Source organism: Homalodisca vitripennis, chromosome 5, assembly GCF_021130785.1.
Source record: "Homalodisca vitripennis isolate AUS2020 chromosome 5, UT_GWSS_2.1, whole genome shotgun sequence".
NCBI classification, from domain to species: Eukaryota; Metazoa; Arthropoda; class Insecta; order Hemiptera; family Cicadellidae; genus Homalodisca; species Homalodisca vitripennis.
In genome coordinates, this window is record NC_060211.1 from 10,360,159 (window position 1) to 10,504,337 (window position 144,179).

At 33.2% G+C, this 144,179-nt stretch overlaps 2 protein-coding genes across 3 annotated transcripts; one reads left to right on the forward strand and one right to left on the reverse strand.

Moving 5' to 3' along the window:
* Window positions 1–503: 503 nt before the first annotated feature.
* On the reverse strand, window positions 504–40,592 carry LOC124361795. 2 transcript variants are annotated; one of them, XM_046815771.1, is made up of 15 exons: window positions 39,927–40,592; window positions 38,508–38,645; window positions 35,400–35,518; window positions 33,640–33,784; window positions 33,036–33,165; window positions 32,084–32,249; window positions 31,505–31,685; window positions 31,012–31,129; window positions 30,255–30,495; window positions 29,851–30,007; window positions 29,241–29,372; window positions 28,435–28,552; window positions 27,554–27,708; window positions 4,126–4,225; window positions 504–3,957 (listed from the first exon to the last, which is right to left on the reverse strand). In XM_046815771.1, exons 1-14 carry the CDS (start codon window positions 40,412–40,414, stop codon window positions 4,126–4,128), a joined length of 2,388 nt encoding a protein of 795 aa, XP_046671727.1. In that variant the 5' UTR covers window positions 40,415–40,592; the 3' UTR covers window positions 504–3,957. The 2 variants fall into 2 exon arrangements, with proteins under 2 accessions (XP_046671727.1, XP_046671728.1); XM_046815772.1 differs by lacking the exon at window positions 4,126–4,225 and having other exon boundaries at window positions 504–4,057.
* Window positions 40,593–44,428: 3,836 nt separating this feature from the next.
* Window positions 44,429–81,493, forward strand: LOC124361796 (heterogeneous nuclear ribonucleoprotein Q). The gene is given in 14 exon segments (XM_046815774.1): window positions 44,429–44,576; window positions 50,770–50,922; window positions 52,226–52,482; window positions 52,864–52,971; window positions 53,978–54,154; window positions 59,990–60,125; window positions 64,087–64,292; window positions 65,071–65,220; window positions 65,747–65,895; window positions 66,084–66,193; window positions 72,496–72,644; window positions 75,125–75,166; window positions 75,168–75,291; window positions 79,975–81,493. Coding segments are annotated over 13 exon segments (1,941 nt in total). The 5' UTR covers window positions 44,429–44,576; window positions 50,770–50,771; the 3' UTR covers window positions 80,157–81,493.
* Window positions 81,494–144,179: the final 62,686 nt, after the last annotated feature.

Here is a 144,179-nt window from a genome sequence, read left to right on the forward strand (position 1 = left end):
TATTTATGCAATTTACAATTATGTTGAACACTTACGTTTTCTAATAAATTTGAATATGACCAACTTTCTCTTATTTAAGCAGATAAATCTCGTAAGTGAAAAATGCCGTTGAAGGTTACATAAAAGGATTCAGGATTTTCTAAAAGACATTCTGGCAAGATCTGGCATAGCCAAATTTCCTATAGTAATGTTTTGCTTTAATGTACATAAAAGCAAAAATTAACCATAGAACATTTCTTGAAAAAATAAAAAAGTGCTGATTTCGATTCAAAGCTCCCCAATACATATTTAGGAAAATTCTGATGTAGACATATTTTTAGAACACTGAATGGTAAGCAAATTTTAATATGAAACAAAAAAATTTGGGATTATAAAAAATTCTGTACTCCTTACTTTTTGCGCACAAAACATTCATCGGTTTCAGGATAATTCTACAATTTTGTTTCTGGACATGTTCTATAATAAAAAGATGAAATGGTAAATAAAAATTAAAACACATTCACTAAAAGTATAAAACTTTATTTGTGCCACAATTATATTCTTACGCTATAACAATAATGTAAACTAGTACAAATACAAATTCATGTACAAAACAGATAAACATTTCTTAAAATAATAAAACTTTTTATAACTAAAACTTGAAACCTAATATTCAGTTACGTATTAATACACATTCACAGTTACTGCAAAAATTCATACCTAGTTCATGCAACTAGTTCTTTTTTAATATTATATACAAAACACTTACAAAGTACATGAAAGGTCAAATATAATAATAAAATTGCACAAGTCATATATTAAGAAATTTTAGGCAAAGTTACGATTTTGTTCATTGCAAATGTTTAATCTAGAAAAATAATTTAATTCTATAAAATATTTGTCTATTTAAACTTGCTTTTATGCTCAACCTGGCAATACCTCTCTCCTAGCTGACCTTATCTTTATTCAAAAGTAAGTTAACCAACAGCAATATTAACCTTTTGAACTTCATTTAATGTTATCACAGCATGACTGTCAGATCAATTTAATACCTACACCTTTTTGCTAACACGTTGTATTTAAGGTAGTATAATATGTTAGAAGATTGTAAGTGTTATAAACTAAAATATCCAGAATAATATAGTGACAAGTTACGATGAAATTAATTTAATGTTTATGTTCGTTTACTGTCCAAAAATACAAAAACAACTATTTTGAAACTATTTTTTACAATTAAAACATTTGTTGTAAACAGTTTTGTTAAATTATGGATATACATAATCAAATAAGCAATTAATTGTTAAAAAAGATTTGTATTTAGTTTTCTGAACATGTTGAATTTTTTATATAATATTTTACAAATTATTTTGTACTCACTGAATTAGTAAATGCCATGTTGTCAAGGTTACATGATATATTTATTAAAAATGTTTACTATATCAAAGCAACAATGATATTACAATCTTAAATGAAAACAAAAATAAATATGAAACATGTTAACACCACGACTCAAGGACATCAGCTGATTTACACTCAAGGACATCAGCTGATTTACACTCGATCAGTCACAAGAATTATCCTTATTTAACTTTTAACGCGACTATTTTTGTTCAAATTAAAAAGAATGAGCTCCTGTTTATGTAACTTTACAATAATTTTTCACCAGAATGTGCGTTTTTTACAATTAAGTAGTTAGTAAGTTTTTAAATTAGTCCTACAAATTAACTTACTAAAATGGAAGCACTATCAAAAATATGTTTTACAAGTGCAAAAAAAAAAAAAAAAAAAATTCCTAATAAAATCACATTGGATGTAATTTTAAATAATATTTATCAAATGGAATCATATAAACAACAACAGCACAATTTAAAATCAATCTTTACCAAAACTTAACTTTATCTGGAAAGCTCTAACACTACAATAAAAGTACAAACAATAAAAACAAATCAAAATGGACGGAATAAAATCAATGACATTATTGCTAATGGCTGCCCAATGTCAATCAATTAATTACATAAAAGACTTGAATAAATATACAAATAACAGGTAATAAAAATATTAGTGCAATAGATTAAGTAACTTAAATAAGAGAAATAATAAAATCACTACTAAGTGTATAAAAAAGCACGTAAATACAATAAAAGTACAATTATTTGATATGTTACTTACTTAATTTGTGTGAAATGTCAAATAAGTCAGTGTATTGAGAGTTTAATTTAATAAAACTCAACAATATTAAGCTTTATTATTTAACACATGTGAGTACAAAGTCAGGTATTTATATTTGATCAATTTATGGAAGATATAATACTTAAAACTGCATGAGTATTAAAACCATGTACTCATTTTGTACATACACATTTATAATGTATTGAAAAAATTGTAAATATTCTTTAATTGAATGCAGATTCTTGGAGCAATTGGTAAGAGATTTTAATTTGATACCATCAGTAAAACTAATATTGGAACATGTATAATCATATTCTAGCGGTATCAAATTCTTTATGTGTTAACATTCAACCCTTATATTTATTATCTTCAAATAAATAGGGCTCTAATTTTAATAAATGTACTGTATTACACATCTGTAATACAAAATCAGAAAATGTATTCCTGAGTTCACCTTAACATTGTAACTGGGTTCGTATTATAATATGGTCTTGTTGCATTTATTTTACACATTAATAATACATGTTTACTACAACCTACAACGTGACAATTTAACAAGCCGCTATTATTAATAATAAGACTACTTGGTTTTACAGGTTATTCTGTCTTGTGAAGGAATGAATTATTATATTACCTATCCACCAGGTAATTTATAAAAACAAATTAATATTTAAATAATACAATTATAACCACAAAGGAGTGTTCAGAGCAAAATAGTTACAAAAAAAACTAAGTAGTTATAAAAATATTAAAATTGGAATTTTAAAATATACGATTATTTAACACTTTTATTAAAAACAGCAGATCCTTTAATTTTATTTATTAATCAATATGTAAGTTTTGGCAGTGTTATTAAAATCTGTAATCGACTGTTAATTACTTAATAACTAAACACATAATTTTTTATTTCTTACTTTCAGTATATATAAAACACAGAAAATATCAAATATACAGAGATTCTAGTGAGATACGGTTAGTCACTAAATAATATCCTACTTGATGTATATTACAGTGATACTAGTGAGTGAGTAAACTGTAACTGTAGTACAGTATTATTGCAGACAGGTAAGGGATGTACTGACAGGAATGTAAGGCACTATCAGTCAAGTGGGTCCCCAATCTCTTTTGACCCTATCATTCACATTTTAAATCCGCAATAATGAAAGAGTGACCCAGCCAGATGAGATTATGAAGTATGAATTAGAAGTATGGAAAGACGAACAAAGATATGGAGGTTTGGGAAAGCAAAAATGTTGTCAAACAGGTAAAACTACCCAGAGACCCTGAATCTATCCTTGAAGTGATAATCGTTTCTGTAGTGGATATCCAAATTATTGGCTCCCAATAAAATTTTTTTGAACTAATTACATTTTGGAAATGTTAATACATATAAAAACTTATATTTACCCTAACAAACACCTAGTTTCGTAGAAAAAGACAAAAACTAGTTATTGTGGAATGTATGTTTTCATTCTTCTAAAATTAGTGAAAAATTATTATTGTATTATTTTTTTGTAAAGAGAGAAAATACATAAAATTTTTTAAGTAATAACTATGTACCATTGTAAGGTAACACACTTCTCTGAAGTTAAAATAATCTTAAAAGTATAAATTTTATTTTTTCATGTTTCAAAGATGGTTTTGGGAATATTTCTTTCTGGAGTAATACCATTTTTAGGACGTTTATCGTTAAAAATTCACTTCTAAGTTTAAAACATTTCCACTTCAAAGCTATACAGCAAATACATTTGTTAGAATATGGCGGATTCGGAGCAATCTCGGATTCTAGAGGCTCGGAGCTGAGCGTAACTAGCGGTGGAGCAGCCAGACGAGCAGGGCGGCTGTCACCAGACCCAAGCTGGAGCTGAGACTAGCGGCGCCGGCCAGACGACACTTGAACATGTCATACCTAAAACAGAGATATTACACGTGATGTTGATTATTGTGACTATTAATGAATGAAGGATAGAGTGTAAACTAGCGGTGAAGCAGCCAGACGAGCAGGGCGGCTGTCACCAGGCCCAAGCTGGAGCTGAGACTAGCGGCGCCGGCCAGACGACACTTGAACATGTCATACCTAAAACAGAGATATTACACGTGATGTTGATTATTGTGACTATTGTAAAATATTTGGTGGAGACTTCCGCTGCGTCCACAAACTAAGAAAATATCACAAATACTTTGTCACGAACACAAAGAGATAATATAAGAAAGGTGCACACTTAATTTGCACTGTATTATCAGGAGTTGGTATTACTGCCGCCACATTTGTTTAGGTACAATGCCCAAGTTACGCTCTAAAACTTAAGTTTTTAATATACTTGAAATTATGACAATAAAAGTTAGTCGGCTGCGAAAATACCCCCTCCCCCCAACCGTATTAAACATATTTATGCTTTGCTGTATTAAACAATTATAGATACAAAAATAAAAACCAAATTGCTTTAGACAGGTTTCATAAAAACTATACAATCTTTATTGCAATAAACGTTGTTTATTGGAGATGAGTGTCCAAGTCGTTCACCACTAGGGCATTCATTTACGTTGGTCGTCGTATTTGTTTAGGCCGCTCTCGACTAGGGCAATCCATTCACACTGGTAGCCATAATTAGGGCAAATCATTTAAGCTGGTCGTCATATTTGTTTAGGTCGCACTTGACTAGGGCAATCCATTCACACTGGTAGCCATAATTAGGACAATACATTTACGCTGGTCGTCATATTTGTTTAGGTCGCACTCGACTAGGGCAATCCATTCACACTGGTAGCCATAATTAGGGCAAATCATTTACGCTGGTCGACATATTTGTTTAGGTCGCTCTCGACTAGGGCAATCCATTCACACTGGTAGCCATAATTAGGGCAAATCATTTACGCTGGTCGACATATTTGTTTAGGTCGCACTCGACTAGGGCAATCCATTCACACTGGTAACCATAATTAGGGCAAATCATTTAAGCTGGTCGTCATATTTGTTTAGGTCGCACTCGACTAGGGCAATCCATTCATACTGGTAACCATAATTAGGGCAAATCATTTACGCTGGTCGTCATATTTGTTTAGGTCGCACTCGACTAGGGACAATCCATTCACACTGGTAACCATAATTAGGGCAAATCATTTACGCTGGTCGTTATATTTGTTTAGGTAGCACTCGACTAGGGCAATCCATTCACACTGGTAACCATAATTAGGGCAAATCATTTACACTGGTCGTCATATTTGTTTAGGCCGCACTCGACTAGGGCAATCCATTCATACTGATAACCATAATTAGGGCAAACCATTTACGCTGGTCGACATATTTGTTTAGGTCGCTCTCGACTAGGGCAATCCACTCACACTGGTAGCCATAATTAGGGCAAACCATTTACGCTGGTCGACATATTTGTTTAGGTCACTCTCGACTAGGGCAATCCATTGATACTGGTAACCATAATTAGGGCAAACCATTTACGCTGGTCGTCATATTTGTTTAGGTCGCACTCGACTAGGGCAATCCACTCACACTGGTAGCCATAATTAGGGCAAACCATTTACGCTGGTCGACATATTTGTTTAGGTCGCTCTCGACTAGGGCAATCCATTCACACTGGTAGCCATAATTAGGGCAAATCATGTACGCTAGTCTACATGTTTGTTTAGGTCGCACTCGACTAGGGCAATCCACTCACACTGGTAGCCATAATTAGGGCAAACCATTTACGCTGGTCGTCATATTTGTTTAGGTCGCACTCGCACTCGACTAGGGCAATCCACTCACACTGGTAACCATAATTAGGGCAAACCATTTACGCTGGTCGTCATATTTGTTTAGGTCACTCTCGACTAGGGCAATCCATTGATACTGGTAACCATAATTAGGGCAAACCATTTACGCTGGTCGTCATATTTGTTTAGGTCGCACTCGACTAGGGCAATCCACTCACACTGGTAGCCATAATTAGGGCAAACCATTTACGCTGGTCGACATATTTGTTTAGGTCGCTCTCGACTAGGGCAATCCATTCACACTGGTAGCCATAATTAGGGCAAATCATGTACGCTAGTCTACATGTTTGTTTAGGTCGCACTCGACTAGGGCAATCCATTCACACTGGTAACCATAATTAGGGCAAATCATTTACGCTGGTCGTTATATTTGTTTAGGTAGCACTCGACTAGGGCAATCCATTCACACTGGTAACCATAATTAGGGCAAATCATTTACACTGGTCGTCATATTTGTTTAGGCCGCACTCGACTAGGGCAATCCATTCATACTGATAACCGTAATTAGGGCAAACCATTTACGCTGGTCGACATATTTGTTTAGGTCGCTCTCGACTAGGGAAATCCACTCACACTGGTAGCCATAATTAGGGCAAACCATTTACGCTGGTCGACATATTTGTTTAGGTCGCACTCGACTAGGGCAATCCACTCACACTGGTAGCCATAATTAGGGCAAATCATTTAAGCTGGTCGTCATATTTGTTTAGGTCGCACTTGACTAGGGCAATCCATTCATACTGGTAACCATAATTAGGGCAAATCATTTACGCTGGTCGTCATATTTGTTTAGGTCGCACTCGACTAGGACAATCCATTCACACTGGTAACCATAATTAGGGCAAATCATTTACGCTGGTCGTTATATTTGTTTAGGTAGCACTCGACTAGGGCAATCCATTCACACTGGTAACCATAATTAGGGCAAATCATTTACACTGGTCGTCATATTTGTTTAGGCCGCACTCGACTAGGGCAATCCATTCATACTGATAACCATAATTAGGGCAAACCATTTACGCTGGTCGACATATTTGTTTAGGTCGCTCTCGACTAGGGAAATCCACTCACACTGGTAGCCATAATTAGGGCAAACCATTTACGCTGGTCGACATATTTGTTTAGGTCACTCTTGACTAGGGCAATCCATTGATACTGGTAACCATAATTAGGGCAAACCATTTACGCTGGTCGTCATATTTGTTTAGGTCGCACTCGACTAGGGCAATCCACTCACACTGGTAGCCATAATTAGGGCAAACCATTTACGCTGGTCGACATATTTGTTTAGGTCGCTCTCGACTAGGGCAATCCATTCACACTGGTAGCCATAATTAGGGCAAATCATGTACGCTAGTCTACATGTTTGTTTAGGTCGCACTCGACTAGGGCAATCCACCCACACTGGTAGCCATAATTAGGGCAAACCATTTACGCTGGTCGTCATATTTGTTTAGGTCGCACTCGACTAGGGCAATCCACTCACACTGGTAACCATAATTAGGGCAAACCATTTACGCTGGTCGTCATATTTGTTTAGGTCGCACTCGACTAGGGCAATCCACTCACACTGGTAGCCATAATTAGGGCAAACCATTTACGCTGGTCGTCATATTTGTTTAGGTCGCACTCGACTAGGGCAATCCATTCACACTGGTAGCCATAATTAGGGCAAATCATGTACACTGGTCGACATATTTGTTTAGGCCGCACTCGACTAGGGCAATCCATTCACACTGGTAGCCATAATTAGGGCAAATCATGTACGCTAGTCTACATGTTTGTGTACGCCGCGCAACAGAACTCGATTCATATGCCCGTTTTATTAGTTTACTATATAGTTTACGTTCGATGGTCGGGTGGCTTTCTCAACCTTGGCATCGTAAAAAGTAAAAAGGGACAGCTACATACATTATTCGCGAACTCCATAGCTATTGAAGCAAAACACGTAACGACATGTTATTAAACCTGTCAACCGCTACCTGACGTGTGACATGTTCCTCCTATGTATTTTCATCCTTTTGGTCATGATATAAAAACGCGAAAGGTGTTTCCATTAACGAATGTTTTAATTTAACTAATTCAACAGAATGGGTTAGTAAAAGTTGAGTGCAGTTCCTTTCCACCTTTCGCTTAGTGCTAAGACTAAAATCCGACAGTTACAGACTTGACTCCTAAAATCTGAAATCTGCGTCCGTCTTTGCAAAGTTTCGACATCAGAGACGCCTAGACCACAAACTCAGGTGTAATCTAGAGGAACAGGTGTTCTCATTGTCTCATCAGGTGCACAATTGCGAGCGGAAGGGGAAAAGGAACTAACTCAACATGCGCATCGAGCCAACCCTTCCCACCATAACTACCAAGTATACTTTGCTAAACCAAGTTATTTTTTACGCACAATAGAAACTAAAATAGTTAAAAGCGGCCAAAGGATCTGAATTTGTACAATGGCAGTGCACGTTATATCTATAATTTTTCTCCGAACTAATTTTTGACGTGACAACGTCTTAAATTAGGTTGCGGCTCGGAGTCACTCATGAAAAAGTGTAACGCCCGGTAACGTTACGATGCCCGTCCAGTGGGTCCGCCGCACGGGATCCGCACGGGATAAAGCAGATAACTGTGGGTCCGCCGCACGGGATAAAGCAGATAACTATGTTTATTCGTGAAAATGTGGAGTGCTTAGATTCGTCATTTACAACAACTACAACAATAAAGGTAAATAATTGTACACTGATATTTCATTATCGTAAACTATGATTGATTGATTAATTGTTAGATTGACACAAAAGTTGAGAAACTGAGTTTATAGGTTATGTCATACTATTGACAAATGTTGATAGTGTTAAGTAAATTATTAGTTTAAATCACTCTGCAATCAATCGTAATTCAGTCGATTGAGAAGAAACAGCGCGTATTGCTAGTCAAACATTTAAAATAACAAATTATAACCTCTAACCTGTCATAACAGTGCGACCAAACAAACGAACTAAACCGACCAATCACCACGCGCGAAATTAGAATTTAACTGTGTTTAGCAAGAATTTCAAATTCCAATTTTAGTAAATGTTTTATTCAACTTTACCATTTACAATAACAAATTTTAATTAATTTCAAATTATGTACAATGTTTTAGTAAACAAAATATATTTCTATAGTTAAAATTTGTGCTATTCTTATTTTCATTCAATTCCTTGTTCCTATTGTGCAATTTAATAATATTCATATCAATTCTACCGAGAAAAAGACGTTGTCACGTAAAATCTTCGCCCGTAAAACCGACTTTACAGGCAACCATAATTTTTTTAGTTCAAATGAATGCCTAGATGCTTTTTATGGCTCATAATTTTTTTAAATCTCCCTGCAGGAGCATCTCGGACGTGTAATATTTCCCACTAATCGACTAATCGATCCTCGCTAGGTTATCCAAAATCGGTCGATTACACATTTTCTATTCCATTAGTTGGAACTATTGTATAATTTAAATTTAAAACAAAACATTTAGCAATCTTATTTTTGTGTGAAGAATATTACATAATGCTCTAAAGGTGCTAAGAAGTCAATTTATGACATTTTGAAATTGCTCTTCAACAATTTTTGTATTTTCGTCAGACAAGTTTGGACAAGTCAGGTAGGTTCGGATCGTACCACAGAGCAAACTCCTATGTTCCACAAAAAGTGGAACTGATTCATATAAGAAAATACAGAGTGTAATAGGAATAAAATTCTTTAACTTTCGTCAAAAATGCGAAAAATAATTTAAGACACTCTACACTCAGAAACCACACTTTATGAGTGATTTGATACGGTTTCTTTCTGCCTTTTCACCGTATTACATCACAAGTGATAATGATTTTAGAAAGGAATGAAATTTTCCTTGAGAATGGTCAGATGGGGATACCTACGTTAGACGGTTTAAGCATTAAAATATTAATTAGGCTATTAAATCTTTTATATTACGTTTCTTAAGATGATTGATTCGATTTGGGTGTTTATCTAGATCTAGGAATATTTAAAATTGTGTACTATGTGAGCAGACACAATATCATAGTGAAGCCACCACACACTCACACCCTTGGTTAAGACGAGACCCTTATTCAAGCGTCACAACACTACTTTTTTAAAGGAACACTTTCCAAAAACTTAAGTGTGAATAATTTTACACTTTATGTTTACGAAATTTCAATATCTGTGACTCCTTCTTTGCCCAGAAATAAACATAATTATGGAAAGGGTCGTCTTATCGAGGTCGTCTGAAATCGTTTTTTGAGTATAACAATTTGAGTATAAATTAAATTCTAACAGTTGAATTTTAAAACGTCAACGTAGTATTTTAAAGAAGACAAATCCGAAATATTTTATTTTTAAAAGCCATTTCTGGTGGTGTATAACTGTACAGTTTTCTAACACTCGTTATATACAATCCGACACCAGAGAGGCCGGGAGGGGGGGGGTGGCGGCATGTCATAAAATGTTGAAACGTGGTTTCTGCAGCGCCCCCTCCCCCTCACCGTAATTGACAGTTGGGTGGGAACATGACGAGCTGGTGACCGGTGGCCAGGTGCATAGCGCGGAGAGATGGCACCCCATCAATCCTCACCCCTTCACTCGCTCGCCCCACGGACACGGCCGATTATTAATGTCAGAATATATTACGACGGGCCGCGGTCCGGCGTGTCACAACTACAACGCCGCAGCGCTGCTCTAGCGCCGCCCGACCGTTACATACCACCCCCACCGCTCCCTTGCGTGCACTATACCGGCTTGTCACAACTACAACGCCGCAGCGATGATCTAGCGTCGCCGGAACGTTACATCCCACCCCCCACCGCTCCACCGCGTGCACTATACTGGCGTGTCACAACTACAACGCCGCAGCGATGATCTAGCGTCGCCCGAACGTTACATCCCACCCCCACCGCGTGCACTATACCGGCGTGTCACAACTACAACGCCGCAGCGATGATCTAGCGTCGCCCGAACGTTATATCCCACCCAACGCGTGCGTGCTCTATACCGGCGTGTCACAACTACAACGCCGCAGCGATGATCTAGCGTCGCCCGAACGTTACATCCCACCCCCACCGCGTGCACTATACCGGCGTGTCACAACTACAACGCCGCAGCGATGATCTAGCGTCGCCCGAACGTTATATCCCACACCCACCGCGTGCACTATACCGGCGTGTCACAACTACAACGCCGCAGCGATGATCTAGCGTCGCCCGAACGTTACATCCCACCCACCGCGTGCTCTATACCGGCGTGTCACAACTACAACGCCGCAGCGATGATCTAGCGTCGCCCGAACGTTACATCCCACCCACCGCGTGCTCTATACCGGCGTGTCACAACTACAACGCCGCAGCGATGATCTAGCGTAGCCCGAACGTTACATCCCACCCCCCACCGCTCCACCGCGTGCACTATACTATACCGGCGTGTCACAACTACAACGCCGCAGCGATGATCTAGCATAGCCCGAACGTTACATCCCACCCCCACCGCTCCACCGCGTGCACTATACCGGCGTGTCACAACTACAACGCCTCAGCGATGATCTAGCACCGCCCGAACGTTACATTTCACCTCCATCTGCACTCTACCGGCGTCTTTGGACAGACGATCTACACCAGGGATTCTCAACCTACGACCCCCTTTTTGTGTCTGAAATTTTGACAATCCCCGACCGAAACTTCAATCGGTGGGGTGACAGGCTAGGCGTTCAACGCCACTAAATACATAGGGTTCGTGTCCTGTAAAATGCTGTGAGTTTATTTCATCGTATCCCATCATTGAATATTTCACTAAAACTAAATTAATTCTTCCCTTAATAAAAGTATGGCAGTAAAGCCGATAGTAAGTATCGTGAAAACGAAATCAAAATATAATATTTTTCATCGCGTTATATGTTATAAAGCCTGTAAGATGAGCACGATCTACGATGAATTGGGTTTACCCGATATAACACGTTTTAAGGTGTTTCTTACTCTTTAGGCTCTGTTTTTTTGCTGTTTTTAGTTAGTTCGACGTTGAAATGGATAACTTTTTGAGAAGTATTTCCGTAAGCAACGAGTCAGATGAAACAAAACTGGAAAGGCAGAACAAACAAAAATGCAAAGAAAGCAAGGAAATACAACGAGTCTTATTTGAAGTTTGGTTTCACGTTCCTTGGAAATAAGCCACAGTGTACCGTGTACAGTAAAGTTCCTGTCCGTTGAGCAATGACACCATCGAAAATGTTACGTTATTTAGAAACCAAATATCATGAACCAAAGGATAAAAATTTTGAACAAAAACGTGCTCGTTTTTCTTCCGCGACCCCCCACGTCGCCTTTTGCGACCTCCCTGGGAGACGTCCGCTGAGTGGTCCCGGATCTCTACATCACAAGAATTTGGAACAATGGTTATCGATCGCCAATAAGCCTATAGAAGCGACATAACCGTAGAGTAACTGTTAGGGAGGGATGCTTATATAAAATCCTTTAAATTAAACGAGAGTAAAGGTAACATGGCGGTGCAAATTTAAATAATATGAAAACCATACACAGCACATGGGCTCTTTTATTAAATTATATTATTTTCAGAAGTAAATTCAAATTGAAATTTAAAAATATGTGGTAGATAAGAACTGAGATTTTCACTCCACGCCATTTTCAGAAATGCCAGATTGAAATACAGATACCTGTATTTAATAGAAGCATTACAGTTTAATTATGGAGAAATCGCGATAGTAAGTTGTTTAAGTAGAGTATTGCAGCGAAAAAGCCCATGCTCTCTAAACAATCATGTATTACTCTCTATTTGGAGTTTAATTAGTGTGCCAGTTTGGAACTTCGTTGTACTGATTAGTTCCATAAAAAAAACCGTGTTATATATTAAACACAATATTATATATTAACTATTCATTTTTATATATCAAACATTAAAATTGTTTTTTTTATTTGAAAAAAAAAAAAACATATAATTTTCGTACAATTTTATTTAATTGAAATGTTGTTATCCCTGTAGACGTAATTCATGTACATACAGAAAACAATTCGCAAATTATCTTTAGTCATTTTCCTTGCGCCTGGTTTTTTTAAATTTTAAATGCGTGCAGTGTCGTGGAGTGAATTTTTCTGCCTTCTGGAACACTATTTTATGAGATTACCTTGCTCGTATATAATTAAGTTGTTCTCATAAACCTTAGGACACTGCACGCATTGTAAACAGTCTAGATTTTTCGATCTTTTTAATTACACGCAATCGTAAGGAACCCCCACTGCGGCAGGTCCGAGCCGGATGGCAAAAAAGACCGGCCCAGTCCACTTGGTTACCGCAGTCGCCCCGAGAACCGAACTGGGTCGGGGCAGGCCGGGCGGTCAGTCTGCTCAGGTGTATAACATTGCGTGCTAGCCCGAAGACGACCAGTCTGCTCAGGTGTATAACATTGCGTGCTAGCCGAAGAACGGTCAGTCTGCGCAGGTGTATAACATTGCGTGCAAACCGAAGAACGGTCAGTCTGCGCAGGTGTATAACACTGCGTGCAAGCCGAAGACGGTCAGTCTGCGCAGGTGTATAACATTGCGTGCAAACCGAAGAACGGTCAGTCTCGCGCAAGTGTATAACATTGCGTGCAAGCCGAAGACGGTCAGTCTGCTCAGGTGTATAACATTGCGTGCTAGCCGAAGACGGTCAGTCTGCGCAGGTGTATAACACTGCGTGCAAACCGAAAACTGTCAGTCTGCTCAGGTGTATAACATTGCGTGCAAGCCGAAGACGGTCAGTCTGCGCAGGTGTATAACATTGCGTGCAAGCCGAAGACGGTCAGTCAGTCTGCGCAGGTGTATAACATTGCGTGCAAGCCGAAGACGGTCAGTCTGCGCAGGTGTATAACATTGCGTGCAAGCCGAAGACGGTCAGTCTGCGCAGGTGTATAACATTGCGTGCAAGCCGAAGACGGTCAGTCTGCGCAGGTGTATAACACTGCGTGCAAGCCGAAGACGGTCAGTCTGCGCAGGTGTATAACAATGCGTGCAAACCGAAGACGGTCAGTCTGCGCAGGTGTATAACACTGCGTGCAAGCCGAAGACGGTCAGTCTGCGCAGGTGTATAACATTGCGTGCAAGCCGAAGACGGTCAGTCTGCGCAGGTGTATAACATTGCGTGCAAGCCGAAGACGGTCAGTCTGCGCAGGTGTATAACATTGCGTGCAAGCCGAAGACGGTCAGTCTGCGCAGGTGTATAACACTGCGTGCAAGCCGAAGACGGTTAGTCTGCTCAAGTGTATAACATTGCGTGCAAGCCGAAGACGGTCAGTCTGCGCAGGTGTATAACATTGCGTGCAAGCCGAAGACGGTCAGTCTGCGCAGGTGTATAACATTGCGTGCAAGCCGAAGATGGTCAGTCTGCGCAGGTGTATAACATTGCGTGCAAGCCGAAGACGGTCAGTCTGCGCAGGTGTATAACATTGCGTGCAAGCCGAAGACGGTCAGTCTGCGCAGGTGTATAACACTGCGTGCAAGCCGAAGACGGTTAGTCTGCTCAAGTGTATAACATTGCGTGCAAGCCGAAGACGGTCAGTCTGCGCAGGTGTATAACATTGCGTGCAAGCCGAAGACGGTCAGTCTGCGCAGGTGTATAACACTGCGTGCAAGCCGAAGACGGTCAGTCTGCGCAGGTGTATAACATTGCGTGCAAGCCGAAGACGGTCAGTCTGCGCAGGTGTATAACATTGCGTGCAAGCCGAAGACGGTCAGTCTGCGCAGGTGTATAACATTGCGTGCAAGCCGAAGACGGTCAGTCTGCGCAGGTGTATAACATTGCGTGCAAGCCGAAGACGGTCAGTCTGCGCAGGTGTATAACATTGCGTGCAAGCCGAAGACGGTCAGTCTGCGCAGGTGTATAACATTGCGTGCAAACCGAAGACGGTCAGTCTGCGCAAGTGTATAACATTGCGTGCAAGCCGAAGACGGTCAGTCTGCGCAGGTGTATAACATTGCGTGCAAGCCGAAGACGGTCAGTCTGCGCAGGTGTATAACATTGCGTGCAAACCGAAAACGGTCAGTCTGCGCAAGTGTATAACATTGCGTGCAAGCCGAAGACGGTCAGTCTGCGCAGGTGTATAACATTGCGTGCAAGCCGAAGACGGTCAGTCTGCGCAGGTGTATAACATTGCGTGCAAGCCGAAGACGGTCAGTCTGCGCAGGTGTATAACATTGCGTGCAAGCCGAAAGACGGTCAGTCTGCGCAAGTGTATAACATTGCGTGCAAGCCGAAGACGGTCAGTCTGCGCAGGTGTATAACACTGCGTGCAAGCCGAAGACGGTCAGTCTGCGCAGGTGTATAACACTGCGTGCAAGCCGAAGACGGTCAGTCTGCGCAGGTGTATAACACTGCGTGCAAGCCCGAAAACGGTCAGTCTCCTCAAGTGTATAACATTGCGTATGCGCAGGTGTATAACATTGCGTGCAAGCCGAAGACGGTCAGTCTGCGCAGGTGTATAACATTGCGTGCAAGCCGAAGACGGTCAGTCTGCGCAGGTGTATAACATTGCGTGCAAGCCGAAGACGGTCAGTCTGCGCAGGTGTATAACATTGCGTGCAAGCCGAAGACGGTCAGTCTGCGCAGGTGTATAACACTGCGTGCAAGCCGAAGACGGTTAGTCTGCGCAGGTGTATAACATTGCGTGCAAGCCGAAGACGGTCAGTCTGCGCAGGTGTATAACATTGCGTGCAAGCCGAAGACGGTCAGTCTGCGCAGGTGTATAACATTGCGTGCAAGCCGAAGACGGTCAGTCTGCGCAGGTGTATAACATTGCGTGCAAGCCGAAGACGGGTCAGTCTGCGCAGGTGTATAACATTGCGTGCAAAGCCGAAGACGGTCAGTCTGCGCAGGTGTATAACACTGCGTGCAAGCCGAAGACGGTTAGTCTGTCTGCGCAGGTGTATAACATTGCGTGCAAGCCGAAGACGGTCAGTCTGCGCAGGTGTATAACATTGCGTGCAAGCCGAAGACGGTCAGTCTGCGCAGGTGTATAACATTGCGTGCAAGCCGAAGACGGTCAGTCTGCGCAGGTGTATAACATTGCGTGCAAGCCGAACGGTCAGTCTGCGCAGGTGTATAACACTGCGTGCAAGCCGAAGACGGTCAGTCTGCGCAGGTGTATAACATTGCGTGCAAGCCGAAGACGGTCAGTCTGCGCAGGTGTGTAACATTGCGTGCATGCCGAACACGGTCAGTCTGCGCAGGTTATACACCTCCAGAGGAAATTTCTTATTTGTTTTATCTGAAGCTCTTTTAAGCGAAAAATGCATAGAAATAAACATAGATTCGTTATTTTTGGCGATTTTATAATTGACGTCTGTAACTGCTCAGATCACAAGACGCGAGGTTTTGGTGACATTGGATTTCTCTTCTACAGCGGTCAGTAAATTCACCCACTCCAATGCAATGAATTATCGACTGAAATGGATTGCACGAGAATATTAAACGCGCATTTATTCCGTTATTTATCATCCGTTTATACGGTATCAAAAATTTGTTCTTTTTAAAAGCTATATTTTATGTGTCTTGACATTTTTTTCTCTTCTCGCATTTTTCATAAAATTTTGCTTTACAAGTTGTCCTGAAATCATTCATATCCTTATCTTTAATCTGGTTTCAGTGAGGTAATAACTTATGGACTTATCAAAATATCTTTCCTGTTTTAAGGATAACTATAGTGTATGAAGTAATTGTAAAATATTTAAAATATCAACAATATCCATCCGTTATTGTTGTACCACCTAGACAGTGGGCCTACGTTAAATTGTGAATTATAATTGGCAGTTTTTGTTGGAACCAATTGTTGCAAAAACACACAAAAACACGAATTCTGGTTTAAAACCCCCGTCAAATTCTGCGCACCAAAGCAAAAAAAATCACTGTTGTGATTCTCATATATTTTGAAAAAGAAGCCTAAGAAACATTAACGTATATTTTTTAAGAACGTGATGCAGAGCGCAGCGCTGCATGGCTTTTGAGCTTAGTTGAGTGTGCGGTATCAATGCAGAAATTATATAATAAAACTATTGAAAACCAATAATACTTGAAAGTGATTAGGATGTAGAAATAACATCCGTGAAAAACACATTGCCTTGGCGACAAGGAAAAGCTGACACTTAGTCAGTCATTCATGCACTTCCGTAAGAGCTGTTCGACGAGGAAACTGCCAGTAACGATATAAATAGCAACAACCTAGGTGCTATCATCTGTCACCACAATGAATTACTAACCATGGTATAAGACACGTCAGACAACTTTGCATAACTCTTCAATTGAAGTAATTAAATACTAAATTGTATGTGGAAATCCTCCACCACTCTTGCAATAGATGACGTATCCTGAGGGACCATTATTGGCCCAGAAGTAAGAAAGGATAGTGGATGGACGGATAGAAACGTACGAGTATTTCTGCCTACATATGAACGATTGATCATATGCCATACAATCTCGTAACAGGTGGACTAATGTTGCACACTTCGTATTTTACTTCCTCGTGAAGTCGGCTTTTAAATCATGTCCTTCCTCCCATTCGACAACTATAAATTTTCCTGAATAGCTCGAGACGGAATTGTATGTATGATTTCATACATAAACCGCTAACCCCGACTGACGTCATTAGTTGGGGGAGGGGGTTCAAGATTATACGTGGCTACTACAACCTCCACTAGTACGGTTAGTGTAAACTTCGATGGTAAGAGAATTCTAAATTATGGAATGTCAAGAACCTGGACAGAACATGTAGAGATCTGATCGACAAGAACTACAAAAACTGTACTGTACTTTAAAAAGAGTACTGGTAATAATACACATGGCAATTCGATAAGATGATTTAGATGATTATGCATTTTTGCGATAAAAGAGCAACTCCTCACCAGTCACGGAATATTTAACTGTAACCTACTTGACCGTTTACATAACTATTTATGTAACCACTATGATGGCTGCAAAAAGAACTCAAAAGGTTTTTATACGGGAAATGTTGTTATGATTATCTTTTAAAAACGCTACAACACAGATAACAATAATAATAGTGTGTAAAATTATGGGATAGTATCTTTCTTGGACCGTTTCAAGTCCCAAGGATCTGTCTATGAAGATATATCGCACAGGGGAAGAGCTAATTATAGTTAACCTTTTACCCCAAAACCAACAGTGTTCCTCTTTGGACCATGACGAACTTATATTACATGTTTCAGGTCTCCATGACCTATTAAGTGTTATCGAGCTGACTGATAAAGACAGTTTCCTATAAGATCCTCAATAACACTTACAAACTGCCGTAATTAGAATCGTTGAAACTGTTTTACTAAAAAAAGTAGACATCGAAATAAGAAAGAAAAATATTATTCTTATGCAATATAAAATTTGTATTTTATAATAATTTTATTATAAAATACTTTAATTACTTTACTAATTACTTTAATAATAATTTTACTTTTTTTTAATAATTACTTTATTATTATTAATGATAACTGTCATAATACACTAACTAACATAATAACTATCAAAACGCTGTGCACAGCATCTAGTGACAGACTCGTCACCACGCACAAGCCTCTGTGGCCCACGTGGAACTAATTTCATTCGTATTACGTGTACCATGCTTGTTTGTAAAAATTTTGAAATAAAATTTGATTTTTGAAATTTGATTTACTACACTCTTCTGGACCTGACCTGGAAGCAAAAAGCGAGTCTGTTAATTATAACCGGTCTGTGTGCGTTCTCAGGCCCAGTCGTCTTCTGAGATCGAACAAAACGTATTTGGATTCATCCATGAGATAAAAGCCCAACAATATAGTAACATTTTATTTTACAAAATAAATATACAAAAAAGAACGATTTACACCAAAGTTTACAAAAAAAACTCTGTAACGGACCAGATTAGAATATGAAGCGATTAGGTCGATATTAAACATACTGTATTTTTCGCCAAGATATAACTCAACTCCGTTTTTATAATAAAGAACATTCATTAATTACATACAATTTTTTTATATTCTTAGTAAATATTTAGTTTTTTTAACGACCGTTCGATAACTAAATCCGTACAAAAAAGTTGTGAACAACAAACTCGGGATTCTGACCCGAGAAGGGTCCCCCATTATCTAATTATTAAGACCAACATCTGCTCCCCACATCACAATACGTCCTCCCACCCACCCCAGTAGCTCTTTATGAATGCAGATGAAAGGCTCCATTCATCGCGTCTTTGTTCTTGTTCCGTATCATTTTATTGCGGCGACAGAACGACAAAAATAAACCGTTTGAAAGAACAATTGTAAATTTGTTCAACTATTCAACAGCAATTACTACTGGAAATATTGAGCATTTATATCTGAAATGTGGAAAAATATTGAGGTTATGTCAACTACACGATTGGATGTTATCACAGACCAACCAAATCTAATCTTTGTGTTTTTAAAAAAGTACAGGTAATTCGTCAATTTTAGTTCATATTTAAATTTATCGTATCCTAACTGAAAACCAGTAATTAATAGTTTATGTCTATATTTACAGTCATACGTTTACTAATTATACAATAAAAAATTTAAACTACACTAAGAGAAACATTTTAGAGAATCAAAGTTTATTATTGACGATGGATTTATATGTTACAAAATGTAACACTATCTTTAGAGAACTGGAATCTATGTGCTCTTTTTGAGACAAGGTTAAGCGTACACAATATATAAATACTAATCAATGTTTGTAACATTTTTCTAGAGGCTGTGGCGCTGGCAACTGCACTTGTTCTGAATCAAGTAGTCATGTCCAACATAACCTCAAATTATTAAATTCACAGAGCACAACTCGGCAATTGGCCGATACTAACCAGTACTAAAAACTCGCTCGATATACTCTACATGTATATAACAAAATTATACCTATTAAATAACGTTTGCTTCCTTTAGTATAGTTATGGCTGGTTGTGTCTGCCTTAGTGAGCTGTGACATGTGGCCGTATCCTTTGCTTCTTAATAACCTTCAGATCACTAATTCGACATTGAATCAACATTGACACACGGTTTTTTCAAAGAGGAAAGAACACAATGCTTGAAAAGAAAAAGAAACAGTTCAACAACACTTTGGGCACACAAACCAAAGCTCCTCCCTATCATAATCTGTGGAATGAAATTATTTTTATTTACTTACAATGGTGAAGTTTAAGAATCTTTGCTTTACTGTCATAATCTCCAATTTTATCAACTTTAATTAGAACAAAAGAACCCATGGTTGAGCGGTCTAGCGACTTTCAGATAGAATAGAAATAGATAACCCAGGTTCTAATCCTGTCTGTGACCTTGCATTTTTTATGAGTACCATCCACCTTGTACTATTTGACTCTCCTATTTATTATGCTTGATAGCACAGGCCAGTGGGCCATGAAGATGAACAAAGACTTTCTTTTGTAATTCATTACTCCTATGGTACTATTTTTATGGTTCGTTACAGGACAATTGAAGGCAATTTGAAGTTTTCTTTAAAATTACTTTGAAAAATCTTCACATTAAAACATCTATTTTTTAAACTCTGTTAGCATAAAATTTTATGGCTTTGGTTATCCTGAATTGCTTTTTTATGGATACACTCACTCGGGCATCCTTTCTAGGAAATATAAGTGAACTTTTTAGTCACTGTTACGACTTTGCCCATTTCCCCAAAATGGGATTTTGGGGGGTGGCTTTTTAAATGAAAAGACCCATAAGGTTGTTAAAAGAAGAACAGTGGAAACTAGAGCTTTATATCTCAACCCAGAAAAAAATGGTAGCTCATTTAAATTATTTTAAAACTAATGGAAGCAAAACATGAACATCCACATTCAGAAGGTAAATAACTTCAATAGAAAACCACTTTCCTTACAAACTCAAACCTGATTTACAGTTATTACCTGCTGCAGACAGGCCTGCCAACCTTATCTTATCAGTTTTTAGGGAATTTAGTATCATGTTCATTTTCTGGATGGAGTTAACAAAGTTAAGACATGTGATACTTTACATTGAAATGGAGTGTTTAAGTGAAAAAGAGCTTATTATGATCCCAATGATAAGAGGCTCATTTTCCATCTGTCTGCTTTACCTCAAAAAAATATATGTTTTGTGCTTCAAAAATTCATAACTCACATATGTATTTAATTATAGCATTTAATATTTTTATAGTATCCTGTCTTAGACCTAAATTAGATATAAAAATGAAGGAAAAAGGTAACATACAGCAGACTATATTTTGTGAAATATTTTAACCCAAAGTGCCTAGAAGACAAATTAAAATAGGTTGAAACTAACTACTAAGAGAATTCAATGTCACTGATCTAGTGTTTTTTCACATGTAAGTACATTTTTTCATAGGAGGATAAAACAATATATATTAATTTTCCTAATTCAGTTAAATTGGTACCTGATTCATAAAGAGCCCATGAGGTTACAAACTTTGAGGTATCGTGGAGAAGGAGAGGTGTATAAATTTAGAGCTAAACATTTTGTTTGAAAACAACTTAATAATTATTTTACAACTGCATGAAAATCTGTTTGCATTTATGAGTAAATTTACTATTTAGTTTTTATGATATTGCTTAAATTGCAATGAGAATATTAATGTTTAATAAATTGTTTAATATAAACTCAATACGCCTAACCTACTGTGAAAACATGATCTGTGAAATTATATTCTCTCAGTTACCTTATACTTAAGTTACCAAGCTTCTTGTCCTTTTAGTTAATTTTTATAAATATTATAAGTCTTTATGTAATCTTTCGGTTTTCTTTAAATTTCAAGTTATTTAACCATCCACCATTTTGAAGCAGGCAAACAATGCTATAACTTAAGATTTATGAGTTTTGAATATTTAAGTAATAAAACAGATGGAAATGGAAAATTAAGTGAGATAACATCCGTGTTAACAGAACTATTTTCATACAATGTTTCAGGAATCACCTCCTGAAATTCTTTGTCAGGGTAAATATCCATTTTATACCTATAAAGTAATGTGTTTGTCATCAGTGTCCATGTATAGAATAAATGTGTATAGTTAGGATAAACTTACTTATTAATAAACACCCATGGAAAATTAGCCTTTATTCTTAATCAATCATCTAATTATGCAAATACTTGTATACAATTTAAAAATAAAACTGCTACCTTGTTTAGTTTTTGTTTTTATACCAGTGTAATTTTAATGGGGAGGTCCACATGATCAATAATATTTTATAATAAAAGGTATTACATATTGTCATTGTTACTGGTGAGAAAGCTAATTTTCACTACAATTAACTGTTTACTTTAGGATCCTGAAAAAAGAAATTCACTTATCCCATATCAGTATCAAAAATTGCATTTTAATCTTAAAAAAGAACAAGCTACTTTTAGAAGTTACTTGTTTAGTTAAAATTTGCTTTGCTACATCTTGAATCACAATCAGCTGGTTTTATTCACACGACAATTAAACCAGACAATTAGATAGTTTTAAATTAGTGTCATCTCTAGAATGGTTTTTGAAGTGGTTTCATCCTGAATATCCAATAACATAAAACTTAGTCACTAATTTTTTCGTAAATTCCAAACTTTATGGATAGTATGTTTGATTTAAACAGGAAAAGTTTTTGGTTGTATATTAGCAGGAATCACTGTTTGAATCTAGTAAATTCAAGAGGGTCACTATTATTAGGAAATACCTTCCTTCTCTTCCTACATTTTCCTCTTTCTGTTTCTTTCAAAGATATTTTTTAAATGCAGCTTTATTGATTTGTAGAAAATTAATACAAAATTATGAGTGCATGAATCAAAACTGTTTAAACGAGCTGACAATATCATACTTCTCTAGCCAGTATCTATTTAACCAATATCTATTAGAAACCAGTGTCTATTTAAATCTCTCATTCCCTTTGTAGATTGATTAGTTATTGCTTGAGATATGGATTCTTGGATAGGTATAAATAGTTAGAATATGGATGAAGATCTGAATTGTTTATTTGCAAATAACTCGGATATGACTAGGTCCGAGTCTTAGACCCTTGAGTTTTCATCTGTTTTATGATTCTGGAAGAAAAGAGCAAATGATACCCAGGACTCATTTGCTTTCGTGTTTTGTTTATATTCGAACAATAAGGAATTATCCCAGCCATTACAGAATTTTGATGATAGAAACAGTATATCGCATAAAATTATTTATTCTTAAGTTCTTGGGTTTGAATAAAACTTTTGCCACCTTATTTTGTTTTGTAACTTAATTTAAGAAGCACATTTAGTAATATCAGTTTTTTTCTGTATAAATAATTAAATTGTATTATCTTTTTGATCAAGATTCATAAAATGTCAGATATATCTGGTTAATAAGTTGATTTTACTTTATTATTAGTTTTATTTAATACTTATTTACAAATTGGATAATATTAAGATAAAATTTACAGTACACAACTGGAACTAATTAGATAAAGGAATTTTTAATGAAATTGAAACGGAAATAATTAGAATATACAGATTTTATTTCCTATGAATGAGAGACAATGTGAAATTTATATAAGTACCAGTTCCAGTATGTGTTTTTAAATCTATGCGAACACTGATATTCAATAAATATTGGCCTTAAAGAAATTTTACTCTGCAAAGGAGTAACAAATAGTAAGGAGATAAGGGAAGTGGGTCACCCATTCAGGGCAAAATATAGGGTATGTAAATCAGAAAGGGTGTGGACTGGGGTGATCAGGTTCATTAGCATTCAACCACAGGGTTAGTTGTTTTTTCTGACCCCGTTTTATTGCCTGACCTTGAATAAAAACTTGTCTATCATTATTGATTGCTTTTAGAATATTAAGTGTATATCAATAATTCCATAGCAGCAATTTAAATTTTGTTCTTGTTATCAGCAGGTTTTTGTTATAAATGTTTGTCACTCACATTTTAATATTGGTTTTTTTCCTCGAGTAAATGGATTATTGTTTTATGATCATGGCAAGTGGAAGATAAAATCTCCAATTGGAAGATGAGATGTGCAGAAATCCAATGAAGGTAAAAATGAAAATTAATCAAAACTACTGCAGTGGAGGTTCATTCACCCAAATGGAATTGGCTTAATTGTAAATATAAAAAAAATCACCAGGATTTAACCAGCGAGTTTTTATAGGATAGGAAGATCAGGAATACCTTTACCAAATTGGAAGATTGTTCTTTCTATTCTTAACACTAAATGTTGAACCCTCAATGTCACTTGGTATTACACATAATGTTCCTGTGTCCAGTAGAGAATGAACCTTCCAATTTGGTAAAGATAATGTACTCTGTACCCTATCAAAACTATCCTACCAAAACTAATTTAATTAAATTGTGTTCTGTACAATATATTAAAATCATTATTGTTTAAACTTTCACACAATTGCAGGATTCGTATAAGAGTGACAAAAATATATATTGTAATAAGCATTATCTTTGTCAAAAATTATAGCAATCTATCCAACAAATGTTTCAACTTATAATCATATCTACTCATTCATATTTTTCAAACAGAAGGGGAAAGTTCTAAGCAAGACGGATGGAATAGTTAAATTTAATGATAATTCAAGAATACTGAAAAGAGTTATCTGTTAAATTTAGTGACACTGTTTTAAGATCAAAGCAAAACCTGAGAATGGTCTTAAACTTAGGTGGAATGATAAAAGTTGAGAAAGTCTAAAAAGGAGAAACTAAGAAAAGAAGAGGATGTCAAAATTTACTATTGCAGTGGTAAGGTTTGTATTTCTCCTAACTTTCTGGTACATGCTTGATGTTTGGACACACTGCTTGTTCTGTTGTCAATTTTGACCTTAGCATGTTCATCACGATGCATTGGTTTGTTCATAGTTTTTGTGCATGCCTAACCTTATGCTTTGAGTTTTATTGTCATCTGAAGAAGAGATTAGATTTCAGTCTTCGACTGAGTACAGGAAATCCTGGATATGGATTTTCTCCCCAGTCTCTTACCCTCTCTGGTGCATACAACATGTGTTGTGTAGTTCTCTCGAACTAATAATTTTCTTCTCGTATCAAGCACTAGATACAAAGTCTAAGAATAATTTCTGACCACAGATTGGATAGTGAGCCTGGATCACATATTTGCTCCGGAGATGAATCACCACTAAGATTTTCCACAGTAATAACACACAAGTGATAATCAAGAACTGAATAGACTTCACTGATGTTTGTGATTGTTTTGTACACTAACCCTCTCAAAATATTTATAAAAATTGTTACCACACAATGATATGAAAGTTTTGGTGAAAAGGGCGGAGGTTTACCATATGGGGCATTATGAGTACTGGTAAATTTAAATATTTATTTTTATAACATGTTGAAAAATAGCTTTCATTACCAGTTCTAAGATTGAAAAGAAGAAGATATTAATACTTAAGGTGCTGAATTTTCAACAGTGTTGTTATAGACTACTGCCAGGTTTTTTTTGCTGCATACAGAGTTTCTTCATGTCAGTTCAAATGTAGCCTTTTTTCTGCCCACCATGATCAACTTTAGTGATAACTCATCACATCATGTCATGGTTGATAAATTCAGTACGGATTCTGATCGTCATCGTTCTCAGAAAAGTTACATTACTGAATGCCTAACTCGCAACAAAGCATCGGACAAATTTAAATTGATAAAGTCTTATTACAACTAATGCCTGCCATTCCAACTGAACTACAATCAAAACAAAACAAACATGCAGTAGCAACTTCAAAAATGAAATTGAAAAAAATATGTTTTGTTTGTAATATCCAGGTAAAACTTCATCATGTGTTTTTTTTTAAATAATTCCTTAGTTGAGTGTAGCAGCAATTAAACAACACTACTGATAAAATGTAGACTCAAATAAACACTAATAGAGGCCAATGTGTATCACCTTACAGATGTCAGGCATCATGTACCAAAGCAGCTGTTTGGAACATGATAACATGGATGTGGCAGTTGAGCGCCAAATTTAAAACCTAGTGGTAATCATGCAAAAAACATAACATGAAATAAAAATTGTCTTTATTAAAAATTAATACATTCCTGGTGAGTATTTTGTTTATTGTAGCCCATTACAGAATTAAATCATATAGTTTTAAAATGTTGAGCTTAGTAATTTTCAAAATTTTTTTATTTATTTGTAATAAACAAAAAAATGACTTTAAACAATCTAAAAGCTACCTACAGTGATCATTATTAAAGAAAACATTATCTGAAAAATTGAAACTAAACTGAAACTCTTATCCAGCAGGTTTTCTTCTTTATTTCTATAGATATAGTATGAAGAAACTTAAAATTTGTTCAGTGAATTTTGGTACATTTCAGGCAGAAATTTTATAGAATAATGTCACACTTTAATGTTGAGAGCCTCTAACAAGATTCTTAATTTTTTTTATATAATAAGTGAGCTTTTCAACACTCTAAGCATTCACAGTTATTAGATTTTTAAAAATTCTAAAACCCCTCTGAAAATCATTTTAACATAATTCAGAAAGGTGAGAATATAATTTTATATTTATTTATATTTATTATAAATAATTTCGCCCTTGTGAAAACCGTAATTAGTTCCATTAATAACATCCTACTACCTTACCACAGGCCACTCATTATGACTCCTGTAGATATCTTTCAAAGAGTTAAAAATTGTACTTTATTCAATACCATTTAGAAACATTTTATTTCGTATAAACACACATATACCTTATAACACATTATATATTTTCCTACAAAAAATTATAGCATGAATCTTTGTTTATTGTGATAGTCTTACACTTCCAGATGAATTAAAAATCATCGTAGTAGGTTAATAAAAAAATTAAATTACTTTACACGATTTTTGTAACACATAGTTTCAGGAATTCAGTCAATATTAAAATGGAATATCATAAAATTTCTTAATTGATTACAAAACATTGTGCAATTTATTTATGTCCAGTTGAATTTGGCACTTTTAAAACAATTAAACTAGCACCTAAAAATCAAACAAATAATACTTTAATGCACTTAATATTCATTTAAAACCATCTAAAGTTATTTAATAAAAGCTGTATTAATAAAAAAAAGAACCTGGTTATTGTATTGTATTAGTGCCGACACTTAGAAACAAAAATGTAAAAGCTAGTATAAAAATTAATTGCTTAGCAAAATTAATGTACTAAAATTTAATGGACGTTTGGTGTTCAAATAAATTTGAACAATTTTTCTTAGCCACTAAGTATTCTCAAAGGTTTATTATTTGTAAAATTTTAATAAGTGTCAATAGTAACACAAATTTGTGGCTCTTGTGTATATATTTTTGTGTGATGCTGTTCTTTAATTAATTGATATATGTATATTCCAAAAATAATGTTGGTGATTCTAATACGATTGTTTCATTTTCCATAAGTAGATAAACAAAAAAAACTCTTTTTCTTGTTTTACATGTACTTTTACAGTAGACACAGACATGTAAATAGATATCGCTATGTACACAGCAGCATCGGAACCTGTTGGTAAAAAGTAAGAGTAATTAATCAAAGGATGTCAGAATGGGTGGTGTTCCCATGGAAGGAAGGGGTTGGAACCGGTCCCAGGGATAGGGGTAGGAGGGTTGGAGGGGTGGTGGGGAGACAGCACCCTGTACCTCTCCACTCACCTGGTCTCTCTGTCTTGCACAACATTAGTGAACTCAGCCTCGACCAACTGACCATCATAGTAAGTGATCAGATCCTCAAACGGATACTCATAGCCTTGCAGACATTCGCACTTGTAACCTCCCGTCTCGAAGCCCCTTCCCAGGATTGGGACACACTGCAACACACCAACATTTTATTGGATTACACTTTTTACAGGTAAACTTACTGAACATTTATACTGAATTTTCCTAAAGTAGAAATTTATCAGAATATAATTCTAACTACTGTAAATTATCTTATAAAATTACCGAGTGTCAGAACTTACGTCTTGTAACGAATAGCAGCTCTAAACATATGTTCTATTTTCAAATTTAATTTTTGTAAAGTGTTGAAGTTTTACCGGATGTGAAATATTCCTACATTGTCATCTCTAGTGACTGTGCAGTGGTTTATTGAGTGATACGAGTGACACTGAGTGAAAATAAGGTACAGACAAATTAAACAGTGACTGAGTGAACTAAGTAATAACTGGACTTGGGATAGACAGGTGAATTACAACATTTTAATATAGAACATCTTCATCCCGTGATTTTTCGTATATAGATGTATCCGTATAATATAAAACTGTGTAAACTAAAAGTATAGTGGTTATTGTAATCTTATATTAAAATTTGCAAATTTTTATTTAAGTCTGTAAAAATATTGATAAAAATACTTAACACTACACTTCACACAAAAACTATAATTTCTTTCCTTTATTTTAAATATTTCAAAGAGTGCATTTCAATTTATTGAGTTCTTATCATGTACCAAAATACTTGCACAGCCTCTAACTAACAAATACTATCGACTGATCTTTTCTAACTGCTAATCTTCTAAATAGAATATTCCGTCAACTCACGTAAGATGATTTCTTGTCACATTTGTGCGTGTCTTTGAACGCGTTCGGAACGTAATATTTATCAGAACACTGATTTATGTCAAGTTGAGTGAGATCCATCTTCACAGCCACGACTCCTCTGAAACAAATAAACTCACACACATATAACAACAATTTAGGGTAACGTTTTCTTAACTATCACAAAGTTAAAACTTATAAAACCCCAATAATACTGACACAAATGACAAGAACTATATCATAAGTGAGAAAACACATTACCGATTTGCAAATCAACTTGAAATAAAATTTAAAAACGGGATTTATAATAATACAAATATCTTTATTTTATATCTGAACTTAAGCTACATATTCTCTCCATCATGTATTCACTAACAAAACAAATTAAGTCAATATTACGCAGAAAAATTTGCTTTACATTTAATGAATCCGTATTGAAATAAGGTGTGCTTGGCTAACAGAAATGGGTAAAATTGGAAAAAAAAAAAAACGTTTTTTAATGAGCTTTTAATTGTAATACTAAAGCGGACTTAACAAAAATCTTAATAACTTTTTTAAACAAATTTAAAAAACATTTCAGTTACAAAGTATCAGTTTTTAAATTGCAAACTTTATAATTTGGAAAATTAATAAAAAATTATTTGTAGTGATTTAAATTCTAAATTTAAGAACCAATTCAATTCAAACTAATTTCTAAAAATTGCTACTTGAAATATCCAGCTTATGATTGAGTGATAACATCTAAACAACCCATTTATTTAAATATTTAAAGTCATTACCTACTCTTGTATTTGTAATGCAACACTTACTTGAATTCCAGTTTAACTTTCAAACTGTCCCATCCAAAAAACGGTGCAGCGTAGGTGATAAACCACTTGGGCACTCTCCCGTAGCAGTCAAAGTAGGGGGTCGTCCAGTAGCCGTGATCTAGATTGGCGGCTCTGAAATTTACATTACAAACTCAAATTTTGCAAGTAGTTATTATTATTTTGGCACTGGAAATGGCGAAATATTAAAATTATCCCTTGCTAATTTAAATTCAAGATTGTAGATGTTTTGCTAGTGACCTTAGAAAGGTGTAGGGAAAAAACAATTTTCTGTTATTGTGAAACAGTTATGAAAAGATCTTACTGTAATACGAGAGTAGAACAAAATTATAAAATAAGTCAAATGTTACATTGCACGAGATAATTGTTCACAGGTCTGAAATATAAAAATTATTCTAGAATACTAATTTATAAACATCTGTGTACACCAATGACTAAATGTTGGATTAAAAAAAAAAAGATTTCATTAAAATTTTTATATCTTAACCACTACAATAATTTACAATTTATTGAAATAACTGGTCAAATTGGCATTAGTATTAAAACTAGATATAATATATAAGAAACATTTCTGAAGCGTAAAACGATTTACCTGTAAAAGTTTGGATAGTGCTCGTATTTTTTTAGATACTCCCCAGTTTCGTTGAATCTAATTTTTATCTTCATATAGAACTTCTCCAGTGAATCAAAATTAGTTGACCACCTTTGCTTCAAAAATTGAAACCACTGTTCTGTTGTGTAAACTTCGTCTAAAAAATTAAGTAAAACAAATAAACTCACAGACTAGATCAGAGATATAGGTGAAAACAACACATATTTAATAAATTAAGAAGACAATTTTACATTCTTAATTAATGAAAGGACAAATGCATAAATAAAAATAACACGTACTGCAAGTGTAATAATTTGGCAGATAAAAAGTGTATGGAAATCACTTGAAATAGATTAAAATTATATTTAAAGAATACAAACGTTATTTTACAAAATATACTTTACCAGATTTATTCAGCCTTGCCAAATCTTCCATTTTGAATTTTCTCGTGTTGAGCTCAGTTTTGTAGGCATAAGGAGCAAAGAATGTCCTGTTTGTGAACTTGTTCCTCTCCCAGTACGTTCCAGCAGCCCAGATTTTACTGTCGCCCATCACCATTGCTAGGGTCTCGCCCATCATTTGATCCTCAGACAAAGGCTTATCGGCTAAACGCTTTCCTGAATACACTTCTTTAGGGTCAGATATCTGTAACAAAATATATGTTGTTGGTCGCCAAAGTACGTTGCTGGACTAGAACTTTTCACATCAAGATAAAAATTGTGTGACTAGTTTTCAGCTAATACATATTTAGTTTGTCATTTTTTACAGTACTCAAAAGTCAATTCAAGCCATTCATGTATAACAGAAACGTGTAATTTGAGTTTGTTTCATTAATTTAAAGAAGGTTTTGGAAAAAGAACATTTAAAGCATTCAAAAAATTATACAACGCAATGCAACTGCTAGTAGCTAGGATAAGTTTGTTACAATAGTGTAGTGTGTTTCTATTTTAATAAATCATTAATGACAATACATTTCTAAAACAATGCTGTAACCAAATTCAAGTCCTCCACTGCTAAAATTCGACTTTAAGCAAAGAACAAGACAGCAGATGTATTTTTCACGAATAAACTTGTCATATGATTTCACTTCCTCAGTGATTTATTATACGTGTATAACTTTTAATCTAAATTTCTATTCTTAATCAAGATAAACAATCTTACTTGTAAAAATGCACTGATAAAGTTTGCCAATCTCAATGCCATTTTGGCTTCATTGGCGAAGAACTCTTCAGCTCCGAAACTAACATCACCATGAAGATTTAAATCTTCCTTCCTGTAACTACAAAAATATTTATTTTAGATAAAAAAAATTTTGTATATAGTTAAATACATGATTGTTCAAGTTTTTATACAGATGCGATTTTTAAAAACTAAATCTTTCAGTATTAAAGTAGATTAAACTATTTAAACATCGAAACGAAATCAGAAAATAAATAAAATCAATGTTATACAAATACACTTTTTGACAATCATCAAGGTTTTCCAGTTCAAACTGTCAGCAGTTCAAATTTTACCGCAATATTAATCAAAATTGAACTGTGATAAAAATTTTTCAAAGCGGTTTAAGGTTTAAATCCTTGATTATCTTAATAACACTGACTGCACTAACCTAAGAAATAAAATTATTGTTTTTATATTATAATCACAAACTTACTTCTTGCACGTTCTCTTATTGACACCTAAAATAAATTTGAGAGCCTGGTCAACATTCATCTTGGTAGTGTGTAGAGACTCTGGGCCTGTAGATGCGTTCCGGTACTCATAAAACATGTCCATGTACTTTTCCCTTATGTAAGTAGGTGCCTTGTTCCACTGAATCGGCATTTTGTGTCTCCCTGCAAAGATCACAAATTTGTGACTAATATTGTAGAATTACTTGTGTTACTAATCCCTTTCATAGAAAAACAGGTAAACATCATAATAAACTAGAGTGTACTTTGGTAATAAATTGATACTTTAAAAATAACAGTCAAAATATCCAAAAGATGGAATCCTTAAAGCAGATTTTATGAAGCAACTGGATCCTAAAATTAGCACATGTTAATAATGTCAATAGAAGCCAATGTTTGCTTAATATATAAATTAGTTTTTTCAATTGGAATAATACAGAAATAAAATTGTTATGTTACAATTTATAAAATTGTATTTACATTATAAGATTTTTCAGATCAACAACAACGGTAAATTTGCCCTTGATTGTAACATAAAACGTGTGCGATTAAAAGATACTTACACCCGATGCTTTGACAGTCAAACCCGTTGTAGTACTGCTCCGCTGTAGCCCTCTCCACGATCTCCCCCAAGAACGGGCGCCTGACAACAGTAGGCAACCTAAACCCAGGGCGACACCTGCACTGATATCCCCCGCGCCGGAAACCCCATCCGTGAATGGGTTCACACTGGAAAAACATTTACAATCGTACGATTACAGAAAAAAAAACCATTATTTTCATATCAAGAAATCCTCGAATAATAAATATCTGAAACGATTTTGTTCTTAATTTTAAGTAATTAGGCAATAGTTTCGCAAAATATATTTAAATATTAAACACTCGATCTGTACAATGTAATAACGTTAATGTAATATAAATGGCATAATTTATAATTTTGCATACAAATTCAAGGGTATAATTTTTTTATTTTATGAGAAATAAAAAGATATTAGTTTATGTAAATGTGAACCGCATTTACTTTGTAAATATTTGTCACAGACACTTTGCAAAACATATAATACGTGACAGGCTATAATAGAAATTATCCTTATGAGTCAAGAGATATGTCATAATTACTACTCGTATAATACAAGACATTTATGACAATTTACTTTGTTCTTTGTTATAAACTAGGTATACCTTTTACATAACGTCATGAAAAAGAATTACATTTCTTACATGTCATGCCTGCCATGGGCAGATTTATATACTGTGTAATTGTATTTTTTCTTAAAATGTGTATTCTTAAGTACAGTGATTTAAATTAATTAAGTTATTCACCAAAACCCATGTTTCAGGTATTAAAAATAGACATTCAAGTGTGTTTTCTGTACTGAATACAAAAGACCATTTAAGAACATATAATTTTTATGTCAGTCACTTAGTTGAATAAACACTCTTTGTAAAACACACTGACATTTGATTAAACATCACTGAAACAAGACGTGTTTTATACACCAAACTTGATCTTACCTCGGTAGTCTCTTTCTTGCATCGAGCCGTGTCTGCAAAATGATTAGGTCCGCTATTTCCTTGCCCTTTAGGGCACTGATTGATATCTATTCGGTCAAAGTCCATTTCCAGTACAGAAACTGCAGTGTATCTAAACAAAAAAAATTAAAAACTTACATCGTACACTTGAAGAATCCAATAAACTATGTATTTCTCTTACAATTAATTATGTTTTATTTAGAAACACTACTGTCTGTCTTTCATTTTTTTTTATTGTTTCTAAAAATAATTAGGCCTGCTGGCTTGTATAGTCCTATCTTATGTACAATGACATAAATTAATGTATAATAGGCTTAATTTCCCAAATAAAGTCTACATGTTCTTGATGTGGGACTGAGCTACAACAGGATTTCAAATATTTGTCACCATTTGTTGCATATTTTAGAACAAAGCTGTAAAAATAAGACACCATCTATTGGTTTAACTATTCAAAAAATAATTTAATTCATCACAATACAAATTAAACAACACACTCCTCTTTCTTCTACGAGCATCCTGAAATTCAAACTATAGTTAGGTGAAACTTTGTAGGGTTTGAGTTATACCAATAACAACTAATACTCACGTAGGGTATTCAATGTGCCTGAAGCTGGTGTGTCTAGGGTAAATGTCAGCTATGGGCACCACAGCGGCTACCATCCACTTGTTGGCTCTCCCACAGTCAAAGTAGGGTCGGGTCCACTTGACAGGCCCTGGCACCTCATCAGCCCCTGGCCACAAATATTATAATTAGTAAAATTTATCTGCTGAATTTACTCACTTAAAACAATTTTTAAATGTACTACTTTACGACATAGTTCAATTCCAAATTAACCCTTCGCACATCACTAATGAATCCATTAACTTTCCTGTAACATCAAGACAAGTAAATGTTTTTCATTAAATTCAAAGCTAACTTTTATTATAGCTAAATTTTAAAAATAAAAGCAAAAAAGTATAAAACAAGGCATTTTACTTAAAATTAGCGTATTTATTGAAAAAATAAAGAACTAGTTACAAAACTGTTTATTTCTAATAAATTTAAATTAAATTAAATACACCTCATCGCACTATAAAACAAGATAAATATTTCAAACTAATCAAAACACTACCACATGATGAAGAATAATAACGAGATACGTAGTAGACGTGCACTTGCGACAACTGAGAAAGCAGTAATACATGCCACGGATATGTTTGGTTATGGCTCTGTAGGAGACGCAGAACTGCCGAGCAGGTGGTCGGAGTTAGACAAAGGTCGTTCCCCTCCCCTGCCGCTGAGTGAAGGTCATTTATAAATACCTTTGTAATCGTATTAGTAATCGTGATAATCACTGAGCGTGCACTGGGAATTTCGAAGGCCTTTTGTGAACTAAAAAACACTCCAAGAGACATAATATATAATACTGGATATAACTGTATTTGGCCTTTTGGTCAAAGTCTACAATTCTAATATATCCGTCTATGGCGTGCGAAGGGTTAAGAATATCATCTATTTACTGTCTTTCACTCCTGATCACTTTTATTTTCATTTTACATCCATAGAAACTGGATAAATTTCATCAATAGTATTTCTACAATGTGAATCTCTATTTTGCAGATAACTTGAAGAACTAGGGGTCTGTCTTGGTGATGGGTTCAAAGCTATGGAAATGCGCACATTAGGAGTTGCCGTACGAAGCAATGTAAGTAGACACAAATAGCCTACACTAGATGTGAAGTAATTGAGTACCTTGTACTCTATATCCCTGTGCTAATCTGATGCACAAAATGAACACTGTATTTTGCGGTGTCAAAGAGGACGGTTAAAATCTTAATTTGACACTTTTTTGTAAAAATACTAATTTTCAATATTGTTTCCATCAATGATATTACTAAACTAAAGTCATAATTTAACATGATTTTATTTATTAAATAAAAAAGTAGGAAATAAAAAAATGGAGTGCTTAGTTAAAAATTAAATCAAGTAACTAATTGGTATGGTACACTTTTTTTGCATAGAATTACTTTGTGTTCAAAAGAAATTCCTACAATTGTTGATATACGTCTCCAGTTTTACTCAATTTATGTAAAATAAGATATAAGTTTACAAACTTTTTGAGCAAAATATATACAGCTTAACAACATTTAAAATCTGTTTTTCTAAAATGGCCAGTAAAGTATAAATTATTTTTTTTAAATAAACTAGTTCTGACAGTAAAAAACGTAAAAGCGTATGTACGCAGTTGAATGTAGCTGTAACAGAACCAATGTGCAGTAATGTGGCAACAGAATGTTTGAACTAAACCTGAAGGTAGCCAACACTATGTTACAGCTCAACTATAGCAGGCCCAGGTGGAAGCTCACCTGGGGGTCCGTGGAATGTGAACGTTTCATTTGTGTTGTTTGCATACCGAATCTCCACTTGGTAAGTAGTTTTGGTGTCATGTCGACGTTCCACCTTGTCAGGTAACCAAGATTTATACCTGCAACACCACTTCAGCTTTAATTACAAATAGCTTTACAACCCTTTGGTGACAATTTCAATTTTGACTCTTTCGGAATTTTTGGTTTATATATGAGTGACAGTGTATAAGTATAAGTTAGATTTTCAAATTTTTATATAAAAAAAAACAATTTTGCTTACAAGAGGTTATAAAGGGCTGAAAATTGTATGAAATAGCATGTGAGAGAACACATAAATTAAACAGTTATAATATGTTACCTTGAAGGTGCATAACAACCAAATCTTTACACAGTGGTAACTTGTAAAATCGTTTGCATTTAAAAGTGATAAATTGAATATATATGATGTTCTTGTATTTTCTACTGACAAGTTACTTTAAAGAGGAGTGTTTTAACCCTCTTTTCCTTTTTATAAGCTGAGAGTTGATAGCACTTGCGGTTATAGAGGGTTTTAAGCGGGTTTTCTATAAGAACTAAAATTAAAAACAACTCTACGTGTTACTGATGGTAATGAGGAAAGGTATAGTAATTAGTTCATGGAGGCTGTTTTACAAAAACTAAACATTGTGGAGTATAAAATACTACACAGACTTAAAACATTTCAAAATTATAAAATACGCATTGTTACAATTATTTTTCATTTTTAACTATTTTAGTGCAATATCTTACATAATTTTTTATGCAATTTTGTAAGATCTACAAAATTTTCTACCACATTATTTTTAACCATTTTGTAGCAGTAAATGTAAATGCTTCACTGAAAATTAAACTAATATATAATATTGTATAATATCATCTGCTTAAACTTTCAAGGAACATAATTGTAACTTTTTAAAATTTTTTATAAGGTTTTTTTTTAAGATTTACTACCTTAAAGCTATTTGGTTTGAAAAATTCATATAAATTCCTAGAAATAAACCGGTTTTGAATCAACTGTACTATGATCAAAACCACAACAGCAGACGTAAATGATGTGACGATAAGTCCAGTTAACTGGTAAAGATGTTTACAAAAATTCCGTCATAACCGTGCAAATAAACAAAAATTAAAGAGTCATATAAAAAACAAATCCAATCATTATTGATGTATCTGCTTCACTGGAATGTTGCTCATCCAGCTTGAAATCTAAGCATCTGAAGTACACAAACAATGTCTTCTGATTCACACTGGATATATGGTGTGGACGTACAGTATCGCTCTTGCCGCCTCGTATGGTAAACACCACATACATGCTAATTAGAGGGTTAAGCAACAAAGCATGTGTGATAGATATTAGTAGTAGTTGGTAGTTTTTTCTCCTGTGACATTTTTCTGTACCATTGTGTCTTTGTGATTAAACATATTTAATCTATTAGTACATGATTTTATTATATTGTTATTCTAATATGTTTCACTTTTTAAATGGTATTAAATGGTTTTAAGAGTTACAGTTTCTTTACTATACATATAAAGTTGTTTTATAGTGTTTAATAGTGAATTTCTCTTGACTGATGTATTGCTGAATTGTTTAGTACATATATATTTATCCGCACTCAAACTTACATCCTATAAGCATTTACTTGTTATTTTAAATTGAATGTGTATATATTTTAACAAACTATTTGAGATCACAATTTATAGTATTTTTTTTTTCTCAACTTTAATCTGAGCCATTTCAAGTATATTGTACTTGATGGGTTTCTGACCTTCACTCGACATTGGGAGCTGTCAAAATGCCTGTTATCAGAAAAAATCATATATATATATATATATATATGTGTGTGTGTGTGTGTGTGTGTGTCCTAAACTTATCTTTGGAATATATTAGGATGTGAATGATTGAAAGAATAAATCCTTGAAAAATGAACAGATACAGCACTGACATTAACATGAAATAATTCAGTACATGTTAAGCAGTTTAATAAATTCAATACTGTTAAAATACTATCTAATATAGGCCCTACTATATTGGATACCTCTCAAAGATTTTCGCAGTCATGACGTCTTTATTCATGATGAATATAAAACGCAAATTACTGCAAATATATGTTCTGTATGTTTTTAACCCTACAAACCTGGCATACGGGTATGCTGATTTGTCTTATTTTTGTTTATTGTGTACATTACAAGTATTTGAAAGTGCTGCGAATGTTGGAATGTGTAAATGTGTCGGAAAGCACACTGGAATGCAAACCACACCAAAAAAAATCAATGACCAGTGCCATTCTTTTACTGTCATTTCATCTGACGGGTGTGGCACGCCATACGGATATAGTGTGCCTATGTGTTAAACATAGATACCAGCACTGGTAAAGCATTTTGGTATTTATTTACAATACCGTGACCATGAAAAATGGACTATAGCCAAGTATTATTATCACAGGTGCATATAAACTGGGGGGAAAGTATATTATTGTATTATATTGATGCCTTTCGGGCATTATTGCGTTAAGGATGGAAAATAACCGACAAAATTTTGTCGAACAACACTTGGAGGGTTAAGGATCAGGGGCATCACGTGATCTGGGATTCGACTTTTGCAAGCTCGAGTTAATTTTTTTTCTAAAAGAGCAAGCAGTGCGCAGCAGCAGGCAGGCATTGTTGAAAGGATTAACGTACTAGATTTCAGTAAAATTGCCAGATGTACTGTCAAAAACAGAGTTTTCAGAGGATTTCAAAAAAATCGTAACTCCTTTGATTTTCGTTGCCGACAAATTTTTTCTTCACTATTGTTTTCAGGAAAAATTGTAGTTTTCAGGAAAAAAAAAAATGAACATACCTTTCCATGGTCACGTTATTGTAAATTGATACCAGCATTTTTAATCATATATCCTCTCCCAAGAAACAGAAAATAAATTTAAATTAGGTAATTTTTTTTATTTCTAAATCTATACTAATTGTATCCGGGTCACATTTCTTCAGCACTTTAAGGGTTAAAATCCTAATACTGTAATATCACTTACATAGCATCTTAAATACAGATATACAGTATTAAGTACATATAGATAAAAGTATTGATTGTAAATTTACCAGTCATTTATCCTGTAGTAGTCTGACGTATAGTCCTCGCTAAGGCTGTTATTTGGTATTCCTCCCAAGTCCTTCACAATGAATGTGTTAAGAGTAGAAATACGTTCTAGATGTATGGGATCGTTAAAATCATCAGCACTGCAAACAAACAGAATACATGTCTTGTAGCAATTTCATATTGAACAATAAACGAACAGAATAGATAGGTCATAATGAACTTGGCTTTAAATAAAATTTCACTAAAAAAATATTTAAAATTCTGATACCATTAGCCTAAGCAATTTAGCTTAATCATGCTAAAAAAAAAACTAGGAACCTTATATATAGGATAGGATATGGAAACATATATTGTGAAATGGATCTAGTAACATTTTCGCTACCCTGACCTTTAACAAAAACAATCCCATGTGCTCGCCAACATTATAAGCTAGGCTATAGCTTATCCCCAAAATTTCAAATTTGTTTTCCAACAAATATTAAACAAATTTCTATCTAGACGCTTATTTAAGGTAGAGTACGATAAGCGGACCCGGTTTTCTATATCGAAATTATCAAATATTTAATTATTATAGCCATCGATATAATCAACCGATAGTAAATCATTTTAAAAATAACTAAATCATCTGTACACACATTTTCATTTTATAAACGCAATTTGTTCTAGAAGTAGGATAACTTCTTTCAAATAAAAAAAATATTTAACTTTAGAAAACAGTACAAAATAACACTAAAAGATGATTTATACTAGCCTACTGTGTCTTCCTCAGTTTCACGATGTTTGTTTTGTTTTTACATTTCTTCATTATTTAAATGTCATTCTTTCTACCACCCATCTTAATTTTATCGTTTGATTATTGGTTATGGTTCTTTTATTATTAATGACATTACGCGGTTGTTTACGCTATTTCTATTAATTTGAAACATGTGACTTTAATTTAGAATTTTAGATACATTGTTATCGATTGATAGTTCTGTTATTCAATGTATAAAGTATCGATGATTGTAATAAGCGATATCAAAACCAGGTCCGCTTATCGTACTGTGCCACTTATTTATTGTTTATGTTATAACAAAATAAATATTAGTATTGGCACACATCCGGCAATATTTTATTGGATATTATTTCTTTTCTACCAGAAATTTGCCATTTCTTCAAAAGTTGCGTTTATTTAGATAGCCTACGCTGTTTAAACAAACGCTAACTTATCATTAAGCATTTACTAGGTTAGGCCTACTACAAGTATTGTATATATATATATTCTAAGTTATTACGATTATTATTAGTTAAACTGTTAAAGCTAATGCCCATGGGAGATAATGAGTTATCGGTTATCGTTACTCTTTGTGTAGAATTGTTGTGTAGGCTATCAATAATTTTATAAAAGTTTGTGCTAATTTTTACTTAACTCATATGCTTACCGGAAGGTCCTTGGTGCAAATTTTGGCATTGTTTTGTTAAAGAACCCTCTGTATGATGGTGAATAAGCCGCATTTGGAGAAAAATATATAGCACTTGCATTTATGTAAGGATTTGCAGAGACATCTGCTACTGTTGAGAGAAAATAATACATCATTCCTGGGTCGTATGTATCGTTAATAGCAGGTCTTATGAATCTGGCTTGAAGAATGTAGCTGAAGAAAAATGATCTAGTAAGAGCCAAATTGTGCAAGTGCAAGAGGGCAGTTCGGTTAGGAAAAACAGGGTTTACATTCACTTCTTTTATATCTGGTTTATGAGATAACGCATCCTCTGGCAAATGTAAATCACCCATGTGTTGAATCGGACAATTATCTGCTGTTACTTTATCCATTCTTAGTCTAATTTCGTCGAATGGATCCCTGGCTTGCCATTCATATTGACAGTACACGCCCACAATAACGAAAAACAAAGTTATAACTGCATACATTTTAAAAGAATAATGTTTAGAGTAAGGCGATTGCTAGATAATAAATTGAAATAGTCCGTGAAACATATTACACACACTTTTAAGAAATATATCCGTAATTACGTACAATATATACTTTATTTTGAAAACTACGATTCACAAAAACATTACTCAGCCTACTAAACCAAACACAACACAGCGATAGTAGTGATGGGAGAATCGAATACAGAATCGAATAGTATTCGAATACAACCAGAGTATTCACATATTCGAATACATCAAAATGAATTCGAATACTTTGGAAATGAATACAATTTCTCTGGAAGAATTGAATTCAAACCTGGAGTATTCGTTTATTCTGACGAATAGTATTCAAATAAAATATCCAAGAGCTGTATTCGTATTCATATGAGGTTTAAAATGAATACATATATGGAGACTTTGAAAAGAATAATTTAGGGGAGATTCATAATTTGAAAAAATAATTACAAATTTTAACACTTGAAAAAATGTATAATTATTAAATTTTAAAATACATATTATTTAAGAGTTACAGTTCTAAGCAATAAAGACAAATATGAATATTTATTTTATATTGTTGTGTAAAAACAAAATATTATTGTATTAAAAAAATATTGTATAAAATATAATATAATATAAAATATTTATAAATATAAATAATATAATATAAAATATAATTATATAAAATATTATTGGCTTCAGTCCATTTATACGGTAATTAGTGACAAGACCTGCTGTGGAAAATAGTCTTTCAGACGGAACTGAAGTACCAGGTAAACAAAAATATTTCTTCTGAAGTTCGTATATCATGGGTATGACTTGTTTATACGAGGCACCAAAAGCCAAAGTATTCGAATACAGTGGTGAATTCGTGACAAACAAGTGAAATAACCCAGGAACAATAGATTGCGGGAAAGAAGTAAGACAGGTCTAGAGACCTGTCTGTTAGAAACGCTCAGCTGAGCAAAAGTATTCGAATACAAGTATTCGAATTCATATTCGAATACAGGGGTGAATTCGAATTCACTGTATTCGATTCTTTAAAGTATTCGATTCTCCCATCACTAAGCGATAGACGGCCAATGAGCAATAGTCTAATCTTTTTTCTGTCCAGTCGACAGACAAGGTTGGGTCGTTCAGGATGGCCACTAACAAATTTGGTCGTTCTCTTAAATGACTCACACACAACAGCCAAAATCCCTACTTATATGCTCAGGCCTATTACAAATTATATTTCTTCTGGCGGCACGAACAGATGAAATTTACACTTCATTTGTATTTATAATCTAGAATTTATTCATTTATTCTCCCAACGGTTTCACCAATTTTACATAGAGCCGAGTAAAAAAAAGGTTTATTGATTATTACTTACTATTTTGTGCAATACAGATGGTACAGCGTCTCTTATATTAATCGTATAGTAATACAGATTACTCGAAATATGTTGAGGATGGAGCTTGTATTGGCTATTCTTAATTTATTCGCTGCATAGTAAATATCTTTGTGTTTACTTTTGTGATGTGTCTGATGAAAATAATCTTGCTATAGATAGGCCTCACAACAATAAAAGTTATTAGTATTGCGTCCTCAATGCAGTAAATAAAAAAAAATACTTGTAATATTTTAGGAAATTTTCAAACTCTATCTTCTTGAAACCTTATATCATCAATCATCTTGATATAAATTTATAAACTTTTAATAATAAAGTTTCGTAAAACGTGTACTTACTACGACTTCAGAACTTGTTTTATTCATGGAGTCTACATATACTTTTGAGAGACGATTATATAGTTTTAAGATTTCTCATGGTACACCTATTATGATAAATTATACAAGAGAAAACGATCATCATAATATCAAAGCAATGATTAAACAATTCTCCTCGTGGACAACAATTTAAATTAAATGTTCATCTTAAACTATTCGTTAAATCTATTGAAAAAGACATGTTAAACTTTATATACTTGCCATATTACCGTGCAGTTTTAAACGTTCAATAAAAGCCACATTTCAGTTCAAGAAAAGTCATCTCAGGATTTCTTCAGACTGTGTAATTCATGTGCAAATTATATAGATCGAAACGTTCATTAAGGCTCTACAGTGGATGCTTTAAAAACTAAGTATTCAAGAATCAATACCTTCTTCTTAAGGTTAAGTATAGGTAGGCTTCTAACACTGAGTGGTAGACAGTTATACCTCTTTATACTTTAAAAGGGTAGTAGCTCAGTGAATAACTTAATCTAAGCCTGGATAGAACCAAGTTCTTACTACTTCTTGTATTCTGATCGTGAACATCGGCATTTGTCACAAATGATTTTCCAGATTCCTTAACACGTTCGCTGTGGGCTACTGTCCGGGCAGTTGCGTTACCAAAGCTACAGAGCTCTGTTATTTCACGTGTAATGTGCTGCAGCCTTGACACTGATATCTGAATCTTGTTCTATAAGAAGTATACTTGCCTTCTGTTATCTCAGTTCAACCTGCTAATGCGGGACTACTATCCGGATAATGTCTGTGAAACACATACATAGACGGTCCTTCGTACACGAATGTGTGTTATTTCTGATATTTCAATTGGTCAAACAATATATTTGTGTCTGCTTTTTTATTTTGAAGAAACCACGCAACAGTGCTGTGCTGTGCAGAGCCACGCTGTTTTACGCTAATTATGGACATTCCAGGGACTTGCGTTGCTTATGGACAGAACCGTGTGAAAATAAACTTATCTGGAGTATTTCTAGTCCTTCTGGATACAATACATCACGATTAGTAAGCTGTTATGATTTTGTATCTACTTAAAAGTGGCTTTGCCAAAACTGCAGGCAGTGTCGTCAATTACTTACAAATATGAACGTAATATCATCTAATAATATGAATTTTATAGCACAATGAAAATATTACCAGTGTTCTCCGAGACTTGAACAACCTGTTCCGTGTATTCCATCTGGGAGTATCCGTAAGGAGTTAAAAATTATATCTTATTCAACGCAAGTCCGTGACGCATGGCATGATAAGAACATACTATATTATGGAAAACGAACAAGTTACCGGTTTGGTATTCTACTATAATTGAACCTGGAATAAAATGACTATTAAATTGTTAATTTCAAACCTAAAAATGCTAAAGTTAAATGTAAAAATCGAAAATTGATGTGCCTTATCATATATTTCGATTATAAGTGTAAAGTCTGGTGAACCATAGATTGCTCTCAGCAAATAAATTTTAAATCTGTTTCATTTATTTATTTTTGACATGCTTCTATATAACTACTTCTTCTTACAGTTGGCCATGTTTATATTTTAAGTATTAAAACAATCTAGTACTATTCACTGATGCAAAAATAAGATTAAATACATTTTCTTTGAAAAAGAGCACTCATTACATACAAAAAGTTAATACATCTCCATCTGTTTTTAAACAACAATAAACAGTGACAAATTGTGTTTTAATTTTTGTGGTATTATGGCTTACACTCCTTTAAATAAGTTATATCACTTGTAGCCTTTTCCCGTTAAGGAAGTACTACAATAAAAACAGTTAATATATTTTTACATCTTCCAAAGACGGGATGATTGAGTGTGTTTTTTATATTTTTGGTTCCAGGGGTTGTAAGAATAAAATTATTTCGGTAATATTATGTTTTGGAGTACTTATTTTTGTCGGGATAGGTGAGTATCATACTACTTTTTGATCATTCAAAAATAATAAAGTATTAATTCTTACTATAAGTATTAGGCTTACTACAGTAAATAGTAGTAATTCAATTTTGTTAATTATGGCATATTTATAATTAATTCGCGTTCAGAATCTACAGAACGTATATTTTATCAATTATGATTTTTTGTACTGGTTAATCATTAATTCATTTAAATTGTCAAGTGCCTGTTACTACACACACGTATATACACATGTACTTCCACGTAAATATCGTGTATTGGCTAAACAGGTTTGTAAACTCACTTCCGCTTAACTTTCCCCTTCCGCCATTCAGTAGCCGGCAACAAAGCAGGAAGGAGGGCTTCCCTTTCAACCAGCTACGGGGTCTTTGGGTTGGAGGCTGCCCTTGCGCGTCCTCTTGTGAGCCCCTTCTTAAATGTGATCACGTTGACGTTGTCTGCCGCCATTTTCCTTTTGGAGGACTCATTCTAACCGAAAATTAAGGTAAAAATATTAATGGATTCTGGAGTAATTCTTAGCTGTTCGTTGTTTTTCTAGTCCGAATTTTGTGTAGAATAGTGCATAGCTTGTATTGTGTTCTTCAGTTTTGTTAGCTAGGTTCGTATTATGTATTAATGTTATAAGCAAAATTTCTTTTCTGTCTCAAAATGCCGGCCGGTTATGGCTTGGACTACTCCTCGTTACATATTATATTATTTCTTTCCAAAATGTAACGACGAAACTTTTTAGATGATTGGTCTTATCTCCTTGATATTCATATTATCGTAATTATTATTATTTCTTTATGGAGAATTGAAGTTTATCTTATGTTAGATGATTTTACGGAAGATGTGAAATAAGGGTGTAACCCTACGTATAAAGTTTTATATTGATTACGGAAATTTTAATTTATGCCTTATCCCGTATAAAGAAATAAGAAATCTTCGTTGTGAAAATATGTCAGTAAACTTACCTAGAATTAGGCTATTAAAGGGTTAACTCTGAATCTGAATGAAGGATTTGTTTCTTAGAGAAAATCTCAATGGTTTATACAGGCTTGGTGTATAAAAAGTGATTCACTTGCCATATAAGCTTTTTCAGATGTTAAATAATTAATGTAAATTTATGATGGTAGTAAAAGGGAAACCAGATCTCTGATGTAGTGTATGAAGTGACCAGGTGGGAGGGGCTGGATAGGTGTCATGAGGGGTGATTCTCCCCTAAAGGACTTTCATTTATTTTGACTCTTGGACCACAATTATTTTAATTTATTCCTTACTGTAAGAGGATCTTCTTATTCATAGTGAGTTTATTGACCTTTTCTTCATTGAGAGCATTTTTCTTCTAAATAAACATACATTGATTTACCTTATTAAGTAGCTTAGGCTATATGCTTTATGAAAACTATTTTATTTTATCATAATTAAAACTCTTACAGACGAACAGACTTTATACAAACTTTAAGACTAGTTTATTTGTAATTTGGTTTACCAGACTATATCATCTTAAACGCTAACCATAATAGGATTCTACAAAGCCGCCATTTAATTTAAGTCAGTTATTTTTGGTTAAATTTTACACCCAAATTGATGTAGGTTAGAATTTAACGTGTTCCCCCTCATTGTGGTTATGATTTGAGCTAGGTCTGCTGTAAGCGAGATGTATAAATGCTATTATTAGTGTAATTTCTGAAATTTATTAATCCTATATTGTGTGATTTAGTCCAGTGTTAGTCATTTAGTTAAATGCCAGCTATTTTATGTGTGCTCGTAAGAAGTGCTAAAAAGTTTTTGATTTCTTTTTTTGACAAATTTAATTACCTGAAGTCGTGTCGTTGTTTTAGATGTAAACTACTTTTAAAACTTCAGTTTAACATTTAAAGTTCTATTGAAATTGCGTTTCGTTATATTTTTAACTTATATAAGTAGGCCTAAGTTTAATTAATTGTAAGTTATCGATTGGCTCAGAGATACTAATTAACAAATAACCTATTGTGTGGTAATATTAATATGAGAAAATAAAATAAAATACTGAGAAAAATATTGTTTTGTTTTAATTATAATTAATAACAGATGTAACAGGGTTATCAACAAGGTTGGAGTACGATAACAGACACGGTTTTTTTAGCTTATTGGATAGGCTAGTATAATCAAGGATACTTCATACATCGAATAATAGAAAATACCCTGAACCTGCAGTATAAGTGACCACCACGACAATTGAATCAGCTATTGATTATAAAAATCTGAACTATCAAATATATAAAAACATTTGACCTATAGATATTCATAGTTAGGAATTTCTAACTATGTTTATTTGTACAAAAACTTATTGAATACAATCTTCATAGGCTATAACGTAATTCAGTTCGACATTATTGTTTCAAATTAATTAAAAAACTAAGTCAAATAATGGTTGGCGGCCACAAGTACTATACTCATGTACATGTGTTACTTGTGTCACAAGGTGTCAGATATAAAAGACAGCCGAATATGTCTGTAATTTGTAATACCTATAACATAGTTTGATTTCAGTAGTTATATCGATGATTCGATTATTATGCTGGGTTGCAGCACAATAAGCGGCCCCCACGAAAATTGAATCATCACTTTTCATGGTTACCGAATCAATGATATTCTTGACGAATGAATTCTCTATGTAACTGATGAAATGAAACTACGTTATAAGTATTTAAATTACAGTAAAGTTCGGTAGTTTGATATAATACAAGAAATATTTAACAATGAACAAAGAATTATCTAGGCTATGTATATTTATAAAATCTGAAGCAAAACTGTGAAACAAACATTTAGACACTTCTACTATTGTGAAGGATAAACGTGTCTGACAAAAAAATTAACACATGTACTTGTGGCCAGCCATTACTTAAATACCTTACGCATGATTTTACTTGGTTTGAATTAATTTGGACCAATAATGTAGAAAGTTATCATGTAATAAGCTTTAAGGTTGCATTAAACAATTTAATTATTTTGTGTAATAAAAACTGCTGGAAACGATTAATTATTAATATCTATAGGTCGAATGTTTATATATTCAGTAGTTTCGATATTTCTAATACATAGATGATTTGATTGTCATGGTTTCTACTTATTATACCGCAGATGGTACCTCAACAAACTGTCAAGTAGGAGAGACTTATACTTAGGCTAAATCTCATTTAGGCTTGAATAGTGAAGAAAACAATACCATCAAAACTAACATTTTGAGAACTAAGAAAAACATAGTTCCCATCTTAAGTTTTTATTGTTAACTATCATGTAGGCCTATATGTTAATGATGTCAAAACAAAATAAGTAAGCTTATGTTTACAGTCTGAAAATGTGTTTATAGTTAGTAGGCCTATAGATGTAATATAAATACACAAATCTGGGTCTGCATATTGTACTCTACCCATCATTTGAATTGAATAAAAAATTAAGCTATGCGACAAAGAGGGAGTTTGAGAGAATGGGTCTACTAAGTGCGTTTAAGATTTTTCCAGATTGGTTGGATTAGATTGCGTAGCATAGTTCTTTTAAAGAAATAGACGTCTTTTTGTTTTGTTGTGCTCGTGAGTTATGGTTTCTACATATTCATTGTAAAAGCAATTTATACTAGTAAAAGAACATAACAGTACGTAAATAAATATGTTGCACTATAACACACTTAACTTGGAATTTATTGAGTAACCATCAAGTAAATGTTTGTTACTATAGGTCTACTTTTTCTATATATATTCAAGTTTATAAATATTACACGAAATATATAGCCTAGCAATAGATTGTTCAAAAATAGAAAATGATTAATTTTAATCTTTATAAATTGAAAATATTAATAATTCATGTAGACTAGTGTGTGAAATATAGGCCATCAACAAATATTAATTTGATAGAAATCTCGAGTTTTAAACTATTTGTAACTGATCGTAACCTTTCGTTTTGTTAAAAAACACTGACTACTTTTTAGCAAATTTTTGTTATAATGTGATTAAAATTGAATATTAATTTTCACGGTTGTAAGTGCGCTTAGGTCTTGTGTACTGAAGTGTTTTAAAAGAAAGTTTTGAACTAGAACTGTTGCAACTAATATATTAGTGGAATTTTGTTGGGTAATAAATGTGTTTGTTGTCGTCAAGATGTTTTTAACACTACTATTCCAGTATAAGTAGGCCTACATCTATGGCATTTACTATACTATGGCATAACTATCACTGCATACTTTGTTGTTGTATGAAAAGGGTTAATTATTTATTAGTCTTTTAATAAGACAGTTACTTATATGAATAACATAATACATTCAAGCATTTAGAAAATTAAGGTACAAATAAAAAATTCAAACCTATTTCTCATAAGATAAGTAGAAAAGTTAACATATTGGGGCTTAAAAATGTTACCACAAATTGATCATCGGAAGTTTAATATACCAGAATTGCTGTACTTCATAGAATATATATATATATATATATATATATATATATATATATATATATATATCCTTCAATGTGTCTTTTGAAATATTTTTTTTATTCAAATAAATGGTTTGTCAGAACACTTGTTTGTGACCAAAATGTTTTCTGAAAATGATGCTATACACAGCTGATTCCAGTAAACTTATTTTCAACACTATAACCACAAAAATGAAATATCCTGTCACCTAACGTTTTAAGGTCTGAAGGTTTATGAAGATACAAAATTTCCTGAACTTACCTTTCAAATGAGAGCATATCTAATTCAGTTTTAGAGAAGCGTCAATGAACATAATTATACAATGAGTTTTTTTTTTAGTATCTGCAACGACTGAACTATCATTTGAAGAGGTTGAAATTTTATAGGATTAGAAATTTTATAAAGATCAAAATTGTGTGTTAATTTTTTGGACACATGTTGTGCTTTAATTGAGCTTTTTTGCTTGTGCATGATTGTTTCATTTGTTTGCAAGTTAAATTATTTATTACTTTATTTTTTCACTTTAATAAAAAAAAATTGAAATTTAAGAAGCTTCAATGTTATTTCTCTAGGGTAGTATTGGAAAACATATGTCAGTTAACCCAGTTAATGTAAATAAAATCTTTATTGAGGCTATGTCAGATAATTGTTTTGGCTAACACAAACAGTCAGTTTTTCAGTAAAGAATGTGCCCTTTGCATTGCTAACAATATTATGATGCATACATTTTTAATATTCATAAGGGAAATGTAAAAACTAACGTGCAGACTTAAATTCCATGTTCGCCTTTACAGTCTGTTTACACTATAGTTAATAACTCGTACAGTATTATATATTAAAGGCGTGGAACTAAAGCAGAGATAGTAATTTTTCAGAGACATTTCTGTTCTTCGATGAAAATATTGAAGATAGTACATTTTGTATTAAAATAAAAGAAATCTTCATTCATTTGTATTTTTGTTTACATTTTGTATTAAAATAAAAGAAATCTTCATTCATTTGTATTTTTGTTCTATACTTGTTACTTGAGGAAATTTGATACTATTTGAAACTTTCCTTAGATAAAAATGACATTAGAAATTGCTGACCACATATTTCAATGTATGTAAATAAAGTTAAAAAGTATCTTCTTAAATAATTAAAGAAATATCTGCAATTGTTATTTTTTATATTAGCATTAGCACACAAAAGATGTTGGTAAAAATAGGTTAAAAAGAAAATATTTTTATAGATGTAAAGATTTACTTAAAGAACTATTTATAGATATAAAGAACTCATCTGAAGGAAGCAAATAATTAAATAAGAACTAAAGTTAAATTATGACAGAGAGCAGTTGTGATTAATGTTAACTACTTAAATTATTTAATTGTTCTTAGTTTTACTTCAGATATAATTTTTAGAACATAACGGAGCTTTCTGCAGATTGTAGGAAAAGTCTTTGTTGATGATTTCGTTCCATTTAAATAAGTTAAATCTGCTTTTAACTTATTATAACTGCAATATAATACATATCTTGTATTAGAAATTTAATGATTAAAATGTATCTGCTTGCCAGTTTGGTATGTCTTCTTACGTCATGAATAAACTATCCTGTTATTAATTCCAGTCCCTTTAGTCTTGAATTTTAGGGTTTTTAAACTTACTCAAACTATGTAATGAATAACAACTTATATTAAAATGCATGGCTATTAATTATTTTACGTAATAAAGACGGATTGCTCAGAGTTTTAATTTCAAATTAATATTTTTTAATTTCCATTAACGTTAAAATTCATTTTAGCTGATAGAGGGAAAAAATTCAAATGGCAATTTGCAGGTAATTACTTGTATTTCATATATGTGTGTGAGTGTATGTGGTTTCATTTGTCTTTTTTATTACGTTGTGTGCATTATTTTTGTTAATTTTAGGAAGTTTTTTCATCTATATTTATACATTTATCTACACAAGACACGCAAGGTATATAAATGTTATTTAAAGACAAGTAAAATGCTTTGGGGATGTAAGTTGAAAGTGGCGGATTTGAGCAATAAAGAGAAAGGTCTTTACCTTCTGAAATTAAGTGCTGTAAAGAATGTCAGTTTCTAAAGACAGAAAATGACAAAATCGTGTTGCTAAGCAAAATTTATCATATTACGAAAATAATGTCAACGTGATAAAAAAAAGAGGCTGAAATAGCTTCAACAATTTTTAGCGGTAAATATTTTAGGCCTATTAACATTGTTAACAACGATGTTTGAACTTCTTACAGCAATGGCAGAAGGTAACGGGGAAGTGTCAATTGAGAAAGACACCAAACACGAACAAGATTCTAATGTTGAAAGGACAGAGGATTATCCTAAACTAATTGATTATGGACTAGACAAGACAGTAGCTGGAAAATTAGACGAAATCTACAAAACAGGTGAGATTTCATTAAAAGTGTGCATCACACTCACATTTCATCCCGTCAAGTCACTTAAGTACGCTGTTACCAACTTCATTAAAGGGGAGCGTAAATAAATGTATAAATATGGAAAACTTCCTTTCATTCTGTATGCAAATTTCAGGTGGATATATGTACATTGCATGTTATATGATTAGGATATTATTATATTTTGTTATTTTAATTCCATACACATCAAACAGTTCATTCAGACGTAACAGGTAATATACTTTTTATATTTTACTTAAATTACTATATTTGTTGTAGATGTTAACTGTTTAAATAAAACAATATGTATGTATATATTTTAAATGTAGGATAATTAAATCAATTTTATATCCAGTACAAAACTCTGAGAACTTGTTCAAATGTTTTTAATAAAAATATAGTGTCAGCTTAATTTCAAAGATTCAGCAATAATTATACTGTATAAATATGTCTTAACTTGTTAATAATTGGGCTTTTGATTTTTAATTTAAGTATCACGAGTTCATATTTTTCAACTGTGGTGAATTCAATTTTGGAAGTATTAAAGCTTTTAAAGGGCTTATTAAGATTTATGTATAACATTTTGATTTAGGCAAAAATACAGTTTTAATAGAAATGTTATGGTAGGGGTCCACATTGATTGAATTTTACTAAGTAAGCCTAATTTCTATTTGGGTGATTAATATGTCCATATTAGAAGAGATCAAATAAAAACTACGCTAAGTATGTATACATGATTTAGTTTGACATCTTCCTTTACGCTTTTGTGGAGAAGAATTAACCATACAGTTAGACTCAAACTTTATATCAACCTGTGAATTAATTATCCATACTCACTTTTATTGTATTTTATTTTGTTATATTTCAAAACTAGTGAACTTTATAATAATATAACATATACAAAAAATATGCTTACTTGTCTCTATAATATTTCGTGTTTGTCTATTTTTTCAGTAACTTCTAATTTTATCCTGATTTCAACTTATTTCTGTTAAAAAAAAACAATTTTGTCATTAGTGTATAAAGTATGTTTTGACTGTATGATAAAATAATATTATTCATATATCCCATTTGAAGCCACTATGTTAAAAACTCAAATTTATTTACTAATTATGCTTGATTTTTAACATTTCATTTTTTTATATGGAATTTAGGTATTGACAATTTGATGGCATTCAAATAATATAATTTTATAGAAATTTATACTTAGTTTTAAATTGAATAATCTATTATTATACTTACAAAATATAAGTAACCACTGTTTTACTTATTAATTTTGATGTTTATGTTTCAGGTAAATTAGCACATAAAGATTTAGATGAGCGTGCCCTCGACGCTCTCAGAGACTTCCCTGTTGAAGGTGCATTAAGTGTTCTTACACAATTTTTGGAATCAAATCTAGAACACGTATCAAATAAATCTGCTTTTCTTTGTGGGGTAATGAAAACGTACAGGCAAAAAAGTAGAGGTGGCACCTCTTCTGGTATTGGTGGCCCCGCTCCGCTGGCAGGAGGAAACGTGGCCAAGGGCCCTGATGAAGAAAAAATAAAGGTGGGTTTCAATACTTGTGTGATGGTAGAATAATGACTAAAACTTAATTTTAGTCTTAGGTAAATGTTAAGATTCTTCTTGGAACAGAATTGTAGAAACTTTTAAGGGAGAAAATATAGTGCTTCAACTTAGAATAATAACTAACCAACAAATTGAATAAAATACACTGTATGTAATGTTCATTAATTTTAACACTCAATTGGAAAAATAACAGGTTTTGTTTGGTTAAAATGTTAATAAAAGGTTTTGAGAAAATCTATAATATTTCATTAATGAGATTCATTAAGAATTAAATTATTGTTAAAAAAAACATTCTTGCTATCCACGTTATAGATTCATTGATTCTACACAGTAAATTTCAATTGGCAATTTTTGTTACAGTCTATCCTTGAAAGAACGGGATATTCTCTTGATGTAACTACAGGTCAACGAAAGTATGGAGGCCCACCTCCTGGATGGGAAGGTCCTCCGCCAGGCAATGGATGTGAGGTACGTAGTTTTTATTGAAGTAAAGTTATGTAGTATATGTTACATTATTTGCTGAAATTAAAATTATTTTAAAGTAAAACGGTTAAGTAGTAAGGAGAGTTAGATTCCTTTTAGTAACTTTTTTTACTGTTTCCTTGTATCTCAATTAATACATACATATATATATATATATATATATATATATATATATATATATATTTACTATGCTTATAATATAAAAAAATCACAACTGCAAAAGAAACTGCATGTAGTTTGTTACTCAGCATACCATTGATTTTATTGTAATGCTTAACCCTTTGCGATCGGCAGACCACTAATGTGGCTTAACCGTATCTCTCACCACGGATGGAGTTTCAGTCTCGGGTGATTGTCGGACCACACACGGTGGTCGGCTGGATTCTGCGTTGCCGCTCTGTGCTTTTGCGACTGTGTAAGTCACTGGCTCAGATTTAAATGGCTGAACTTGGCCTTTAGCTCTTTAAATGTCTCGTCCCGTACATTGTAAAATAATTATCACTTTTATTAAGTGAGAAATTAAAAGTTGTACATAAACCGGGCAGGAGTAATGGCTTCAGAAAATTTCTAAAGAAATTTGGGAGGCATTACATTAAAGAACTGGAAGAAAAATAGAACATAGTTTGAATGAAAGTTTACTAAACATTGTTGAACTCAAATGCTAATGTGTAGGGATTTTTATTTTGTTATTGTATATAACACTGCAGGCTCTGAAATATTCAAACTACTAAAGTTTAAAACTTTCAAAGCCTACATTAATTTAGTATTGAAACTTTATTTTATAAAAATTAAGATAACCCAACATTTTGAATATTCTGTTCATGCCTTCAACAGTCCTGTGGGTGATGAATTAACAGAGTTTTACTGCATTGGAAAATGTATTCTTTTCTTCAATGAATGGTTTTTAAATTGATATTAGTACCTAAAAAAAGCCATTAATTTAAGAAGTTATGTTATCTGAGTTGTATTAATTGTAATGAAATAATTTCAGGTGTTTTGTGGAAAAATCCCAAAAGATATGTTTGAAGATGAACTTATTTTGCTCTTTGAAAAGAGTGGGAAAATATGGGACTTGAGATTGATGATGGACCCAATGACAGGAACAAATCGTGGTTATGCATTTATAACTTATACTACAAAGGAGGAAGCTAATCAAGCTACGAAAGATGTAAGTGTTTCATGGTTAAGATCTACAATAAATAAGCCAAAAATTCAAATATGAAATAATTTGGAAGATGGTCAATCAATATTTTATTATCATGCTATAATGGTCCCTATTAAAAATAAAGCAGTTAATTGTGAAGTTGTGTTTTAGCCAACAAAAGTTTTTCTTTTATGATTTTTTTGAATATCATCAGGATATCGTCTGTTTCTGAATATATATTTTGAATATCGTCAGAAAAATTGTACTATAAAGAAAGTTTCAGATTTTATTTTAACTTGGTTCAGTAAATATAATTCATTTTGCTTTTGTGTTTTGTGGTCTTTGCTCTCAATGTATAAGGAATCACTAGTACTTTCAGTTCCACAAACAATTAAATTAAATCAAAATTGTAAAGTAAAATTTTATTAGCAGCATTTATAACTATTGTTTTAAAATTAATCTAATAATAATGTAATAACCATTAAGTTGGTTAGACACATTTCTTCATACCTTTTTAAACTGAATTTTCACTATAGAAAATGATGTAATTAAAGTCTTCCTGATTACCCTCATACATGTTACAGTTGTGAACTTTTCACGTCTGTATAATTAAATTTAAGGAGTATATAGCCATAAACTTGACTTAAAAACTCATCAATATTTGTTAAACATTGGTTAAAAAACTAATAGTTCTTTTATTAAGAATGAATATGATTTAAATGTTTTGACTACTTTGAAGCATCTTGCAAACTTGTACTTTTACCTATACTCATTACATTATATTTTTCATATTGAGCTTGAAAAAGTGTATAATCTTGTAAAATATTGTCTCAGTGTGCTTCAATTATACAATAAAAAATCTAAAAAGTATATATCCTATAATTTATAAAGCTATACCATATATGTTGGTATTATTGCGTTCTTTAATTAATTAAATTTTGCCAAAATTAAAGAATAATTGCCTTTGATTTATTTGAACTGAAAACCTTGGAAAGAGATTTTCACATACTACAGTTGAAGTAGTTCTTAAAATAATTTTAATCTATTGAATGTAGGTTAATTTTGTAGTGGTAAGATACACATTTTAATTTTAAATATATTTTAAATACACAACGGTTAAATAACTAGTTTCAAACGGCTTGGCCAGAAATTACGTGTGATTTCGTAAACAGGTGTTTTATCAAAAAGAAAATATTTATGCCTAGTAATTGTCCATCTTAATTCTCCATTTTATGTATTATTTTTTCATGCTCTAATTAAATAATGCTGCATTAATTTGATTTATCATAAGTACTCTTAAAAACATTTCTATTTAAGTAGGTTAATGTCCATAATTGTGATTTAAGGAAATTATCTTTTCATTCTTATAAATTTATACAAATTGTACATATTAACTGGTATAACAATAATAATGAGTATGTATTGAAATCTGAATCAATATGGGTATGTAAACAGTTTTCGACTATTAATAAAACTTTAAAGTAAATAGATTTCTCCACCCGCATCTCTGATCTGAATTAAGTCTGCCACTGTCATGTTTAGTTTCGTTGTGATCAAGCTACATCTTTTGGATAAATAATCAGCTAAAGAGAAAAAAATTAACAATTGCCATTGTGGTATATAAACACACAAGTTTTAACCGTTGGCATTTTATGACTGTTGGCCTTACCGGAGTTAAATAAATTTCATTTAGCCACATTAAAATACTAACTTAGTTCTTGAATATGGTTTTACTAAATAAAATTATGTAATTGAATTGTAAATAATCATTTAAGTCAGTGGTAGTAGGCTTTTGAAAATTTAATTTTGCGATTGTGCTCTTAATATTATTAATATATAGTTTATTGCTAGGGTGGACTTATCAATTTCATAAATTATAATAGTAAATAACACAATAATCTAAGAGCCTAACAGTTTTGGCTTAATCCTTTACAGTTAAAGTCAAGCATTAATTCAGAATTTATCCCTAATTAGCATACATGTTACTAACAATAATTTTAGCAATTATTTATTAACAAAGTAAAAATCAACTCTGTAGATTAGTGTGTTCAAGATCAGAAGTCTAGCTAATCAAGCCATAAATATATTGTCCCATTTAGACATATTTTAGATCCCGGACAAGACTTGTTTAACTTAACCAGATCTAAAAATGTTTGAGCCTCCTCTTTACATGGTTACATAAATTAGACAAAGAAATGTGTTAGATTTGTGTGAAGATTTATATGACTGCTTGCCATAAGTTATTAGAAAGAAAAAATTAATGGACTTGAGTTTATAAATTTTATGGAACAAAGTTTATAAATTTTATTGAAAAAAGTAAAAAAAGGGTGTTACTTTATCAATCAGGGCTACGTTTTTCAACTAAGCTCTTGGTTGCCGAATTAAATAATTTTTATTACCATAGACCGGCTCTGGTTTGTAAAAAAACCTGCATGATAAGAATCGTCATATTAACAATGTACTCCTGTAACTCTGAGAGTGGATAATTTTATAGCAAACTAAAAATTAGTTAATTTTCTCGTTCTTCTTTTGGCGGTTAATCAAGTGAACTATAAAAAGTGCTAAAATAAAGTGAATTAAATTCAGCTTTAAACTTAAGAGTTAATAATTATTTCTTCATGTGTTAGATGTAAGAGGAGGTTTAAAACATACCGTATAATTTACTTACTGGTATCATTTCGTAAATTTATATTAGGCTACTAATAAAAATTAAATGAGGACTATAAACTAAACAGAATTTTTGTTTACTAAAATTTGTCTATTTTGTTTGTGTATTTCGGGGACTAATTTAAATTCCTTTGCATGTTTAATTTAATTTTGCCATTAGAATACGTTTACTTAACACGCTTGTAAAATAGACCAGGCTTCTCCTTAATACGATGAGTTGGTATTACTTATTTGTAGCATTAATACTAAAAACTTAGATAATCTTTTAGATTGCTACTGCTTGTACAATATCATTTGTTATTCCGCTTCATAATCTAAAAAAATGCCACCTTATTAAGTTTGCTATATATTTTCTAATGTTTATAACCAGATGTTTAAACCTTGTGAGTTTCATGGTGTTGGAACAATTATACTTCTATGTTACATCCTGCTGTGCTTTGTTTGAAGGCCATATTTGCTTTTTAAAAGCCAACTTAAGTGAAATGATCCCATAAGAACTGTGTTAAATGTCGCACCTTTACATCCTTACTAGTGGACATGTGGGGGTTGTCTCATTTTAAAGATACAACTAATTTGCATCCTAACACGTTTCAGTTTTTCTTGTAAAGTGTATACTTTTCAGTATTAATTGAGAGAGTACAAAAAGTTTGAAAATTTATTTTCATAATAACCAATAAAATATCCCCAAACTAAACAAGTGTTTGGTTATTAATCATATCTTGAATGAGACATCTCCGTGTGACCTTAACTCTCTCTGAGTGCTTTTATAAAGCTAAACATGATGGAAGGAGCAGATGCTATAGTAAATGCTGTATGTCAGAATACTCAAAATATCTCAGCACAGAGCTGCAGTCAAGGGGTTAAACACGTGTTGTAGCTAAACAGTAGTTAACTCGTTACCTGTGTGTGCTGTGTAGTGAAGGTACTGAAGATCATTTGGGATAGAGCTGCAGTTAAAGCGTCAACTACATAATTAGGCTTTGGCCGTAAAATGAAAACAGCATTTTGAAAAGACGCGAGGCAGTTAGGTTGCTTAGTCTTAAAATGTACAACGTTCACCCTATAAACAGAGTTCGGATTGATCAATATCGTCATCTGTTTGCTGCTTGAGAAGTTATGTAACCTGGGTTTTTGGGTACACCAGAATGTCAGTTGGAATTTTTACCAGACTTAGACATGTTTGTGAGAAGAAAATAGTGAGTTTGCTGCGGGTAATAAAGCAGAAAAGGGCTAGGTGGGTGTTTTGGGTCCGACATGATTTATAATTCTGACCTCATTATTATTCTTTACTGGAAAACTAAAAATATTTTGTTTTGTTTGCAAATTATTAAAATTAAAAAAGATAAATGGCTTTAATTCTATAATCATAACAAGGTGATGGCAGGTGGCAATCTTCTCTCGATTCCATGCAGAACATTTCTCTAAATATAATACATTAACAAGTGTAACAATAATACAGTCTAGAAAGTTTTCGTTCTTTTAATTCTTCTGTACTTATTTAACCCTTTAGTAACTGGCATGTTCTGTTCTGTTTTTTTTTATTTTTAGTGTTGTTAATTACACTAAAATAATAAAAACTGCTGCAAAAATGCAGTAAAATTAAAACTTGTTTAAGTAATTTTATATAAACATTTAATACAAATTTACTCACAAGAAAGAATACAACTTCTAAGGTGGTTAATAAACAAATGGGGAATTATTGTGGTGGTTTATAAATGATGAGATACTATTGTGCTAATAGGAACTAAACGACTTGAACTTTTTCTGGTTTTTGGGCAATTAAAAAAATAGGGTTACTAATGGAATTTGAAAATACAACTGAATTTAATTGAACTACATTGTGATTGGATATGCTATATACAATACAAATACTAGATTCAATAATAAGTTGCGGGTGGTATTATGTTATTTTATATTGAATTTTTCAAGATTCGCATTTGGATAAGCAGTCTCAAATAACAAATAAATATGTAAAGACCTTATATTTTTATAAAGAAAAAACAAAGATAATTTCAATTGAGATTAAGTAGTATTTATTATATGAGTTAGAATATTTTGTGGGCCGTTGTAAAACACTGTACTCGTACTTGGTCTATTGTTAGCTAGATTTTATAGATTATTTTAGACCCAATTGTAATATTTTACTAAATTGCTAGATCTTTCCTTAAAACTTTAAATTTCTCTGAACATGTACAATACAAAAACCAAAAGATGTTGAAACATGGTGATATTAAGATGGACAAAAGCTAAGTTTCAAATGTTATGTATCCCATCCAATTCCTTACATGGCATCTCTTCGTTAATTTTGGCAAATGCTTCTAGTGAATTAGTGCATGCCTTCAAAAATGCGCTACGTGAAGGAAAAATTCTTCTGCTTATGAATTTTCCACATGGCTTTTTTCTTCTTTCACTGCACATAGCCTAATAATAAATTTAAAAAGTACTGTCTTGAAAGTTAACAAACAATGACAGTTTTCAAGAAGAAATTTCGTACATTCATTCAGTATTGGTTAATTACTTTCTTCAACATAAAACAGTATTAATTTCTCCATATATTAGTATAAATTTTAAATAAATAGAAAAATGCTCTTTTGTATTAATTAGCTGGCCTTGCTATTTTTGTAAAATGTTAATAATGTTTTTCTTCTCTAAATTTTAGTGTGTAACAGGAATTTAGTATAGACAAATATAAGTTAGTGTATAACTTTTCATAATAAATATTAAGAACAGTTTTGTATTATTTTGTAGGTTACATGAGTAGTGGACTTAGTGAATTTGTAGTGGCAAATTTTTTCTAGGTCTCCTCTTTGCTCATAAAGAGCAAATTTGGAAATGCATATTGGTGATGGTGGCTTGTTTGAAATGATTTTCTAAATTTCGAACCCTTGGATCTATCAGCAGTGTTCAATTTTTATCTGCCATTGATCTTTGCTTTAAAATGTAAGGCGCAAGACAGTTTTGCTGTAGTTTCGTTTTGAATTCATTGTTTGTTCTTACAGCTTCTGTAATTTATGCTTTATTCTGAATTAGTAGGTATGTTTCAGGAAAACTGCAAATTTAAAGCAAGTAAATTGAGCATGCCCATTTGGCAAAGTAGTTTGTGGTCAAAATTTTTGTCTTCGTTGTTCTTCAATACAAAATTTTTATTTATTCTTGAAATCTTTGGCATGTTTGTTTTTTCTAACTCCACAGCTCGATAATCACGAAATCAAACCGGGGAAGAATCTGAAAGTTAACATTAGCGTACCAAATCTACGACTTTTTGTGGGCAACATTCCAAAGTCTAAAGGCAAAGAGGAGATTCTGGACGAGTTTGGTAAATTAACAGGTAAAGTGTAAGCTAAAAATAAATAAATTTGATATTAAATTCAGTGGAGGGGGTTGGATAGAATTTTCAAGGATGCTTTTTCAACTTTAAAGGAATGGGAGAAATTAACATAATTTGAAAAGAAAATAATTGAGACTATGATTGATACCCAACCCCCTTCACGTGATAATTACTAACAGGGCATGAGGCATTTACCACCCCCAGGCCCGCTTTAATTGGCAATTTTCCATTCACATTGTTCTTGCAGCTCAATGATTACGAAATTCGAAAAGGAAAAAAGATTGGCGTAACTGTATCTTATAACAATCACCGCATATTTGTGGGAAATATACCAAAGAACCGTGACAGGAATGAGCTTTTTGAGGAATTTAAATCACATGCACGTAAGTTCAAAATATTTTCCCACTCATAAATTTTGTAGACTACTCATCTATTTGTATTTGTAATTTTAAGATGTACTAAATTTAAAATTGTGGCTGGTTTTGTTATTATTGTTGTTATTGTATTTTATTTTTTTTTTACATTGAAGTTTCAAAAAGTGAGCATGTGGGGTGGAATTTGTTAGCGATAGGTGAACAAGCTCTACAGATATATATTATTCATATTTCTTTTTAATTTTTATACTAAATAAAATTAATCCTTGCATAGTTGCACTTAATATTGTAAGATTCTTTTTATTAAACCAGTAAAGGGAGGTAAGTTAAAAATAAATCATCTTAAAAACAGTATCATGAAATCGCTCACAAGGTTTAAAAGAAAGTTTATAATTTTGTGAGGTTTTAAACAAACTGCTTCTTTCCTCTTTGGCTTTTTTAGCATATTAGAAGCACAACAAAGCAAGGTTATTAAGGTATTTCAAATCTTGTTAGAGGTAGAAAATTTAGTCTGTGCTAAAACTTGTACTGCTGAAAACCTGCTTTTTGTTTTTTATGGGGAAGTTGAGCATGAGATTTTGTTTTATATTTTGTTTTACATGCTTCTTTACAAGTGAAAATTCACTTTTGCTGTGCTATTGCTTTTTTTGAGTGAACTAAATTTAAGCCTCCTTTTACAAATTTTCCCAACAAAGAAGTACAATCTCAGTTATACGACTCTTACTGGTATTAATTAAAATATAAGGAAGTAAAATATACCTATTTTTTATCTACATTTTTTTATTTTGTTTTTTTGGTCATAATTTTGACAAACAAATTAAAGTATTTTAAATTGTTCAAACTAATTAAAATTTTGGTTAGTTTATTTAATTTTAATTGAAAACAATTTGTTTCATATACAGTATGATATATATCTTGTTTGATTGAACTCAAAATATGAATGCAAGTCAAAGTAGGACATGTAATATATGCTTTACTATATAGCAAAATTTTGTTTGTACTATTCTGTGCCACTTGGTTTTGATAATAAATAAGAAAATATAGAGATTCTGTTTCTCTTGCATTAAATTTTAAGGTGGAAACTTCAGTTAAACTGTGTAAAAGTTGTTGTCAGGACAGTGTCTGTTTTACCAACACTTAATTGTGCACGTAGAAACTTTACCGAATTTAGTTCCTTTAATTTTACTTATTGTGCTACTGCTATATTTTTGTTTTGAAAAATATTTGTTGTGTTGTACAGTTGATGGAATAAGAATGCAGCCGAAACAAGGATATTTTGCTTAATTTAATTGGCTTCAAACTATAATTTTCTTGTTTTTGTTTGATGTTATTGATGCAAAATGAATTCAGTGTTTCATTCTTAAATAGGGGTTTGTAAATTGTATATATTATAATATCAGCCTTGCAAAATATACTAATATATGTAAAAAATAAAAAATATATCCAAATCATTCTGTAAGTAGCCTCTTAAATATATTATAAGTTCTTATAAATATTTAAAAAGATACATTTTTAAAGTATTTAAAAACCATGATTTGATTAATCTAGAACATGCAAATTGTGTAGTTATGGCACCAATAATATTTTTTAAACATAAACACAATGCATGATGTGAAATTATATACTGTGTTTATTCTATGTGTGTGTTTATTCTCCATTTTACTGACAACTCAAATCATGGATTTCGTTGTAATTTGTGTTGTAGCTGATGAATTCACAAAATATATATTTTTAATTCTGTTTCGTTTAGAACAATTTAATGATTACAAATAGTTCAGGAAGAATGGATTAGTGATGTAAGCGACAATAGTTCAAGATCGATTTTTTAGAGACTTTAATAAAAATAAGAGTCTGAAATATAAATTAATTTTACTGTAATACTTATCTTACACAACTTGGGTTTTCTTGAAATAGATAGAGGAATTTGTTCAAAGAAAGAAATTGGGTTTAGACACGTTAGTTTTGTTTGGTAGACATCAATATGGTGTTGGAAGGATTAAAAATATGAAACAGTAACATTTTATCTGATTGTATTTTCCCACCTTGATACACTTGAAATCAATTGTCAGACATATAAATATTAATTACATTAGACAAAGAGACCGAAAGTGGACACTTAAGAGTTTGTATATGGTTGGCTGACGCTGAATTAACATTCATTTACATGTTTGACGGTTGGTTTTAATTGTGTCAAGCTAAGAAAATAAGATCTGAGAAAAAGTTACGATGTTATGTATAAACCCTTTTAATACCCTTCATTTTGACCTCAAACATAACTGGTGTAGCTTACTACCGACTTCCTGTTTATCGAAAATTTCTCTATTGATTTAAAGAAAAAACAGATGGTTCGTTATTGCAGTTTGGCTCTCTGCTTGTATAAGACCATTAGGTAGACAAAATAAGGAATTTGAAACTGCTGTAATCAAAGTTCACGTTAAATTCAAATTAGTTAGCCTGATTATCCAAGGACATATTACATCAAACATATCGCCATCTTCCTAATAAAAGTTTGCATATTAGACATAACCATAAATGTTGTCTGTATATAATCCTAAAAAAAAAAAATAGTTTTTGTGAATTTCCAAATTAGAAATTTAGGCTTAAGTAAAGAAATAAAACACTGTGTAAATATAAATAATTTACAACGGGTCTCAAAAAGGAGTAAATTTGTTTCCTAGCAAAAATTGAGCTTGAATTTTATTTAAATGTTGGGTACACTATTTTATTAACATTATAAATAGTTTTTTGTTTTGTATTATACAGGTTTGGCAAAGAAAAATAGAACTTTCTTAAAGCTGAAGTGTTAAATACATATTAGTTATCACCTGCTAAATGATTTTGTTTATTATAACTATTCAGTATTTTAAGCTTAATAAATGGGTAATTTGGAGGAGTGAAGTGTAATTCAATAGCTTTCATAATTTTTAAAATGGAATTCTTGCACCATCAAAATTGGTGTGTTTTTTTCTTTTTACTTTTGTGATAAAGGAACACATAAATTTGTTTTTATAAATTTAGTTACAGTTTAACATTAAGCTCAACATGGAGTAGATAGAATTATGATTCTGTAGTTAGTTCATTCTTATTTTAATGAAAATTTGTGCACTTGATGAAATTGTAGAGAATTTATATTTATTTACAGAAGTGTTGATGTATACCTTGTATCAAATGGCACTGAGGTTCTGTATTACATATTCCAATCCTAATTAGCTTTGCTGAAAGAAATGCTTATCGTTATTGAGAAAAGGGTAGAAGGTTCTGTGGTCGAAGAGAATAGATTAAAAGTAAAGTTTAAGTATTATAAATAACAATTCAAATTATAAAATGTTAAGTACTATTTACTCACAGTATTTGTTTTAAAATAGTTTAAACCTGAGATTGTACTTTAACAGAAATTGAAAATTTTCTTCTGCTTGACTTCCTCTGAAATGTTCCAAGAAAGAAAGAAAATATATAAAGGGTAAAAAATGCTCATTTGGGTAGATGATTCCATGATATATTTAAGTAAAGAATGAATTTATTTCTGTTATAGTTTTAGATCAATGTTAATCCTTTCAGTGAATTTCTTATTGTACTTTTTTCTGTAGCTGGGCTCACAGAAGTCATCATATACAGTTCCCCCGATGACAAAAAGAAAAATCGAGGTTTTTGTTTCCTTGAGTACGAATCTCACAAAGCTGCTTCATTAGCAAAACGCAGACTAGGAACTGGCCGAATTAAAGTGTGGGGATGTGACATCATCGTGGACTGGGCAGACCCCCAAGAGGAGCCAGATTCTGAAACCATGTCCAAGGTAGGAGGTGAAGCTCACATTAGAAGAAATCTTCAATCAATTCCCTTAATGTAATCTGGGATTAACCTGGAGTACATTTTTTATGACATCAATTACGTAATCATTTTACATAGTGAAAGACCTAATTGTGATTAGTACATGTCTAACTCGAGTACTTCTCTCATATGAATGTTATGAAGCAATTAGTTAGTAGTGGTAGAAAACAGTGTTGTTATTTTTCATTTTTGTCTTCCAGGTGTCTTAATAAAATAAAAAAACACTCAAGATATCTTAATTGTTATAATATTACTATAAATCTTATGTAGTTTTCAACAAAAGATGTGTTTATCTGGCTTATAGGTCTAATGAGTAGTAATCTCACAAAAATCATAAAAAAAAGAAAATAGACATAAAATACTAAACATTTTGTATTTTACTTGTGTTTTTGTATCAAAATTACATAAACAGTCAAGAATGAAATCTAAAATATAAGTTTAATCAAGAAGTTAAAACAAGTAGAGCAGACATATGTTTAGGATAATTGCGCAATAGTTACGCATACAATTTTTTGTGATAGACTTCATCTTGATTGGGCTGTTACGCTTTTACTTGTCACAATTTAAATTCTTGAACAGTTTTTGTTTGGGCTTTAGATGAATTTTCATCTGAGAGCGTGAGTCTTCGTTATTAAACAGAGACTATTGCATGGAGCATTTTAGTATATTTTGATGTTATTGTTTACCACATAAACTTTTACTTCATAATTTGCTGTAACGATTTGTTCTTTCAAAATTTTCAGGTTAAAGTTCTATATGTGAGAAATTTAACACAAGATTGTACAGAAGATAAACTAAAAGAGGCCTTTGAAGTATTTGGAACTGTTGAGAGAGTAAAAAAGATCAAAGACTACGCCTTCATTCATTTTGAAGATCGTGATGCCGCAGTTGCTGTAAGTTAACATTAATTATACAGTTATTGTCCTAATTTACTATTAGATACTTACTTAACCTTAAATATAATTAATTATAAGTTATATCACATTTACACTGTTGTAACCATTTTAAAATAACCTGCATATTACAATTTTAAAAATCAATGAATGAAGAAATTGGCTACATTTAATTTTTAAATGCTAATAAGAAATAACAATTGTTCACTCATTAGTTTTCTTGGCATTCTTTAGTGAGCAATCAATAAATACCCTATTTTAATAGTAATTTTATTTCAACTAGAAATTTTGTTACCTAAAAGAAAAAAAGCAGTGAACGTGTCATCAAGTCTTATTTCATTTTACGATAATAGATCAATGTTAAAGTACGTATGCGTGCAATTGTATGGAAATTCAAGTGAATGTATATAGTTTGTAAGATAAATACCACCAAAAAGTTGTATTAATATTAACCATTTCAATACAATGTAATATTTATTGACAACAGAGTAAATATATTCTATTCTAATATTCTTTATCGTTACAGGCAATGGATGCATTAAACGGAAAAGATATGTTCGGATCGTCAATAGAAGTATCTCTAGCGAAACCACCTTCTGACAAGAAAAAGAAAGAAGAAATTTTGAGAGCTAGAGAAAGAAGAATGATGGCTATGATGCAAATACGGGGTGGAGGGTAAGTAGATCCGTGCTTTTAGATTCTGAGGTTCATTCCAGTATGTTAGGCTAGGGGTATTGAGAGTAAAACAACAAAAGTTGTATAATTAAACAATTAACCATAGCATGTTTTAGAAATAAAGGTTAGGGTTAGCGTAGTTCCATCTCATGAGTACATGCATGACGATACATGATGGGTGTGTGTAGGTATTCTCCACAACACCCAAGTATGATGGGAGCCGGTCCGCCCAGAGGGGCCCCTGGCGGTGTGAGGGGAGCGGGCAACTCCATGCGGACAATGGGCAGAGGCGACTATGGTGAGTGCTAACTGCTAGACTATAGGTGTAGCATGGCAAAGCTTGGCTTTGTGATACAAGATGGTCTGACCGAACTAACCTAAGTGGTTTATTAGGATTGTGTCTGCTAACATGGTATCTGGGACGGGGCGGGGTGGGGTGACGATTTAATTTGTTGTTGATTGAGGTTTGAGTTATTGGTAAGAACAGTGGAGAGAATAGCTTGATACCTGAAGGTTTAATATATAAATTGCCAGTTGGATGTGGTAGGAAAATATCTTATTTAAGTAAAATGAAGAAAGATGGTAGGAACGCTTATAAGGTAATTGATAAGAAAACTTTTGAATTTAGTAGTAAAATGTCACCTTAGCTTGTTACCTGAAGTTTTAATATTTAAATTGTCACTTGGATGCTGGGAGGAAAATAAAGCTACATAGAATCTGTAATTAGCATTTAGGAACATGGAAATTAAATTGGAATCAAAAGTAGTAAAACATTACAAATTTATGCTTTTAACATTTACAAGAAGCAAATTTCTTGAAAATATTTTTACTCATATTACTCTGAATATTGATGCGTGTTGGATAAAGTGAAATTTGTCTCCCTACTAGAATGTGGTACAGTTATTATGTTACAGTGTTATTTTATACTTTGCATTATATTTTATACAATCAAATTTGTATTGCATAATTTAACCAACAAAAGATTTTGTAGTCAATAACTTTATTGCCAAGTGCAGTTTGTTGTGATACCTCACTAGTGTAAGGGCAGCTGGGAAAAGTAAAGTGAAATACTGTAGTTTTAGAATTGAGATTTATGAGAAGATAATTAATCAAACATAATTTGTAAATGACATTTTAAAGAATTGCCTTATTAATAATTGTCTCTTCTCTTTCGTTCTGAGAAATTGTACTGCTATTTTAAAAACCGTTCCTTCTTTATTTAACAAAGTTATGTGTTGTTTGACTATTTCAAATTTTCGTTGTTGTGTGCATTAATTTTAGCATATACATTATGTGCATGGTTTTATATTCATCCCACGGTACATCAGCTAGAACATTGAGGATTTTGTTTTATAAAAACATAGGGTAAATATTATCACTCAGCCTAGCTCTGCCATAGGCTAGTTTTGTCTCATGTGACAATAGTAACATTTATTCTGTGTAATAAATAAAGAGAGTTACATGCTTTGCTGTATAATGTACTGTCTAGCTACTTCCCGGTGGAGGCACCTTTGCAATGCTTGTACAAATCCTTTCAAACTTCCCATAACAGAGTTTAGTTATTTAACCCTTCGACGCGGTTGTTTTAGTGGACCCTAGACTAGTACAGGACAGAGAGGTTTAGTAAGGCCTCAGTATTGTATGCTAATTTTGATTAGATATAGAGGTTTCTACTCAATTTCTCATATTTAACTCTCAATAAATCTATAGTAACATTTATATTTTATAGTTACAGTAGGTTTTACAGTCACTTTTGTTTTCCTGATTTGTCTGTTTTGCTTATCACAGCTTTGAAATAACGATCTTAAACACCTCAGAACCATCAGCTTCACTAACATAATAGAACCAACAGATACATTGATAAACAAACCTTACTACTTATTTACTTAGCTGCCATAACTAACTGCTATGTGCCTGCAGTAGCCTCGTGAACATTGTAAATATTCTGCAAAAAAAAGAAAGAAAAAAACAGCAGCAAAAATATTCTGCGAAAAAGAAAAAACGGCAGCAAAAATTGACACCTGTTTCTTGTTTTCCATACAATGTTGAAATAATTAAAGAATAGGCCGCAAGATAAAACCACATGAAGGACTGATAACATGCGTCATATACACGTTTAACCACGTAATAAAACCACATAATGCGGTCATAAGTTGGCGCATCCATTTAACGTCAAACCACGTTGAGGGGTTAAATCGCTATCTATAATACATCAATTGTCAAAATTTCTAAATATTGGATTAGCATATTGGTTTAGTGTAATATTAAATTACTCTACATTATCATTTTCATATAAATTAATGAAATGTAGTAATCAGTAAAACGTGTGGTTTAAATTTACCCCATTTAAGGTGTTAATTAAGAACTAGGTTCTAGATGGCATTTGTCAGGATCATTTTATCAAAATATTTGAATTCATGTTATGAAATTTAAATTAACTGACAACTACATAGTAACATTGTTATTACACATGATTAATGTTTACTCAATGTTTTAGTGTTATTATAGTGAGTTTTTTGGTTTTTCTTGTATTCTTTTACAAATAAGTATTTTTTGGATTTTGTTATTTTATAATCAAGTGCACAAACTGTTAGTTACATTTTTTAGAAGTTTTAATTTAAGATTATCGCAGGTTTGTCTCAGCAAAGACAAACAAATCTTAGGTTGTGTGTTCATTAGATATTTTGTTATAAAAGAGTTTTATTAACTTAATTAAAATTCTACATTTTTAGGATGTTATGCAAGGATTCATGTTTGTTTTTATTTAGATAATACATTTTTATGTTGATTACATAATAAAAACATTCATGGTTTTTTATATATATAGTCGATATACCTTTTACTGCCAGTCTTTGTATTTTTCATCTAAATTTGGAAAAGAAATAATGTGTTAAGTGTATTCATTAATGTAAATTAAAGCCTTAACATTGAACTCATTTATCGCAGTAAAGGTATCGTTAATTCATTTCCAAAAAACTTCAGATCAAAATTTGTACATTGTAGTGTATTTACAAAACTGTTCAGTCTGTCGTCTATTACTTGAACTGTTTTTAGATCAAACAAAATTTTCAACCACTTGAAATTTATATTACTAAATTTAATGAGATTTGCCTATTACCAATTGTCCTAAATAGAATGTGTTTTGTCGTTTGTCAAAAGGATACAACTCAAAGGACAACAATAACTCTAGTAATGTTTATCCCATAGTGTAAAGCAAGAACATATATTCATGTAGCTTGTAAATAAGCTTGTAATTTAAGGAAGAAAGGTTCCTGCTAGCCAGTAGCATAAATACTCAGAGACTGCTGAAATGGTAATTCTGTAGGGTTTATCTGGGGGGAGTGAGCTGTAGCAAAGGTTTTGTAGGTTATCATTATTCTAAGTGTAAACATAATATTTCAATTCAGAAAGGTTATTATTGATTTTAAATATTACATCAAATATTCTCAATAACAATATTTTACGCTTGATTAGTCACTTTTGATGTTTAATAAAAGATTCAGAAGAGTTACTTCAAAGAGTTGTTACACATTTAAAATTATCTCTGGGTTTTATGATAGTTCTGTTATGATTACAGATTGCTTTTCGTATCAATACATTTATTTATCTCCAATTAAATGACAAGTTAGCCTTGAAAGAAGATAGGTCTTATGACTAGTTAAAATGATCGTTTAACTAGTTAAAAAGAACAGTGATGTTATTGTCAATCGACTGTAGAAAAACTTTAATTAGAAATGTTTTAAATGGATTAACTTTTAATTAAGCTAAACCAGATTTAGAGGTTCATCATTAAATGTTGAAACTTGTTTGAATCAAGATACTTAATTGTAAATCTGGGAAAACATAACTGATTTACAGTCAAATACATATAATTGATACGGAAGAGGAAAAGATTCAACTGAATTCTTCTCTACTGTTGAAACAAATCTGGGGTATTCTTTGTTATTAGGGTTTTTAGATTCAGGTTGTCATTAATTTGTAACTACCAGAGTTATTAAGTTAATAAGAAGTTAACATATTGACGAGTGTGCACAGCATATGTGAGTGCGTATTTGGCTGGTACAGTCCATTTTATTGCCTCTAGATGCCACCACTGTACAGGATCAGGATACTACAGAGACTTACGGACCACCTGAAAAAATTGAAATTATGAATTCTTGGTAACAACCACCATTACTAAGCCTAACAGATGGTTTACTCCCCAGCACTAAATGCAGCGTGCACACTCGTCAATATTGTAACTCTTGCAGTCTCATTGTGTAGCTTGCCAATCAGTACCTAATTTTTTTAATCTGTTAAAACCATTTTAGTATTTGTCAGTGTGGTAAATTGTTGATCTCAACGGTTTCTACACCTGATTGGTTTTACCCTAATCATTGTACAGATTCACAAGTTTCAGTTCAGTTTTATTCTGTATTGTTTTAGTTAGTGATATCTGTGAGTTCATTACTGTTTGCCCAGGTTCTACAACAGTGCAATACATTTCTAATTATTTGTAATTGTTAGATGTGTGTATATTAAGTTAGCTGTACAACAATCCAGGATATATATTGCATGTATCATAAATGTAGACTGTGTGTTAAAAAACAAACTATCCAGAATTTTTCAAAACGTTGTCACGTAAATAGTGTTTGCGCGCAGTTTTCATCCTGATCTGCTAATGGTAGAGATTACTTACAATCTGTTCAGGACATAATTAATTTAGTAGGTATTTCTCGTCAATTGCAAAAGAAAATTGCCAGTTGGCAGAATTGTAGTTGAGAATAGTAATTATAATTTTTATGTTTTTAATTTGTTAATTTTATTCTAATTCTTCAGTATTATAAAATTAACAATGAACGCAAGGGCATTAAATAGAGTAAGTGGACAGAATTTAAAATTGTGTATTAAAGGAACATGTTTCTCATGGATTGATGTTTTTGAATGAAGGCTACATATTTTATATTGCGTATTAAATTTCAGTCAATGGAGAGTTTGTCTTTGAATTTAGCAGACCTGTGCAGCTTTTTTCACTTGTAACAGATATCTGAGTGAGTAATAGGATGGATATAATATATCCATATTATGTACTAAATTATCACTAGTGCAATAAATTAGCTTTTGCATTTTCTTAAGGTTAACGTTATATTGAAATATTATTTGAAAAAAAATCTGTCTCACTATTGGACATTTTTTGTGAAGTTATTAAAGTTTGAAGAAGAGAAGACTGCTGGCAGATCAAACTTAGGGTTTTATACACAGGAACGACTTGTTATTGTTGTATGTATTGCTGTGTCCTTTAGAAATAAACAACTCTCGGAAACGTATAAATATACTACTTTTGGTGTAGTAATTTTGTTGTTTTATTTTTGGAAAGTTCTGGATCGTAGATTTAGTTTGAAAATACAGAATTAGTTCATTGTGTTTTTTATGTAATGAATGTATCTATTAGATTATTATTTTAATTTAGTTATATGATTTTAAGTGTTGTGTTCTCTATCTTTTAAATGTGCTCCAGTATTTTCCTTATTTTAAATATTTCTTACTTAATAAGTTGTCTCGTTTTGTTATTCTGTTTTTCAGCTAAATTTGAATTGATGTATTAAATAGAAGGGATATGTTGAAATTCATTATAACTCATCAAATCAAATTCACTTTCTCCTAAATAAATCTAAATTTAAAGGGCTAGAAAATACTCGCCATATATAGATAAGATGATTATTGTTAATCTAAGTAACAAATAAAACTGTTAAAATAATTTTTTTTTTCAAATATCAATTTATAAAAAATTTTAAAATAATTAAATTCAAATGAAAAATATGTAAGAACTTTAAAACAAATATTCCAAATTTTTTACTTCAAGTAAAATTGTTGCAGTACTTATTTTATTTGAACAATAAATATTATACTGTTTTAAAAAAAACTTCAAACATCAGAATAATATAAATAAGTTGTGAAATTGTTAGGACTAAATAAATTACAAAAGAATTCAATTTAGGATATTAACAATTGCAAGTTTTTGCCGCTGTTTGTTGCACGTTGCCTAATGCTGCGGTTTTCCCCTTCCAGAGTCTGTTTTATAACTGGCATTAAAATTTCCCAGCATGCAATATTTAAAAGTAACATTTTTAAATATTAGATAATAATCAGAGGATTTGTGGTGGATAGGAATTCCTTCTTTCAAACCTTTCTCTGTACATCCTATCATGAATCATGTTACACAGTTTTCTCATGTTAATGATTTGTTAAGTTGTTATAAAAGCAAACAAAGGATCATTTGGTAAGTATGAAGTGAAAAGTATAATTATTTAAAATAACATTTTAAAGTGTGTTAATGGAGCACTGGTAGAATAAGTGGTGGTTTATTAGCTTCTTTTACTTTTGTCATTTTTCCCCTCTTACCTATTTTCTCCAAGTAGTACATTCAACATTCTGTTTCCTTTCGTAGATTCTGTTTCTTCTGATCTAAATTTAGTTATTTAAATTCTTTTCCCGGCATGCCCTTTATTATTTGTTTATTTACTTATTTAGAACCATAATTTTGAATATTTTTAAAAATTGTTAAAATTTTTTACTGAGTGGTGGCTTACATTAGGTTTTGTTGTGTTGTGTGTTTTATAGATTATGATTACGACTATTACGGTTATGGTGATTATCGAGGCGGCTACAGTGACCCGTATTACGATGACTATTACCGTTACGAGGATTACTATTATGATTATGCGCCGCCACCACCACCTGCTAGAGGAAGGGGCAGGCAAGCACAGCCGGTGGGTCGAGTCCCGTTACTTTCGTATGTTTGCACGTTTGATTGTGGCACAGTGTTCGGTCTCCTTTCCTCTCCTAGTAAATATTAATGTGTGCTCATATTAATGTGTGCTCACGCACTCTCTGCTATTACGAATTTTACCTCTCTAAAAAAATGTTGGCTTCTTAACATGTCCGCTATTTAACAGTTCCCGCATAGAATGCAGTGCCACTTTCAAACTGCGTATCATATCTGAGTCAGTAAAGAGGCCTCAGTAGTTGATTGGCTTGTAGCAGTAACGCCGGGAAAAGTATAAATACTAATTTATAACTGTACAGTACAACAAGTTGAGAGAAGTAAAGTAAAATGAACCGGGAACTAGTGCTGATGTCACATCTTGTGTTTGCCTGTTGGCTCAGATATGATGCCTGTATATTTGCAGGGTTATCCAATTTTACTCAGGGAAGTACGTGGCCACTCACTAACTCTAGTTGCATAACAGTCTTTCTCTTACTAATTGTACTAATCACAGCCGGTGTGTTCCTTTCAGTCAGAATTGTGTTGAGTCTTTCGCTTCAGCCCTAGTCTATGCTTTGCTAAGCTAGTAGGCTGCTTAATACAAAAAATAAAAATGCTTAGCTGGTCGAAGCTGGTAGACGCTTTGGTCCCCTGAACCTGATTCCTACCTTACTTGCAACCATTGCTCGTGTTTTGGATAACCCTGCTGTTTGCTAATAATAATACACTAGATTTAATATGTTACATGCCTTGTTGAAGTAAATTGGTTTTCAATTAAAAAAATATAATTTTCATTGTAAAAATACCTTTCAATTAATTTTTTGTCTTACATCATTGATATGCATATAAAAACAAAAGATTTACTTAAAACATAAAGCTATCTAATGCATATACATTAAACAATGTTATCATTTTAAATGTTTGAGTATTCCATTTTTTGTAATATCTTTTTAACATTCTCACAAAATAATCTCATAATGATATATTGATACTCATAACAAGCATTTTGATGCGACTTTGAATTGCAAAATATATATATATAATATGAAACTTACATTAGCATTGCAAAATTTTTTTGGATTTTAAAAATATGAAATATAATTTTTCAAATTTAAAAGATTATTGATTTATGCAGAGCTAAGATATATTTATTATTATTTGCAAAAAACAGTAAAAATAGAGTTTTAAGTATTTTCATATTAGGAATAGATATACATATATACCTAGTAATTAATTGTAATTAATGGTATATTATAAACATTGTGTAAAGCCTTTAGCTTAAACCATTTTGAACATCATAGGATATCGAAGAGGATATCTTGGACAGAAGAGCTTCGATGTACGACATGAACTTTGGGATCCAGGTTTGTTTTGTAATCTAACTTTATTGTTTTAGTTCCTTGTTTACTGTTTCCAACAATTTTTGTGTTGTGTATGAAAAGTTTCTATCGTACGTAATACTGGACGATTAACACTTTAGTGTAATTACTTGCTAGTGATATTATTTCCATAACATTGTTTGTGACAATCAAAACTTTTAATGTTTTAATTAAAATTTTAAACATTTACCACAATTACATTTTATGTCATCTTTCTCTTTATTTTTTAATAAAGTAGATTTTTCATTTTATGAACTAGGTTTGTTAATGTAAATTTACACACACATTTTTACACTAAAGTACGTAAATTAAAAAAAATTCAAATAAAAGTGCTCTCTTACTTTTTTATAGTATTATAGGTTTATATCTTTAAAAATCTTGATTGTCTTTAATATGATATTAGTCTAATATTCTATTTTTATAATTTTCCACTGAATTGACCAATTATATCTAAGTTGATTGTTTTCTAGGTTAATTGTCACCACTTTCTATATATATATATATATATATATATTTCCTAATAAATATTTATGAAACCGTTCAAAATATTACATTAAAATAAATTTTCGCTTAATTAGTATTTTTTCAAACCTTTTAAAAATTTGCTTCTATTCAATTTTATCATATAAATTGTACTCTTGTGGTACGTAACTGTATTTGTGTAAACTCTGTGAATCATGATCCCTATCAGTTCAATTTAAAATGTCTTGATGGGAATTACAATTAAACAAAACGTTCACCTCTTTGTGCATATGTGTTACTTACTGTTACAGCAGTAAAAAGTACAAGTAAAAAATGCTACATAAATAAATTCACAGTTCCCACTACTGTTTCTTGTAAACACTAGTAAATTTAAAATGCATATTTTATACAGGAATTTTATTTTATTTAAAAAAATGGTTGGTTGCTTTAATTAATTTTTATATTGGTTTTAAATTATTGTTATTTGTATCAGTATTCTTATAACAGAAGAGTTACTACAGAGAAATGTATATTATGTGCATTGTGCATATTCAACAGTGTTTATAAGTTATCACATTTTAATGAAATGTGCCTGTTGAATGTGACTGAAGTGTAATGTATGTGTGTTTGTCTGTCTGTGTAGGCTGGGCGTGGGCGTGGAGTAGTGGCGCGTGGCAGAGCAGGTGGGGCCCCCGGTCCGTGGGGGCCCCAGGGGGGGGCCGGGGGTCGCAGCCTCAGGGGGCCGTGGGGGGGCTCGTCCTCCCGTCCGTGGGGGACTGCGCGCCAAGGGAAGTTTACCAGGTGAGGATGGTCTGTATCTACTTCTTTGAAACTTTAATTTTAGCAGTCAACAAATTTTGGCTGATTTTTGAGCTAACCGATTGTTGAATAGCTATGCCTAAGGAGAATTGTCTTTTTCATTATGCTTTTCATGGTATGGACTAACAGAAGCATGTGCACATCGTCCCTTTATTTAGGTTGTTCTGGATCCGATTGTGCAATAATAGACTGTAGCATGACTTAGTTAATAATAAATTGTGACACTAATTGTCTGTGCTTGTATGTAGTTATTGTGTGTTTGAGATATCATTTTTCAAAAATGATTGCAACTGTTTCTAAATTTTTAACTACATTGCATGTCCATATTGAGAAATTACCAAACAGTTTAAATGCATGATTTTTGTAGATTTAATCACTATAGTACTATGTAACTTAACATTGTCATCTTTGCATGTTAAAAGTTTTTATAATTGTAACTCTGAGATAGTTGTTATTATATTTAACATTTTAATGTCTGTGTTAAACTATTTAATTTTGAAAATATATCATGTTCAGTGGAAAATTATTGCTCAAGAGTATGATAATTGTTATATCAAATTAAAGACATTATTTTCTGAAAATTAATTACCCAATTTTATGTAAACTAAAATATAGCATCAATGCTCTAAAATTTATTATTTTTTTTAATTTGTCTCCAATAGGCCTAATTAATATTTATTTATTAATGGTGCATGAACCTGCATGTTACAAATTCGTTTGTCAATCATCCAATGGAATGCCATTGTAAAACTTCTGTTAGAACTTCAGTAGATGTCAATTATAATGTGCATTTACGTATAAGGAATATGTAAAAGAAAAATTGTTAAAGTATAACGTTCTGTATTTAAATATGTATTACTATATACGGCATTAGTTTCTGGTCAAATAGAATCTCAATTGATATTTTTTTTTTTTCCTAAAAAGGGAGAAGTATTTACATAAATCTGAAGAAAATTTAAATGTTGCGTTGCTAAAATTTAATGTCTCTTTCTTGTTTCAACTATGTGAAACCATTCGAAAACATTGATTCCATTAATTTACGGCATTCACCATCTACCATGGTGTCACATTTGCACATTCTGTCCTGTGTGCCTACCTTTAAATACAAATTGGTATTTGCCACAATGATTGATTTAAAATACCTGATTGACTGGTGCTTACATTTTCACAAATTTATTATTTCAAAGAATTTCCTTCTATTTAAATTCATTTCACAGGACGTTACATCAAAAGTTAAAAAAAAAAATATTGGTCTTGCAAAGATAAACTTGATTTTTTTTTAAATGTCTTAATTGTTGCTGAGCCAACATGATGTTGGTTAGGCATTCATGTTCTCGATAAAACCATTAGTTCTAGCTTAAAAAATACTAATATATAGGCCTAATAGTAATGTAATTTTATTACATATAATACAAAATTGCTTTTGCAAGGTTGAATTAGTGTTTTTTTTTGTCGCAACAAACTAATAATCTGGTCCGAGTAAAAGATTTCATATAGGACTTATAATTTTTCAAATTCATAACAGTACCTGCTTAATTCCTTTGAGGACTTCTTCAGTTTGTACCATTGATGACTAAACTGATCCTGTGTTTGCTCTCTTAAAACCTTTTCTCCACAAAGCTAGAAATCGGTTAGTAAGAGGAGTCAATTCGTTCATACCTCCCATGTGCTGGTGAGTCTGTGCGTGGGTACTTCTATCTTTAAACTTGATTAAAATAGAATTAATAAAGTCAAAATTAAGTGGGACAACGTAAGACATCCTTACCACAAAAACTTATCAAATCCTAGACTGCTAAAAACCTTAACTGTTCTCTATTGTCTTTGCTGAGTTACCACAAGAGAATTGGAAATGTAATTGAAGCAAACCGATAATTAAAGTTGTCCTAAATTTGAGGGATTGATTCACATCAATGTAAATCGTGTTTTAAAGTAATGCGAAATGTAAATATGTATCCTGTTGGTACAGGGCAAAATTTGTAACCTTGAAGTTTTTGTAAATAATCAAACGGTTTGGTTTCCTGTTACCTAAATCTCTTAATATTAATGGTATGATCAGGTGTAAAAGTAATTATTAATAACACTGTTGGTTTGGTGTGTGGTAGACCTATTAATAATCTATCCTCTATTGAATATGTATAGCTAGTTAGTGCCTTTCATTTTTATCTGTAGTATTGTTTTTTTCTGCTAAACTAAATGCGCTTGTAGCTTAAATCAGCCAGTGCATCTTGAAAATTAATTATAGATATCATAAGTTAATACTTTAAGTATTTTTAAGTTTGAATTAAGTGTTTAGATTGACATTAAGGTTTTAAATGATAATTGCCTTATATTTAAGTGGATTCCCTATGGAAAACTTAATTGTTTTATTATAGACCATCCTTTAAAAAATTATAAACTCTGATGTTTGCTGAATTAAGAATATTGTGTACTAAACAGTTTTAAAAAATGTAATTACCTTTTTAAGTAAAGCAAAAACCTTTTTCATAAATGTCTTGTAACTTGTGAGCGTACTTCTTTTCATTTCTTGCTTAATTGAAAGCCAATAATACACAAGCTAGTTTTAGGGAGCTTGGATGTACCAGAGTGTAGTGTATTCAGTCTTATGAATTGCAGAGCCAATATAGATTAACTGAATTTTGAGCTATGTTTTTTAATTCCTATATCTAAAGGCTCTTTATTACATTTCGTGATTTTATTTTCATCTTGTAAGTGCTTAAAAAACTTGTCAATGTTTCAAAATTTATAACTACCTTGTTTTAGAAATTCCATTCTATACTTAGATACAAGAAAACCGGGCCTCTGGTCACAAGTATCACTAATTCACTGTAACATCAACGGCCTGACAAATTTTGTTGTAACAGAGATGCAACACAATGTGTGCAACTTCAGTTCAGTTTCGGCTTGAACAAAAGATGAGGTGTGAATAGCTTCCAAGGAATGTTCCACAGAAACTACAAGAACTATTATGAGATATTTTGCTTTTCCATACATCTGACAAACCTGTAATTAGAAAAAGACATTGTTATCTTCTGAAATAGGGAATCCTCTTAAATACATTTGTAAGTGATGTCTAGGACAAAATACAGCTGAAAGTGATTTTTCAAAATTCTTGTACAGTTATTTTTCAGTGGTTAACTTAAAACGTTTTAGCCAGATTTCAATATAGCTAAAGGTGGAAAACTGGGTTCAAATTGGTTTATGCCAGTTAGATCTAGGCTATAAAAAATGCCCATTCCATTTATACATTTATTCAGTGGACAAAAAATGGGTTTTTTACTGATTGTGTCTTAACAAAGCCTGATACAAAATAAGTACCAAACATAATGTTACAGTACAAATGGTAATTAACCATTTCAAAGAAGAGTTGTTAATGGTGTTGCTTTGTATATAATCATTGCCTGGTTTATACAAACATAAAGAAAAGAAAATAATACAAATTTACTGTTTATTTATTATAAAAAAATATATTTGATATGCAAAGAGTATTGTAAAATAGTGCAGTTACATTTTTCAGAGTTCATGTATATAATTGATACTGCCTTTTGAGTTAAATGTGTGTAAAGTCAACATTGGGTAGAAATAGAACCCCATACATTTTTTGAATGAAATAAAGTAAGTTAAAATAAACGAAGAAAAATAACGATCTTGAATTTTTATCATTCAGTACCCAAATGTACTTTGTTGGTAGCTTAAAGTACATTGTATCAAGGAACGAGTTCACAAAAAAACTGGTGCTGGTAGTTAAATAAACAAAACATGTTGTCAATATGTTATTTATTACATAATAAATCTTGTAGTTTAAGTGGCTTATATGCTGTGCAATGAAGCACTTTTGTCTCCTCCTTTCAAGTTCATTTGATCAGCTGGTGTTTGTAGTAATTTGTTTGTTTTTAATGCAAAAGATGAGTTGAGAATCTAAAAACTCATGACAAATGTAGGTGTATGCATAGTAGAAAAAGATTGTCTCAGCCTATTTACAAATTTGTATACAGTATTGCTTTATAATTTTAAAGAACACTAAAGAATTTTAGTATCCAACTGATTCTAAATATATAAAAAAATACATATGGAATTGTATAGTCAATCTTAAAAATATTAAATACTGAAAAACAAAAAAATCTCTAAGAACAGCTGTTTTTGATTAATATTATCTTAACTCTATGGTAAAACTGCATAAAAAATGCAAGAATTATCCAGCCACACAAGACAATCCATTCCTAGCCATAGTTTTATAGGTTCAGATGAGGCTGGTAGAGAATTATTTCTTTATTGACATTGACCAGCTGTAAATCATGCATAACTAAATTTGTATTTGTACGTACTAGTAATGGATTTAAATTAATCTGGCAACCTAATGAAAAAAGTTACCATATACATACAAAATGTTATTTAGTAATATTACTGGGAACAATATTTCTGTAATTTCTATTGAGAATTTGTTTATTGCAGAGTGTAATTTGCTAACTCGTTTATATTTTTACAAGTAACGTTCAGGACAAGATACATCTGAAAGTGATTTGCCAAGTTCTTGTGTGGTTATTTGTCCAGAGGCATCCTTTGGTTGTTTTAGCCAGAATTCAAGATAAACGCTAAACTGCTGTGAATTGAGTACAAACCATGTTTTCAGATAACGTGTTCTCTACAAAATACATCAGTAGTGGTCGTGTTTTTCAGGTAAACGCAAGTTCGACGGTGGTCACCAGAACCAGGGGGAAACGAAAAGGCGCTATCAAAGCAGCTGGGGCAATCAGCCGTTAGCCCAACAACCACTGAGTACTACTTACGGCATGAACGGGGGTGGTTACAGCTCCAGCAGCGATGCACAGTGGTACCAGGACAGTTACCAATGGAGCTAAATGTACAGGGACAAAGTGGACTGAGAGACATGCTGAAGTGTGGAAACTATAAGATGTTGCTCACATTTCCCAGACCTTTGTGTAGAAACAGATATTTTGAAAGCAAAATTGTTCATTTAGTTATGGGTTTACTTATTTTAGTTTATAAAATTTCGTGTCTGTTCTCGTTGCAAAGTTCGGAATTGTCTGTAATGTCTTTTCCATGCAGCATGCCGCTTAAAATTAACAGATATCATCAGCTTGTGTCTTGTTGATGCTGTCTCGAGTAACATACTCCTTCTTTTCATTAATTCAAATAATATTAATATTCTATACATTTGTAGTTTGACAAAATTAAAAGTAAGTTTTACAAAATTGTGTGTATGCATGCGTGACAACGTAATAAATAACATTCCCCCCTCACCCCCTAGTTCTGGAGACGTCACATCATTAGGGGGCTTCCAAAATCTTCAGTTCCCATCGGCATAGCTGCCAATTTGTTTCATTAAGTTTTACCACACGAGCATAAGCACTTGTGGATATCCTGTTATTGGTTATCACATTATTGTTTAAATTTTGGTTATTATTGGCTTGTAAGGTTTCCGTTACACATTTTGAAACCTCTGTTTTTTTTTTATTTGTTTTTACATTTTATTATTTGTAGAATGCAGTTGTAGAAATAATTTATGACTAGTTAACATACAAATTATTTCAGTTCTGTTTATGTTTTTTAAGTTTAAATGACGCAAGACATTTTAGTTATATTTTAATTAACATATGATGTTAAATTGTTATTATTTTAAGTGATTTACAAACTGGATTTGTTAAAATCAGCTGCAAATATCAATGGAATTGTAGATTCCTGGGATAGGAGTGAAAAGCCGTTGATCATTTATGTTACGTTATTTCATCAACTATTATGCTGCAATAATAACACACCATGTGAATTGTTTCTGTTATTGTATCAATGTGTTAGTTAAAAAGCAATGATTGAAACTGTATGTAGTTCTAGCTATGTTAGTAATTAATTAATTAATATATTCATTTATTTTAAAGTAAACTCGTTTGATTGTTTTATTTGTTTTATTTCAGTTTGTTACATTGTAATGTAATGTAAAATATTATCTTGCGTCATACTTAGTGAAACGGTAGGACATGCTTATGCTTCATATTTTGAGCTTTCTTTATCAAATTCAACACTTCAGAGTTTAGAACTTGACTAGGAAAAAATTGATTATAAAGTTTTGCTACAAAAATATTGTGTTGAGTCTTAAAGTGCTCTGATAAACATTTCCCTGTTACAGCAAAATGTATGATCAACTACATGTCTCAATAAACAGTTGTATGTGAACATTTTATAACTAAATGATTTATTTATTCCTTGTGTACCCCAGTGTCAAACACCAATGGTTGGTTCATAAAAATTGGGCGGTATTTTTGAGTTAACTTAATGTTATTTTTGTGATGAAAGTTATTGAAAAACTAGATGTACTGAATTGACAATATTCACAATGATGAACTAACGTGCAACACCATCTTAATACTAATTTACAACACAAAAATTAAGAAATTGTTTGCTCAAAATACAGTAAAGGCTGATAAAGAGAATAATAAATAATGAGAATAAAGTGTTGTTATTAACTCACATTTCAGGGTTATCTTTATATTAGTATTTACCCTTTTGGGTTCTCAAGATTGCTTAATGCCGAAACATGTGTATGACAGATAAATGTTTTTTTTAAAGACTAGTTGTCTATTTTGATACTAGAATACAGTGATTTAGTCAATAAATTATGGAGTTGTGTTTTAAATTATCCACGAGTAAATTCTAATAGAAAATTGGATTAATTGAAACAAATGTTTATTTGTTAATAATGTTATAATGTTTATTTGTTAAAGATTATAAAAGAATATTTTATTTCATTGGTAACATCCATGGTAACAGACAAAAGTGGAGGAGGCTGTGTACGACGACCCGTGATAACGGAAACGTCAGATGATGATGATGATGATGCTGGTAACATACATGACTATATTGGCAGCTGCTACTTGAACATAGTTAATTCTCAACAGTATGTTAACATACAACTAAAACAAGATGGTTACTTATGAAATGTGAATGTAATAAATTTACTCATTAATATATTAACTCTTTGAGTGCCAACGTCTGATTTTACCAGACATCAAAAATTATCTGAAAAGTGCCAATGTCCAATTTTACCGGACGTTCAGGAAAAAATCACTAAAAATTGAAAACTATATTTTAAAACTAATATATTAAATTGTTCATGAAGAACTGTTCTTTTAAAAATAAATTGTTCAGGACACTTCCAATCAATTAACTTCTAGAAGGCACTGTCAAAAGATTGTGACGCATATTTCTCAGTTACTTAAAAGTTGTATAACTCACTCATTATTGAAGATAATGCTATGAATTTTTCAAGATTTATAGATAATTGAACACTCTTTCCAGTGATATGGACAAAATGATATGAATATTTTTGATAACGATAATTAATTGAACAATCAAATTTATAATGTCTGGAATTTTTTAGGTAAGAACATTTTTGGTGTTCCCAAAAACTAACTTAGTTATTTTATGTTAATTAGGCAGAGTTTTCAGAGAGAAAAAATGTTAACAGCTTATTAAATAATCAAACGGTGATTTTTTACTGAAACCTTGCAAAATGCCTTCAGAAGGGTTGGCACTTTAAGGTACACCCACTAGAAAGATATCTGGCACTTTTCAGAACATCCACTCAATAAATACTTGGCACTCAATGTAATAATACACATCAAGCAGGATAACCTGAGTTACTTTATTTCTTAAAGATTTTATCAAGAATATACCTTTTGAAATCTCTATTGCCACATAATCGACATGATGCTGCCATTTTAAATTACTTCAAATATATGCCAAGAAACTTGAGAGGAAGATCACAGCCCTTTCAATTTGAAAGACAAAGTAAGATTTTGTTTTTTGAGAGTTTATATTAAGTTTGTTGACACTGCACCAATCAAGAGTCTTGGTCTTGGAGCTGTCTCTTGAAATGGTATTTGTATTTTCTACACACTTATCTAGTATACACATTCCGAAGTCATCTGCAAACAAAAGGGTCTTTATACTGTTACTTTGCAAATTATATGGAAGGTCGTTGATATACAAGACAAAAAGCATTGGCCCCAAACCTTGTGGAACTCCATGGCGTACATACAGAGTGCTAGAAAAGTTGCAGTTTAGGAACACGATTTGACGTCTTATTTTCTAAACTACACTAGAATGGTTCTCAGTACCTTGATAGGAGATGATTATTACTTTTAACAGTCCCAACAGTGCTCTTCTTAGGTCTAAAGCCAAACTGACTATTTGATAGTAAGTTACTGTTTTCAAAAAAGTGCAAAAGTTAACCATGTAAAAGTCGCTCCAAGACCTTTCACACTGGGCACAATAGATATAGGTCTATAATTGTCACATAACTCCTTTGCTCCTCTTTTGTGTATGGGTATTACCTTACTAACCTTCATTAAATCAGGAGAAAAATTCTGAGTGATACATAAATTGAAGAAGTGAGGACTTCACAAATAAAACAAGCAAATTTATAATGGCAGCATTTAGCTCGTAGACATCCAGGCATGCACTTTCTCTTAGTCCATTTATGGCTTAAAAAACTTCTTCCACAGTAAAAACATTAATACTAAAACTATTTACAAATCTATTACCATCACAGTTGACACTGTATACATAAAAGCTATGGTCTTTTATACTACAAGGCACCTTGGTTCTAATATAATTTACACAAAATGTTTATTAAATTTATCTGCTGTTAAAGAAACTGGTGTGGGCAGAGGATTACAGTTACTATTCCTACAGCTATTGACCAAGCAGCCTTGGTTTAATTCAAAGAAGTATTTACAATATCACAATTTGGAGCAAACTTTGCTTTTTGAATTTCGTCTTTATAGAGCTTTTTAACTGACAACTATTGTAAATATTTCCATAAAGATCTATACTATTCTTTAACAAAAAATTGCAGCCTATCTAGATCCCTTTTAATAGAAAAAAGACCCTCATGATACTATTACTATCATGCTATTTTTGACTTTTCTTCCAGTTGTGCTACCACAAACTTAGTCCTAAAACGGTAAGGAACTGTTTACAGCCCACATAAGAGAATCAAAGAGCAATTGAAATTTATGATTTACATCACCACTATTATTATATACTTCAAGCCAACTTATTTTCTTTAAGTAATACAAAAATAAATTTTTGTTTTCACAGTTTACTATTCTAGAATGACTGACAGGCTTGAAACGTAGGTTAGTTTGTATTTTAGTATTGATACATGCCTTAAAACTATTGCACTGTGATCGCATACACCAGTATGTACTACAGTTGCTGTCCATCTGTCTGGATGCAATGAGGTTATAATGTTGTCGATACATGTACCGCCCCCATCAGAAGTGGCGTTAGGTCTTGTAATCTCAACTACTGCCAGAGTTAGATTAAAACTGTTTATCAAGTTTTGAAGTTTTAGAATTTTACTAGTGAGACACAAAATCTATGTTGAAGTCCCCAGCCAGAATAAGATCGTAGTTCCCACCATAGAGACTGGAAAACACATCATGTAGCTTATCTAGGAAAGCATAGGTGTTACCTTGTGGTGGATGGTAGAATGACAACCACAGTTTTGAAATCACAAAGGTGAGCTGCTGCTGCCTCAAATTGAAGCTCTTCAATCACTGATGGATGTCTTTCGTAGATCACAGTTTATATCTTCCTCCTCGCTGTTTGGTTTTCCTACAAAAATAGTTGACAGTACGGTAGCCAGACATAACAAGATTGCTGATATCATTATCGGAGATCAGTGTTTACATAACATCAAGATTGTTATTATCAAGCCACTAGTTTAAGAATATCAGTTTTATTTATCAAACCAAGTACATTCCACAACACCAGTGAAACATTATGGTTGTGTAGGCCTACGTATTTGGTACGGTACCAACACTGTCTTCATCACCAAAAAAAGAATTTTTTGAAGCATTGGAGTTGCCTTTGTTTGAATGTCTAAAGCGACTTATGTAAATACCTTCAGGCCAAAAATCTGCATAAAACCCCTTAGTCCACAGTGATAGGGGAACACCAACCTTAAAGGAACTATATCCTGGACATCTGTTTTTTTAGCTTGGTTATTTCATAGCTTTAGCACTGGATACTCTTTGATATCTTAACATTCCACATTTACAGAAAGTCTTGAAACAAAAGCATGTCTGTATCTTACTACTACGTTTAGTTTGGCATCAGTTACAGATGCACACGGGCAGTAAATAACTTATGTTTGTTAGCACCAGTCTTGCGCTGAGGTACATTATGCTTTTTATGTTTAACCTCAACAAAACCATCATTGCTTTCACTTTCCTCCAACTCTGCTAACGTTGAATTAGGCATATGTGGTAATAATGCAGAACGTCTAGTCCATTGAAAACCCTCTAAATTTGATGCACTGAAAGATTTGCATAGGTCAATAGTACGAGCAGTTTCACACTGGTCTACACTGTCAGATTTTCCTGATGCAGACATAACACATCTATGGTCACACTATTCTTTGAAATGTTGGAGCTACTAATTTTAATCTCTGCACTACCTATCATAGGATAGGAAGAGTTAGTATTTTTATTAGAAGTAGATTTTAGTATACTAGAGTAAGAAACTCGCTCGCTGTCACCAGGCCTTGAAGAACGGATGATAACCTCACATTCTCAGATTGAAATTTTGATCAGTCAAAATTCTAACATGTACAATAGTCACATGAGCGATTACACTCAACTTTGTCAGATAAATTATACGAGTCACTCACAGTCCTCTCACGTTGCTCCAACCGTTTACAGTTGTCACACACAAAATTTGATTTTTCGTCTTTTGAAAACGAGAAATCTTTCTTACTTTCCCAGCACATATAAAGTGGAACCACTTTATACAGTTCCTTTCACATCTAAGTCCACATGAGCTACTTGTAACTCTTTTTTGGACAAGCTCCACATAGTGGATTATTAGTAGTACCAGAAGCCATTTTCAATGAAAATACTACTTTAGTGCAACTGATAATATAATATGAGTCGCCAAATGCCAAAACAAGCTAAATCCACTCTGCAAGTTTTTTAGATAAATGCCAAAAACTGATTGCTTTTTCTCACATCATTACATTTTTATGATTTTTGTTTAAAAAAAGGGTTTAAAAAATTAGTTATATTGTTTTTAAAATTGCTAAAAAATGGTACAAAAGTTATAATTACTGCAGCCGATTAAATATATGGCATAGCTTGTTTTGGAACAGTAACTATGATTTAGCTGCTTTTGGAAACTTACTCTCCGCCATTTGCTTTTTTAACTTTGGTTCCAAAACCAGTTAAATTGCGTTTACCATTCCAAAATAAGTTAAAAACAGAACCTTATATTATTAAATCCTTTTTTTCTCAAAACATTGTAGCCTATATTGTTAGGTAAAGTTAGGTTAGGATTAATGAACACAATCGTAATTCATTTTCAATACAAAACCATGAATTTTATTTATCTACAGAGTTTATAAAATAAATGTGTCGTTTATTAAAAATATTTTCACTCAATCATAGGCTCATCCTCTTCATTTATTTCAAAATCATCATCATCATCTTCTTCGCCTTGATTGGTGGTAGGTAGCTGGAATAAGTCCTTGAAAAACTTCAACTTTGGCTCCCGTTGCCAGTCATTTCCATAGTGGAGATTTAGCAAGCATTTCACATCATTGATTTTTACTTGTTTCACTGGGTGTCCTTCTTGTATCACTCTCAAAACTGCATTGTCAAAATTTTTCCCCCTTTTCATTACTGACTTACTCTCGCCGATTTCAAATACATAGTTTGCTTCTCCTTGTACCAGGAATGGAGTTTGGATTACTTTTACTTCTTGAAAAGATAAATTTCTTGGCCTTTTGAAATTGAAAATGCCATTGTCCTGGTTTTTTTAGAACAGCATCGGTTTAGAAGTTTTCCAATCACTCACAGGGCAATCCGTCCCAAGTTTTCACAACAGTACAGTGCTTTTCAATTATTTCAGTGTACTCATTGGATTGTTGATTACACTCAGATCTTGAAATTTCCTTTCAAGTACTCCAAACACTCTATCAGGGGGAATGAAAGAATGGCCGACTACCGGAAAGAGTATACAACTTTAGTAACATGTTTAGGTGCATCTTTCAGGAGCCAATGAGCAATCATACCGACAACAGTTGTGTTCTTGTTTTGGCCACCACAGCCGTCAGAGAAAAGTTTGACTGTGGTGACATTTTCCATGTTAGCGCTTGTTAACCTGTGGTAAACAGCAGATGCAATTTTGACTGGACCCTTTTGCATACTGGTTTTCAGTCCAGAGGTAAGAAAAGGTGTTTTCTGAATTCAAGAGGACTTTAGAATGTCCCTCACAAATCACAAAATTATATAGATATAGCTGGCGCTTATAGTATGCGGCTTGGTCCGGTATTTTAGGAAGGACAAGATTTTTCTGACAATCATAGCTCAGAATAAGCTCTTTATCATTATTTTTCTTGCAAAAGTTTGTAGAATTTGTCTGCACGGACTTTGTGGGCTTTTAGGTTTAGCTTTAGTGTTTCACGCTTGCCTGCATCTTTTTCTGTGGCTAGTTCACACTCAAAGCCTTGTGCAGGTTGAACACTTATCAGTGTACGGAGCGTCAAAACCAATGTTTGAAGTTCTCAGAAAAAAACCAGCCTGAAAAAGTCATACTCTCACACTTTAATTCTTCAGTTGGATGCTGCTCAATATACATTTTCCACATTTTTGTAATGTTAAGCTCACTTGGAAGGTATTGCCTATGCTTGTTTTTCGCTCTGCAATAGTGTTTTTGTACTGGAATAAAATGTTTTAATAAAAGATTTGATGCTGTCTTTCTTTATATATATTTATCAACTTGGCGTGCTCCTCCACGAGTCTCCAAAGGTACGACGCCTGTTTCCAGGTACTTTTTGCAAATCAATTGCACTCGGTTTTTACTCTCTTGCAAAATTGTAAGTAGTGCTGCCCGACATACTTTAACATTCTCAGTTTTGTTGTTCCTCATTTTAGGTAAGAAAAAATTCATACTTACATTTCTTTTTGATTTGATACCTTCTGGAAGACGAGTCCTTTTTGCTGAGGAAACAATGACGTGCTGAAGAATAAAATTCTTCTTTGATTGAAGGTCAGCGTCCTTTATAGTATTGCTGAATGTATCTTTCTAACATCCTGCAGGAAAGTTCTGCGCAGCGGTACTTACTTTTGGCCGAATGTTTTACAACTAGGCATCTGTGGAAATCCCTTCGGGCGGTGTCTAAAACAAAATAGGGATTATTAGTTTCTCCTATACCTTTTAAAAAAATACTAACCTGTAATAAAAACAAATTATAGATCGCAAACGTTGTCAAAAACTGTTGTAGTTAAGTTAGGGCCTAAGCTGAATTACTTTAGGCTGGTTGAGATTAAGTAGTTTAGTTGCGGTTATAGGTTAGTTTTTAGTTGAGGTTAGGTTAGCTTAGTTGAGGTTAGGTTAATTTTAGTTCAAATGAGTGTTAAGAATTAGGCTAGTTTAGTTTTCTTTACCAAATGTTGTTAACTTACCTAGCAACTTTTGCAACAGTTTTCTTCCATGCTCTTTCGTTTTTCTTCCTTTTCTTTGCCAAAGGGCCAGGCATCTCTTCTACCAACTCTACTTGTTCCACATTTTGTGGAGTTTCCACTGTTATGTCCATTATATTGACATTTTTTGTTTGAACAATTACAACTTCAGCATTTATAATATCAATACCAACGCCTTCACTACCTTCTAAAATACCTCCTGTATGTTCAGCCTCCATGTTTATGACACACAACAAAATCAGGAGCTTTTAAAATAATGTTAAATAATTGAGTGCTATTGCTTCTTATAACACTATTTTAGCCTTTGAAAGTTTAAAATTAGCCAACAAAATTAAACAATTAATTCAGAAGGAAAATGGTCACAGTTCCCTATAGGAAAAGTCTTTTGGGATTTAACTTATTTTGACACAGAAACATGAAACATTGTAAGTTATTGTAGTTTGATATAGCTGGTTTTGGAACAATTGTCATCTGTGCAGATATGACTGTTTTTGGAACCGAATGGCTATAGGATATAACTGATTTTGGAACAACCTTCACTTTTAAATATTAATTTTAAACAGTTTTTAACTGGTTTTGGAACATTTTGAAGTGACAAATCTGTAGCCTAGGTAATACAGAACTCAATGTCATCAATATCTCAACTTTTTTAAATTTATGGATTTAGCCTGTTTTGGCATTTGGCGACTCATATACTATAATATGTCACATATATTATTTATTCATTTCCCTATCTTCTTGATTGTATGAAATATTTCACTACATACTGGATATGTTTGTTTGAATAATGTTCTAGTTTGTAAACAATGATGACCTATCCACTTGACAGAAGTCTGTAGCAGAAAACAAAACAGCTGATAACCAGTGATTGACCTTGACCAATACAACTGAACAGGTGTATTGGTTCAAATAATTTGTGCAATTTGATACAGGAAGCTACCAAACTAGTCAAGATAAATCAACTACTTTTCTTGGCTTAGAATAAAAAGTAAAGTCTTTAAACTTACATAAATTGTGCAGTTTAGTATTTTAGAACATATTTATTTAACATTTTATAATGAACCAGCTCTTTTTACGGTTTAATTTAAAGGTTTTAAACCAATTAATTCGTCAACATAAATCGCGTTTAGCAGAAGACATGTAAGTACTACAGTTAAGTTAATATTTTTCACTCAAAACGTCTAGATGAAATGGAAACTATTTACCCAAAATTTTATCTGTACCTCATTGAAACAACTTGTTATATAATTCACAAAAAAACAATAATTTAAAACAACAAAACTTTTAAAAAATTATTGCACTGATCTAAGGACTCTTTCTTTCCTTATTTTTTTTTACCTGTAAAAAAACCAGTGCCAACATTTAATTTAATCAAACTCGTATAAATGTGTAAAAAACACTAAGAGTTTTTAGGCTTTTTGTAATAGCGTTTTAATTTTTGTATTGAATATTTTTTCAATTAATTTATATCAAACTTTTTGTTAAAAGACATTTTCATAAAAAGGCCATAAATTCTCTGTAGTGTATGCGTCATGAGCACCCAAACCACATTATGTTGCGATTACTGTAATTCACTCATTTGCTCAGATGTAAAAAACCCTAATATATAAGGTTAAACATACACAAAATTTGTAGTTAAAAAGTGCGCTGGTAAACTTGCCACAGAATTAACCAATTTTGTTAACGTAATGTATTCCACTTCAAAAACTCAAAAAATATCATACTGATACACCAACAGCATTTAGGTCAGACTGGTGAGAATGAATCCAAGTGATGTCACAGGCAAGGTTGATGATTAGGAAGAAAAATCATTGTTGGCACTTCCTGTCGTGTTATGATGTATCAAGCATCATCTTAAACAAGGGAACAAGAAGGCGATGGTCAGGATGGGGAGGGGTATAGTTCAACCGCCTCTGGCTTGTTTTGGTCCTGGACCTCGAGTCATGGTGTGTGTATGAATTTTATTGGCTGAAATTTGTTTGATTGTAACGATTTCCAAGAGCCAAAATAGCCTGACTGTAACAGAAGCTTAGTGGTTAATCTCCTGACGGGAACATTTTTTGGGCCAGGCTAATAAAAAAGCAAGTTCAAAATCAGATCGTTTTAAAACTCAAGAATCCACAAAAACTGAACTAACAGTGCTACATCAAAACATGTGCGGCCTAGGCAATAAGGTAAATCTGCTGAACAGTGGCGTAGCCAAGAAATTATTTCAGGGGAGGCCATAATAGAAGGAGTGTTATAACCACCAGAAAAAGGAGGGTTTGGGCGTGCTCCCTCAGAAATAGAAAAATAATGGATAAACAGTACTTTTAGGCACCGATTTATTGTATGAAACTTTTTTAATTGATGGTTAACTTCACTGAATAAACAACCATTTAAAAAACTACACTTTATTCAAATTAGAATGGCGATTTGGTTCAAACATTTTAAGTAAACGAGTAAGCGTTCGAGTTCACGATTGCAACAAAATTCCTTTCCTCCATGATCTTACCATATCGTCAAGTAGCTTGTCTGCTGTTATGGAAACTGGGTAATGCACTGGTAGTAGAGCTAATCCCGAAGTCCATTTAATGATATTCCATGAAATTTCTAAGGTATGATTTTATTCTCTTCAGTGATTCTGAAAAAAGAAAGAACCACTGTGATTCTTCAGGGGTTATTGGTAAAGTTGCAAGAACCTGTAACAGGTAGTTTGTTAGGGCAAAATAGTTGATCACAGCTATATAGCTAGCAATAATAGTTGGTTTTGGTTTATCATTCTTGTCCATCACACCATTTTATACATCACAGTACATACTCAGATTCAATAAGTGATTGTGATCTTCCTGGAACAGTCACTTGACAACTTTAAAAGGAGTCTACTTCAATTTTTTAATTTTTCAAATAAATTTTCTAACTCAAGCAATACAAAACAACACGTTACTAAAGGATGAGCTATATAAACCTGTAATATCCGAACACTACCCGTACCCGCAACCAGCATTACAAAATAACATCTTACTAAAGGATGAGCTATATAAACCTATAACATCCGAACACTACCCGTATCCGCAACCAGCATTACAAAACAACATCTTACTAAAGGATGAGCTATATAAACCTATAACATCCGAACACTACCCCTACCTGCAACCAGCAATACAAAACAACACCTTACTAAAGGATGAGCTATATAAACCTATAACATCCGAACACTACCCCTACCTGCAACCAGCAATACAAAACAACACCTTACTAAAGGATGAGCTATATAAACCTATAACATCCGAACACTACCCCTACCTGCAACCAGCAATACAAAACAACACCTTACTAAAGGATGAGCTATATAAACCTATAACATCCGAACACTACCCCTACCTGCAACCAGCAATACAAAACAACACCTTACTAAAGGATGAGCTATATACACCTATAACATCCGAAAACTCCCCTACCTGCAATTAGCATTAAAAAACAACATCCTACAGAAGGATGAGCTATATACACCTATAATATATGAAAACTAACATTAAGTCTCCTTTTAATTTTAATGTTTATGAGTCACGAAACATCGTAAAATCAAGACTTTCTATGCTAATTGGTGCTAGCTAAGTTATAGTATTGACAGGCCACCCTAGATTGCGCTGCGCTTTGCCGTCTCCTCTCCTTGCTCTGTCCCCCAATCTTCACTCCACAGCTTTACAGATGTGCTAGAGAGAACTATAGTCTGTTCTTTGTCAGTCTCAAATTTCAACATATGATACCAGTTTTTTTGTTTGTTTTTTGTTCTCTTAGGACAAGAAGCTTACAAATTGCACTTAGTCCTGTAAGAACCTTTACGCTGCTTCCGGAATGATAGGATATTCAGGATGGGTAAGGTTAGGGAGTAGAGGCCGCCTCCTATCGAGATCCATGAGGAAGAATTAGGGCACTACATCTCAAAGTCATCCCGGAAGAAGGGGAGGCCAGATCTGAACCAGCCTCTCCAGTCAAAGTAGGCAGGGGGTGACACACCCTTGATGAGGTTAACAAGAACCTCTGAGTTAAGGGAACAAACCCCACCAACTCCAACAGTCGTCTTCCACAGTAGACTAGACCTATCGAATTGCCCATGAACCCCAGAATCTCAACATTTGCGGTTAGTGATGTGCCGCTACTGGACATACATAAGGTTGCCCAGATTGAAGTGTCACATCGGTTTTTGCTGTGCCCAGTGGTGGGTTCAACTGGTAGGTATAAACCAGCCAGATGTGATCCCTGCTGGGTCCATATGATACCAATTACCAGACTTCTATTATTGATCTCTGTTATAAGTCATCTACACCTTTTTCCCATCGCGTTACTGCATTCGTATTATACCACTCCAGCTGTGTCGTCATACAGGTGATTTTGTTGTGTATTTTTGATTTTATGTGATTTTGATTTTTATCCCCATTTTCCTACCAATCAACATCAAATTTGCACTCTTATACAAAATAAAGTAACAAAAATGAAAAAGACAGTTAAATTACTCTTTGCTCTTATATTAAAACTAACGGTAGTTAACTAACAAATAAAAATATGTTTTTTTTACATCTTATAACCAATAAAGTTATTATTAACCCCCTCTTTTGTAGACCCCAATTCAAAAAGTGGTGTGATAATCATTTGGGACATCTGACTACTACCAGCCTAAATGTATTCTGAAAACTATGTCCTTACTTAGTGACATCAGTGATAATGGTAAAAAATAAATTTCAACATTTTAATCTTTAGTATTATTTAAAGCATCTGCTGTTCAAAAGGTTTTGGTTGGATGTTTTGCTTATAATGCCATCTTCATCAGACAATATTGCTGTCTTAAACAAAAATGTTTGTATTAGCATTGCTTTGACTAGCTGCTAGTCAATTTTGGAATATTTCAGGTCCATTACCCTCAGTAAAAGGCACTTCAGTCGTGCAATGAAAAAACATGACTTTCATCCAAAAACCACTTGTTTTCAGAAAGTCTCAGAAAATCAAAAACTCAACTAGTGCAGTCGTGTTTTTGAGAATCCCAAATACATATTTTCTTCTACTTCAGAATTTAAAAACTTTTCTAAATATGTGTGCCTGCTATTTGCACGTCGAAAAAAAATTACCTGAAATTCAAAAAATTAAACTTACTTAAAAAAAAAGCAAAATAAATCCTGTTGGGATACTGAAAGACCCTACTGTATCAGTTATGGGTTAAATTATATTATATTGAAGACAATTTTATTGTTAATAACAATATATATTATAGCGTTTTTAATACTCGTACTATAATTATAATGTATTTTTACAATGTTTGTATATTGCTGATTTTCACCTTTGTCTTCTTCATCATAGCCTGTACCACAAAAGTTACAAAAATTGCTAAAAAAGTCAAAGTGGGTTCTGTGAATTAGAACTGGTAGAGTTTTAATGTTTTGTGTAGAATAGTTATGTCTGGAAATGAAAAGTTTGCTTTACACTCTTTTGTAAGTTTAAATGAAGGTTTAAATTTTATACAAAAATGTCCCTCACTTTCAAAGTCTGTAGATTATGAATATGATTTCTACATGACTGGTTAAATTCTAAATTTTAATTTCTAAATGGTTAGGTATTCAAATGGATTTTTTTGAGTTTAAAGACTTGTTCTATGACTTGTTGTGACATGCCCCAGAAAACAATATCATATCACATTATAGATTAAAAATAATCAAAGTAAAACATTTCTGCAGTTCTTACATAGTCAGGTCTCTATGTTTTCGACTTGCATTACATGCTGAATTGAATTTGCCTATTGACTGATGTGATCCCCTCATCTCAGATTGTCTTCTACAATATCACCAAGGAATATGCAGGTTTTAGAAGTTAATTATTAAATATATAAATAATTAAATTATATTAAAAATTGTTATTTATATTATTTTATTCTACAGTATTTCTCATAAAGTAAATGTTGATTAGTGTCATTTTTGAGATATTAAAGAAAGTTTTGTTGTTTTCAAACCATTTAAAATACTAAATTCAAATTGTTAAGTAATTTATGAGTTAAATGAAATCTGCTTTGTGACAGACTTATGTTGCCATCAGGAAAAAGAATTAATTTGTTGCCATAGTTCAGCTGCTTCAGCAAATCATTAATGAAAATAAAAACAAAATTGGGTCTTAAAACAGATCCTTGAGAGACACCTGATTCTAAATAGTGTGGACTAGATTGATATTCTTGGATAGAGCCAGTGCTGTTGTGAGTAATCTCTACTACCTGCCTGTGACCTCTCAGAAAACTTCTAAACCAATCAGAGCAACTCCTCTGACACAATAGTATTCTAACTTATTTAAGAATGTTTTCTGGTCAATACAATCAAAATATTTCCTGAGGTCACAGGAGAGACCCCAGGCTACATCCCCCTAATCCAAGGCAGCCAGTACAAAAGTAGTTAAACTCATGGTGGTGTCTTATTTTGATAAATTGGGAATATAATAATTTTGTAAAGACTGTAAGGACAGAAATATGTCTATAATAATTTTCTGTACAGTTGGAATCTTTGTTTTCAATATTCAAGTTATTTTGGTTACGTTTAAAATCATGAAAGGCATCTCATCCAGGTCTGGTGATTTGTTTCATTTTATTTTGTTTACAGCTTTTGCTATATTTTCTTCACACACTGGGTGAAAAATCAAGTGAATGACTGACAAACTGGTTTAGCAAATAATAGTCCAGTGGTCATTATAATTTAAGTTCAATAAATCTACTTTTTTAATATAATAAATCTCGATTCTGCGTTTCATAGCTTGACTTGTTATTGGCTGAGTGTTAGCAAAGCCTATTACTTGAGGGGCTGGAAAAATTTATATCTGTTTGTATGTCTGCTCGATATCTCAAAAATGAAATTACCTATTGGCCGAGAGACACTGAGTTTGATGATGGTGCATGTCACTCATGTGATTTAGCTGAATGTTAGCTAGTATTTTTTACAAATAAAGGTCTTATGAGTAACCATGATGGTAACAAGAAAATGCAGAATAAATAAATATGTAAACGAACTGGGTACAATCATATGACATGAGACATTTTCAGCCTACTTATAAAGTAAAATGAAAAAAAATAGAGTGAAGAGTCAATGTTAATTCTTGCATTCTAGAACCTTCCTTAACTCTATGGAATGTTTTTTATTTGTACACTGCTATGAAACCAAAATCAATGAACGAAAATTTAAATGTAACATGCAGCAATATATCCCAAAAAAGATTTCATCTGTAGAATTTAAATTTTACATAAAACTTCATTTTTACATAGACAAGAATTAAGTTCTATGGTGGTGCATGTCCTACCATGGAATTTGGCTGATTTTAATTTAAGCTCATCATTCAGTAGATTGGCATAATTAATTTATGTTTTTTTCTGCCTTGGGGGGTGTAAATATTTCTTTTTTTTATGATAGTCTGGCTGACTATCTATCCACAAGACATCTTGAGAATGGAATGAGCTATACATTCTAAATTTGAATAGAACTTCAGCAAAGTCTGTTACTAAAGCAGTTAAAGAACTTTCACAAAATGATTTCCAAAAATGTTTTGAACAGCAGAACGTTGTGGTAAGTTTGTTGTTGAAGGAGGAGAGTATTTTGAGGGAAAATAGATTTATGTTTTTAACTTTGTTCAATAAATATTTATAAGCTAAATCTGGAAACTTTAATAATAAAAAATTATTTCCAATGACAAAATAGAATAAGACAACCACACGAATTGAAGATGGTAGCTACTTTTACTTTTGCAAGCTTCAAAGAGTGGAAACTGCTTTTTGTCAATTCTGTGGGGCGATATACTCAACAGATTTAATATTACTAGTAAAAATCTGCTATCATCTGAATTAGACTTGTCAACAGTAGCACTAATGTATGGATCATTATCAGAGTATATTAGTAGCATAAGAAAAGAGTTTGATATTTATGAAAATGGGGCTCTGCTAAAGTCGGATGTATGCATATATGAAGATGAGCTCAAGAAAGAGGCCATGGAATTTCCAAACCTCATGAGACTGGAGAAGTTGAAAAAAGACTTTTTGACAGAGAGAATTTTCAAAATAAACACTTTTTATGTAATATTAGACACACTATTTAATGAAATGTAAAAGAGAAAAAGCTGTATACGATAAGCTGAGCTCGAATTTTGGAGTTCATCTTTAGCGAAAAAGAATCAGACAAAGAGACACCAACTGTCAACTGTAAAAAATGTGCAGATTTTATAACAAAGATGTCCCTTCACTGGAAGATTTTGCTATAGGTCCACATTTATTTTATTTCTTAAAGGAACTTAAAGAGCAAGAATATCCAAAAAGTATTTTTAATCTTTATAAACTGTTAAATGTCTACAGAGTTTAAGACTTATACCCCCATGTTAACATAACATTGAAACTTTTTGATGATCCTTGCATCAAACTGGTCAGCAGAGAAATTATTTTTGTTCCTCAAACAGATAAAACCCTACACGAGATCGACGATAATTGAACATGTTTATGGGATATTGCTGCACTTAGATTCTTTGGGTCTTTTTAATATTTTAAAAAGTAACAGTTAAGATGCACAGAAATTCTTGGGTTACTTGTGAAGTTATTATAACAAGAGAAAAATTAAATTTGTTTCATTCAATATATTATCAAACTGACAATACACTTTTCAAGTTTTTACAAGAATTACAAGGAAATTTACAAAAAAAGTCATAAAGGCCACAAAAGCTTATGATGTTGATTTAAAATTGAAACATATGAAAAAGATTTCCAAAAAATACCTGGAATATTATTAACCAATCAAAACCCACAATGAGAAATAAGTTAGAAATATAAAAATTTTGGTCTTCCGATCATATATTAGTTTGGTTATTTAAACGCATATGTGACAGATACGGCCAAATACAAAATAATTGAATCAGTAAAAGTAAGGGCTCTGTGGTGTAATGGTGGTAGCACATTCATCCCGCAGGTGAGAGATCCGGGTTCGAGTCCCAGCGTTTTTATGATCCTGTGTTTTATTGAAATTTTGTATATATATATAAAAAATTACATGAAATTTACACACACACACTCTCATATATATATATATATATATATATATATATACATGAAATCACACAGAATCACAACAAAAGTTGAGGCTCCACTACAAATATTTTTTTAGTGAAACAACAATATTGAGTGTTGAAAGAGTAATGAGCATACTGAATATTAAATATTAGTTTTGCCAAATTGTATATGTGAAAAAGTTAGGATAATTTAGACCAGGATCAAATATTAAAGTGTGTTTTAGCGATAATACTTTGATTTTTGATAGGACTATTTTACACATTCTGACACAATACTTTTATAGAGTTTCTTATTGGAAAATCTATTCTGAATATAAATGGTAAACAAATAATATTAATAGATAATTGTAATTTTAACAATTTATTAGCACTAAGACAGTCAAACCTAATTTTCTGAAGTGAAACATTTATTGATTGAATACAAATTCCTTTTTATAATACAGTTTCAAAATTTAACCCTATCGGAGCTTCAGATGTGCCACAGGCAGCCAACCAGCATTCCCTCTTAGATAAATCCCAGTTTTCTATTCCTACACAACACAAATACTTTATATTTATGAAATAAACTTTTTATTGCACCTTTTTTTAAATGTGAAAATCATCTGAATCCTGTGACCTGAAGACAAAAGCCAACCACTCTGACAGTCTCACAGTCTCCTTTTGCCGCATTCTAACGGTCACTAGGGATCCTATGTGCTGTAAACATCCAATACCAAATTGTGGTGCAGACCTACATAGCCCAAGTGCTCTTGTCCTATTGTCTACCTCTCTTATCAGTGCATGAGCTAAACAAGATTCCTCATCTGTTAATAATTCAGAAAAACAAAATTAAATTTTACAAAAGTCACCTAGTCCATAATCTTCTTGAAGATGATCTGGACAGGAGAGTGGAATTTTGTTCTCGTATCATTGAGTTTCATGAGCTAGATCCTAATTGGCATACTCAAATTGTTTTTTCAGACTTTTTTTTTTTTTTCCAATTTCTATCGCAATGGTGCTGTAAATAGGCATAATTGTAATTATTACAACACCGGTAATCCACACATTCTTGAACAGACTCTACTCTAATCAAAAAGAATTACTGTTTGGGCAGCTGTCAGCTGTAATGGGGTACTATCTTACGACTTTCAGACAGTACAATGACTGGGAATAGGTATGAAAAGGTTTTAAATGAACAAGTCTTACCTCATTTTACGGTTCTAGAAATGGATCAAGTAATCTTCCAACAAGATGGTGCTCCTCCTCATTTCACAAATCCTGTCAAGCGATTACTAAATGACAACCTTAATGGCCATTGGATTGGTTGTGAAAGTGAATTTTTAGATTGGCCACCCCGATCCCCAGATTTAACTGTGTGTGATTTCTTTCTATGGGGTTACTTAAAGGAACAAGTTTATACTCATGGCTTCAATAATGAGGAATTAAAACAATCAATTGAAGATGAACTTCTCCGAATACTCTAGAAAATTTCTTTGTAAGAGCTTACGATTCATTTGTTAAGCGCTGTTATGTGTGTCGCTGTGGATGGATTACAGTTCGAATAATTGTGGACTGTAATTGTACGTTTTTTAATAGACTATGTTTTAATTTTCTGACTGAAATACATACTTTATTTCTCTAGAATATGACAATAAATAATTTTACAAAAAAAAAAAAAAATTTACTGTTTTTAAAGTATAGTTTTTCAAAAAGCCACCATTTTGTTTCAACAATTGCTAGAGAGCTGAAATGTTCACAGAATATTTTTAAAACCTATTTAATGAATTGTGGAGAGTTTGAAAATGTTTGGTGCATAAATGGATAAGTAATATAAAATCAAACATTTAAACCTCTTCGTGGGACACCCGGAATTTAACTGTGGACGTGACTGAACCTAGATCTAAATTCTTGACAAGTCTCTAGGTTCATTGGCCACTGGTCAATTATTTTTCCATCACAACCAACCAGCCATTGATAATATATGAGCTCTCAGATACTTCTGTCTTGACCATCTACATCTGGAACATGAAGGTCTGATTACTGTATATTGACTTCTCAAGTCCTTTGATGATGCCTGAAATCCTAACAAAGCTGCTCTCAATACATAGTGCTGTGTGGTACAAACTTGCAACATCCTCTGATCGTGCAACAAGAGTATGCAAGTCCAGTCAGTATCTGTGCATATTTGTCATATTTTCCAGATCTTCTTCCCTTATTGGTGAGTCTCTAAGCTGAGATCTTCAACTGGCTCTGCTCTGCTGAAGACCATTGACTTTGAACATTACTGTGATGACTAGTAGTCATCACAGAGGCTCTTTCATACTAAACATCAACATCTCTGATGCTACTCCATGAAGAACAGACTCCTTTTGGTACTTGAAATAACTGTAAAACTTCAGCTCAATGAGAGTTAAAAGTGGTATTAATACAGAACATTAAATCAATCAATTTCTTTATTTGTCATTTTATAGAGTTATACAAAGGCAGTTTACAGAATGTAAAATTACATTGTTGTTAACTTCAGAAAGTTACATGGTACAATAAAATAGGTTATCTTGATATACAACAATGATAAATCAATTGTCATTGTATAACTCAGCTAGGCTGTAGTAGGATTGTTCTATCAACCATTTGCTGAGCTCTCTTCAGTTCTTGTCCTCACATTCTTCTCAGTTGTTCTGGGAGATGATTATGTAATCTGCAGCCAATATAGAGTGGTTGTCTTTCGTACAGAGTCAACCTATATCGCTCTCCACATTACTGCTTTCTTAACAGAAGTCCTAATCATGTTATTTTATTCAAAGTTAGGAACAAAATCAATAGGCCTACAATCTTTAACTATTGTTTTATTTTGAATTATATATGTATTTAAAACTGAGGTTTAAAACAATCACCATAAATAAAACAAAATATATCATTAATGGATTTCTAACAAAACTTTCCAAAGTTTTTCAGCATGCAGTGACAGATCTTAAAAGACAAAATTTATACTGGACTTTATGGATTTATTAATGATATTTTCAGCTAATATTAATTTTCTATAATTTAAATGTGATATATAATATAAAAAAATGTTTAGAACATTATTTTATTATTTTGGTAGTATTACCATAATTAAGAATAATTTAAAAACTTGTCTATGTATACTGTGACAAATAAACATGAAATAGTTGATAGTTTGATGTTAGTGTAATTATATACTATTTCACAACCAAGTTGTGATGTTTTCTGTATGTGGAACCTGATACAGGTATCATAAAACTACTTGATGAGCAGATTTTTTACTATTTTTATAAGCTTCATACTAAAATATAGCTATTAAAAATAAATGTTTTTTATTGCAAAGGAAACATCTACAGGGTGTAAAAAAGTCCTGCACTGGCTTGATAACTCCCCGAACGATCACAGGTAAAGCAATGAATTTGGTACATCATTACTGCACCTATAAATCTACTTTTTGAAGTAACTACTGTTATTTTGTCATGTCAAGGGGATGGCCCACGAGAAGTCGGAAGAAAAGGAGAGCATAGGTCGAGTAGTACATCAAATTAAAGAGCTATATTAGTAGAGTACAATGTTGCAAATCCATCCTCAAAGGGGTTCACTTTTTAAAAAAATTACGCTGGTTTAAAGTTTGAAACATTTACAATGTAGGTCCTGTTCTATATGGTTTAATATTCTTGTCTTAGCTTAAGTTGTGAAAGTTAAACTTAGTAAATGAATACTGGACTTAAGAAATAGTTTTTAAGCTAGTAGAGACATCAAATAGAGAATGGTCTACAAGTTTTTACCGTAAGCTTAGCTCAAGATGTACATCATTATAAAGGGGTTGTTTAGCAGAGATGAATGCTAAAGGGAAAAACCTGGTATTAGTCATTATAACAGAAAATTCTTATTTTTAGGTTGGGCTTTGGACTTTATTTGATGTACATCTTACATTACACTTAAAAACAATGTACATCTTGAGCTATGCTTACATTACATTTTTTGCCGAACTCCTTGCAGACCATCCTCCATTGGATATAAAGTCACTGACTTTAACGTTCTTTTAAATTTTTCAAAGTATTCACTTTTTTGGAGGTGGGCAAATTTTAGTAACTGCGTAATGTGGTATTTCTAATGTGTCGATGGGAATTTGTGGGCCATTAATATTTGAATACACGTTTTCATAAGGAAGGTTATTTTTTCCACTTGTAGTATTCGTTTATTATTAGTGTTTTGGTGATTCTCTATAATATTATCAAGTTTTCAAAGTATCAGGTTGCGCTAAAAGTTGCTTGGCACCGCAACAGGTGTTTAAATTTGAGGTAGTCTTCTGAAGTTTTATCGGTGTTTATTTATTTTAAACGGTAGCAATTTTAGCGCCTTTTAGTTTTCCTGGTTGGTTTTGACGGTGGTGTGCTGTGTTCTGGCAATTGTTGGTTTAGGTTATTTTGGTAGTGTGCATTTCTAGACGGTCCCCAAAAATTGCCATTATATGGGTGGTTTTGGTTGTTATAGTCTTGGTAGTGCTTTGGAGGTGCATTGAGATCGTGGTAGTTGGTCATAGTTGGTGGTCGATTAGGATATTGATTGGAATATGGATGTGTATTAAAATTGATTTAAGTTAAAATTGGAATGATTCCGATTGTGGAAAGTATTTTTGTCACGATACATAGTTTAACGTTTGTTGCAGATGATTTCTGTACTTTTCATTTTGATTTTGGTTGTAGATTAACTGATGAATGATTTTTGTGTGGATAGTGATGGTTTTGTTCAGCATCCATGTTTTTATTTTGATTTAGGTTTGGGGGGAATGATGGCATTAACATCGGTATTTTGAGGTGGGCAAATTGAAAATTGTCAAGATTTCAATATTTATTTACATACGTGGTTTTGTATTGTTTGCAACAGTTGATGGGGTATTATGTTAAAATTTTATCATTGCCTTTTCTATGTATGAACAGAAGTTATGATTAAATTTCAAAGAAATTGTATTTGAATAAGATAATATAAAAAATTATTTTTTTAAATTTATACACTTTTTTAAGTACAAAACTTCTTTCCAATTCTTTTTTTTACATCCCTTTACTCTGCAATAAAGTTATACAACCATCTCTGCACTATTGTAACTCTTACAGTTTCTTATAAACAGGTACAAAATTGCTTAATTATTAACATGGGGAAGATTGGACTGTAGTGATCCTCTTAAGAAGGAGAAAAATATTGAAATGACACTCTTGACACTTGACTCTTGTGTATCATACTCTTGGAGAATAGATTTGGTCCAGCTGAAAAGTAAGGACGAAAATTGAGAGACAACTCACCCTTTACAGGATATTCGTAGATCAGACCTACAGATTATCTGGCTGAAAGAGAAGAGTAGAAATCCCCCGGATATGGCCGCAACATGGGCTCTTATGAAGTTATTTTAATATGGGCTCTTATGGCAATATTTTAACATTGTCTCTTATGAGAGATACATTTGGGTACTTCCTAACCACAGACTTCCTGCTTACCGGTGACTTATCTAAACCCCAGACTTCCTCTTTATCCCAATACTGACTTTCTGTAGCACTTAACCAGACGCCCACGGTCAGGTAGATTGACGACCGTTGACGCCAACCTTTCGACTACCCGGCGTCTTAACGCCCACACCCGCACACTGCCTGTCCGACATACTCCTGCCGCCTCTCGCTCTTAGCCGAGCGTATCGCTCATACCCGGATTTGGTAGGCCTTCCGTAACCCACCTTTTCGATAACGGAGCGCCTGCAGCTCTCACCCGTATTTCTAATGGTCCCATAAAACTGTCTTACGCTGTTAAAAAGACGTGTCATGATTTATAACACCTCTACCTTTACATGTGTCTACACCTACAGACTCCGACCTTTCGAGATTCTGGACTTACATACTTGTGTTGCAGGGTCAGAGCAAGTTGCAAGTTTGTACCACACAACAGAATGTATTCATAGCAGCCTTGTTAGGGTTGCAGGCATCATCAAAAGACTCGGCATGTCAGTAAAGGCAGACCTTCATGTTCCAGATGTAGATGGTCAAGACAGAAGTATCTATTATCAATGACTGTTTGGTTGTGATGAGAAGCTAATGGACCAGTGGCCTATGAACCTAGATACTTGTCAAGAATTTAGATCTAGGTTCAGTCACATCCACAGTTAGATACATTATTACCTTATACAGTTCCTGAGTGGAAATGAATTATACGATGTGTGTACCAGATGAGGGATCCTGTTTAGGTCATGTACTGATAAACCGAGATAAAAGATATAGACAAGAGCACTTGGGCTATGTAGGTCTGCACCACGATTTGGTATAGGTTGTTTACAGCATACAGGACCCCTGGTGACCGTTAGAATGTGGCAAAAGGAGACTGTGAACTTGTCAGAGTGGTTGGCGAGCACCTTTTGAGCGTCCTAAGGCCCTCAACTGCATAAGGCCAGAGATCCAATACTTTCCTATACTTAAGCATACGGAGTTTGCAACCTACTCTTTATCAATAATTATCCACACATAGCCCTACATCATTCGTTTGCCGGGATCCCTCACTTTCTCAATGCGTCGCGTGCGTATTCCCATACCAAAATTTGACCGCCTACCTTTTACCGAGGAATGTCCACATACACGTCTTCCGTTCACCTAGGGATATGAAAATTTATATCTTATCAGGATTATATCCTTGTCAATAAAACACGGGCCGAAAGCATTCAGTGGTTTCCTGAGTTCTCAATAGTTGCACTTTGTTGTATTATTTGGTGTGCCCTCCATAAAGGTCACGAGATTGTTTGTACCCTCGGATTTTAGTCTCGGAAAGAACAACACGTCAGTGACCGCCTCTCTGTTTCTCTTCATCCACTGTAACCACTGTGTCGTAACGCTATACAATACATTTTCGACTACTAAGTGCATAGATTTTCAGTTAATTAAGTCGAGTTTTATATCAAAGATGTGACTCCTCAGGGATCTATCCTTGGGCCTCTTTTATTCCTGATTTATATCAGTAGATTGAATTCTGTGATCCAGCATGGAAAACTTGTTCAATATGCTGACGACACGACTCTCTGTTTTAAAAGGAAAACATTGCAAGGACTGGAAGTCACAACGTTCATAGAACTCAATTCATGCATTCAACACTTTGCTGAAATGAACTTGGAAACAAATCAGTCCAAATCGAATGTTGTACATTTCTGCCTTAGACACAATGAGCTTTCAGAACGGCAAGCTGTATTTGTGGATGATGTCCTTTTAGAGAAAACATACTCCACAAAGTTTCTAGGATTGTTCCTTGACAGAGGATTGACCTGGGATGATCACGTTGAAAATATGTGTGCTAGAATTTCAGCAGGCATATACGCATTACGCCACCTAGCAAAGCTATGTTCCCCTAAAGTTCTAAAAATAGCCTACTATGGCCTAATTCACCCACACTTTGCGTATGAAGTGAGACTTTGGGGAGGCTGTACCAAAAGCAAATTTGAGCGAGTCTTTAGACTTCAAAAAAGGCTGTCAGAATAATGAGAAAGTTAAATAACAGAGAGTCGTGCAGGGAATCTTTTAGGGAGTTTGAATTTCTGACATTGCCCTGCCATGACGTATTCGACGTGATCATGTATTGCAGATCAAAATGCAGTTTGGTCCGTGGTGAGGACATTCACCAATTTGAGACAAGTGGCAGGGACAACAATTTTGTGTCAGATTGATCAATAAGCTTCCGGAAAGTATAAAGAACTCCAACAATAAAAACCAATTCAAAACTCGTATAAAACGCCTATTGGTGTCTAGAGCGTTCTACTCTGTCGATGAGTTCATGATGAGCCGCTGGGATTTATGAGAAGCATAGGATCTGGGGTCAGTGAGAGTGTGCTTGAGTGAATATGTGGAAGTGTTAAGTTTGGGTGCGTGTGTGAAAGAATTACTGTTTACAAAATGGTTTACTAACATTTGCAATGCAATATATAATTATAAAAATTCAATGAAATATGATTTGATTTGACAAAAAAAAACTTTTGATCCAAATGAACACCGAATACTCCACCTGAAATATGTCTGCTACCCTAGTAAAATTCTTTATACTGCCTCTAGGATCTCGGATCCACAGTTTTTTTTTACGAACTAGCATTTCAATTAATATAGCTGATCAATGAGAGAAGTCTACTCGCTAATGCATACATGTGTAGTTAATAATTCTGAATCGTATGACACAGTGCGGCACAAAGTTTAAAATTACATTTTCTCTGTAATCCAAGTCTCTCCCAGGTTCAGTGGAGATTAGAATATTAATTTCTATTTCCATGGCAAACCTCCGTTAAAACTGATCTTAACTTTAACATCGATTAATATTGTTGAAAAAATAACAAACACGAACTTAAATCGACCCGTTGCAGCAGCACTCACTGGGTGAGGTCTATGAATAACATAACAGCAATTTCGTTTCTCTTTTAAATGGTAAACAAGTATTAAAAAATGAATAACATTATATAACCTTATAAACTTTCAAACTGCGAGTACTACCGAGAACCTTCATTAAATGCATCGTCGCTGTTAGCTGTATACTTTTCCACAGTTCCCTGAACAATCTATCACCCCCCCCCCCCCCCACCCCCCCCCCCCCCCACCCCCCCCCCCCCCCACCCCCCCCCCCCCCCACCCCCCCCCCCCCCCACCCCCCCCCCCCCCCACCAAAAAATCCCAAAACCCCTTCTTGTGGAGAAACCATTAATATACTTTAAATTGAAACTCTATGAGGTATTGGTTAGGTTAATAAACGTAGGATTTTCTGTAACCATGAGTAATCTATTACATTTTTAAAATAGAGGCGTAATGAAATATGCAATTTCACAACTGCCTTTTATAAGCAATCTGTATAAGAATACGAAAACTCTAATATTTTAAACCAAATGTGTTTCTTGATTCCTAATTAATTTTCTAGAGAACTCTTATTCAACAATAATATTTTTTTAGCTTTCCACCATCCTAAGTTGAGTTGCCTGTGTCAGTAGGCCTTTATTTGAAGTAAACAAAATACTGATTATAAATGTTTGTACTTGAAATTAAATCAATTAAAATTTTAATATCGTAGACTTTTAGGGACCTTCAAGTTGTGTTTTTCATATTTCTTTTCTTGTGTCAGTCAGGAACTTAAATATTTGTTAAGTTATAGACTTTTTCCATCTCATGAAAGTCTTAACAATTACATCAACTACTCATACACCTTTTTGAGATCGGTGTGAAATTGAATTATTCTGTGTAAAGATGTTAATCGACTGGAACTTTTTCAATCAAGGCCCTTTGTAGTTTGTGTATTAGACAGTTAAAAGTTTTCAGTTATTTTCGCAGAAGGATATCCTTATAAATTGACTTGTTAAAATAGCATAGCAAGGATGTAGAAGACGTTAAAGTTGAAGAAATAAAAAGGTTATTTAAACTATTTGAGAGGAGTTTGCTATTGTTGATAACTCGTAGCAGTTCAACGTTGTCATGTTTTGTTGTGCTCTAATAGCTTTACTGAGTGTTTTCCATCTATTTTAGTGCTTTGTTGTGGCTGATTTGTTGTAACAACTATTTTAACAATTGATTTTGACATGGTTTAACAGTCAGTGGAGTTGTTCTTTATTAGTTCTGCGTTAATATCTGCTCATACCAGTCCCCAAAACAACCTTTTCCGTTTTTATAGCATCTCACAGTGGAAATAAGTGTAACAATTCTGTTATTCGGTGAAATCATCCTTCTCGAACAAGACACTTCAAAAACAAAAAAATAATAATGCTACTTAGTCATTTCGTTCTAGTTAATTTCCTAAAGCAGCCCGTACGGAAATAGACCAGTAGTGACGTATGCATCTAACTCCCCCCTCCCTAACCCGCGCACTACAGTGTTGCCAGTTTTACGTGTGTGGAAAGTTACCGACCCGTCTGAACATATAATAATGCAATATTGCAATAAAAATATCATCAGCTGCTACTGTAAACTTATATGCGTACATTTAATTTCATTCATCTATTGTGCAGACAAAATGTAAATTAAGTAGAGTATGTGACCAAATCCACGTCAAAGCGGGAACAACTTACTGTAGGGCAGCAGCGACATGGCAACACCGCCTAACACGTCATCGGACTATTTTCGTGCGGGTTACAGTAGTGTGTTTCAATTTTTATCACAGTAGAACAACTATTCATAAAAATAGCACAGATTTCGTTCATGGACGTATCGAGAGATTCGGCTCATCGCAGCTACAGAATGCGTCTACCGACATTTTACTTGGAATTCCTTATAACCGAATTGAAAACTGCAGAGGCTGCTGTGTCAGGAGGCCTTAGCTCCAGATCATATCTTTTAAACATGTTAAATCTTGCACCTTACTCAAGATACTATACATAGGTTACATAACATGTTAGAAATATCGTAATATATTATATGCTAAATGTAAAGTGCTAATTATTTAACACTTTGGACGTACATGGGATTAGTGAAAAATTAGAACTAAGTGGTTAACAGAATTATAAAGGTGAATTTCATGTGATAATAACAAATTAGGCTAGCGGTTAGTACAAAATAGGCCAATACAATTACCTCTCTCACAGGTGGAGAGAGTCCAAAAAAGACACAAATGCTGAACGCCTGCAATACTGCAGTGTATTGATAATTGATATAGGGATAGACCATTAGGTGAATCAATATCTCGCGAGACTCGGAATGAAATCCATTTTGACAACACTTTAGACGTATCTTTGAGTTTTTACCTTTACCTTTAGAAATTTGGCAATGTTCTTTCGAAAGCATCCTGAAAATTGCAAAAACGTGGAAATAAAGTTATTAATAACTTACTTAATAAGTAACGGCAGGAATCTTCATGTAGCCCAAGTATTCTTTAGAACAGATGTTGTATCCGATTTGACAAATAGCAGTTTTTGAGAAAAGCCCATCTTAAAAGTTATTGGGTTTGTTTCTTGGAGATCTGCATTTGAACTTGATTGGCTCTTAGTACAATTTCATAGACATCACATGGACTTTTGTTGCATCTGTGGTTTGATTTAGAATTTTGATTCTTTTTATACTTTCGAAGTTTGTATTGAACTTTATTTTCATAATTTTGAACAAAGGCTTGTTTTAGATTTAAAGGGTCTTAAAGGATCAGATGAAATGTTCCTAGTTCAGAACGAAATGAGGTTAAATTGCAGTAGGAACATCTATACAACATATAAACCGAATTGTAGATTTTGTTCATAGAAACAATCTATCATAAGTTACCCTCAGTTCAGATTTCCGTCAGTAAGTCTCGATCCTTTAAATGTGCTTTGGACAATTCCTACATCTTATCATGTGGGTCAGAAAGAGATTTGAGAATTGTCTTTCCTCTTAGTCTGCACAGTGTGCAACCTGTGTTCGAATACGGTTTTATATCTTACGGATTATCCAAGTAAATCAGCTCCCAATTTTATGGCTTTACCGTCCCTGACTTTATGGACTGCGTAATTGTCAAATGTGACAAATGAATTTGTGGCTTAGCGATATGTTGGTTGCTTTAATTATGTTGTATTGTAATAGTTCCAGTTGTCATTTTCAAGTCAGTACTGTTTGTTGAGTTTGAATCTACTACAATAGTTGATTATAATACGATTTATTTACATCTTTGATACACATATTTATTGGCAGTTAAAACCGCACCTTTTTTTCTTTTACAGGGAATTTTTTTAAAAGAAAAGAGAGACGTTCTGTTTGCCAATCTTTTTTGCCAAAACGTGGACTCTTAAGCTTGGCTGGACAAAATTTTATTTCATAAGCATATTTACTTAACATTATTTTACCAGGCTTCTTCCTTAAATTGGAAAGCGTAGCTTTCATTTCTCCTGGTTCGTTGAATGCGATATGTGTCAAATGACGGGATACGAATCAGTAGCCTACAAATAGATTGATGGCAGGTTACAGTTATGGTTGTGTAGCCGGGATACACTTAATTCAACCCCCAACTTCTCCCCAAGAAGGACGTAACCATGCCAGACTCTAGGTTTGTTTAAATGTAAAGCAGGAAATTAGCGTATTAATGCCAATATTCTGATAGGTTTGTCATCAAAGTCATCTCCACAAGTCGAGCCCAGTCCTGGAAATATGCCTTTTTACTTTTTAAGATTAAAATTTGGGAATACAGAATGGACATTGTTATTTAGACCTCCGAGTGGCTAAAAAACACGGTAAAGGCTTCATAACGTACTTTACTACGCCCAGTAAAATGTTTGTTCAGATCGAAAGAATCATCAGTCAAATTCTTAAAGATCAACTAGTCAATAAATATGCATATCTTTCACAGGGCAAGTTTTAAATCAAACTATGCTGGAAAGGGAGAAGAAATGGTGCGAGGGAACATCAGCTACCTAGGTTAGGTCAAGGGAGTCGGCAGCCACAGCTGACGCTAGGCCGGAGATGTGCCGTATCGATTGAGTTGAGCCTTTCGCGGGCCAACCTCTATTAAACTTTACCACTTGGATCCTTCCAGTGCCTCCTGTACTGTTTTCATATTCCTTGCACACACTTTATCTATTCAATTTCCCGTATACGAATAGTCCAAAGAAAATTTAGTTTTGTTGCTAAATTAAAAATGAATTTAGTTATCTTTCTTTGTTCAGTTAGTCGTTTCTCCCCTTTCAGTAGACGCCTTACCAGTTATTATGGGTGAAGATTGATAGTAGAATAGCTTTTCTAATTGAATAATCCACCGATATTTGGCTATCAATGAAACAAAATATTAAATGCAGGTTCCAATTTTCCCGTTCTTGTGGGTGGGCGGGGGGGGGCGGACGGTTGCTATGGTTACGGTTGCCCAGCGACTCGTGACGCGACGGGCCGCAGCCTCCCCCTCCACTCCCCTCGTCACTCTGCGGGCCCTACACGTCCTATCCGCTCAATTCCGGTCTCACCGCTTATCTTATGTCGTATCAGAGGTACTTCTCTGTCTCTTCGCGGTCTCTTTATCAGGCTGGCCCCTTCACACTTCGATTATCCACTCGGTGAAGTGAGATAAATTACCGGTCCAAAAACGTGTTATAGTGTTTATTGAGCTCGACCTCAGACTTGACCCACGGTACATGTATTCTGTTCAAGTACCCATGATTTGTGTAGGTCTGTGAAAAGTAGAGTTTGTCGCCTATCTGATATTTTTCAATAAGTTAAATTTTGTAAAATGTAAAATAACAGGCGCTTTGTTCCCTCAGGGGTGGCTGCTTTCAACGAAATCTGAATTGCAGAGCCCCGAGGGTGTAATGACACTGTTGTACGTTTTCACACATGGCATAACTCCCTCGGGGGCGTTATGCCAGGGGCTGGTCGTATACGAGGATTCGAAATTAATTTCTATTCCATAAAAAATTAAGAACACTTATATACTTCTAACTTCATATTTTGTCTGGACGGTTATGTTTTGTTGAATTGGAGTGTTCAAGATTCGAATTACATTTCTAGGAATTAGGAACTAAAAAATTAAGTACACTTATTAAATAACTTCATATTTTGTCTGCAAGGTAATGTTTTGCTGAATTGGAGTGTTCAGGATTCGAATTACATTCCTAGGAATTACGAAGTAAAAAATTAAGTACACTTATTAATAACTTCATATATTGTCTGGAAGGTAATATTTTGTTGAATTGGAATGTTCAGGATTCGAATTAAATTTCTAGGAATTAGGAACTAAAAAATTAAGTACACTTATTAATAACTTCATATATTTTGTCTACAAGGTAATGTTTTGCTGAATTGGAGTGTTCAGGATTCGAATTACATTCTAGGAATTACGAAGTAAAAAATTAAGTACACTTATTAATAACTTCATATATTGTCTGGAAGGTAATATTTTGTTGAATTGGAGTGTTCAGGATTCGAATTACATTTCCTAGGAATTACGAAGTAAACAATTAAAGTACACTTATTAAATAACTTCATATATTGTCTGGAAGGTAATGTTTTGTTGAATGGAGTGTTCAACAAGAGAGAAGAACAGTATTTATACAAGTTGTCTCCCTCTTAGGAGTTTACCAAGTTATTACTTCTATTAAAATGACGACTGCTGCTTTATTTATGCACTGAAAGAAATGCAATGAAAGGGTTAAGAGTATTTCGTACGCTTTGTCATCTTTCGTGTGTATTATATTATGTTGTTTATTTTCCACGTTATACTATAGGGCGCAATTGGATAGTGGACTATTAATTAACGAGGCTTTCTAAAATCAGCCTTGCACTCATCCTTTATTTAATATATCATACTTCTAGTGCGTATTTATATGCCAGTATCTCAATGTAACACCTGGTTAGTCATTTGTAACTTAATATTAAATATATTTCTGTCATCTGTTGAGCGTTGAAGGCCAATCGCAGAAATAGTGAAGAGAAGATAAGGAAATTGTTCTATTTCACATGCGTGGTGGAGTGCACAAACACAATAACATTGCAATGTCTGTATAATCACAACCAGCTTTATATTACGGATAGCTTCTAGTGGCACCTAAATTATTGATTTTTGAAGATAAACAATTATTATAGTTGAGTAGAGTCGTTAGTAGAAGTGGAAACGTATTAACGACGTTTTGTTAGCAATAGTTGCATGACTGTTTTCCTTGATTTATATTTCACCTTTATTCTGGCTAGGTACGTAGTTGGCTCTGAAAGTGCACTAAGACTACAAAAAGGAATACCTATTTTTTCAAATTAATTAGGATGACTTTCGGTACGTAATGTATAAGCTGTATTATTAATGTCGGCAGACGAGAGCTTCTAGAGGACGCCTGTCCAAGATGTCAGGCAGTTTGAGAAGCCAAAGTCTGTACAATGATACAGAAGCTGTAATAGGGATAAGGTGGTTCCGGAGGCTGGCGTCTTCTAGATTCAGATGCATCAAGAGATTCACGATCCTTCAATGTACTCAATTCCAAAGACCGGAGTAATCTATGCCGGAGCATTTAAGAAGAGGAGTAAAGGTTAGGGTCCGTTTTGACTCAGAGTCTTCAAACGTTTTATTTGTCCCAAGAGGCAAGGATGTCCATATACAAAATCGTTTCTGAAGAAATAGGGTGCCAACAAACGAACGTTACTGCCAAATTGATGATCACACAAGCCAGAGTCAATTAAAACCAAGTAATCCTGGAGCTAGGAGATCCTGGAGATTAGACAATAAGATACTTGAGGATGGAGTCCTGGAGATAGGATTGGTAACGAGGACGGTGATTCCACAGACTGAAGGATTCCAAAAGCCAGACTGATCCATAGAGTGTGGGCTCCTATACAGATTGAACCAGGATTGCTTATTCCAGACCAATTTATCTTAGACTAGTTAAAGAAAGCCCTCCAAAGGCCAGTTCTTTCATAACCTAGAGCCCGATCTTCCTATGACGGAGCGGCCAGGTGGAGGTATTATTGGGCGATCCTAAAAATTAGGAAATATTTTTTTACCTAGACAAAGACGAACCTCACTTAATCTTTGATGGATCGTGTTTTTAGTGTAGCATAAGATGCAGGTCTTTAAAGCGTCGAAAATACTAATCTTTTGGCCTGTGAGACAGGAAATCTTGTACAATATTAATTTAGGATTTAGTACCAGTTTAGTTTTAATCCAGTTGCTCCCATATAATACTAATTTAAATGTGCATTGAAACCATTCTGTCGCTGTAGTCAAGATAACATTATCAGTTTTCAATTTGAAATTAATCTTAGGTATGTGTTTACGATTTTCTTTACTAAAAAGTGCCTCTGGAAATAAAGCGAATAAAATTTCAAAATAAAGAGTGAGTGAAAGAATAATAGGATTTCGGACACTTGCCATCGTTATTTGTTACAAAAATAGAGTACTTCGTTTTTGGCTTGAAATCTACCGTCTTCCACAGATGGAGGGCCATTGCGATTGCAAACGGAGAAATTCTTCAAAATCATGCATCGTGAACAAAAGTATTAAATTAAGAAAAAATAATATTGTTATACATGTAGGAAATTATTGTAATAGTTTAGGCAATTTTTTATATTCAGCCAGTTTAAAACCTCCAAAATTGTAATACAATTCCATATCATTTTATAAGGGGGTTTAAATGATCTATATCAACTCTTCACTGAACTGACGAAAGATGTTATTTTTGTAGCAACTTTGACAAATGATCCTCCGTTAGGAGAGGGGAATTAATCAGAGTAGGGCGTTCCATTATTGATGGCAGGCCATTGACGCATTGACCCTACGGTGATAACTATCTCAGGATATCTCAGAGCAGGACTCAAGCTCAAGTTCTTCTGCCCTAATTGGTCGGGAGGCCAATAATTTATTTAATCTCACTAATTGGAAGAATGGTGGCCTCTTTGTTAAAAGGATTCGCTGAAACCTACAAGCAGAGGGAATTGTACTGATTTATGTAAAATGTAAAATACAAAGCAAGGTTTGTAAACTCCCTTCTCGTTTTGTTGCCTGTTCGCCCCCAATTTTGACACGCATATTGTAAGTTTATTCTATTTTGTTTGTTATTAAGTGTTAGATTTGCCTACGTCTCTTCCAAGTGGCGTGACTATTTTTAATTATCAACAAGTTGGCTTTGTGAAGGAAACAGGATTTTTCTGGACATTTGCCCTCGTTCCTGTGTTTACTGATTTCTTGTTTCACTGAACGATGGAAAATGTCCGGAAAAATCCTGTTTCCTTCACAATCCTTCCATCGTAAAAAATAACCTTCAAACAAAAAAAAGGTTTTCACCGTTGCTAAATATTAAGATCAAGAACCCGGCATTGGGTTATACGGAAACGTCAATATTTGGAACGCAATTTATTACAAAGCAAAGAAAATGTTATCAGTAATAATGAATAATGATCTATGCCCTAGACTCGTTATAGATTTCAAGATAAGATAGTGAATCTCTTTGAGAGCCAGTTTTAAAACAAGAGAAATAATAGAATTAAAAAATAGTATAACGAGTTTCAAAATATACAAAAAAGGCAGGAGTACACCTCACCACGTGTTTCGTAATAGGCTTCTGTGAGGTTGCATGCAAAATTTCTATCTCATTTTATTCCCAAGATGTCCAACGGACAGGTATGCTAACATGCAGAAAATATTCACCCAAAGTTTATGCTCAGCCAAATTACATGGTTGGACATGCACATACATGAATAGAACTCGCTTTTGTCAATGTAGACATGAAGTTTCATTATTTAAAGTCTAGGGATGGATTTTTTTCTCGGTATATCCTGCCATATGGTACGTTCACATTTTCGTTCATGAAGTTAGATCTCATAGCAGTGTTCAAATAATAAGATTTCCGGTGAGCCACGGAGGGAGTACAACGTAAGAGTGCGCTGGTATAAAATCTTGTCACCAACTTTTGAAATTGACTTTCCCTCTATTAAAAATGTTAAACTACCCATTGTCATATTATTTCAATAAGTGGTCCACAAATTTATTTATTCTTCTATTTTCTCGTTGCCATCACGGTTACCCATGACTAATATAAAAATATTCGCTAATACTTAAGCCGGGTAGGGTACGATAAGCGGACCCGGTCTTTTTATATAGCAGAATATAATCATCGATACCTAATCTTCGCATCTCAAATCCTAGACTATCAATTGATATAAAAGTATCTACAATAGTCCTCAATAACAATCATATGTTTTAAATTTAAATATGAATTTAATATTTACAGTGATCAAACAAATTATTATAAGCAAAATTATGAAAACTGAAGACAACCATATTTGCTCCTCTCACAGTTACAGTTGTTTCTTTCCCACAAATTTCACATAATTGGTTTTTCAGTACGAGTCCAAAATGTTGAAGCCACTAAAACATGTCTTATCATCTTTCAAAGCAATGTCGTGTAGTTTTCTAAAATTGACTGCCATTTTTAATAATAAACATTACTTATATGTAAAATTGAAATATTACCGTACGTGTATTATTTGAAAGTGTTTATAGCTGTTGATATAGGTTTTTTAAGTTAATTGTTCAATATAATTAATCAGTATCGATTGATTATATCGATGGTTGTGATTAAGTAATATCGTTTGCCAATTTCGATATAAAAACCGGGTTCGCTTATCGTACCCTACCCCTTAAGCCAAATCCATGTTGACCATAGAACTCAATGTTGCTCATATAGAAACTAAACTCACGGTAAACCACTTCGGTTTAGAGATATCGTGCGGTCAGACAGACAGACAGACAGACAGAGACAGAGAATGACATTTTCCAGCCCCTCAAGTAATAGGCTTCGCTAAAGCTCAGCTAATACATTTTTGTATTTACGTTTTTTATAAATTACTATTCGAGAAAACATGCTGTCACCAAAATTCCACTAAGATAGACCTTGCAGTGGTGAAAGTGTAATAACTGCCCGATTATACATACTGTAAGGGTGACTTGTATGAAGGGAGGCGATGTGAGGGCGTAGACAATAGCAGTTAGGGCCCAAGGGCCTCACAAACCAGGTGTACTGCCCTCCGGCCACCGATTGTCGGACTGGAACATGGGGGCAAATGTGTTTCCAAAGTAAAAATGTAAATTGTTGTCAAGTACAATGTTATTAGTTAATAATACGATTATGTTTCGGTTAGCACAATTCCCTTTCTCTTGCAATATAATTAATTGTCTAGCTAGCTAAGTAAATATCAAAACAGATCTTCAAACCGATATCAAAAATATATTTAAAATTATTGTGTTCAACTTTTCTGCTTGGCAAACAACATCAGGCATATGTAGTGTACTGTTTTTAATAACTTAAATTCATTCATTTACTTTATATTTATTTGTATAATTATTTAAGAAATTTTGATTAGAATAAGTGCCCTAACCATATTAGTCCTTTTTAGTTGTTTCATAGAGCATCGTGATTTACTGCAATAACGTAACATAATTTTCGATAGTGAATAATACGATTATACTTCGATTAACACAGTTCCCTTTCTCTTGTAATATAATTGTCTAGCTAGCTAATTAAATATCTGAACCGATCTTGTAAAAAGAGAAAATAATAGATATATTGCAAATTACTCGTGTTCACAAATTATTGTGTTCTACCTTTCTGTTTGGCCAACAAAATCAGGCATATCTAGTGCACTGTTCTTAATCATTTAAATTAATTAATTTACTTACTATATTTATATGTTTAATTATTTGTGAAATTTTCATTAGAATACGCGCCCTAAACATATTATTTCTTTTTAGTTGTTTCGTAGAGTATCGCGATTTACTGCAATAACATAACATATTTTTCGATAATAAATATCAAGAGAAACTCGTTGCAGGAACACGTAAAACTATTGCAATGCAAGTAGTTTGTCTGTAGATGCCGGCAGTTTATTTGCATCAGAGTTATTGCAGTTTTAGAAGGAAATACAGTCCTGAAAGAGGGGTTATACTTGGCTTTCAGTAGGGTTTATGAATAAGAGTTTGGCTGCTTCATTCAGAGCGAGGGGTGGAGGTTCGATTTCTGTAAGATCAATAATCAATCCTTGGTGCAGATACTGAAGGAAAGAATATTTTGTAGATCGTCGATATTGGTATGTTTATTCATACGCAGGTGTAAGTACTAATCAATATTTCGTAGTCAAGTAGTAACTAATGAGGTATATACCAGGTGTTCCAAAAGTAGCCTTCCCCCTCCTCTATTAACGACTAACAACCATGGTAAGGGACCGTTATAAGACTCAGTTTTTTAAATAAGTTTTTTGGGATGTATAAGAATTCCAACCCCCAAACCTAAATAACAAATTAGAATAGAATAAAATATGAATTTATTCATTCCATTATTTACATAGTTTTATGTACACAATACAAATTTGGCTCGGAATTTCTAGCCATCGAATCAAGTAGAGATGGCTAGCACAAAACGAAATTGACAAAAAAACACATCTCTTACAGTCTAAATGAACTTAAATCCTAGCGGTCCACCGCAGTGTTCGCAACGAAATAAAAATAACATACAAATAAATACTAATACTAAAATACACTTAGCAACAAAACATTATTACAAACCCAAGAAATTACGTATTCTACAATACAATTAGTGCATTTTTGTGTATAGTAATGTATTAAGATACAGCAGTACAAAATATGAAACAAAAGAATAATTCCATTCAGGTTTCCTAAAAAAATTAAAACTTCAATGCAGAATCTAAATAAAAAAACTTTGTGTCTTCTTTTTATAGTAGCCATCTTTTAACTTCTTTTTTGAAAAATTTAAGTTTTTGGAGTTTTTAATACTGTGGGGTAACATGTTAAAAATCTTTGGGCCTATAAAAATAAAAATTTTTTCCGAACACAGTTTTATCGATTTTTGGTCTTATGTAAACAGAGTTGGTAGCAGCACGAGTGTAGAGTTTATTTCCACCATTTCCACTTCGGGTGTAGAATATTTCTCAAAACTTTAAATATAAAAAGGTGTTTGAGAGGGAGGATGTTAGTTACTTAGAATAAAGGTATGGAGGATTCTCTATGAGGCTTACGTGAGATTATTCTTACAAAATGTTTTTGAATTAGTTCTATTGGTTGCAGTAGACATTGCCAGCTCCTCCCCAGACCTCAATACCGTATATCAATCTTCGAATGAATTAAGGAAAAAATATAAAACTCGGAGTAGTTCGTCATTTAAGAGATTTTGTAAAAAATAGAATGTTCTTATGCTCTTACGTAATTGTGAATGTAACTGATTAATATGTTGTTTCCAAGAAACATTTTCATCCAAAGTTACCTAAATATTTAACATGTGCTATTTCTGGGCAAAGGCAATCTTGAGTTCTGGAACAATTAAAATAAGTGTGAAAGTTCAGTGTATCTTTAAAGTAAAAACTTTTAAGGTCGAAATTTACAAAATTAGTTTTATCTGCGTTAATTATAATTTTGTTACTAGTTGAACCATGAGCTTAGAGTCTGTAAATCTGAATTAATATGTTCCCAAATTATTTGCCATGATCGCTGTACGTATCGAAGGGCAATATCGTCCGCAAAAGCTATGATTTTTCCGTGAAAGAGTACATTCAATAAATCATTCATGAAGATTATGAATAGGGTTGCTGACAAAACAGACCCCTGTGGTACACCTTGCAATATAGGCTTTGAATGACTTAACAATTAAAAGATTTAGGGAGGTGGTGATGTAGAAGGGTAATTTTATTGTTTTAGTTTATTTTATTTTAACATAACTTAAAAAACAACCTCATGGTCGATAACAAAAGTATAACTTTAAATAAAAACTTTCACAGACTGCCATTTTGTACTGGATTGAGATAGAGACCTATGATTTGCGGCATAGTTCTTTCTTTGCAAGGGCATTTAAAATGAGATGTCACACGAATTTCGCATTTAAAAATGTTAATTTGCTCGTAATCCCACTTAGGGATGGAGTTTAAGTATTGTAACGATCCCCCATGGATATCTGATGATATATTTTATTTAAACGTTAATGGGAGGGGGGACTGTTATAATGGTTTTCGAAATGAAGTTAAATGTTTAGTTTAGCTTTATTCTATCACAATATGACGAAATTTTTCTACAAAAGAGGATGGTATACAAAGAGTACACTAATTTGCTACATTTTCTTATATGATCCGCCAAGGGCTTTTAAATGATAACAGGATTATGGAAGTTGACATAGTTTTATGTATAAAAAAATTGAAAAATGAAATTTCGAAAACTGTCTACTCTATTCTTCATAACAGTTTAACAGTTAATTGGGGTCCTAATTGTATGCGTTGATTTTATTTATTTAGTTTTAGTTCAAAAATCTTATATGATGATTTCCGGCAGTTTTATACATTTCCACTAATCCTTTTCTCGTACTGTCCTCGTGTTTTAATTATCGTGTTCTTACCCTTTTGTTTTGCCTTGTATATTCCTCATCATAACTGAAGAAGAGAGCACATACCAGTCAACGAAACTTTATATTTACATTTTTGTATAACGAACCGGTTTTATATATTAATTATGCCGGTATACGGTTACTTTCAAACACCCTCTCATCAACAACGATTTTTAACAAAGAAGAAGATTCTGCTGGTTCAACATCACAATTGGAGGTAGAATGCCCTCGTTTCTGGTCATACAATGGCTATTATCGCAACTATATTTTTGTATAATCTTTTGAACCTTGGATGTTCCCAACAAAATGATTTCGTCTCACTTTCGACTGATATTTTACACTCTGGAGGAAAATGAGCACCGACAAAGTCTTTATTATTTCTCTAATTGATGCACGAACTGTGTGCACCAACCACGAACATCTGAACAACGGTGAACAGATACCGAAGTTCATCGTGTATGACCTTCACTCAGATAAGGCTGGAGGAAATAAGATGTGAGCAAATCGTATGGGGATTTGTTTGTGTTCTAACCTCTAAAGCCATCAGACGAAAAAAGGTATCTGCTGCTTTATACGGTCATTGTCTCACTCACCGATTCGGGCTGATTTTGGGTGTTGTCGTCTCAATGAAAGCTTTTAACGAGCAGTTCGGTAAAGCTCACCAACAGTAAGTTCAGAAACGAGCTTAATAAAATGTTGATTTATTAATGAACTAAAGAATTGCCTGTGTAACATTAAAGCCTAGCCCGCAACTCTCCGACAGCCCATGCCCACGTAATGTATTCATGACGCAACTCTTGTATAGTTACCCAAAATATAATTATAAGAACCATCTTATATTGTAAGACAGATGTTAAATCGTAAGTCCAATCTTAAACCATAAGAATCAATCTTAATAGTAAGATTTCTGCAGCAACTCGAGCACTCATCTGGAATTAGAAGAACATAAAAATAGTAAAAACTGGGCTAGCCGCTGTAGGCAACTTGATGGATTCATAACTTCTGTATATTTATTTATAGACGGACCTGAAATGGTAAGAATAATCTTAAACCGCAAACCATGCAAGTAGAGAGAGAAAAATCTTAAATCGTAAGACCGATTTTAAATTGTAAGAACAATCTTAAATCGTAAGAATCATACAAGTAGAGAGAAACAATTTTAAATCGTAAGACCGATCTTAAATTGTAAGAATAATCTCAAATCGTAAGAAACATAAAAGTAGAGAGAAACAATTATAAATCGTAAGACCGATCTTAAATTGTAAGATTAATCTTAAATCGTAAGAATAAATCTTAATAGTCACATTTCTGCTGCACTTCGAGTATTCAATAGGAATGAGAACATAAAAGTAGTGAAAAAATAGGCTAGTAGCTGTAGGAAACTTAACGAATTCATAACTAATGTACATTTATCCAATCTTAAATCGTAAGACTAATCGTAAGAATTAATCTTAATAGTAAGACCTCTATGGCAATCAATTAGTTTCGTTAGGAACCAGAACATACAGGATACAAGTACAGACAAACTAGGTTTAAATTGCAGAAAAAATACCGAACTGCCTGGGAAAGAATCTTCAAATAAAGTACTCGTATAAAACCTTCAATAGGGTCATCTGATAAAATGTAAGAGTGATGTGAACAGCTTGGAAAACTACCACTCATCCTTAATCGACAGTTTATATCAATAATCCATCCCTACAATTATTCAGCTAAAACACAATATGATAAGGTTCAATACTGACACCTCCTCCTCAAGAATATGTGTGCTACAGACATTCTCATGTTTGGATAAGAGTGTGCCCTAATCTGAGCCGCGTATTAAGTACCAAATTTTGCACATGGAGATGGTGACCCACTGTGTTATAGTGTTGTTCACAAGGGCTTTGGAGAGCCTTGGCTCTAAGGCTTTATGAGGATATTGTGCGATATTGTGGAGTCGTGTTAGGTAGGTCTACAAGGCAGAACGACGCCGCCTTCACGCAGCCCCCTCGTGGCCACGCACCTGGCGAGTGCGACGCCCCGCGCCGCGCCGCCGGCCTTCAGCTGATTATCCTCAAGTGTAAACACAACGCTAATGAGGCTGCGTTTGTTTCATAATTAACACCAGTTTTCACGATTCATAAAGGACAATGCCGTCGAGCGTAGCAAAACATTCACAGGAATATTTACACTATAGTGAAAAATCTATACATATAAAAATGAATGTTTGTCTGTATGTCCTTCATAGACTCAGAAACTATTTAGCCGATCAATACGAAAATTTGTATGTATACGTATTTTACTACGTACAAGGTTTATATGCTATGCCCATTGATGCAACGCACCACCAGGCGGCGCTGCAAAATATAAAAGTTATCAAAGCGCCTGCACATTATAAAATGCAATTACGCGACAGTTACGTATATTAAATACGCAAGCACTATTTGAAGGCGCTAAGTTATAATGTATATTTGTCGTTGAAATCAATTTCTGATTGAACTTGAAGCTTGAGTGTTAGATCACTTTATAATAAAGTACATGCCAGTGCACAATGGCTATAAAAATATACTTTTGACAGATTTTCTTGATCGTGGCAACAAGGTAAACTCTACATCGGCGTTGGAAATATAATTCACTTAAACCAGAAGTCCTCATACACAGGAAAAGCTTAAGAAAAGCATGCGAAACCACGGTAACAGCTAGTAAGTAATAAAAAAATACAAAATGAAATGGTATATTATAAGTGTTACTCACATAATATGTAATAATATAAGTGAATAGTATAATGTAGTAATATATTATAACAAAGAATATTAAAGAACTATAAATTCATATCAATTTAATTCCCTTACAATATACGTTTTATATATCTAATTTAATTCGTAACAATTGTTAGCAAAATTCATAATTAAATCGTTTTATCGTTATCTATGTGAAAACTAAAGGATAACGTATTTATGGTTTACTTACAACGAAGAATGGACAGAATGGTATGTTTTATTACGTTAATAGATAATTTTATATTTCTCACCATGTTTGCAAAATCTTGCTTTAGATACGAGTGCTTTTAGTGAATATTTTTGTGTGTTTCAATGCGCAAGATAGATGCAAATTGTTTATGTGGTCAGGACAAAGCAATAACAATTAGGATGACATAAACATTTACCGTGTAATTCTTAATTGCAATTCCTTACAGAAATATGTCTGGTGAGGCCAGTTGTGTTGTCTTAGGACTCGTTGAAGGCCTAAAACCTTTTAAGAAGATGCCTGGTTGATAGAGTGGAATTTCTTTACCTTGGCCTCCTCCTGATTTGGATTTTCTGTTATTAGATCTTTGATAGTAGTGCTGGATATCCAATTGTTCTTTCAGGTCAGAAGTAATTCTTGTTATCTGATGATTGACATGCATATGCATAACACTGCAAAAATTCCACAGCGATATACGTTTCATGAACTCCCCACCCATCCAACACCGGTTTCTACTGCATCCTAGAGTGCGTTCCCAATAGCCATATTGCTAAGCGTCAGCGAAGCCTATCACTCGAGGGTTTGAAAAGGTTGATTTATGATATCTCGAAATCGAACGGATCTGTAAACTATAACATTTTCATGATTTATGTACTATTAACAGAATCAGAATTAGAAACATCAAATTCGATGATGGTGTATGAGAGACACTCCATGGAGTTCGGCTGAGCGTTAGTGAACGTCTTTATATTGGGCAACCAGGATGGCATCGAGAAAATCATGCTTAACCATTTTGTATACAGACAGCTTAATCACATGACATTTGAACATAAGGTATTTGGAGGATTGATTGGTAAGGCTTTCGTTACATTCTATTGGATCCTTCGATACTTTGTTTTTAAGTTTATTCGTATATATACTAGATAATGTAATGTGATGGTAATGTTTGTCGATGCTGGCACATATCCCTTGATGGTATTTGGCTGAGCATTAGTAAAGCTTATAACTTAGAGCTATAAACTTGAAATTTTGTATCTTTTCAATTTTGCTGTTGTATGTCTTTCTGCAGGAGTGTCTGTTTTTTGCTGGATATCTAGAGAAAAAATTGAGCTACAGACTCAAAATTTTGCATGTAACGTCATTTCTACATAGATAAGAATTAGTTCGATGAAGATGTATGTGTGTCATTGGAATTTGACTAGGCGTCGTTGAAGTAGAAGACTGGCAGGTTTTCTACCCTGTTTGCCTGGGGGCTGTAAAATTTCTTTTTTCTATGATTGCCTGTCTGTTTGTCGTAATGAGCTACAGAATTGAGCAAAGCCATGTGTCCAAATATATGTATTACAATTAATCTAATTATTCGCTTATTATAGATTGTGTACAAAATGTTAAACATTTTAAATCTAAAATTTTTGTAATAACTGATAGCTAAAAGATTCAAAGGTAGAATAGAAAATAACATGTTCAACTCAACTGAATAAGTTTTAATTACATATCTTTATTTGGGTAGTAAAAATTTTATAAAAACTTTTGTTCTTACCAAACGTGACAAGGCGTGTCAGCGTGTGTAATACTGGTAGTGAATATTTTAAAACTGGATTATCTCTACTAACTTTGACAACAGTGAAATAATCAACAAAATTATAAGTAAGAAAAGCCGTGATACACGGATGGACTCATATCTGTAAGGTCAACATGTTCTACAAACATGTCTCACAATAACGTCATCCGCAGGTAACTTTAAACCACCTGTTTCCGACTACTCCTCAAAGGAAAACAAATATTAATTCCAACCTCATATAGTCCTTGTACCGCCTAAGTAAAGAATAATATCTCCAATATGTTTGTAACTTTAGGGAGTTATTTTTTTACTTGTACGACTGTATGATTAGATATATCACTGTGTTTTACACGCTCCGGGTAGTTGAAAAGGAATGTCAAGGCTGGATAAGGCTATCATTCTTTACTTGCGTGACTATATGATTAGATATACCACTAGTTTTACACGCTCCGGGTAGTTGGAAAGGAATGCCAAGGCACAACGTGGCTATAATTCTTTACTTGCATGACTATACTGTATGATTAGATATACCACTAGTTTTAAACGTCTCAGGTAGTTGAAAAGGAATGTCGTCTTAATAAGGCTGTCGTTCTTTACTTGCATGACTATATGATTAGATATACCACTAGTTTTTAAACGTCTCAGGTAGTTGAAAAGGTATGTCGTCTTAATAAGGCATGTCGTCTTAATAAGGCATCATTCTTTACTTGCATTTTGTGGTATATACTTAGTGGTACATACTTTACTTTGTGGTATATGATTAAATATACCAATAGTTTTAAACGTCTCACGTAGTCGAAATTTCTTAATAAGCTACCAAGGTGTCTTGAAATGACGGGTTTAACACAAAATTTAACATAGAAATTGTTAACGTTGAGAAAATACATAATTTTATACCTAATTTTTTCTCATTTTCAGGATTATTTTTATTGTATAGACTTTTTGGTTTAGTGAGGCTGAGAATTCTGTACAGGTTCACAACTCTGCCACCAGATGTCGTGGTGTGTCATACAGTGGCTACGCTTCTTAGCCTTATATTACTGTTATGTATCCTGCACCAACATCTCAAGGAAGAATTAAGAAAGAATCTAAAAAGTAAAAAATTCTGCAAACTGTTTTGTGTTTAATTTGATACAAATGCTCACTTTTCTTCCTTTTGAGATGCTGCTGGAATATGACCTATGGTGAGACGGTGTGGAGGAGGTCTCTGTGTGTAGAATGCTAACTTAAAACATTGCTGATTAGATTTTGTCCTCAATGAGCCCCGATACCTATGCGATGACTTTCTTTTAGGGAGAAGGTCTCTGTGTGTGGAATGCTAACTTGAAACATTGTTCGTTAGATTTTGTCCTTCAATGAGCCTCCATACCTTTGCGATGACTTTCTTTTAGGGAGGAGGTCTCTGTGTGTGGAATGCTAACTTAAAACATTGTTCGTTAGATTTTGTCCTTCAATGAGCCTCCAAAACTTTGCGATGACTTTCTTTTAGGGAGGAGGTCTCTGTGTGTGGAATGCTAACTTAAAACATTGTTCGTTAGATTTTGTCCTTCAATGAGCCTCCAAACCATTGCGATGACTTTCTTTTAGGGAGGAGGTCTCTGTGTGTGGAATGCTAACGTAATACATTATTTATTAGATTTCGTCCTTCAATGAGTACCCATAACTTTGCTATGGCTTTCTTTTAGGGAGGAGCTCTGTGTGTGGAATGCTAACGTAATGCATTGTTCATTAGATTTTGTCCCCATTCTCAATATCTTTGCGATGACTTCTTTAGGGAGGAGGTCTTTGTGTGTAGAATGCTAACGTAATGCATTGTTCATCATATGTTGTTCTTCAATGTACCCCCATACCTTATTGATGATTTTTTAGGGGAGAGGTCTCCTAACCCGGAACCCGTCATGTTGCATTTTCCAAAAGTAAACTTGGAGCTAGGGAGAAGAACTTTTCCTATTACGGTTCTAACCTGTCCTTAGGTTTGTAAAAGTACGTGTGCAAGGCTTTTATAGTCACGTATTTAAATGTTTCACGCATTTGCCGCAAATTACTCAAGATAAAAATTTACAAAATAAAATTTAAAAATATGCAAAGATCACCTTAAGGTGTTATTGATAAAATATTTTCGTGAGTCACATCTTTTACGGCAATATAAAAATGTTGAAAAGTTGGAAATTAACCGTTTTCTTTTTTCTTTTTTTGAAGTTCGTTTTTGACGGTGGGAGGATTGTGAAGGGAACAGGATTTTTCCGGATATATGCCATCGTCGTTCAGTGATAAAAAACATCAGTAACACTACGTTTCGAGATCTGCAATCTAATCTCTTCTTCAGTTAAATACCTAACCTAACACATAATTAGGAAATAAACAAATTTGGAAATTAACCGTTTTCTTTTTCTTTTTTTGAAGTTCGTTTTTGACGGTGGGAGGATTGTGAAGGGAACAGGATTTTTCCGGATATATGCCATCGTCGTTCAGTGATAAAAAACATCAGTAACACTACGTTTCGAGATCTGCAATCTAATCTCTTCTTCAGTTAAATACCTAACCTAACACATAATTAGGAAATAAACAAATAATACCAGAGTGGTGTGATACACGTGTCAGGAATCACAACCACCATGTTGTGTGTCATCTTCACTAGCTCTAAAACATGAACTTAATAAAAAACTAAACATGACACTAATTATTAAAACTGAACTACAGAATACAGGTCACAATAGGTCTGCATTCGCAGACCAACCACCAACGGTTTAGTTATTTTATAGTTATTTTACGGTTTGTTTGTTCTAACCTAGTTTGTAATTATGTGTTAGGTTAGTTATTAACTATTATAATGGGGGCATTACCAGTTTTAAAAAAGGCTCATACCTCCCTTTAACCACTTAATCTGATTTTTGACGTGAGTGTATTGCCCAGTGAAAAAGAATACACTGAGAACTTTATGATGGTTTGGTTTATTAAATTAGAATTATTATTTCACTGTTGATGTCCTCTTCCCTGCAGAGCGTTGAATATATAAAAACATCACTAAAGACACTAACGATTGTAGTGTCAGCCTCTTCACGCACACCAATTCTTCTTCCAACTGTTGCGATTTCTCTGCCATTGTAATGGTCAAGTTTAGTAGGGATGGTTTAACAATACTGCGAAATTAGAATCCGGATAGAACAGTAGAGCGGGGTGAAACCCAGGGTTCGGAAGAAAAAGGTAGATTCAAATCTCAGCTCAGATCCATTTTAGAATAAGAAATAACAAATGCTGAAGACATAAAAAAACCCACGTACTCCTTTACGTAAATATGTATTTCTAGGAAGGTAAGAGATTGTTGATTATTAAATACGAGGCAAGAGTGGGCCAACCCTGGTTGATTCCGTAGGACAGTGTGATTAATTATCTGAAGCCGCGATGTCGGGCCATGTACTTTCAGACTTACCTTCTACTGATAGTCTCACACCGCATGCTTGCGCTCCAACATCGCCTTTAACAGTTTCAATAACACCATACGATTGTCTTAACCTATTCCAATATCACCAAAGACATTGCCTTAAACTGTTGAAGTAACACCAATAACACTATTCTAATCATCAGTGCCTATACAGCACTGATTAAAGTAGCATTTTATCTTTAGCACTGTTTAATCAGTTTCTATAACACCGATAACATTGTTTCACACTTTTCTAATTTCAACCTTGTTTTGAAAGGGTAGTAGGGTTTCGGACATTTACTACCGTTATATGTTACAAAAAGTAACATGTAACGACACACATTGTAAAAAAACGAATTAAAAAAGGACTTCGTTTTAATTTACATAAAGTAATATTTATAACTTTGTGTAAACTTCTATAATAAGAGTATCAATAACAGTGCTCAAATCTGTACTCGTAACTTTGTTTCAGTCTATTCCAATAACACAAATCACAACGTTAAACTGTTTTAATATACTTATCAAATTTATAGCCTCATATTGTTTTTCTCATTGTTTGTATTATCTATAATACTATCGTGTTTTAACTACACACGTGATTAGTATTATTAATACTTTCATTTAAAACTGTCACAATTGCCAATGCAATGAGTAATTATCACAGATGCCCATACTAAGAGTAATTGTCACCTTTGCCCATACAAAGAGTAATTGTCACATTTGCCCATACAAAGAGTAATTATCACAGTTGCCCATACAAAGGGTAATTATCATAGTTGCCCATACAAAGAGTAATTATCACATCTGCCCATACAAAGAGTAATTATCACATTTGCCCATACACAGAGTATTATATGCCCATACAAGAGTACTTATCACGTTTGCCCATACAAAGAGTAATTATCACATTTGCCCATACAAAGGGTAATTATCACAGTTGTCCATACAAAGAGTAATTGCCACGTTTGCCCATACAAAGAGTAGTTATTACAGTTGCCCATACAAATAGTAATTGTCACAGTTACAGTTGCCCGAACAAAGTGGAAAAGTGTATACAATCCTTAGCATATAACTTGTCGGTCTCATCACGTCAATGTTGGAGCAGCTCGTAGTTTACCCAAGGAGGAAACTGAAAAAGATGGAAATTGCATTTAAAGCTTATACCTATGTCTGGAAGATATTTATTGAATTACATACACTGAGATACTTTAGGGTGTCTTCCTGAGATTGAGCTATTATTACTATGCAGTAAACCTATAGTAAGACGACAACCATTGCAACTCTAATTTAATATATTTGTATTGTTTATTATTACGCTTCACAGGTTAGTTAAATGTTAGCTTTCAACATTTTAAATGTTGAAATATTTTTGTGCTTCAAGTGAGATGTGTGCTTATATGAAACCGCACAAAGTATTTCTGAGAAAAGTACTTGAGAGGGTCTAATAACAACAATTTTACGTTACCTCTGTACGCTTGAATAATTTGAAGCAGGAAAATCTTTTGAAAAGTTATGCAAATTAAATTTTCATGTCGCCGTTAAATACTTTGGATACTAAACAACTGGCCATAGGCACGCGGCCGGTGCAATTTCTCTTCTTACAAATATACATGAAAATCAGAGTGACCCACCTCAAACCTTCTCGAGCTGGGCACAACCGCGAGTATCTAACGCGAGTACAAAACCACTTTTTAAAATAACAAGACACACCCATTTCCACTTGTTGAATTTAGCTCCAGTTTACTTTCCTCTTAGTGTGAATCTGACGCTGTCTCAGACTTGACTCCTGGAACCCCACAATGTTTGTCTGAAGAGACCAGAAAGATTCGACGACGAAGAAGCTCAAAATGAACTCTTTGGCATCAGTGACACTTAGACCATAAAATAAAGTGTAATCTAGGTGAACATGTATTCTTATTGCTCATCAGGTGCACAATTGTGCGCACAATCTGATATTGTCATGTCTGTGACTGAGTCAGATTCCAGACGCTGCTCTAAGAGAAAGGTGAACTGGAGCTAAACTCAACATTTACAAGATCGTTATGTTAAGGAAAGTTCTGTACCATTAGTGTACACCTCTATATATTCAAGGTTACTGGTTATGTTCATATTTACTTATTGGTACAAATTTGACTAGTCCTTGTGAAAATGTAATTAATTGTTCTATGAGAACGTATTTATTTAATTTATGACAAAAATTAATAAAATATTGAGCGATTTCAAGACAACAACCAGTTATGGATTTCGATTTGCTGAGTATTAGTCAAGAATTTTTTTAAAAACCATCAAGTCATGACTGGCTTCAGAGACACTCTAGCTCCACGATCAAGTTACAGTTGATTGGTTTTCTAAGAGAGATTTTTTTCGTGGAAGTTATTTTATAATATCAGATCACAGTAGGTAACAGCTTGAATGAATGCAAGTTTAAGTTATATATATATATATATATATATATATATATATATATATATATATATATATATTGTACGTATATATGCCTAATGGTAAAGGACGAATATGAATATCGATATAGTGTGAAGAAGATCATTATGTTAAGGAAGTTTATTTTTACTGTGGTGTAAATCGCTATATATTCAATATTGGTTATGTTAACCTTTTGTTATTGGTATATATTTGATTAGATACTGTTCAAATGTAATAAAACTTTACATCTTAATGCATGTATTTCATTTACAACAAAAATGAACATAATTTTCGTTATTGCAATGCTAAAAATAAATATCGATTTCACTTTGATAAATATTCCTAAAACAATTCATATGACCGTAGGTGTATATATATGAATTTGAGTGATGAAAATTACTCTTAATCTTTATTGTGTTTTGTGAAATATCATGAAATTTAATTCGTTCGGGGGTTTTTACGGATTTGCATAAGAAAATTTGGGTTAAGCAAAAGCGTAGGTCATCTTTGGCACGTATTAAGATTGGCGTTGCTTGGGATATACGCAGCTGCATTATTATTGCTGATTATATTAACTTTAGTAGTTTTCTGGAGCTAGACTTTGAAATAGTTTAATATTAAGGTTTGAGCAGTAAAGTACTTGAAGCTTACTTTGTTGTCTTTATTCTTTTAGGGTAAAAGTTTTTGACGAATTGCTTTGCTATCTGGAGAATTTTGACCTCGATACCTAACTCGAAACCGTCGCTGCACTAACAATCGATTTCAATTCTGCGTACCACAGAATGTACCGTGCTATCTGTTGCTTTGCTATCTGGAGAATTTTGACCTCGATACCTAACTCGAAACCGTCGCTGCACTAACAATCGATTTCAATTCTGCGTACCACAGAATGTACCGTGCTATCTGTTGCTTTGCTATCTGGAGAATTTTGACCTCGATACCTAACTCGAAACCGTCGCTGCACTAACAATCGATTTCAATTCTGCGTACCACAGAATGTACCGTGCTATCTGTTGCTTTGCTATCTGGAGAATTTTGACCTCGATACCTAACTCGAAACCGTCGCTGCACTAACAATCGATTTCAATTCTGCGTACCACAGAATGTACCGTGCTATCTGTTGCTTTGCTATCTGGAGAATTTTGACCTCGATACCTAACTCGAAACCGTCGCTGCACTAACAATCGATTTCAATTCTGCGTACCACAGAATGTACCGTGCTATCTGTTGCTTTGCTATCTGGAGAATTTTGACCTCGATACCTAACTCGAAACCGTCGCTGCACTAACAATCGATTTCAATTCTGCGTACCACAGAATGTACCGTGCTATCTGTTGCTTTGCTATCTGGAGAATTTTGACCTCGATACCTAACTCGAAACCGTCGCTGCACTAACAATCGATTTCAATTCTGCGTACCACAGAATGTACCGTGCTATCTGTTGCTTTGCTATCTGGAGAATTTTGACCTCGATACCTAACTCGAAACCGTCGCTGCACTAACAATCGATTTCAATTCTGCGTACCACAGAATGTACCGTGCTATCTGTTGCTTTGCTATCTGGAGAATTTTGACCTCGATACCTAACTCGAAACCGTCGCTGCCCTAACAATCGATTTCAATTCTGCGTACCACAGAATGTTCCGTGCTATCCGTTTCGCTGTAAACATCGTACTCGCGACGGACTCAACGCGTCAGTCACAATAACGGATTGCCACCACGCAGCTGTTCTGCGCATGCCAAGGTTAACGTTTCCTCCCATGCTACAAGGAAACCAAACTTAGTTATTTCAACTAGAATTTGACGTTTTAATCCTTTAGTTTCCTTCACTAGTTTTTAAATAACGGCCTTACAAACTTCCGGCATTCTTTTTCGGAGACCCTGTATAAGAATGTTCCAGAAAGCTCAGCCAAACTCCATAGAGTGACGTGCACCTTCATCGTGTTCAATGTTTCCTATTTAGGTATGAAGCTTCAAGCAAAATTCAAAGTTCGTTTTCGAGATATCGTGCGAAGAGGCAGATAGAAATTAAATTTTTATAGCCCCTCGAGTGCTAGGTTTCGCTAACGCTCAGTCACTATTAAGTGATAACTATTGGACACGTTTAATGTATTTAAATTTTTTAAATAAAATTATCTAACGAATTATTAATGTTGTAAAAACAGTGTTGCGGAATCAATAGGCTGTCGGAATGAAGCTTTTCTTTTATTCATCCGCGGCCTAACCGCACCCTGTCCACATACGCATCAGCCTCTGATATTGTGAATTACCGCCGTCAGAACATTCGCACTAGCTTTACAATTTGTAATGTAAAATTGTACTTACAAATTACTCATTACAGTGATTATATAAAAATGTTACTTTGTACGGTGAAGCTCGGTCGATCTATTGTGAAGTTGTGCTTCAATAAAGAAATGCTTTCTCATACTTTGGGATAGTAATTTATACAACGAGAATAAAGCAAACAAAATCTGTTGAAGGTTCTTACTGTATTTAGGTGTGGTCTAAACTGGCTCTTAATAATATTGCAGTGAATTGATTTTTATTGAACTTTGCATCTATTTAACATGATGAGCATAATCGTATTGTACATTATATGTTATTTTAATTGTAATGTTAAGGTAATTCGCAATATTAAAGGGAGTGGGAGCGCGCGGGTGTGCGTGTGTGGGCCGGGCACAGTTGGCCCGTGGATGAATAAAAGAAAAGCTTTATTCAGACAGCGCATCAATCCTGGAAAAACATTTCCACCAATATGAATATTTCGTGTTGGATACTACGATACTTATATTTAAAACAATTATAACAACGTTATTAAAAAATAGTTGTTCAGTTCTGGTATATATCACAGAGTGAAACTATCGGGATGCGATATATTAGCAGAAAGATATCTGAAAAACTCGTAGTCTTTCACAATCTTTGCAAAATACAGGGTGTAAATTAAGCCTGATACGCCTGGATATATTCCAAACGGATTGAGATATTGATGTAAAATCTTCACCATACATATTAAAATACTTTTTTTAGCCTTTTTGGAGGGTAAAAATATCCCCCCACCTCTTTTCAAAGGGGTGGAGAGGGAGTAATTATCAAATTACAACCCCTATCTTATGACATGTCATTTAAAGATACATTCAAAAGAAACACAATGCCATGAACAAAACATGTCTACGACGATCCTAGCAAAAGGTATGGGCAAACAACCCCTTACATCTAAGGGTGTAAATTAAGTCCTGATAGGCCTGGGTATATTCCAAACGGATTGAAATATCAGTGTAAATCCTTAACCATACTTATTTAATGAGTTTTTGAGGGTAAAATAAATTTCATCCCCCTTTCAAAGGGGTGTATATGGGGGTAAGATTACTATTTTTTTGGCGTTATTTACCCATAAATGGTTGTTTCTAGAAAGAAATGGCGTAGAGGTGTTTTCGTAGTATCACTGCGTTTCTATTGAATAGACCTTTAATATGACTCGTCACAAGATAGGGGTTGCAATTTTAAAACTTATAGTTATCTCCTTCTACCTCCCTTTGAAAAGGGAGGTGAAAGTTTTTACCCTCAAAAGTCCGAAGTCATTAAATAAGTATGGTGAAGGTTGTACACTGATATCTCGTATGGAATATATCCAGGTGTATCAAGACTTATTTTACACCTCGTATAACAAAGGTGTAAAGTGTAAATATATTCAGAGCAAAGCTATATTGAATGAATTGATCCCAAATACACACGAAAACAAAAAAGTGTTGGCTGAAATAATATACTCCTAGCTTACACGAGCATATTAAAACCACTAAGGTTTATGAGTTTTTCATCTCAATTTATAGTATGCTTTAAAGCAAATACAAGATAAGTTACAGAAATCAACTTACGGGGGAGTATTCTTCAACATAAGAATTCTGAAACACTGAATAGATACCGAATGGCCCTTCTTCATACTTAATTCATTAATTCAATGGCATTAATTCTCGCCATTCTACTGCACTGTTATTCGATACATGAGTGCACTACGATTTGCATCTCTAAATTGCGCACTGACGTATTCACTATTATTCTCTCTTTACTAAAACGTGTGGGAGCTAAAGTTCATATTACCAACAAAGCTCTCTCATTGCGTAGGTAGCAAGAGGAAGGAGGAAAATTACCATTAAAATTAACCCAAATAAAAAATAAATTGTAAACAAGTAGAAGTTACAACCAAAGCCTAGAGAATTGCAAAGTGATAGAAAATAACTTGTTAAAAATCATTATTAGAATAACAAATGATTTTTTAAACATTAAAAATAAAAATTTTTAACACGTTTTCATATGCTTATTTCATATAATTCTCAATGTTGATTATTATTAAAACATACAATAATATTTAGTATTTTTTACGTCTCAGTGTAAATATGTAATTATTTACATATTGTTCATAAAGATATGTTATTATTTCATTAACTTACTTAATATAAACAACAAGATATCAAGTTACGTATTCACAATCAAACAATTCGAGTATATTAATTTATATCCAACTATTATAGAACTAAAAACCCGTTTTTGAGTGTAATACAAATTCTTTAACCAGAATGAAAGAAAAATTGTTTAATCCTTATGATATATTCATAAGATATGCTCTAAACATTGAATTTGTAGAAAGTAAACAATACAAGTAACTACAAATTAAACTGTCTTGCTTTCTTTGACAAAATTCCATAAAAAGATGCTTCCCTAATGTTCTAGTTTGTGGCTACTTTGCAGCTATTGGTAAATCTGCCACTGTGTTGGACTAACGTAACTTAATTATCTCGTCAAATTTACATTATTGATACGACGATTTCTTACCTTTAAACTACTTACCAATAGTATCCACTTGGATACCAACAACAATGAAACAATGAAATCGCTTGCAGATTACTCCTAAATGCCTAATTTAAACCAAAGCTGACGATTAGGTCGGTTACGCGCGATTATGATCGCCCTGGCCAATGTCCCCCTCTCTATTAGGCTGTGTAATCGAGGGGATGACACAGGTTGGTTACAGGGTGGCCAATGTTACCTGCAACAACCACATCATCTGGGGCCACACGGGAATTTTTTAATCGATTTGGGGTCAACCTTGACCGGCAAGCAAGTAGTGCAGAACTTCGAAATCAGTTTTTCTGCATCAACAACAATAGTTATCTTTGTTTGACGTGATATTATACTAAAGAACTAGAATATTAACAAACTGTATTCGAATAATTATATCGCTTCGGTGTATCTACCCAAATCCAATTGCACAGAGTGCATGTTCATCGTTACATGTTACAAAATGTATAACATAAAGTTTCGATGATTGTAACTAGTGCAGTCATTGAAGCGAAAAATACGGTCTTAATTTTTTTAATGTGAACCGATTTGCATGAAATTTTGGAATTAGGTTCATCTTATCCTTAACTTCAAAAGTGAAAATGATCTGAACTCCGCCTATTACTTTTAAGGGGTGTAAACAACCCCTTAATTGAAAAAATTGACATTGAGCCATTTTATCGTTAGAAAACATGTTTAATAGTAAGTGGTGAAATTTGTAAAGTGTTTTCTAAAAAATTACCTCATATTAAAATAATTTTCAACCCCTTGAAAATCTTACAACCCTTGCAAACAACCCCTAAATTGAAAAAAATCACAAAAAATACTTTGGTATGACATAAAAAAGATGTAAGTATAGAATAAGTAATATTTTATATTCTCTTTAATAATTATCAAATTGTAAACCCCTTTCAACCCTTGAAAACTACCCCTTGATAAAAAATTTAAAAAAATTGTTTATAAAATGAAAAGGATTTAAACAACAAACCAACACCAAAAAATAAAAAAAAAACATTATTTGAAGTGGATGATATTATTATTCCCCATTCTCGAAAATGATTATCATATGCGCTTTTCTACCCTCAAAACTACCCCTAAATTAAAAACCGTAAATATATATGATTACATATTTAAAAATAATTTAATTTAGAGTAAAAAATTGCCATTTATTGAATAAAATATTAACAAATTATATAAAATTCACTCAAATGTGTTATATATACATATAAGAACGTTGGTTTGTATTCATGCTTACGTTTCCAAAATATATGAGCCATATTATGTATATATACACATTGCAATAGTTTTGGGTCTCTATTATACTGCGTACTTTCACATTGCTCCAAATATTCACACTCCGAAATTTTCAGTTACTAAGTAGAAAAAAATTATGGAAAAAAAGTTTTTGGACCATAACTCCTACAATTTTTATGCTACCACAATTTATAAAAAAACCATTGTAAAGGTAATTAAGAGAGCTACAACATCCTTCATTGCAATATGTAGTAAAAAAACCTTTTTCTAAAACGGTGAAGGGTTAAAGGGCTTAAGAGAGGCTGTGATAGCGCTGCTACGCGCTCTTTAAACAATCATATCTTCGTCAATTTTCAGTTTGACAGAAAAAACAAAAAACCTAATTGTTTGTCAGAAAAATACCTAAATTGTTCATCCTTACACTTTTATACGTATCTGTCGTCATTTTTGAGATATTATGAAAAAAGGTGGTTTCTTAAAATTTTGTAATCGTGACTTTTTTGAAAAATATTTGTCCTGAAGCAGCCAAACTGATACAATATATCAAATTCTTCATAATAAAGTTAATTCTAGGCGGAATACGATTAATTTTAATTGTGGTGGAAGTGGCACTTATGAAACCCATTGATTTAAAAGAAAAAACATTAGATGCTCCTCTTATTTGCAATACAGCTCACTTATTTTACGTGCAAAAGACTTTTAATTGTGATCATTGTAAAGCTTATTTCAAGCACTACAAAACCATTTTTTATGAGAATGCCTAAAATGCATCTGCTCGCCGCTAGATGGCATTGACCACATCAATTAAATTTCAGACAAAATAAAAAACGGCTTAGATCTTTAATATCTAGCTTAATATTGCACTTAGAATACTTTATAAAAAAACAAAATTGTTTATTTCCTTACCTTATACAATTTTATTCTTTATAAAATTTTCGATAAAACGTATATTTTTGGAGATATTTGCAAAAACCCGATGAAAAACGTGAAAAAATTGCGAATTTTCAATTGCCAATAACTTGAAAAGTAGTGGATTTTTCGAAAAACTTTGTAGATGATTTTTTGCTTGAAATTAGGCCTTCTATCGATATCTGAAGTTATTTTGAAAAAGAAAAATTCACCCCCGATAAGGGGTGGCAACCACCCCCAGGGTGGTTGCGGAGTTCAAATCATTTTCACTTTTGAATTTAAGGGTAAGATGAACCTAATTCCAAAATTATATGCAATTCGGTTCACAGTAAAAAAAGTTCGGAGCAATAACGCTTCAATGACTGCACTAAACGTGTAACGATGCCAAATGTCCGAAATCGTACCATCTTCTCAAAACTTCCATCGTCAAAACAAACTTTACATTGAATGTATCATCACTTTTAAAGTTTCTGTACATGTATGTAAAAATATTCATTATAAGTGATTCAGCTTTTATACATTCAAGGTAGGAGTACCTCACACCTCGTGTCACGTAACAGGCTTCGCTGAAGCCCAATGTAAGATTTCAAGTTTATAGCACATTTATTTATTGACAGATAAACTACAGATATAATATAACGAAAACTCTGTAAGAGGTACAACCAGTTCCAGCTCAAAAATGTTTATTTTCTAGGAATACAACATAATACAAAATCCATGAGTTCCGTCGAACCCGTGTGGAATATTAATTACAATAATAAATCGATTAAAAAAGAATATTTTAAAGTGTTGAACAGCAAAAAAGTTTTCAAAAGTAAAAAAGCTGTTTTTTAAATATTTTTCTCAATTTATAGAGGACATTGGTTAAAGCAATGGTTTGAATTTCAACCAAGCTTTCGTTATATTTAGTAATAATATAATTTCTGATGTAAGCAACATATTGAGAAGTTTGAGAAATGCTACCTTTTAGTTGTTGAGATAGATTCTAGAAGTGAATCAAGAAAATACCAGTCTATAACCCTATCTGCCCTCACAGATCAAGTACCTTGCTATCGAATAATTATAGGTAATATAAAAGTAAACACAGACAGACTGTCCAAACTTTTCAGTACTCCTATTCAAGCAATGAATCCTTTTGTAAATATTGAAAGTACATAAATGAAAACATAGATAAAGTTCGAAATCAGTTTGAAAGACTTCATTAAATAACTAAAAGTCAAGTCGTTTGATAGAATCCTCAAGGAAATAGTAAAGAAATAATACCTCACAGTTAACTGTAAAAAATAAAATTCAGGTGATTCGCAAATATTCCAGTTATTTGAAATGCATGTTTAGCTTTTAAATTGTTTAGAAAAAAGACACCATGTACATTAGCTGACACAAATCACACGATTAAATTCCTTCCGGTGACGGATAAAGTTTTTTCACTAGTTGAAAATTGCATGACTTTATGTGTCGATCTGTCTATTTATAAAACGCTTCCTTTGCTTCAACCTACCGGAGAAAACTAAACCACAGTTTAATTTGTGTAATCTTTGCATTCTGATTAAATGAAACATAATATGAACAATTTTGCACGGTATTTGCACGCTTTCCATAATGTATACCATTTCACTTTGTATTTTTTATTACTTACTAGCTGTTACGCGCGGTTTCACATGCTTTCCTTAAGCTTTCTCCTTGTTTAAGCGCTTCTCTGATTCAAGTGCATTATATTTCCAATGCCGATGTAGAGTTTGCCTTGTTGCCACGATCAAGAAAATCTTATGTTAAAGTGTATGTTTATAGCCATTGTACATGTACATGTAATTTATTATAAAGTGGTCTAACACTCGAGCTTTAAGTTCAACCAGAAATGAATTTAAAAAATATACATCATAACTCAGCGCCTTCAAATAGTGCTTGACTATTTAGTATACGTAATTATTTTGTAATTGCAGTTGATAATGTGCAGGCGCTTTGTGCAGGCGGATCTTTTACAACGCCGCCTGGTGGCGAGTTACATCAATGGACATATAGTATATACCTTTTCTGTGAAAAAAATATATATATATATATATATATATATATATATATACATACAAATTTTCATAACGATCGGTCAAATAGTTTACGACCCTATAAATTACATACAGAAAACACACACACACACACACACACACACACACACACACACACACACACACACACACACACACACACACACACACACACACACACACACACATATATATATAAAACAATTATTAGACTTCTTAGTATAAATTCCCTTTAATATTTCGGCTTTGCCGTTTTCAAAAATATATATATTATAATAGAGCAATTCTGCATTATACACCCGAAGTGAATATATATATATATATATATATATATATATATATATATATATATATATATATATATATATGTTTAAAACAACCAGATCACTTGCATTGCCCTGTTAAATATGTTACGTGATATCATAGAGTGTTTATAGGCGAGTCTGGATCGTTCACAATCATTTGACTCTAACAATCATGTTCATGCTATTGGTTAAGTAACATTTTTATGCATTTGACGACAATTCAATTGGTTTAGACCTTAACTGAATGAGATAAATCAGGTTACAAAGAAGGATAGTGAAATTTTAACATCTCTTATCAGGCAGCGAGGTGCACCTCAGGGGAGTAGTCTTGAGCCTCTTCTGTTCAACTTATACAATCTGACTTTTCCATCTTTGTTCCAAGTTGCATGGCTCACCTATATACCTGGTAGCCCACTAGTTGTCTACTTGTCACGCAAGCCTACTTCTATCCCTGAGGCTATTGTTCATATGCATTCTAACCTCAAATGTAGACGAGTGAGTGTACTGTCCTACAACTTTGTTCACATGATCTCTTGCATGTCTTAGTAGCAGAGGTATAAGCATCGCTTGGTAAATAGAACTTGTATGTATACGACCTAAGACCACCAAGCTCGATATTAACCTCCCGTTTTGTCAACACGTTACTTTTGTGTCCAGCTCTTGGCAGGTTGAAAAGCTTTTTGGAAACAGATGTGTAAGTCTGTGGCTAGAGTCAATTATTGTGAGCTTGGTATAAGACTTTGTATTTCTTGTATGGCTGATAGTGGAATTATTTTTATACTTATACTTTTTAACTTTTCTACTTTTTTAACTTTTCCCGCACGCGCCCTGTGAGGCGCATTGGGATCTGTGAGATTTATGTACTAAAAACGTTGTCTTGAATAATGAGTTTTGAACTTGAACTAGAAAATCAGATCAACAATTAATGACGCAAGTTGTACTGTAAGCCGGTTTTGTAGATTAAAATCGTTTAAAATCAAGACATTTTGTTTTTGATTGGCATGGAATTGTGAAACTATAAAACTATGAATGTTTCTGAAGTGCCCGTAACAATAAAAACGGCAATACACATTTTGTAAAAGGGTTTCCTTTGTGGAACCCTCCAAAGCTTCTTGACATAGATCGGCGATATTGGATAGTTGTTGTGGATATTCCTGCTAATATCCTTAACCCATGTCAATTTTGCTTGGCGACATTTTTCAGTCCAGTGAAGATATCTTTTGCCGCCTCCATTAGAGCCTCAAGGATGCTTGGCAAACATTTCAGTCCAGCGAAGGTGCTTTTGACGCCTCCATTAGAGCCTCAAGGATGCTTGGCGATATTTTTCAGTCCAGTGAAGGCATCCTTTGGAGACTGGGGATCATGCATGATTGGAGATTACCAGTTGAAGATGGCTGAAAATAATCCTATTAGAGGTCAAGAAATATTAACCCCGGGACATTAAAATCATAGTAGCAAGTACGGATATATGGATTTCTTCCAATGGCTATAAATAACCTCACGAAAACCAATTGGTATCTCTCCAGCCTGATAAATTATTCTGATGACACCTTATTGAGGTCCTCAAGAAAGCTTGGATGAATCGCTGGATTGAAAAATTCTTTATTAACCTGACGTTGCTTTACCTGAAAAGTTACAATATAGTCCATATGAAGGATCACAATGACAGCTCTTTCAGAAGACAGAGTAAGCAAAATGTTTGACAGGTCCAAATAGGCGAAAAAGAATCTGAAATACGGAGATAAGGATTCTAACATTTACGGTTCTGTGATGAGGTTTAGTAGAATTTATATATATTCTCAAATTCAATCTCTCTAGGCTAGGTGCCTCTGCAGTTATGAATATGATTGTGGGGAGAATATCATGGTTTTATAAGTATCATCTTGGAAGTGCAATCTGGAATTAAGTCAGCTTCTTATTAGTAAATAAGATGCTACAAAGGGGTTCGGAAGTTGAATCGTCTTTTATCACTGCCAATGCTTCTGCTTGAGATGTAATGGTAAATTGTCTCTAGAGTACACGTCAAATTTCTATAAGAGGAGTTCAAATATATCTCGAGGATCGCAGATTAAGGCAAGTTGATCCTTTGTTATCTTTTTTGTTTTATATGCTGTTTTGAGGCTCGCCTCTCAAAATGATGTAAGGTATTAAAGTAAAGGAGTAAAAAATAAAAAAAATAAGTAAAAAACGTAGCCAGGAACAAATTTGGGTGGGGGGTCCAGTCAAGTGATACTTTCCCGTAGTGGACAAAGAGTAAGGCCTCATTTTGTTCCTTCCTGTTGAGAACGATCTTTCAGCAGTACATGTCAGTAATACAGAATTATTTAAACAATAATAATCGTTTACTAAACAAGTAATTGATCAAATTGATGATTGGTGGGGGGGGGGGGGGTCCGAACCCCTAGGGTCCGTCATTGGTTACGACCTTGCTATAAGTTAGGTAAACTCCATTTCTCCTTCCGGAACATGTACAGATTGACACATAGAATCTAGAGGTCAAGTTTGTCTGAATAGATCCATAAACGACAGCAATAAAGACGTTCAAAACTAACTGCGTGCATCGTTTTGACATTAGAGACTCCTAGGCTACTAAGGAGCTCATTCTGATTAGCAGCTACCTAATGTAGTTTAGACGAAGAGGCACTACAACTAACACTATTAGAATCCCATTCTACAACTTCGTGGGCAACCAACCACTATTCTATTTTAGTCCTAGATGATAAAACACCCTAGAAACTCAAGATACAAAAAAATCGTGGAGGGATTGAGAGAAAGTAAAGAAGCTGCTGTTCTACAATATCATTATAATGTCGAGGACTACCTTTATTGGCTAACTAATTCATTCTATTTTGGTTCTAGATAATAAACCATCCTAGAAACTCAAGATAAACGAATCGTGGAGGGATTGAGAGAAAGTAAAGAAGCTGATGTTCTACAATATTATTATAATGTCGAGGACTACATTTATTGGCTAACTAATTCATTCTATTTTGGTTCTAGATAATAAACCACTCTAGAAACTCAAGATAAATGAATCGTGGAGGGATTGAGAGAAAGTACAGAAACTGCTGTACTAAAATATTATTTCAGTGTCGAGGATTATCTTCATAAGCAAACTAATTCATTCTATTTAGTTCTAGATGATAAACTAATCTAGAAACTCCAAATACAAAGAATCGTGGAGGGATTGAGAGAAAGTACAGAAGCTGCTGTGCTACTGTCGAGGAATATCTTTATTAGCTAACTAATTGATTTTATTTTAGTTCTAGATGATAAACTAAACTAGAAACTCCAAATACAAAGAATCGTGGAGGGATTGAGAGAAAGTACAGAAGCTGCTGTGCTAACTGTCGAGGAATATCTTTATTAGCTAACTAATTGATTTTATTTTAGTTCTAGATGATAAACTAATCTAGAAACTCCAAATACAAAGAATCGTGGAGGTATTGAGAGAAAGTAGAGAAACCACTGTGCTACTGTCGAGGAATATCTTTATTAGCTAACCAATTGATTTTATTTTAGTTCTAGATGATAAACTAAACTAGAAACTCCAAATACAAAGAATCGTGGAGGGATTGAGAGAAAGTACAGAAGCTACTGTGCTACTGTCGATGAATATCTTTATTAGCTAACTAATTGATTTTATTTTAGTTCTAGATGATAAACTAAACTAGAAACTCCAAATACAAAGAATCGTGGAGGGATTGAGAGAAAGTACAGAAGCTGCTGTGCTACTGTCGAGGAATATCTTTATTAGCTAACTAATTGATTTTATTTTAGTTCTAGATGATAAACTAAACTAGAAACTCCAAATACAAAGAATCGTGGAGGGATTGAGAGAAAGTACAGAAGCTGCTGTGCTACTGTCGAGGAATATCTTTATTAGCTAACTAATTGATTTTATTTTAGTTCTAGATGATAAACTAAACTAGAAACTCCAAATAAAAAGAATCGTGGAGGGATTGAGAGAAAGTAAAGAAGCTGCTGTGCTACTATCGAGGAATATATTTATTAACTAACTAATTCATTTTATTTTAGTTGTAGATGATGAATTACCCGAGAAACTCGGTTAAATTTATGGAATAAAGCTAATTGTTCAAAGTTATAGTTACAAATACATCACTCATTAAATATAAAACATTTTACAGTGATTTAAGAGATTACATAACAAATATTTGAGTTGTTTCTGTAAAAATCAATTGCATACAATGACACACACTAAAACATTTGCTTAAAGGCATAATTTAGTTTCTAACCATAAACAGCAGTTGGGCACAGTTCTGCAAAAGTTAGTTTCACAATTGCTTCACTAGAAACTTAATTAGCATGGGTACCGATTGAAATCATGAACACAACTCGGATAAATTCGAGTAAGATGTGTCAAGATGAGGCTTGCTCTTATACTGAAATGAAAAATACAATAAAAAAAAAAACAATGATAAAAAAACAATGAAAAATATGATTACTAAATATGCAGATGATTGAAATTGTATCTAGTGCAATGCATTTTCGATAGTAATAAAGTACAATAAATAAAATTTTTAAGAAAAAAGGAATTTAGAATTTTCCTAAAATAATTCTCTAATATACTTAATTGTCATTTACCGAACAATTAAAGAAGCAAATGAGATTTACGGTTTATTGCGTAGAGGATAGCAAGATAGGAGCGTCAATTATCGAATTGTAATGGTAGGCTACTTCTTACCTATGTTTTACACAAACATGTTATATATCGCCACTAGCATTCGCTTTTTTGTTCTCTTCGGTCAAGAAGCTTATAAATTGCACTTAGTTCTATAGGAACCTTAGCGCTGCTTTCGGAGTGACAGGATATTCAGGATGGGTAAGGTCAA

Excerpts from the sequence above, each read along its gene's own strand:
- LOC124361795 (XM_046815772.1), bottom strand. The coding sequence starts at position 40,414 with ATGTATGCAGTTATAACTTTGTTTTTCGTTATTGTGGGCGTGTACTGT. Across the intron at positions 32,250-33,035 it reads GCAAGAAAGAGACTACCGAG|TGTGAACCCATTCACGGATG; the intron begins GTAAGATCAAGT and ends ATGTTTTTCCAG. Across the intron at positions 27,709-28,434 it reads GTGACAAGAAATCATCTTAC|TGTGTCCCAATCCTGGGAAG; the intron begins GTGAGTTGACGG and ends GGTGTGTTGCAG.